The 138,301-nt window shown below is 40.1% G+C and overlaps 1 protein-coding gene across 5 annotated transcripts; it reads right to left on the bottom strand.

The window, feature by feature from the left end:
* Positions 1 to 76,388: 76,388 nt before the first annotated feature.
* pbx3b (pre-B-cell leukemia homeobox 3b) lies at positions 76,389 to 134,780 on the bottom strand. 5 transcript variants are annotated; one of them, XM_041042252.1, is made up of 10 exons: positions 134,520 to 134,780; positions 133,788 to 133,861; positions 89,150 to 89,391; positions 87,912 to 88,102; positions 86,674 to 86,809; positions 85,834 to 85,863; positions 81,585 to 81,750; positions 80,912 to 80,989; positions 79,392 to 79,481; positions 77,539 to 77,636 (listed from the first exon to the last, which is right to left on the bottom strand). In XM_041042252.1, exons 1-9 carry the CDS (start codon positions 134,765 to 134,767, stop codon positions 79,435 to 79,437), a joined length of 1,212 nt encoding a protein of 403 aa, XP_040898186.1. In that variant the 5' UTR covers positions 134,768 to 134,780; the 3' UTR covers positions 77,539 to 77,636; positions 79,392 to 79,434. The 5 variants fall into 5 exon arrangements, with proteins under 5 accessions (XP_040898184.1, XP_040898186.1, XP_040898188.1 ...); XM_041042250.1 differs by lacking the exons at positions 80,912 to 80,989; positions 85,834 to 85,863 and adding an exon at positions 80,360 to 80,472 and having other exon boundaries at positions 76,389 to 77,636; XM_041042254.1 differs by lacking the exon at positions 80,912 to 80,989.
* Between the last annotated feature and the right edge of the window lie 3,521 nt (positions 134,781 to 138,301).

Below are 138,301 nucleotides of genomic sequence, written 5' to 3'. Positions count from 1 at the left end.
AAGTAAAAGGAAAATAATTATGTACGACTGTTGGCTGAGATGAAGTGGTTTGGAAAATTATAACAAATGTCTTCACCATCTTTGATTTCTTCCGGGAGTCATGTGTTAAATGACTTTTGTTTGTCAGTCACGTCTTTTGACAGCACAGCAGATGCACAGGGTTTCAGGTGTTAACATGTACTTCATCACCCATACTGAGCAGGTTAAATAGCGAGCGTCATATCATTTTTCCAATAACTTTTTTTTAATGATTTATTTAGTTTCAGAAGAATGACAGATTTCTCCACACAGTGGAAAAATGAATCATTCAGTTTTTCTGAACAATTCGGAATAACTAAATTTGAGAAGGTCAGGAGGACAGCAACATTACATATTGCAATAGCCATGGGTTTTCATCCCACTGTAGCTACACAGCATGTAGCCTGGCTACTGATTCCAAGTGTGCATCATTAGTCTGATTATTTTTTGCCACCACATTCAGTAGTAGCTTTGTTAGATTAAGCCATCGTGAGAGAAGTACTGTGGACAGGCACTTGTTGGTGTATCACAATGTTTTTCCTCCCTTCATCTGAGGATGCTCACAGCTGGGGGTGTCTTGCACACAGTGTCCATATATTAAAATATTAATAACCAGTTTTCCTCCATGTCAGCAGCTTGTAATTTGATTTCTGGTTAAGAAATGCAGTTTTTGGCAGCAGATCTCCCAGTGAACACCAGTCCCTAGGTTCCTCCTCATCTTGCTCCTTTGAGGTCCCGGGAGACAGTGGGTTCGGGAAAGTGTTATGGAGAGAGATGGTGCTCCTCCTTGGCCTGGTAAAGATTGGGGGTGCCGACGCACAGCGGGGCAGGTGTTCTGAGCTGCACACAGGGGAGCCTCACCAGGCTGCAGTGCCTGGCCTACATCCATCTCTGTACCTGGGGAGATAAATGGAAAAATGTGACCCAAACAGTCCAACATCATAGCCATGGCAGGAACGTGTTCTAACAATGGGGAGTGGGGAGGGTTCCCGATATCATTACTAAAAATGAGGCACACACTGCAATTAATTCTAGCCCTAAATGAATGTCTACTGCTTGCAGCACACCTCTCTGTGGCAATAGAAACAGATTAATAGCACAGAATAGAGAAAATAATCTTATCTGGTTCCATGCTACACTGATATAAAATGGGCTTCAATGCTTGGCTCATTTCTTGATCAACATTTTTTGTCATCTTGCAAACCCTACTTTTTTCAGCCTTTATTGTATAAAATGGTGTGATCTTTCGACTGCCCTTTGTCTTGGAAGAAAAATTAATTCTCATTTGCATTACCACGTCTAAATGTCAGCCACCGATATTTTGTTAGACATTAGTAAAGCTGGCAGCGAGAGGCGCTGGATAATTGCACTCAGCCTAGCAGAGGGATTTACATAATTTCAGATAGCAATTAAAGAATCCTTGGGAATTTTCTTCCTGGCCTCTCTCTCCAGCTCACTTCTACAGCAGTACAAAAGAAGCATTCGTTTACATTAAGCTCCATGCTCCTTGCTGTTCATTTGCATGAAATTAAAGGTTTTCATGATCTTGAACAGCAGGGTAACATTTAAAATGCTGTTTTAAAGCCCTCACCTTGGAATAATGAAACGCTTCTATTTTTTTTTTTTTTTAGAAGGCAGTGGGAGTTCATTGACGGCCTGTCCACAGCAAAACTTTCTCATTTCCATTCACTCGTACAATATAATGCAATAATACTTTCAAGTAATTAAAAATACAACTTTTTTTCTTTTTCTAAGGTCCCCTACCATCATCCCACCTCACCTCTCATCAAGCCCTTTAAATATGATATGTTGAAAGAAGAATTTCTTTAAAATAGCACAAATGCAGCAGTCAAAATTTGCTTTTATACATGAAATAACAACAGAGCATTTTACATTTCCTGCCTCTTTGCCAGGACAAACCAATGTGATGACTATTGCCACTGCTGTAAAGATAAAGCTCTCATGTACAGTATCTTTAATTAGGTCCCTGTGGGTCCCACTGTTATCTGCCATGCTGATTAGAATGAACATTAACTTGTTTTAGCCCTGAGTCTGATAATATGCATCAGTGTGTTGTGACAAGAGTGCAAAATCCGATCGGACGTCTTTTTGCAGACAACATACTCCACTGTTTTTGAGCATATGATATTTTTTTTAGCTATTACTGTGTATTACTTTCATGATAGCAGAAGGCAAAGCCACAGTGCTTTAAATCCTTCATTCCTCATTGGTGTGGCCTGGGTGACACATTTGATATGAGTATGGATCATTGGGATTAGTTAAATCAAACCCTTCTCTTGGAAGGCCCATGGCTCAGAAGTCCAATGTGCAAATGTGCATGATATTACTGCACTTACTTAACAACATGGTGAGTTTGCCAGCTCTCACTTTTGTATTTAATTATTAAACTATCCAATAAAACAGAAATGCCATCAGGATGATCTAAAAAAAAAGAAAAGAAAAAAACAACAACATACTGATGAATAGTAGGGCTTTGTTAAGACAATAAAGCTTTGTCACAGAACTCAGAAATAAATACAAAGCCTCATCAGAACAATACCCTTCACACTTCTTCCTTGATTCCCCTTCCATCCTTAAAGGCATCACAGAACATTTTCACACTAGTCGTCCCACTGCTGTGAAATAAATTGTGACAGTAACTCAATATGAAGTGAAATAGCTGAGAAAGCCTTGAGTTCACTTGCGCTGACAGTGCTGTTTAATTCCATCTTGTGCCAGCCTGACATTTCTGCTGCCACTAAATATTAAACATGTGTACCCGTTTCATTTGCATCTGGTAATGAGGTGGGAGACAGCGCCCAACTGGTCAAGCCTCTCTCTCATGGTAGTGCGTCTGTGCTACCTCCAACACAGTCACATGGACAGGGGTAAACCAACAGAAATATTTAGAAAGGAAGGGGGCTGAGACAGAATGGAAAAAGAAAAAAAAATGGGTGGGGGTGGGGGGTAGTGAAGGATAGAGCACCCTTGTGTGTGCATGTGTGCTCTCCAGAATTCAGAAACCAGTCTGAAATGACCCCAGCTCTCAAGCAATGTCTGCTTCGGCTGACATTTTTCCCTGAATCTTTTAAGATGCATCCCTTGCTGCAAAATGCATTAGTGGAGAGAGGAGAAACAGAGGCACAAGAGGAGAGGGTTAAATGTGATTGCTCTAAATGTCATCACATCTTCATAATGCAATATATATTCATGATCTGGCAGTCCAGGAGGGCAGACATCACAGTTGTGTTCTGTAATTCAAATGTTTTATCCCAATTTTGATTCACCGTACAATTCTTAGTAAATGTCTCGAACCAGGGAATACACCCATTTTTAGTCATTATACCTTTGGGCAGACTGGTGGAGTCTGAGGTGGATGCTATGTGTGGGTGTTATTGAAAAGGCATTGAAATTCTCACAGATTAGTGAGCCTAGGTGCACCATTAGCCATTTAGTGCCTGCTTTATTTCAGAAATTAGCATTAGTGGCCTGTGTTTATTTTAACAAAGGATCTCATCACAGCATGTTCATGACAGGGTTTCACTTGTAGAGATCAACTCACAGAGAACTCATTTCCCTTTAGTGACACAGAGCATTTTAGTGTTTTTCAGCTCACTTTTGGTTTTTCCAGCCCGCAACCTTACACTTTTGGTTCAGTCTCAGCTCTCTAATGGCATTGTTTTAAGCCACAGCGGGCAACTGTATTTTTATTTTAGTAAAAAGGCCAGTAAAACTGATTGTATACTACCTGGCTAGAAGCTAATGGCAGACAGATACAGATAGCGACTGACTAGTAAACATAGTGGATCATTTAGTAGATAAAGAGCTAAAAATATTTTCCCTCAGGAGTTTTTTTTTTTGGAGACTAAAAACTGAGCTAAAAGGGGCATGAATGTTGGACTTCACTGGACTGGGTGGCCAGAGACATGAATCCAAATGAAACTTGATTCTGCTCCATAACTGTACCCAAGTTCTACATTTACAAATTTACTGTAGCATCTGAAATTTAAAGTATCAAATATAAAAGTACTCACTATGTTGCAGAATGGCCCCTTTATTGTTATATTAAATTGTATATTACAATACTGGATCATTATTACTGATGTTGTAAAATTTTGGATTTTATATACTGTTTGGCGGTTTTAATCAGTAGAAATGTACATTGTATAAGCTCACAGCATGTTTTGTGTGTAAAATCCTTATCTACAAAGGACAATATTTTCCTCTTAAAGTTCTTCAAAACTACACTAAAATACATTAAATAAGTAAATGTACTTTCCAATAGTGCAAACAAGGCTTATTAAAGAATAAATAAATATAAATATATTTACTTATGCTGTGATGGCATCACATATTTGGTCTTGTTTGATATTACATTAATAAGAGCTACTTAATAAAATCTTATTTTTATAGCTTGCACTTGATTCTGATTCTGCATTGTGCTGCTCAGTGTTAAGAGAAAAGAGAATAGGTTTTCTGAAGTTGTTGAAATGAAAGCACAGTATACCCTGTCAGACTCTTATGACAGTGCACAGCCATAACCACTTTGAAAAGAAATCAACACCACTGTGAGGAATCTTCATACATTCATTTCACTTGAATGACTTCTTACGAGCAGATTTACCCTTTTTTTTCCATCAGTGTGGAAAGAAGATGTACTTCTGTCGTTGCCCTGTTTGGCATGCTGCTCCGCAACAGTTAAAGTTTAGAGGCACCCTGCCCTCTCTATGAGGGCTTGTATTGCTTTCATAATATGTGTCAGATATTCAGATATGTCACAAGAAATCAAGCCTTGATCAAAACCAAAGCTGACTGTCGACGAGAAACGGGGAAACATCAAAGAGCTTACAGTAGAAAGGCAGAGGTGGTTGAAGTTGTGTGTGTGAACGTGTGTGTATGTGAGTCTGTGTGTGGTGATGGTGGTGGTGTTGGTTTCCCACTCCTTGTTAATTCTCTTTATAAGAGCTGTTAAGCATATTCAGCAGTCATCAAGAATTGTGTCCACTCTCGGGCCTCCGGTGGGACTGCGTGTCCTGAGGTTTACTGTTGCTTGCTTGTCATGTCCACGTCAACAGCACTTATCGCCTTCTGTCTGAGCGCTGAGACATTTCCCAGGCATTTAGCTGCCTGTTTGTCTTCTCTTGATTTCCCCTCCAAATCTGTCACATATAGTCTTCACCTGACACCTCACAGAGTGTTCCTCTCTCAAACACTGTCAAAACAGGGAGATCCAACAGGAAGAGATAGCAGCAGGAAACCACAGATTGCCAAATGTTATACACTGATCAGACACTGCAAATAATGACCTGAGTAGGCAAAACGGTCTGGGATCGTTTACTTCATCAACACGCTGACTGCTATCCAAATAAGAAAAAATGAACAGTTTGTGTTCACAGTTTTGGTTTTGTAGTTCATTTGGACTCTGAATTATCAAGTGCTGCTTTATGCTGCTAGCACATTGTACTGTATGTCAATACCACAGAGTCCAGAGTTTTCACATCACTAAGACTTTCCCTGTGCTTTTATTTCTTGGAGCAAAAGCACTGGCATGAAAACAATGCACTTCACAGTGAAGGCCTGGCATAGACTCAAACACTTCTCTTTGGTGCATTTTTCTTTCCTTGCCTTTCTTCCCCAGTGAAAACCCCTCTATTATTTCAATAAGCTCTTGGTTTTAATACATTATTGATCTTAAGGTTGAACTACGGGCCATTGCATTACCAGGATTCTAAAGCCCATCATGGCATGACACTCATGTACTTGTGAAAAATTATACCAATTATGAAATCAACCAACAACTACCTCAAAAAGCAATCAATTGTCACATTGGAAAGCATTTTGTCCCACAATGCTATTGGCTTTGTGGTTACACAGAAGGGGTGGGCGTTGGATGTTTAATGACTTCCAAATACTGACTTCTCTCTTTTTTTTCAAACACTTATTACTATTCACTCTGAGATGGTTTTGCTCTAAAGCAAGCCTTCGATTATGTTTGATGCTCTGTGTTGAGCGACCGTGTGCCAATAAGACAATAGCATTTGCCATTGATTAGCCTCTATGAGCACCAAAGGCTCAACACCACCACGTGTACTTAAAAGCCTACATTAAGGCTATGAATTATGATTAGTATACGGCATACCAGTGCATTAGGAAAGGACATATTCATTTTAATTCAGCAAATGCCACAAAGCTAGCTCAGAAGAGAAAGCCATTTCTAGCGCCACTAAAGTGGGAGGGGGGCCAGGGGCTGAGTGCTCGCGGGGTCAAGTGCAAGTCGTGTCTTTGACAGTGGCTGCCTGCCTGTGTTTCCATATCACAACGTTCAATCATGCAGTGCCCTCATGCAGAAACCTTTAACTCAATGCTCATAAATGCAGGGAAGCAAAGCTTACTGTGTGCTCCAGCACCAACAAACCTCTGTGCTTGTGTTTGCTGTGGTCAGTGTGTATTTTCCATTGTTTTGTTTTTGTGCTTAATACGTGAGGATAGTGTTTTCTCATCTGCAGATAAAAGGTGCACATTAAGAAAAATCAACCAAGCAGCGCTACCTACAAAGAACTTGTTGGGGTATGAAAAGCTACAATTAAGGTCACCTTTATTGTTTCCAATCTAAATCATCGGTGTGACATCTAAATGACATTTTAATGAAATTTTTAGACAGGTTATTTTGAATAGTTTCCTAAAAGATGCAGAAGGTTGAGCAGTGGTGAATTGCAAGTGTCTTTGGGGGGACGGGTGGCTTGACGGGCGTACAAAATCTCAGCCAAATAAATGAAGTGGAGATGGTAATACAGTGTGTTATAGTGGAGAGTGACAAGCCCGTTCCTCCCATGAAGCAGCTGAGCTGGCATTAAACAGACAAGACATCCCGTTCAGTCAGTTATCAGCCCAGGAATAATGAAGGAACAGGCCGACAGACCAGGACGAGTCACCCTAGTCAGCCAAGTGGAGAATTTAATTTCGTGCAGGTTTCTCTGCAGCCAAGCATTTCCCCATCGGAGGTCCACTGGTGCTTGGGTGAGCATGGACAACTCAGTGCACCCAACTCAGAGTCTCTCCGGCACTGACAGAGATGTGTGGTGATGGATTTTAGAGTAGAAGGGGAAGAGGTGGACTTAAGTTTGGGCAGGGCTGTTAAAGAGGAGAGGGAGCGATGACAAGCTAACTTCAGAGAAAAGTAAGAAAGCGATCACTCGTGCTCCTCATTTTCCAGAGTATGGGTGCATTATTAAATCAAAGACAGTGAAATGAGAAATGGGTCCTGTCTGACCCAAAGATATGTAGGAAGGAAATAATATTGTCTGTGCTTAATGTTACCCCTGCTCCACCAACTGCGACTCTGCCATAGCATGGCCACTTGGCCACTAGATTTAAATATCATGACTGATTTCTCGTTGTACTCCTGAAAATCTAAACCTTATGATACCCTAACCATTTATTTCTTCATTTTTAATTTTTAATTTTTAGTATGTTTCCATATATTTCCATAAAATCTTATGGAATCAGTCTTTTCCCAGGGCCTTTATAATAATTTTAGGTGAATTAGTTTAATGAATTGCTTTTTGGCTTTGTCTCTTTTTCTCAGCATCACAGTCACAATCTCGCCCCCCGAAGGTCTGAATCCTGCACTGGCTTTTGTGGTCACATGACTCCATGTAGTTTCAAAAGCATAGCAGCTGAATGTTGAAAAAGCTGACAACTGATGCCCTGAGCCTCTGCCCACCACCTCCAGATTTCCATGCCCTGCAGCCATAGCACTGTGTGTCCCCATCTATGTGTATTCTTGCAGATGTGTAAGGTCTGCACATCACAATGGCCTTGCAGAAATGTTGAATACAATGGTGATCTCCCGGCACAGATAGCATTTTTTACTTGCCTGTGCAGTGAAAATCCAAAATTCGGATTCATTTACATTCATAGCAGTATTTCACAGGATACTGGTACAGAACGACGTAGGCCTATTTGTTTACCAGAATACAAATGTTTTATTTGGTGGAAAAATACCTTGATGCTTCTTATTACTTAGCAAGAATATGAAAGTATTGGTTGTATTCTTCTAGGTAGTGAATACTGCTTTTTGCCAGGTAAATCTTTGTAATGTAAAGCCTATTTAATTTCTTTATAGACTGTTGTGTCTGAGCAGTTTTTGGTTGAGCCTGGCAACATTAGCTTGTTGGTTTGGTGTAACCACTTTGATGTAAGGTTGGGGGAAAAAACTGAATTACGGCTGCTGGAAATAAGAGTTTGGCAAATTAGGTTGCACATGCTGTCTCTTGGCAATACCTGCACTGAATGTATTATAATCCAGGAAGAGGCAGCCATTGTGTGTATATAAAAAAAAAAAAAAAAAACTAATTAGCAAATGTTTTTTAATAGAGTTGTGAGCCATATAAACATCCAAGCTGTGGCCCACATTTGGGGGTACCTGGCCCAAAACTATAACCAAAGCTATCAAAGACATGCTGCTACCAAAACTGAGCCTAGTTTGCAAATCTGCATTTTGTTGAAGGGATGATAGCCTTAATGTAGCCACATGGCTGAGACTTGTAGCAGTATACCTACTTAGATGACAAGATTGATATCACTCTCATATCTTTGTTCAGTTTAATGCTGGAGCCGGGAGATGGTTGGCTTAGCTAGTAAAAAGACCTCCTCTGAAGTTCTCTAATTAGCATTTTAAATTAACATTTTAAATCTTGTTTGTTAAGTCAGTGCAGAAAAGTGTAATAATGGCACATTGTGGTTTTATTAGACTTTGATTTGCCAGACTATTTCTTTATCTCACAAAAACAAACTAAACATTAAGAATGAGTTTTAAAAACCCCACATTTTTCACATTTGAATTCAATAGGATTTCTCTAGTGTTCTCTAAATCTATAGGTTCCTATATATGACCATACTAACCTTTTAATAATAGTAAGGGGGTCTGAACTGTAAGTGGAAATACATTAAGTGAACATAACTACCAAACAAATACAGAACAGTCCCAATGTTCATCAGTGAAACTACTATAAAGTCTGTACAGGGACACTGATGTGAGTTGCAGTATTGTGTGGTTGTGCCTCACATTTTTTTTTAAGTGTTTCCTCCCCCAGTTTCCTGCCAGGTCTTACAGTAAGTTAATCTCTCCTCATTGTGTTTTTAATAAAGCAGAATTATGAACAATGACGCTACTGTAAATAGCCCTTATGCTGATAAAGACAAGCTCAATTTTATATGTGTTAAATTGTTCTTATGATAGCCTCCCTTTGAGCCAAGCACTGGACACAAATCTTGCCATTCAGCCCTTTCCAATTTATTGTCTACAGTGGCTGTTAGGGTGTTTTTTTTTTTTTCTTTTTAAACAATGTGTGACTTTTTTTTTAGTCAGTAAGATAATTTGGGTATTGGCAGCTGTAAATTCCCAAGAACTGAGCCCAGCCATTTTTCTGAAGATAATATCATCTATCAGTTTTCAGCTTCCTCTCCGGTTAAGGCATTCTGTCCCCTAAAACTTAACACCCCTACAAAATTACTTTTAATAGTCTGCATAATATACATACATTTAAAAGGAAGCTGTCCCCAAGCATCATTCCTAACATGCCAAATGAGACAACCCCTCTAATTGTGAGGGAAGCGTGAAACATATACAGTGAAGCCTCAGTTTTGCTCATGTTGATGAATTTAAACTTTTCCATGCGTCTACATATGAAGTCTCTGGAAATGAATCCCAGTTGATTTATATGTATAGGTAGCAGTCAAAATGAAGAGAAATCCAGCACTGAGGCTTCCTTAAGCACCTTTGCAACAGTGTAAGAGGTTTTCTTTCTGATGTCTGATCATGTGGGCTTTCCATCTATCTGATGTCAGGTAAAATTATCATCTCAGACAATAGCAGAATCTTACATGAATGATCCCATAATCTGGGATCGTGCTTGGATTTAGAAAAAGACTATGGCTAACATTATCACCTCTTTCATACATTCAATATTTCATCACTCTGCGTGGATAAGGGAACTGTCCTGGTAAATATTGATCCTATCAGTGAAAAATATCACAGGATTAAGGAAGTTACTCAGATTTGTTCTATTAGTAGTTATTAGACTTCTTTTTTAATACTTGCAGAACAGTCATAATACTTGATAGGGCCTTCTGTGCTGTTCATCTGTTCAGTGTTGCTGCCAGGCCCAAGTCACAGCCAAGAATTTATGGACAAACTTTGTTTATAGATTGTTGTGTACAGTATGTGCGTATATGCATCTTTACATAAATGTATTTTCTTATTAGTTAGGTCTTACGGTACATTTCTGTTGGTGTGACTGTCTCCACACCAACAGTGACCACTCATTTGGAAGCGAACCAAACGCCTGTGGCTGTAAAGACCTGCCCAGGGTCCAGGTTCTTAAAGCGGAAATAATTGCAGAGGTGCACGCTCCATTAAAAGCAACTATTTAATACAATAATCATTCAATTAAAAATCCCTTGTAGCAGCTGCCACAGTTGATTTGGATCAAAGGAACATGTTATTTGTGGTATGAGGCAAACTGTTTAACCAAGGGCCACAATCCAGTCTATCTGCAGAGAGTGCTGTATAATTGTACCTGCAGACTACAGACTGCAGACTATATCATTTAAAAATATGCTCATAATGGTTTCTTTGTTTTGATTCTTATAGTAGTTACAATTAATGTTTTCTTCTGTCATACGTGTGCCCCCAGTTATAATTTTAACTGAGTTTAAACACTGTTCTGGTTATAAATTATTCGGGATGCAGAACTCTTCTATAGGCAGAAAGTCTCTCAGTTATTGACTTTTTTACTTTATGTTTTTATAAACATATGCGTTCTGTATGTATTAGTTGCTTGACTTCTGTCTATGTGAATACATGGCTAGTGTCTGGTGTTCAACATACGTCTGATGTAAAACTCTTCATACACTTTACACACTTTGACAATCATTTCAATATAGTTTATGTTGACAACTGACCATTGTAAAAGCCAAGTCCAAGTACACAAGAACATTTGGTTCCACATTAACAACCAATAAATGAAGTGTTGCCTGTTCGTAATTACAATAATGAAAAAGATTTAGGATTTTTTCCCTCTGACTACAACCTCCCTGTGCTGTTTTGAAAATAATTGAACAGTAAAAGCAGAAGATTCACAAACTTGAACTTTACACTTTATCTGCAGGCAGTGTTCCTTGTCAAGTTGCACCAACAAAATACAACCTTGCATTTATTAGCAGACTACTACAAAATAATACAAAGTACTTCAAGGATATTTCAACACCTGTTATTTGCTAAAGTATGAAAAGCCCCTCATAGCTGACTCCATGATCATGCATATGCCATGGTAACAGAAGATTTCCCAGTCATGAGCATTTGAATCTTTCATTTCTATATGATTGTTTGCATGTAGTTAAAACGGCACTCTGCACATAGTATAGCATGCATGGAAACGTCAAGTGTGACGGGGCAATGGTTTTAGATTCGGGTGAATGCTGCTGCAGGTTAAAAGTGGAAGCACACACAGCTTGTGGACAACCACTAACTCCTTAACTTGCTTCTAATGCTTGTGTCAGTATGTTGAGTTGCCTCTATACAAAACTGTCTGATCACATACTCTGCAAATAAATAGCAAAACAACAAAGTTGTACTGCAAGTAAAAACATACAGTATTTGTTTTTAAATTTCTGCTTGATGTATGCTCTAGTATTATCCCTATATGATGCAGTATTTTATTGGGGTTTGCAGAGTAAACTGAGGCAAAGGATGTGAATTATTTTGAGCGGGAAGATAAATACGAAAAAGAAGTTTGAGAAACAAAACAACGCTGCACCCGTTTTACAGTTGCTAACCAAATGGCCTTTCAAACTGGAAACGTCAGACATTATGCAGCTGGTTTGCATGCGAGGCCATTCTTCATTACGGAGAGATGGCTTTGTGTTTTTATCTTGTTGGGTGCCTTTTGAGCAAAGGAGCACATTACATTGAGTCTTTGTTTTATTGTGTTCAGCAAATTAATAAATGGGAGGCACAGTGGGAAAAATAGATATGAAAATGTGTACTTTGCATTATTGAAAAGCCCATCCACTAAAGGTTACCAGCAGCTATTGTAGTACAATCTGTGAAATGTAATTAGAGTGTGTGTGAGAGAGCAGCACAGATAAAGCTGCCTCTGCCATTATGGACTCCCTCATAACATTTTGCTTCCCCCTGAAACTTATTCTCTCTGAACTAATTTTGCATGACATATTGCATTTCTGCTTCAGCTATCATGAGGCTACCTGTGAATTAAACTGGGTTTGCAATACAGCAAATTTCCAGATTACATTTTGGACATGCAGATATCTCATATTTGCTATGATTTATTAATTCGAACCAGACAAAACTCACAACATTACTTGCAGTTGTTATACTGCTGGTGCCCTGTGCATGTTGATATGTAAGTTATGAGGTGGATAGAGAAGAGGAAGGAGTGTTGGGATGTTTCACAGAAAACTGCCTGGTAAGGGAATTCTGAAATAATGAAAGACGTACGAGTTTCCCCAAAACAGAGAATATTATAATTTCATTCATAGTCATAGAAATGCAAACTGTTGACATTTACAGGTGTCTCTTAAAATCTCATTTGATCAGGCTTTTCTTTTCTGTTTTTTTTTATTTTTTTTATTAAATTGGATGGGCATCACAACATTTGTAGAAACGTAATCGCTGGCTGGGTTATATTTGGGGACAACATATTTTTTGAATGAATGTTGAGTCACATTTATTAGCAGCAGCAAGGCTAGGTACATGGTGGACATTCAAAGCTCAAGATTGTCGCACTAACATATTCTGTTTTGTGCTTTAAGCCACTGTCGACTTTTTCAGTACTTAATAAAGACCATGATTTTACCCCAACCTTAAAGGCACTAAGTGCAACTTTTTGCTGTTGCTACATAGCTGTTAGCATTAAGAGCTGTGCACATGCAGTGAACGAACACGAGTGGTTTCTTTGGAGTTTTTTTCATTTGCTTAGAAAGCAGAAATGACTGATTTCCAGACCTTTCCATGCAGAGTTACAATGTGGTGTAATGTGGCTATAAATGGTGTTAGATGACTCACGATTGTAGCCATGTTTGTAATTGTAGTTAAAATAGTTTTCAGTTAGGTGTTTATAGTTTTTTTGTAGGTGTGTAATGCCATTTTTGTGGCCATAAAAACACACTGTCTGATTTGTAACCATTAATTTTTAGATAAAAGCCCAAACCAGTGTTAGATGATTCAAAATGATCACTGTATTCTGACTGAGGATTTCAGTTTAACTCCTCTGGTTTTCAGTTTCATAGGACTCATTCACACATAAACAATATGTGATTATATTTATGTGTATGTTATGGGAGGTCATTACAAATTTCTATCACATAACAACCCAATGAATTTCTTTTCCATGCTTCCTGTTCTTAGATAAACCAGCTCTTCTTTTAATGGTGCCTCTCCATGAAAAGAGTGATAATAGAAGCCAACCAGGCCAAAAGTTGAGCAAAAAGGAGAAATGATTAAGGAACCTTATTAAAAGCAACCTTGTAGATTCAGACGCGTGATGGAGAGCACATTATGAGGCCTGATCCTTTTCAAATGACACCACGGTTTCCCGAACACGCCGAAAAACCTGATTAGGGTGACAAGCACTGAGTGATACTGCAAACCTGTTAATAACATGAAAATTAGAAGGGGCTCATGCAAAGAAAGGAGATTAATTTAGCTGGAGTCCATCTTGCGCAAATTGCGAAGTTGTGAATATGTTTTCAGATAATGAGCCTTCCTACTTGTCAGCTCACTTGTCATTTTCTGTAATTAATGTTAAGGAAGACTCCTTCCTGATGGTTCATATTACTCATGTACCAGGAAAATTTCTCCCCAGAAATAATTTACATTTATTATCATCAGTCTGTTTGTGTGGTTTATTTCACAGTGGAGTAATTTATTGCAGCGCCATTTCGCTCGCCTTGATTAGTCACTCGTCAGACTGAGATGTAATTTTTTTCCTTCATATGTCTGCGCCATGGAAATTGAAAGTGTTTTTGGCTCAGCGTGGTACCTTCTCAGTTCTACCTTTCACTCCTTTTCCTTTCATTTTTGTGTGCGTTTACCTCCTCAGTATTTGGAAAGCATGTTCTTGCTTTTTACATACACCTATATAAACATTTTCTGTCCTTCTGTTGTACTGTAAATCTCAAACCCGCAAGATACAAACACACCAGATGTAAAAGTTTATTTAAAAAACAAAAGTTACATCTGTGATTATAAATGAAAATAATATTTTAATTTATCATACAGCGTAGAATGTATATATAAAGTGGAGAATAATGAAATTACACATTTGATTTCTTTACACTGTGAAGTTTATTCCCTTGTGTCCCCACAGATACCAACCACACAGATTTACCCCACCGTGGTGTGACCGTAACTCAAAGAAATATTCATTTAAGACAGATATTTAAATCAGCCTTGCTTAGCTACTAAGCTTTGCTTCTCTTTGTACCAGTAAATTTATAAGCCCACTTCTTAAATGTATTATTCATCCAAGCATGTAAATAATGCATGCCTGCTTCCACAGTAAATTAACCCTTTACCTTACCAGGGATACAGGAGTCATTGTTTTGAAAGGCAATTATGTCATTTAATTAATGTTGTAATTAATACTGTAATTAGCTTAAACACCCTGCAACCGAGTGCCACTACTAAGCTGTCTTAATTAAATAGATTGAACGGTTTCATATCTTTTTGCACTGTCACGTTGCAGGTTGCAGAGAAATGTGCCATCGTATTTGCACATTTCAGAAAAAAACTTTTTGAGACAAATAAGGCAAGAGAGCTCATTCGCAGATAATGTGTGTAATAAAAGGGAAGGAAAGGTTATAAGCTTTCTGTCTTTAAAGCTTCTCCTCACAAAGAAAATGCCTTACTATTGGCCAGTAATTTTTAAACTACCATTGTAAATCCTCACTGTGTCTACGTAACCTGCTTGGTCACAATTTGATTCTCTATCACAGTGGGAGTCATTGTCTGCTAAAATTATGAAACAAAATAAATCCAATTCCCAATTCAGCTTTCAAACTAAAGGTAAGGGAGCTGTGCAAGATCTGTGCAAGCTTGTGTTTTATTGCTGCAGTACAGCGGAGGGAGCGGGCAGACAGCTAATCCGCTAGTAGAGAGTTTTTATCCTTGCCCAACCTGACAGTGATAGAAAGTGTTTTCCCCAAACTAGAAAAATAGTTGGGAGAGGATGAAATAGCAAAGAGGTCAGTGAATACTGAAGGATTTCCAGTCCACTCAACTCCGCTGACTGCAGGTCCAGCTTTGTATTCATGGGCTGTGAGCATCCGTACAGCTCATCTATTGTGCATGTGTATGTCAGGATTATTTTTGAAGCCAGACGCTAGACACTAGCAGGAAGCAATAAGGAGGAACTCCCTGCTTGTAAAATTAATTCCCCTTGGAGTGTGGCTGAAGATCCTGGGAGTTAGTGGGGAGATATAAGCTGCTTTAAGGCACAGGATTTCTTTTTCTGTGGGGGTTGTTTGCATTATATTCTCTCTCAAGATGTAAATATTGTATTAAAAAATTTTTTGAAACGTGAATAAGGGGAAACATTTTAAGTGAATTTGCTCTCGTGCATCAGTGGAACACACTGGCTTTCTATTTGGTTGCAAGTGATTTTATCAATGTCATTAGACCATTCATTGAACTAAGTGAGGAATCCATCAAAAGCTGACAGGAAGCTGTAGACTAATGGCTGTTAGGCTGTAATATTCTTTAATATGATTTTTATTTGCCTTAATTTCATCTTCTTTTACACAGGTCCCAAATCAGTAGAGAGCTGCTGAACACCTGAGCAGTGAGTGTATTTCTGCAGCTTATTGAGATGGTTTTTCACCAGAAGCTTTCTTCTCCATGTGGATTTATTCAGGCAAAAAACAAACAAACAAAAAAAAAAAAAAAAAAAAATTAAAATAATAAACTACAGCTCTCAGTAAACTGGAGTGAGAAGCACATTGTGTGACAATTGTGCTTCACTGCGGGGACACATGAAACAAATTAGGACGAGTATATATTACGTCTTTGGTGGCAAGCGGGACAGCAATTTGTGCACATGCGGAGCCTCTGCACCCTAATTTTATCTTTTCATACTCCTCTGCATTTGGAGCCACCTTCATCATACACTCCAACACTCTAAATTAAAAATAGCTCAGCGGGTTTCTATTTTGTGCTGACACAAACCTAATTTTACACCTCCTTTCAGTAGTTTCCCCTGTTCTTACACTTCATATCCTCCGAAACAATCAAGCACGGCCCTGAAATTGCCTGAAACATAACAAAACAAATGAAATGGAAATTAATTTTTTGCAACAGGATTATCTACCCGTGTGACTATTATCTTTCCATGCTGTTTATCTGGAGCAAAAGGAGGAGATAATTTTACAATTAATGGCAGAGGATTCAGAACCCTACTGTAATCATTAGATGACACATCTTGAAGAAATAGCCCTTCATATTGCCTTACCCTGGGCTTCAATAATCTTGACCCTGGGTATTAATGGATGAGTTAATGGCCTGCAGAAATCCTTTAATTTATGCCAGGGTGAATTAAGAATAAGTAATGGATTCTGCTTTTCAAAATGTCCAGACAAGGCATTTCCGTTCAGCCTATCTGAGAAATCAAATTATCATATTATCTCTTTGAATGGGTCTTCTGAACCCATATTTCACAATATCTGATGGAAATAGTTTTGACATTCATTACATGACTCTTGCTTTATTGTGGCTTGCTAGTACATGCTATGACAAAGGGGGATAATGATTTTCCAGGCAGCAATGAGGAGAATGGACGTGGAAAAAAAAAAGAATCAGAAATGACAGATCAAACTTTCAGTGTCCTAATGTAAATACAAATGTAATTATGGAAGTGTAAATTGGTTTGACTCTCTGGAGAGAGGCCACTACCCTTTACCCCTTTCTTCACAATAAATTCACGGAACATGTGACAAAAAAAAAAAAAAAAAAAAAATCATACTAACAGGCACTTGGATATCTCATTAATTTTGTTACCTCATGTGTTTTAAGATTCACAGTTGTTAAATAAACACAGTGAGATTCTTTAGCCACTGTGGTGTCTCGTCAAAGTTGTTGAACATGATGTAGATTTTGCACTTTAATGCCATTAGGGGGCAAAAGTTTAGAAATTAGCTTTAGCTAAATATGTCTGTATGGTAAACTACATGCAGTAGTGCAGACTGCTGCATGGGCACATGGATGCTATGAACACTGCTGCTAATCAGAAAAACACCTTTGCTGAACATTCTGAATATTTTTTTTGTACTTGCACTGATGTAGTTATTTATTTATTATGTATTTCAAAGGTTCAAAATATCTTCAACATGACTAAACATGACTGATGAGTTCAGTATAAAGTATTAGTGGTTTATTAGTTACACCTGTACAGTGTAATGTAATCCAATACAATAGGGGTTTCTAACATTCTTTGCAGAGACAGATAAAATGCTAGAGCTTTTTGTGTAATGCAGTTGGGTACAAAGAAAACAGCAAACTAACAAAAACAAAAAAAGTCAACAAGACTTATAAGTATCAATAAAAAATAACCATGATGAGCTTTACAAAGACACGTCTGTGCAAATACTCATTCGTCCCAAAGACGCAGTAGAATTTATTGCAGGGCTGTTGTAACGGATTGCATTAGCTTGTACAAGTGGCCCTAATAAACTGATAGCTGAGCGTACATTAATATGCTTTAACTGTTACAGACACAGAAGTACATCTCTTCACATCTCCTCTGCACCCTGTGGATTGAAGACGCTCTTTTGGGGGAGGGGGGTTCATACGTTTGCCTTTGCTCACGGCCTGGCCTGCATTTTTATTGGATGATGTCATACACGTGTCACAGCGAAGGAGAAGTTTGATGTGAGCCGTAACACTGTCGGGGAGTTGTCCTGCGATGATGAAGTCATCCCTACACTTGGCTGAGACACTTTATTTTTCTTTAACATATCGCTCGGCTCCTCAGGTTGTACAACATCCTGTAAGTGGACCTGAGCCTCCTCGACCCTCATAACCTCCACATACGCACGCACCAAAACTCACACATACTCTCCTGTCAAACAGCAACACAACACTGGCAGTTATTTGGGTTTTGTTTGTAATCTTTTCGGGCGCTTTGTCAGGCAGGCGCAGTGATATTAGTGTGAGTGCACAAAAGCCCCCGAGTGGTGTCACGCACAATTAATGTCCCCAGGTAGCAACTCCATTAGTCTTATGAACTCAAGTCGCAGTGGGGAATGCTAATGGTGGAGGTGCCGTAGGGCATTAGGAAGGAGTGCAGCCAAAGCTACCACTTTACCCTTCGATTTGACCAGTGTGCACCTCCATCTCACTTTAGAGTCCTACAACCAACACCCCCCACCGCCCACCACCCCCAAAAAACCTCGACACTTTAGCGAGACACACTGTCAAGTAGCAAGCAGCCTCAGAAGAGTCCATTGGCAATGTGTGCCACTCACTCACACAGCTGTGCGCCGTTCCTTTTTAATGATCATTTATATGTCCCAGGCATCTTATCCAAATGTCTCCAATTACATAACAGTGACATGTATTGTGTCACGCCAATGGACCCTTTGAAAGTCTATATTTTCAGTTTTATGTGAAAACACCCCTCCGTGGTTAATCATTGTCAGCTTTCATAAATGTTGACTTCCATCTCAGCAGCCTCAAATCCCACATGGTCACGTGACCTCCTCCACTACAGATCCCCATCCTGACCTTGCTGGTGTAGAAGCATGGAGCGGTTCATTTGATCTAACAGGCCTACAGCTGAGCTAAACCCAGCGGTGAGGCCTGCCTGCCTGCTCCCCTGCTCCATGCCCGCTCTAGCATGGATGTATTTAGGAAGCCTGGTAGCTACCTTTACATCACAGCTCAATAGCATCATGTTGCCTCCGAACATACATGTCAATTCCGTGTCACACAGTCCACGGAGCGAAAAAAGAGGTGGAGGTAGTCTGTGATAAAGCATGAGCTGACAGAAAGCAGAGCGATAGAGAGAGAAACGCTGGTAATTTTGGTAGAATGAACCCACATCGCCAAGCAACCTCCATCCAGGCATGAAAAACACAAGTCTGCCATGACAGTGACTGCAAACGGAGAGAAGCCACTCTCAGCCTATTCACAGCCTTTATTACATTATCAATTACACATTATAAATGTACTCCACACGGTCTGGTTCTCTATGCCTTACTCCATCATGTTGTGCCGTCATCACTCAAACTGAGGCCCACACGGGAAGGCCGGCGGAGCTCTCAGGTTCCAAGGCGCCCTCTCGCCGTTGCTATGGAATGCAGTGGCTGTTTTATTGCTTGTGGCAGTAATTGCACTTACATTTGATGGTCTTTTGTTGAGATAAACCCCACAGCTGGCTCTCTGTTAGTCCGTGCTCCAAGCCAACAGAGTCACAATGCTCCTATATGTGTGACAATTCAGCAACCTAAAGCAAAGTGCAAAAATAATAGGTTCTTGAAATTGTGTGTTTTTCTTTTAAGCCAATGGTTAAATGAGTCCTAGGAGTTTTTATTCAGCAACGCAAGGCCTTAATAACTGCATTAAAGCAGCTGCTGCGGTCATTTACTGGAAGGATCAAAAACGTCCACAGCTGTTTCAAGTCCGCATCTTTGATTTTATGGCCTTCCTAAGAATGAGCCACGCAAGTGTTCATATTGATTTGCACATTAAATATATTAGTAATAAAACAACATCCTGCTGCAAACCAATTGTAAAATCAATAGTAATTGGAACCAAAATATTATGAGTTCTTGGTCCGCAGTCTTATTGTCTCTGTAACTGACCAGTGAAATCCTGTATGTTTGCACGATAAATGTGATAAATATTGATAACAGTGTCAAATGAATGTATGGCTGTAATTCTGAGAGCCTAAATATAAATTGAATAAACTCTGGAAAGATGGTCTGTGATGGAAAAACAGGAGGTTAACAAACCAAACCAGAGATGAACTTGATCAACTTGTACAGAAACTGTTATTGATCCACGGAAAATGAGAAAACTTGAGAGGGACATACAGCAGGGAAATCAAATGAGATCACACTTTACAAGAGTCCGGGGCACACACCTGAACATCATATCACAAAATGTGATGCTACTGGTTCCCAGGCTTGGCTCTAACTTGAATCAGTAGTTTGTATCAATGAGCAGAGGATTTCCAAAGACATGAGAGAAAAAATATAATAACTTGTCTACACCCTCCCTGGTGAGGAAATAATGCCAATAAAGATCTGGCATAACTCCTCTTTAAACCAACAACAACTGATTTTTTTGGCCACTTGTTGGCAGTGGGAACAGGTTGTGAACACAACACAGACATGACATCACCTTTGAAGTTGATATAGTTAGTAAAGAATTGCTTATTCACACATACAGGAATTAGGAGTTGAGCCTCTGGCCACCTGTGAATGGGAGTCCAATATTTCCTCTCTTTGCTCTCAAACCAATCCTGAGGGAACTATCTGGCTCTTTAGCTGCTAAATGTTCATCTGTGTTCACCAGTTAGGTGCTAACTGTGTCTGTCATCCATTTGGTGCTGAGCAGGTAGTGTGCACTGGGATTTTAGAGCTTTCTTTCTTTCTTCTTCTTTTTTTTTTTTTTGTTTGCTGAAAGCAGAGGGCCGGGCAGCTAAACATGGGGCTGACACTCATTATAAATCTCAACATGAACAATCTCTTTCACAGTTTTCACGGCCATGTTATGATTTTATGGTGAAGAGTTCCTTGAGTGTCAAGATATTACTGAGATTAACTGTGGGATGCAAACTGCAGTCTGCACTACCTGACTTTCATGAATCTCTGTGATGAGCCTAAATTATGCACATATTTATTAGACAAATTGTAGCCTGTCAAGACCAATGTAAACATACAGAGCAGTCAGCTGGAATTATCTTTAATGTTTTAATACTCTTAACGCTACTAATAAAGCAACTTTTAAATATATCCTTTCACACTTCAGAAACAGTGCGTGACAAGAAAAAAAAAGTTTCTTTACCTGAGAGAACATGTAAGCAGAAGTGTACTTTTAATAGCAAGAACTGAGACACTGCTCCTGTTATACTCTGGCTCTCCTCTGGTGTGGGATCCCGTGGTGCAGGAAAACAAAGCATGAGGTGTGTCTTATTCTCCATAGAGTGCCCTGGGGCCAAGGAGTGAGCTTGCTGCCATCCTGGAGGCTTTGAGTGCTTTATAACAGCGTACACAAAGGACTAGCTTCCCACAGCCCAGTCATTAACAAGTGGGCAGCAGTGAAGGCAAAGCCGGAGAGGGGCCTTCCACTGTCCTGCCACCACACCTGCTTCCACATTCACAAAGCCAGGCTGGCCCAGCATGAAGGATGACTTGTAGTCCGCTGAACTCCAGGGAAAGCAAACCGGCTCTCCTGTCTTGTTTGTTTGATAATTCAAGAGTTTCTGACAACAGTCTACTGCTGAGGACCACAAAAACAGATGAATTCTGCAGCTTTGTCATCATTAGCCCCATCACAAGAGCAAACACGACACTTTAACAAGGGCTGTTTTACACTAAAACACAATACAACACAATTACAGTTTAGTTTACATACATTTTGTATGGTAGCTTATGTCACTGGAAAACTCTACAGTTCTGTCTACGTATCTGATTTATCTCAGCCAGTATTTTGACATACTATGTATGTCTAAGTACAGAAAACTCATTTCCAAATGTGAAATGAAACCTATATAGTATATATAGTTTACACAATGTAAACAAGGCCTACACAAGATATATAAAATATATGTAAGATATAACATGCCATACATTTCTTCATCTGTGAATGGCCTTTTGGTGAACAAAACTAAAATGTATAATGCATAAATAACATAATGTTTCTTCTTTGGTGTGACAGCAATACTTTAAGGTAATGGAAGGCAACTAATATTAATATTATTATTACACACATAGTAGTGAGATCTATGGGACCACAATCAATGAGTCAGGAAGACCAATGTCGACAAAACACAAAATGGGTAAAAGGTTTTATTTATTTAAATATTTCCCCTATAGAAATTAGAATAAGTCTCATTTGCGCACATGCAAAAACACATACACCTTTATACACACAGGCATAGAGAGAGAGACCGTGACTGACATTTGCTACTATAAGGTTAACAAGTCACATGCAGTGGCTCTGCATGTGTGTATTTTTCTGAATGACATCTTAAATGTAAGACTCCATATATTACATGTGAGGTCTTACATTTAAGAGCAACAGCAAAACACATCAGAGTCTCCATAAACATACCTTCCTCCACAAAAGCCAAAATGGATTTAAGTGGTCTCAGTTTTTCTTCAGGATGACAGATGAGAATATGAGAGGCAACATTTACTTTTGACCATTCTGGATCAAATACCAAACCTGCTATTTACTCAGTGAACAATGTCAGCGGACGCAGACACATCACAGACCGGACTGGACTAAATTTTGATGGATGTCAGTTGGGACTGCTAGACTTCAGGTGAAAGCGGATATGTGACATTTACTTACAGAGACCGCTCGCCAGCAAGTCACAGTGTTATGTAAATAGCACACCTGTCGGCTCATTGACGTGCCTGGCTTATAGAAAAATCTGTCTTTTAGGGTTGAAATATTGTATAAGCATAGCATTTTGTACCATCTGTGAGAACATCCAGTTAGGGACTGCATGAAAATTATTGAGGGGGGGGGGGGGGGGGGGGGGGGGGGGGCTTATGTTTTTACCTTTTTTAAAAAGCAAGGCCTTCCCCAGTGTTGATAATATTTTCTTCGGACCCTTCCCTGGAGAAAAGAAATAATGCAATACCCATATATATTAGATATGTCTTGTAAAAGAGTATGTACCAATTTAAATTATAAATATGATAATCTTTACCATAATGAGGAATGCCTACATTAAAAGTGGAATTACAAATTGCCATATCTTTTAGAAACAACCCAATGTTGAAAATCGTCTCAATAAAAAGGTATTACTGTAACCGAATGACTTCACCACACATGCAGCTGCCGAGCACCATATTTTCCCCCCACACTGACATATAATGACCTACAACCTGTAGTGACACTGCTCGATTTTATCCCTGCTCTGTTTCAGTTGTGATGATGTCTATTAGCATCCCACAGTGGCATTAACAAAGACAAATGCTGTCATTTTCCATCATGGTCAAGTTTTGATACTGAACCACAGTCATTCTCACTTCCTTCTCCAGGTTTATCCTCTCTTTGAGGAATGGTGAAATATGAAAAGAACAAAAAAAAGCTGACATGATGGTGATAGATCACAAGACCATCAATTTCATTATGAGTCCCTTCACAAGGAAGCCAGTCAGAGAAATTTACATTGTTAATATTGTGCAATAATCTACAGCACAGGCATGGGATAGCAGATAAAACAAGAATGGACATTTTACTTTTCTAACCAGTGAAGCTGTATTGGCTTTACTCCATAAACAATGAGCTCTGTTTGCTGTAATGGCTCTTGGGTGCCCCACTTGTGTCTCTCTAATTACTTTGGTTTCATCAGGTCCTACAAGAAATCTGGTGAGGAGGAAAATCCATACTCGATAACAATGAAAAATTCATATTGTTGTTTTTTACCCCCCATCCCTCTCTGTCTCTCTGTCTCTCTTTCTCTCTCTTCCCTCCTCTCACTCACTCACACCCCAGTCTCTCTTATTCTGTGATATATTTAAATGTTAATAACCATTCATTCCTGACACCCTATCTACCAAGCCCCAAGTTTAACAGGAAATCTATTTAATCTGAAGAATCTCATTACATGATCATGGCAGCAGCTAAAGCCCTGACTATTGTCGATAGATGGGAGGTAGACGGGGGTGGGGGGAGGGGTGGGGCAGAGAAAGAAGATGATGCACAAAAAAAAATGAATTCAGGAATGGATATTTAATTTAATCATTGTGCATGAAGCAACATAAAGGAGGCATAAAGAGTCTTGCTTCTTCCTTCATTTGAGTAGATAATGATTAAATGTTTTCTATTGTGCTGTACAGCTGAAAGGTTTAATCATTCCCAGAGCCATAGAGAGGAGGCAGAAAAAGAAAAACATCACACCCTTTAGTGCATTTGACAGTATTCTAAATATGAACTTCTTTTAAGGCCATTAAAAGATTATCACTGATTTAACAAAATGCCTGTTCAGAGCATTAGCCACAGACGGTTCCCCAAACCCCTCAGAACACCATTCTCCAAGCCTGTATTATCTCATCCACCCAGGACTATTTAATTTCATTTCCATGAATATGCAATGAATTTAATTTTGAACACTATTTTCATCTGCTCCTGTAATCACAAAAAATGCCAGTGTAATTAGTTTCTAATTACTTGGTGTAATTGTTGTAGTAATCATTTTAATTACCCAAATGCAGAGACATTAGATGCTAAAAGGAAAATAATCTGCTTTTACCTCCTACTGTGTCTCTCATTCTCCAGAGTTTGATATCTAGATTCTGACATGGGCTGCTTCACAGTCAAAGACAGAGGCAATAGAGGGCTGCTGTGTGTGGATGTTTTATAGCATATGATAGGGGAGGCATGTACTGTATAGGAGGGAATGTGAGGGGGAGAGAGAGAGGAAGGGAGAGGCAGAGGCAGACAGACGGGACCAGACTTACATTGTAGCATCTCTGCAATCTGCTCTGTGGAAATTTGCATGCCCCGAAAAGCCATTAAGTTAAAATATACAGTTATTGTACCTTTCTGGGACCGGCGCCATACAAATGCTTATTGCATGTGCTTATAGCTCAGTCTACCAGATGGTAAATCATGAAATTTTATGAAATTATTGCACCAGTGAGGTGTTTTGAAAAGGAGCAGCTGTGAGGGAGATGGGACATTATAAACACTCACAGGTGTTCTGTCTTTCCCCACCGCCAGCCACAACATAAAAAATTAAATTATAAACAAACCAGCAAATGTTGTAATCTCCTTCACGGATACACTACTTACAGGAGAAATTGCTTAAACTAAGCAAAGAATTTAATTTTAATTTGCATAAAATATTTATTGTGGCTAAGAAATTTCATAGTGGGGGCCCTCTCATCTGCCAAGTTTGGAAATTGCCGAAATGTACATTCTACTAGCATCTCAGTGCCATGGATGAAGATCCATTAGGGAAGGCTCTAATGGGCACTTCACCCAAGCACATATGGGCAAGTACACCTAATAAGAGGGAGCTGGTCAGTGCCAAACACCACAACAAGCTTGTGTTTCTCATTAAGATTTTATTCCTTCCTTAGTATTTAATTAGCTAGTCTAGCACAGGGACAGAGGAAGATAGTTTCACATCCACTATGTTGCCACCTTCCAAGTCTCTGAGACGTAAACTGGAGGTCTCCTGCTCCCTGGCTTACAAGTAGTGTATTATACAAATACTTGTTGCTTGGAATGGAGTGGGATTCTCTGCAGGGACCCTGTGGCTCTGAGGTACGATGTGCAGACTTGGCTTCTCTCAAATCTGCTTCTCTCAAATCTGCTCATCGTTCAAATTCATCTCTGCCTAGTGTTCAGGAGGGATTTGAGGCAATGGCCATGTTGATATATTCATCAACACATGACCTCAGTAAACTAGAAATTAATGTAAAACCACAAAAACCTGCTTAGCTTAGCTTAGGTTATGCTAGCTTTATATTTACAGTAAAGATATGGGAATGGTATCAATCTTAGCAAGGAAGTAAAGAAATCAATTTACCAAAATGTCAACATTTTCAGAAAAACAGGTGAAAAACAAATGTCTTGTTTTTTTTACACTCTGAAAACCCAAATCAACCACTTCTCTGCTCTAAGAACTCTGTGTTACTTAGAGTAGTTTGGGGTTATTTCACCATCATTTACCAAATAAATACTTTACATGGACATGTATTTATTGTGAATGACAGGGGCTGTAACATATTCAAATGAGATGCATGCGTATTCTTTCTCTGAAAAGAGGCTGGTGTCTGGACACAGAGTTGTGCTGCAAGGGTAGCTGGGATAGTCATGCATATTCAAATCCACTGCTGGACATGGCTGCCCTAAATAGGCGAAGAGCGTGCAGCACTCAAGGGTGGTTTGTTTTCCATGTGTTTTTTTTTTCTTCTTCTTCTTCTTTCAAGCACCTCCAGCACATACTGATCAAGGCCCTTCCAGGCATTTATTTCACATTAGCTGTAGGCCCTGCATGCCCCTGTGTTCAACATCACTGTTGGATGGAGCAGTGCATGAAAATCAAAGAAGCAAAGTGGTTAAGTAGCTTGGGCCTTGAATGGCAAGACATGCTCTATTCTATCTATCTATCTATCTATCTATCGATCTATCTATCTATCTATCTATCTATCTATCTATCTCTCTATCTATCCATCTATCATCTATGCTTTTGTTTGTTTTCAGTAACATTTCCAAGATGGACATTCGTACCACTTCACTGATATCTGATAAAATCGGGGGATAAAAAACAAAACAGAACACGGATTAAAGCTGTCATCTTGAGTAAAACCAGGACTTTAACAAGGTCTAACATCCAGTGATTGCTCCATACAAATCCAAACCAACTCTAGACTTATTGTTAATTTAATTGCAGCCACATTATTTCACTCCTGAGAGGATAAACAAGGACACAATTACTCTCTAAATAAACAAGTTGGAATGATGTATAGAACAAAATAGCGTGCGGCTGATCCTTTAGGAAGAGAAAAGCACATTGTGGCATTTTGTTTACGAGGCTTTAAAACAGAGCAGCTTCTCACACCACCAAACAAAGCCTCACACCGGGAGAATCTCATTATGACTTGTAATGACAAATTCACCCCTTGCAATTATTTGCTGCCATTTCAAAGCTCTATCTTGTGGGGAGAGGATTCAGTCTGTGCATGGCTGGCCATAAACCTGGTGAAGTAGTGCACCCAGCATGACAGCGATATACTTTCTAAAGGCAACATTGCAGACAAATGAAATGGTGTACATGGGACATCAGTGCTGTCCTTGTCTTGGCTGTGGAGCCCACTTTCTAACTTGAAGTGCAGTCATTTTTAAGTGGTTTTTTTTCAGCTCCTTTGTACTACAAATATTTAGTCAGGTGATAAAAATTTTCCACCAAAAAACATCTCAACAATACCCGAGGAACACGGTAATGGTGAATGCAGAGAATGGTAATCAAATGCGCTTGCAAATTACCTCAAGCTCATCAACAAGCGCTTTTAATGAAATAACATCCTTAAATGAACACTGGGAGAGAGTGAAAAGTGAGCAATGGCTTTTCAGGGCAGTTTGAATTTTTAATTGCCTGTCGGGAGAATATTAGATAAAGCTTGATTAGAGATAAATTGGAAATCTCTCCTGAATGCATCTACTGATAGACACACTAAAGGAGACAGGCAAGGAAGCCAGGACATCCATTAAAAAAAGCCTTGGATGATTTTGGAAGTTGATTGATTTACTATCTATTAGTGTTTTGTTGTTTTATTTGCTCCTAATGTCATGTATCTACAGTACTTTTTCATGCACTCAGATCTTAAACTAATTTATGTGCATTCAGTAATATTAGCCCACTGTGTCTCAATGTCTAAAACCTAATGCTGTTCTAACGTAATGATCTCGCTGGACATTGATGGCAGTTTCACCAGTCCTTTGCTTTCTTCCTGTACATATGTCTCTCTCATGCAGGTTTCTGACCTTTGACTTCTCATCCTGATTTATCCGGCATTTCTGTAGTCATCATCACTTCCTGGACATTCATACTACCCAATTAAACATAAAGGTCTACAGGATGAATCAGACTGGGTTAAAAATATTTGAACTCCAGTTATGTAATTTCCACTCCTTTTGGTTCCACTCCTATTTGGTTGAGGTATTTGATTTTGCAAAATGTTTTTTTTTAAACTATTTTTTCAATAATTATTGGAAAAATTAAAAGAAAAAGAAAAATATTTGTCAAGTCAGTGCTCACTTGCACTGACAGCTGACTGTTAATGGATTTTTAAAGGTATACAGATGATTAAAAAAAAAGTCTCAATGTTAAATAAAATATTGTTTTCACGAACATAGCTCTAAGTCCTCCTGAGGTAATCTTTCTAATGATTATTTTCAATGAAAGACCAGCAGTGAGGGAGACCGTCTATATGAAATAACTACTTCCAGATAGCAGAGGCCATCACAGTGACAGGCGGGTCAAGAGGTCGGCAGACTGCAGAGCATGTGCAGTGGGCTGTGTGAAATAAAGGACACAGGGGACAGTGAGCTCAGCTCATCTGACCAGCCTCAAAATATAGGCTGCTCTTTACTCACAGCACAGAAAACAGTATAAACAAACCCGAGAAGAAAATATCTACACACTGTGCTTCACATGGTACAACATGGCACCAACGCTGTTCTTGTTCTTGTTCTCGGTTAGGGCTTTGAAGCATTAAGGATGTGTGATAATTTTTTTATTATATAACAATTGTATCCTTTTTTCATTTCATTAGCCAAAACTGTGCAAGAGAAGGCACCAGTTTCAGAGCCGTCACTGCTGAAGGAAGTCTACTGAAAGAAGGCAAGTGTTTCATTTATTTGGATCACTCTAGCTACACTGGTTATTGCTTGTTTTCCATCTATATTGAATTCTGCCTGCATCCAGACAGCCAGGAAAAAGCTGCAGAAAAATTTAACTGCTTATTTAATCCTGAACATCACCGCAGTCGCGTGAGCGGGACTGGGTACCGAGCACGAGTATGTGAAAAAAGATCTGTTGTTGAAATGTGTCTGTGTTGTTTCATATATCATTGATTAGACAAAATAAAAAAGCCATAACATTGGGTCAGGAGTACACAGGCCATGGGTGCTGACATTCTATCACAGCAGACACATATTGACTGGTGCACTGAAAGTAGTCACTCACTCATCAGGGTGAGGCAGGCTGATTGAGTTGCCAGCAGCCACTAAATGAGGCCTCCATCCACTGTGGGTCGAAATGAACTGCAATCTTTTCAGACCTTGTTGCAGCCAAGAGACCAAGTGAGTGTGTGTGTGAGAGAGAGAGAGAAAGAGAGAGAGAGAGAGAGAGAGAGAAAGGAGGGAGAGGTTTAAAACCCAGGAGGGTTTCAAATAAGTTTACTGGAAAAAAAAAAGAAAGAAAGAGAGAGAGAGCAAGGGAGAAGGAAGCTGCGAAAACAAAGCAAGCAGACTTCTGAGTCAAGATGCTCTGTACGTATTATTTCAGCCATACTGTGCTCTCTTTGTGATCTTATAGATTATTCTTGAACTGCATCATTCTCTCATCAAACCATACATAGACTGAAGAGCACAATCAGTCAGAATAAAAGGGACATCTCAGCACACTTTTGCATTTCCTCTCTGCATCCTCACCCTCCGTCTCAACTTGAACTCTCTTGGTATTGCACAGACAGAACGCATGCAGTTAATTATGGCTAATGAAAGCTTGTTTGAGCAGAAGAGGAGGGGTGTACATTAGGGGGGGAGAGAGAGAGAGAGTCAAGCGGCTTGAACCAGAGGGTTCCACGCACAATTTGTTTGAACCTGGGTCCTCCTCACTCTCTGCATGCTAATTTACCTTGGGGCTGCACCGCCTGTTTTTAAATATCGTTAATTGACTTAAGAGCTCATCAACGTGCTTCGTCTTCATTAGGTTAATGAAAAGGCCCAGTGTTTATTTTTCGTAACAGATTGTGGCAATGACATAATCTAATCGGTTACTTCCACTTCCTGAAGGATTGAGTCCTTCTGATGTGAGCTGCTGGAGCTGTTCAGATGTTCTGTGTTTGTGGGTGTCTGTCTCTGACAAAGCAGAGACGGGGGAGGAATTAGAATAAACACATTTAGCCCTTGGCATGAATCTATGTTGCCCTTCTCTAATCGACAGTGTGAACTAACAAGAACGTAATGGTAGTTTTGATGTGTGGGTTGTCGTGGAAGGCCGGGTGAAAAAGAGGGGACGGGCTCGGAAAATGGGACGATTGCAGATTTGTCTCTGTAATCCTAATGGGTTGAAATAAATCAGCCATAGTGGAATGTCCATGACCCATGTCATGAACCTAAGGGGCCTTGTAAGATTCTGAGCAGAAAAAAGGAAAATATTTCCTGCACTTCTAACGGTGAGTATAAACTCTAGGACTGTAGTTTGCCTCAAACTGAGGTAAATATTCATTTTGATATTGTGAGCAACTCATTTCAGTGTGTATGAGGTTCTCTCTCTCACTTGTACTATACAAATTTGTGGGGTGATTCTAGAGCTCGATTAGCTGATGAATCTATCAGTCAATCGCCAGAAAATTGTTGACAAACATTTGTTGGTTCCAGGATTTAATACTTTTATTTGTTGCAGGCTTATATTTGGATTTGGGACTGTTGGTCAGACAAAACAGGACATCACTTCAGGCTCTGGTGAATCAGGCGTTTTAAAGCATTTTCATAAACAAAAGAAGTAATCAATTAATAAAAAGAAAATAATTAGCAGATTAATCGATAATGAAATGAAATGATAATGATCATTACTTGCAGCCCTAGGCGACTGCAAAATCCCTGATTAGGTTAATTGACATCTTTTTATTTATTTATTCTTGTATTTACATCCAGTGCCAATGTTTCAAAATTCTTGCTGTGATCAAAGATTTAATTTTAATTAAAATTTTCATTTTAGCTACTACCTGTGCTCAGTATCTTTTGAGCAATAGTCATTCACTGTATTTATATTCTGTAATTACCTCTTTTGGGGGTAGTTTTCATTGTCGATGGCAGACTCTTCCTGTAAAAATGTGTTATACTGCAGTTGTTGTCATCACCAGCAACAGAGGAGTCATCAAAGATACCAAAAGACTGAAATCTGAAGGGTTACAACTTTAAGGTGCAGGTCTGGTTAAGGTTAGGTAACTGAAACACTTGGTTAAGCGTTAGTGAAAGATCAAGGCTATAGTGAATAAAAAGGCAGTTTAATGACATGTTAGGACAGGATGTTAACTCTGGTCATCCTGAATGTTACCAGTGGTGTGGAGTCGTCTGCCATGGATATAATTTCCTGAACTCCTTTAAGGATTAACATTATCAAAAGAAAAAACACACATCAAGTGACGTCATTAAAAAATGGAGAGAAACTTGTTTGGGCTGTAGACACGCCCCTTCTCTTTGTTATGATAAAAGCTCTTAAGATTTAAATGCACTGCTGTAATTTAACCTTTGACCTCCTTCATGCGTTTTTGAGATACATAGTGTGTCTGCTGCCCTTAAATGGTGAACTCTGGCTGATGCAAACATACAAAGCCAGGAGGGACACGCATGAGGTGAGTAAGTCTGTCTGCGCTGCTGCAACACTTAGGCAAAGCGAGCAGATCTTCCTCCTGAGGACAGTAACATTTGAGGCCATCTCTAGTGGTGTGGCCCATAAAGAGTGACATGGTGGTAAAATAAATCACTACCTCAACCCCCAGACCCCTTTACTCCCCACCCCTCATACCCACCCCATTCTGCTCCTTTCTGTCTGGGCCATGTGGCCATCAGAGGGCTGCAAAAGCTCATCAGTGAGAACTTGAGAATCCTCCCAGGAGCTGTTCTGGGGTCAGCTCGGCCTCTCCACGCCATAAACAGCTCCCATTGCAGTCAGGTTCATCACTAACTGTTTCCCCCCACACTTTTGCTCACTGTCCATCCTTGCAATCCCTTTCCGTGGCACCCAATAGCAGACGTTTCCAATAAATCATTTGACCCCCCTCTTCCTCTCGTCTCTTGTCTAGAAACCCCTGTCTGTCCCCGACTTGGCCCGAGATGATGCGTTCTGCTGAAGTCACTTAAATAAAAAGATCGCAGTGGGAGACATAATGTGTTAAAGTAATAAGATGGTCTCGGGCAGGTCACGGCCCCTTTCCCTGCTCCAGTGCTCCTGTGGAGGCTCTTTGAGTTAATGGGCTGTGGTCAGTGCACTGGTGAGCCATAAAGGCTGCCCTCCGAAACTACAGCCCTATTCAGAACAGGGGATCCTCCAAAAGCCACTAACTGGCCCATCTAGATAACAGCACACCCAGCACTATTTCCACAGTGCATCTGACACTCCCAGGACCTGTAAATCTCTTGTATTTATCATCTCCTCTTGTACTTCTCCCCCCTGACTGCCATCCTTACACAACTGTCCTTCAGTGTCAGCTGTTAGCTGGATTTCACTGTGTGTCTGGTGAAAAACAGGGACACGAGTTTCTTTCCCAGCACTTTTTCCAACTTGTCTAAATGTGCTTGTTCTGATTTGACCTGGATCCAAGCCATGCATAATTCCCTTTTCCATTTAAATCTTACAAATAATAAATAAAGTAACTGCGTTTTCTAATTAATTAAAATGGAAGTATTACGAACGGAAAGCTATAACAAATTATCCTATTGCATTTCAACAGCAGGTTATTTTTGTGATGGCTAGTGTGACTTCACTTGAGTGTGCAAGCTTGCTGAACGGAGGGAGTGACCGTTAATGAATGTAGCTTAGGGGATTAATGAGAAGAAGCAGGGGACGTGTCATGGAGAAGTGTTCTGGCGTCGTGACGACGACACCGCCGCCCCCATTCTCGTCTCCACTTACAGTGATTACATGTGAGCCCCTGTCATGTGCTATAAGTGGTTTTATGAAATTGTATTAAATGCCATTGTTTATGCCTCACTTTTCACTTCCTCATTGGTCTTCCACTGTTTTTTTGTTGCCTGCCCTTAGCATGCTTCATTTGAGTCTCACTTCAGGTTTCATCATCAAGGCGTTAGCATGTTAAGTCAAATTAACCAATTTTTCCTCACGCCAGATTTGTGGAAACTCGCATTATTTTTGCCCACAGAATACTTTTACTTCTGAATGATTAATTTGTATGGTTCTCTATTAGCGAGAACAGCAGAGAATAACTAGCTTCAGTTACCCATTTGGTGAAGCAGGTGGATTTACCACTGCAAAAACTTGTACTACTAAAGTTTCTCTTCATTTAAACTTGCAGATCAGTCCAGTTGTTGGCTCGCTGGTGACAAGCTTTACAGCATAGGGAAAATGAGGACCTACTTTTTTAATGTGTGCCTCAAGGCTGCCAAAGTGGTGGGATGATAAAGTTAAAGTCAAATACATCTAGGACCCAAATCAAACAAACATTTATAGCTACACTCCATCAGAGATCTGATCAATTACTGTTTAATTATACATCAGAAAATGCACTTTTTATGTTAAATCACTAACTGCAAAGACCAATCTAAGAAAAAACAATTCTTGGTAAAAATGCTGATGATAAACATGTTTTATATCTACCTCACTAAAATAACTCAAGTTTTAAAATAATTACCTAATGAATGAAACGTGATCCAACACTAAAATGTTGATGATGTACCTTAAAGCTGCTATAATCAATAATTTTATGGCTACTTCTAAGTCAGAGGGGTCACTCATAGTGATGCATTTAGTGATTTTTTTACTGGACTCTGCAGCTCTCCTCAGCTCCACAGAGCAGTTTAGCTTTTTCTCAGATTATTGTTTTGCTTTTTCAGCCAGGAAGTTGGAACTTTACTGTTTTGGTTTGCTCTCACCACTTTCATACCATTATTTGCAGCCTCAGCTGATATTGTGTGTCTGTATCCATGTTGTTGTTGTTTTTTCTTTTTTTCAGTTACATTCAGTTTTTTTCTCTAAAAACTGACTGTAATGTATGCTGGCAATAAATGACAGACAGCTAAAGTTAGCAACAAGCCTTTAAACATATGGAACATGGGAACACAAAAACAGCATAACATTTAGAAGATAAAAATTTCTATCAGGAGTTTGTGGAGACCAAAATAGAGTTAAAAGAGAGTGAATACTGAACCAAAAAATTCAATTATTGCTAATCATAACACTTTTTTTAAATCAATTCAATGAATGTCATACTATTTAATGCTTTTGAAAAATAAATCTATCTCTAAAGCTCTATCAGTCTGTATCAGCAGAGGGCTAGTATAGCACTGACCCTTCAACCACAAATGTTCCTTGTCTATATATTTAGTTGTGTTTGCATGTGTCTCTTTAACATATTTCTCTGACTAACTCCCCCTCTCTGTGTAATATATAGACACATACAGAGGAAGAGAGAGCAGCACACTAGACGGAAGGACTGCCTCCCCCCAGCATGGCTATAATAACCTCCTGGTGTTGGAGCAGACTCTCTGAGAGATATCCTTGAGCCTCACCTCCATCTCTCTAACAGGTCACGCCGAGATCCAGGAGATAGTGAGCTATAGTTAAGGTCCAGATCTGCTATCTAGACTTGAATGATGGAGGGAACCATGTGGCGACATGTTTATTGTCACCCAGATGGTCCACAATGCAGTGGCTTGGTGAGCCACATCCGTCCCTAATATAATTCATGGGGTGGCACCATTGTGGGGTGACTGATAAGGCCTTCACTTTGCCCTGCACTGGTCACTTGTCTCAAGGAGACTCCAAAGAAACTTCACTTTGTACAAATGGTGGCCAAAATATCTAATCCCACCAAGGGTTGCACTTCAGTGCTAAAACTTGTAGTGAGGTTACACGGCTGAGAAAGGCCATTTATAATAGGAGAATTCTCACTTCACCATTTGACTCCTTGGAAGAATTCTTATTTAGAGGGGGGGAAAAAAGCAATTTCTTGTGAGAAAACAGTCCTGGAAATGTAGAGTAGATGAGAGAGACTAGAATAACTCAGTCCAAGCCCACCCAGAGAGGGACTCGTAGGCAGCTGTGGCTGTCCACACAAAATAAGGCCTCCAGAGTCTTTCGCCTTGGCATGTCAAAACAGTTTGGCACCTTCAACTTAAAGAATTTCACGCCGCAGTAAAAAGCTGAGAAAATGTTATTCTTACAAATTATTAAATTGTGGTGTGTTTGGTGACATTTTGATAGCTAAGGACGCCATCAAACACACATTTCAGCAGGGAAGGTTAAATGGAACCAAATGCACAGTTGTCCCAGAAGAGAGCAATGCGGTCACTGATGAGTAAGATCAGAGGAGATCAGCTTGGTGCTGTGGTGACTCCTCAAACCTGTTTCCCATCAACCCACCGTTGTTCAGATTCCCTGGAGGAATTTTGTCTGACGAGGAAATTGTGTATAACTGCATAAAGATATTTGGAAATCTGTTCACCATTATCACAGCATGTTATCATTCTGAGACATGACTCATAAATGTTGCTATTTCACTTTGTTTATGCTCACAGATCTATGTCTTTGTCACTTTGTCATTTTGCAGCACTAAAAGTTTAACACAATTATCAGTATCCCGCAAATTGTAGAATTTCAGCCATTGTCCTTTTTTGTTCACATAGCAATGTGATTTTTACAAAAAATATGTCGGTGTCTAAAAATTTAGACACCGACAAACACTCAAACCTAAATAATTGTTAGCAACAGATATTGTGTGTCTGCATTCATGAAACTCTTCACAGTCACCTTTTACGTACGTGATAAATATTAATGTTGTCCTTGTCTTTATCACCCTTTCAGCATCACCTTTTGATTGTTTCCAAGCTATTGCTGCGTTAACAAAATGCACAAATCCAATAACAAAACACAATGCAAAATAACCCTGAAACACCTGTATGATGCAATGCACTGCAACACAGTAGTCCTTGAATGAGTAGTCACCCACCTTAATTGTTTGGGTATTGACTCCTCTCTGTGGCACAGTCTGATGCTGTATTTTGTAGTGTGGCTGTATACTCCACTTTGAAAGGTATTTTGAATATTTTCTTTACTTCACTGACAGATGGGGAGAAGCGAAAGAATCTAGAACAAAGAGGCCGTTGGAGATCAGTTAAGGTCAACACAGCAAATTTGCATGTTAATTTTCAGGTTGCTCATCATACACCCATTTATGCACCTATTTGCTTGCAAATCCATAGATTGTTAAAATTCCATTCAACAAAATAAATTTGAAAGGAAACATCTTTGCAGTGTTGGTGTGCTATCCTTGGGAAAGCAAGAGATTTTAGTAATTAAGGTTGTTATAAATATACAGTGTTAAGTAGAGAGTGAAAAAAGAGTGACTCAGAACTGAATCAAAGTATGTGTAATTAAAATTTTACATCACGTCTGAAATTAGCATGTAAACAAACTAGTAGTTACAAATATTTTATGGGAGATCATTGTTACCAAACAGATGCACAACTGCTTTATCCAGCTGCCCATGTCTTCCTGTGCAGTGTAAGTCCCAGAAGACAACACAAATGCATCTACGCAAACAAAAACTGTGTTCATGCACTAAAAATTCAAAAGGCATTCATAAGTGGACTTCCAATCTACATCAGCAGCCAGGGCTTATTTTTCAGCAAGACCAATAGTTGGAGTTCTGCCTATCGAAGCAGCATCTTTATTCGGATGGAAAATGAATCCTCAAGGAACATGGCCAGACGCTTTATTGTGTATGCAGTGTGTGGCCAGGTTCAAATTGGCAATCAATTATCCAATTAAGACTGACAGAAATGCACATCAGGAATTCCAGCCCATCAGTCCAAGCTTCTGATTGGAACACGATTAGAGGGACTTAATTAAACCCTAGGTGCTGGGTGTTTAAACATCATTTGTGCGGCGTCGGAGGGCTTGGAAAATATAAATCTGGACTCTGGATTCTCCACACCTTCTCCCAGAAAAGACATGACAACCTGTAAAAATGGCCCTCTGACGCCATCCTACACCGTATGCGACCACGTTAGTTATTCAAAGAGGTGCAAGGAGCATGGAATTGTAAAATTAAAATACATGCCCTTGGGAGGATCAGAAGAAAGAGATAAATATTTGCGAAAATTGCACAGTACAATGCAATAACAACAGCGACCATGATATTGTGCCACATTAGTCTTAAAACCATTCCCACAGTTTAGAAGGTTTTGAATAATTCAAGGACATACCATACCATGGAGAGCCGTATAAGTGTGATGTGTGGAATGAAATGCAGCTTGCTTCCTTAGATTCTTAGGGGTATTTTCTTACTTGGCCAACCTCTCCTTTTCCTGTGTGGTTGTTTAGTGCCTGTATTGATTTCTGAGCTGTTTCTTCCTCCTATGTCAGACAGTGTGAAATGGAAGGCACTGCATTTTAATAGTGGGTTGTGAATTAATCATTTTTCCTGATAGCAAAGCTCAGCTCTGTCCCTGTAGGAGAACACCTTATCACAGCAAATAGGATTCAAAGGGAGAGGAGCAGTATAATCCACAGCTAATTGGATGAAATGGCTATGCTCTCTCCCTCCTTCCAGGGGCTAGCGTCCATGCAGCCCCCTCCACAGGGATCTTGGAGCCACCAAAGAGGTTATTACAGTTTGTCCTAAGGGAGCATTAATACCTTAGCCCTTGTTCAGACATGCAAATAATCTAATTCAAGGTCTAGCTAATTAACAACTTAGCTACAGTAAAGATAAAGGGGCTCAATAATAAGCCTGAGCTTTTCGTAGGAGGGCAATGTACCACCTACCTCAGATACAACAATGTCAGAAAAACACAGGGCACTTAGAAATTAGCAAACAACCTTGTGTTGTAATGAAAATACAAGGTTGATGTGAAACTGGTCACTTAAGGGACTGTGAGGAAATTATTAAGGGAGGATAGTCAACATTTTTTGGGAGGGTGGGGGAGGGTCTGTAGTGACTGAATGTTATTTCTCTTGAGAGCATGTCAACTGTCATCATCTTACGGCAGCATCCACCCTCTCTTTATTCTAAATCTTAGCAGAGAGCAGAGCTACAGTAACGTAAGATGTGCCAAAAAAAGCATGTCATGAAAGATTCTGCAAACAGGAAGCATCAGTTAGGCCATAATTTTAGCTGTTGCTATTTCCACATCTATTATGCGAATTGGCTTTTATGTGTAACATATTATAGTTAGAATTAGTGTACACCATCTTACATGGCAAAATGAATATTTTCAATATTAATTATATTACAAAGTAATACCCCCCCCCCCCCCCCCCCCCCCCCCCCATGATGCAATTTCCATACAATCTCTAAAAAAAAGAATAAAGTACAGAAAGATGGAAAACTAGTTGGTGTTTTACAGAAATGAAACAGAAAGTATATTTTCTTTCAAAAGCACTGGTGTAATTTTATTTATCCACCTTCTGCACATATCATTTCTGCTGTTTATTGAATAAATGTTAAAGTTGTGTGTTAACCCCGGCTGTTAACCCCTGGGATTCACATGCTCTCAATATGGAAAGTGATATGCCTGGGACGTTTTCAGTGAGCGATCAGATGGATATGTCAACATTTTTTTGACACTTAGCATGCTTAAGTCTAATAAGAGTTTCTCCTTGAGTGCTCATGCAGCATACTATGGGCACTTATTTGAATAGCCTCTGTAGGCTGTTGTCTCATAATAAGCAGCAGAAAAATGGAACATGTTTTAAGGCATCTCTGGCTTTTCCAGGGTAAAATGTTAATCCAGCTTTAGCAAGGTTACATGGTCAAGGTTGCCAAATTACCGACAAGCACTAATCACCCCTGCCTTGGAGCAAGTCTGGCTCAGAAGCAAACACTGTGGAACATTGCTCCCAGCCCCCACTGAAATGCCTCACCACCCTCACAACCACACTCTGCTCCTTTCCTGTGTATGAAACTGTGATTTACAACATCAATTTACATCTGCCAATACCAAATAACTTTTCCTTAAATACATGAAGTTTCTGCACCAAAGGGTCTTTGTTCTCCCTCTGAGGTTATTTGAAACATACTGCAAGTTTTTATATCAGACTCAAACAAACACACCGCACAGTGCTGACCTACAGAGATTATGACATTACCATCGAGAAAGGATCAGCTTCAATTAACACTGAAAGATTTCAGACTGGTAAATATGCACATATTTGTTACTTTTTTTTTTTTTAATTGGCTATTAAAAAAGTCAGTATAAATGTGCTCATGAAGAAAAGGACTGACAAAAGAAGGATTCACACTGATGAACTTATTTTTTCTTTGAAAAGCTTAAGAAACTTTAATCTAAGTAAAATATTTTTTTGTCATATATGTGCAACATAAGCATTATCATAAGCACAGCTGAATAGGTAGGTGTGTGTAGGTGTGTGTGAATGTGTGTCGCAACATTAAGTTCTTCTCATCCGTGGGACAACCATAAGGAAGGCATTATAATGACCACTTACGTTCACCCTCTAGCAATGTTGTTAATGACTGACGAGGTTTGTAATTTCTTCAATATGTTGTTAAGTAACAAAGAAAGGCAAATCTTTACACACCTAACCTGCTGATTGTTGAAGAATAAGGCTGGTGATATTCTGTAGTTTTCTTATTGTAAACAAATGCCATGAAAAGACCAAAACCAAGAAGGAATTGATCCTATTACTTATTATTTTATTATTACTGCTGAAGTATCGCCTGCGTAGTTAAGCTGTCATGTATCCTATGCCTGTGTGCCATAGAGCTAAGTTGTTGTCCAAAAGCATTAAAAACACATCAATGAGCCTTTGAATCAGTCCTGCTGTAAATACTCACTGGTGTGCCAAGTGTGTATTAATCCACAACAGAAAATAGTCCCCAAAAGATGAACTATTTACTTCTGTTTTAGGAAGTTAGATAGCCTTTTATAAAAAATGAAGCCATATGTGAGACCCCTTTTTAAAGATTTACGTCTTTGGTAGGAACCAGTGAGCTTTGTGCTGTGTTACTGTGTTCCCAGACAGTGTAGGGAACTACGGAGAGATAGACTGTTGCATTGTTGGTTTTGTTTTTTTCATGAACTTTGCTGAATATGTAATAAATATAGAATAACATCACCGTTATCCTTAAAGAACCTGATTTTCAAAAATGTTATTTGTCTTCCAACAGAAGCACTGGTCATGCAAAAATATGGTCTTACTAATCACACAACAATAATCTGCACATGATACTCATAGTGTTGTGTTCAGTAGTATATCTTTTAGTTCCTCTTATTAAAAAAAGTATTATTACAAAGGGTTAATGAAAGTATAGAATAAAATATGGTATACCAAGTGTTAGAGTCCAATCACTCTTTTTAATAGCTTTGTAGCGGCCAGAAAATCAAGTATTCATGAAGATTGAGGAAGATGATCCAGTGAACTTCAATTTAATTGGTGCAAATTAAAACAATCCATCTTTTGCAGCTGTCTATCTATCTGCTATCACCACTTCATTGCTCGTCTTGCACCTTGATTACAATTATCTTTTAATAGCAAAACTTGTCAGCAATTTCTCTCCCTTCTGATTTACGTCGTGGCCCAACACAGCGTTGTTCCACTCATATAATTCATGTTTTAGTGTAATGCAGAGTAAGCCTCCACTGGGCAGACGCAAGATGTATTGACACCATCACCTCATATCTGCTGGGTGCTATGACATATGGCAAACTGTCTCTCTGCAGTATAGGCTGCAATCCTTCCCCCATTCATATGAAAAAGAGCATGTTTGCATGCTTGGGGTTTGGTCCCCATAGACTATGAAAAGAGTGAAGCACATCAAAGGATTACAAAATAAATGCATATGCAGACACTATTTTTTTGCAGTGTCCAATAATGGTTCCAGGCAATTAGACCGAAAGATGACACTCTGACTTTTAATTTGGGACAAAGTGATCTCTCTCTCCTCTTTCATCCTCCCCTGCCTCACACCTGATATGCTGAGCTAAGGCCTTTCCAAAGATACATAGCTGTAGTCTTATTTTATCATAAAATGGGATCGTGCCATTTCCTTGCAATGACTGGATGTTGAAATGCTCGTCTTAAGTGACTTAAGATTTCGTAGATGACACTCGTGGTGGTGCTTTGGGAATGGAAAGCATGAATAGCTGTTGAGCTAAGCAGAACATTACGCATTTGCAAGATTCTCGCAAAACCCCAACTGAAAACAGCATAAAATGCTTTGAGTAGGTGAGAACAAAAGCTCTTTTGTATTCAGTCTGCACTGCTGACTTTCTAAAGCCAAACTGTGCTCGAACTTTTGGAAATCAAACCAAAGTATGCCTCTGCCATAGTCTGTAATGTCCAAGTGAGGCCAGAGTGAGTGTCAAAACAGCCTTCATTAGAAGAAATTGATATTCTGTGTAAATCTACCTTTCAAAGTATCAGCAGCAGGCTCGTTGTTGCAGCAATAAAATATATCCAAGTCAAGATTTTCGGCATTAGAAATTGCTGGACATTACAGCAAATGAGCCATGCATGGGCAATAATCAACAGAGAGACAGAGAGGAAAAAACAGAGCAAATATAAGACTTCATATCAAGATATGTGATCAATGGGGGAAAAAAAACCTTTGCTCTCTAGTATTTTATTGCCAATAATTATTCACTTAGCAGGGATAATAGATGCATTATGCTCCTCTTAGAATTCCTCATAAACAAGACAATTAAAAAGAGCGCAAAAGGGGTGAAAATGATCTTTGTTGGTAACTCTACTGGTGAATGTAAGCATTCTACTTACAAAAAAAAATAAAAAATCTGTCGGTGCTTTAGGGAATTGTTCAGCCATTTCCACTATGCCCCAAATAAACTTGGATGTTCTCCATCCATCAGGTGACTACATGGAGAGCTGACCTGTCATAAATTCACTCTGTGGGGATGATGACAGGGCCGGAGCCAATCTTCATGAAAGAATAAAAAAATGGCAGTAGGTTCCCATCCCCCCCAATCCCTGAGCCCCCTTCCAACCCCAACTCACCCTTTACCCTCAGTACTGGAGCACCCTCACTCCCTATCTTCCTGCCTATCTCTCTCTCTCTCTCTACACTTACCAGGCTTTCTCTCTCTCTCTCTCCCTCTTTCTCTCTCTCTCACCCCCTTTTCTCTCCATGGGTAAGCAGGTAATCATGAGCTGTCACAGAAAGGTGACCCATTAATGTGATGGATACGGTGTGAAAAACAAATGGTGTGAAACGTGTGGATTGCTGTCCTTACTGCACCTTGGCCTTTTGTTCTGTCATATCAATATCCACACAGGGCCTCATTACACCGCTGCACTACACAATGAGTGGAGCGCCAGGGTCAAGACTGCGCCACGCTCCCTTTGACTGGCTCCGACTGGGCTTTTCAGCTCAACCTAACCCCAAAGGACTCCCAGGTAAACAGGAAGAGGGGCAGCCTCTGGAGCCAGAGACAGCGCACATCATCCCAGTCTAAATAAGCAACCCCCCAGCAGTCGTGTATCCATCAGGGGCCCCCACTCTGTTGCCTATATACAGTATATCTGCAGGCAAAACTGACAATAGCTACACAAAGAAATCATTGAGTTTTAGTCGATGCATGAACTGATATTTTTGTCCAGTTTAGATGTGTTTTGAATCTCAGCTTTGCGTTTGGAGAGTTAAGGTTTCCACTGCATGGAAGTCTGGACATCACCAGTGTTTCTAAAAAGTTACCAGCTATTGTTAAATTATGTCTACAAGGTCAAAAACATCTCTTTGCTGAATACATGCAGGTGCTGTCAGTGTTTCGCTGAGTTTTTTGTTATTTTCTCTGCGAACTTTAAGATTCCTTGGCTTTGTATCACATTTTTCCCAGACAATGGCAGGTCACATAGTGGTAATTGAAACTCTACATTGCCAGACTGTGTGTGAACAGCAGCAAAAGAATCAATAAGTACGACTTATATGAATGTGTATGGACTCCTAAATTGCTTCAGGCATACTGTAAGATGGGCACTTAGATTTTCAAAGAGCCATACTGCCAGTCAAGGTCAGGAGGGGAAAAGCAGTGAGGAGCTACTGTATCACAGTCCTGGCCTAACCCTGCACTGTCCATTACACTTCCCCACTGACTGGTCAAGCAGTTATTAAAGAGCGAGGCTAATTCCACTGCCAGGACCTGTGATCCACAAAGTAACAGCTAATCACCAATTAAGAAATATTATGGATTACAATCAATTGATTTTATGTGCAGAATATAGACTTATGGTCCCTGTAGAATTGTGCCTGAGTTACTCTCAAATATCCTGTGTGCAGATCAGTCTTGACATTTGATGATCCATGCAAATCCTCACATTAAAGACTAAAATTGTCTGTAGAATTTTCTTACTTTTTTACTTTTTTTTTAGAGGCAAAAGCTGTGAATGGCGAATGGCTTTGGTTCCTTATTGATTACACAGTGGAAGTGAAATGCACTCACATAAGACAGTACAAGGGATGTCGATACACCCTCTGTGTTCCCCCTGAGGTCTACAGTGGTGGTCTAGTGGACACCTCAGATGAAACGCTGGAGACTCTATTAAGGACAGTGGTTACGGGCCACAGACTAATCTAGTATGACAAACTGGAGGTGTCCTGTTATTTCCAGACCCAGTGATGAATCGAGGGCTGTAGTCCCCCATGCTGTCATGTCAGAGTGGAGCTGAAACAGATTGAGAAGGAGCAGACAGCAGATTGATGTTCCAGGCTTCTTCCCTCTCCTCTAAAACCCACAGAATCAGTCCATTAGCCCTCCTCCCATTTGCCTATCATTTTACACAGGCAGCTGCCCCCACATTCAAATCTGAGACTCACCTAGGGGCTGAACCAAAGACATACAGCACACCAAGTCTTTAGTTTTGTTAGTTTGGTAAACAGTTTTGTTTACATTTTACAAATATGTATTTTTTTCAAGTAATGTTTGGGATATTTTTATGTCAATGTTTTGCCACTGTTTTTTGCAGCCTATGCTGTAGATTGTAAGGTTCTTAAGGAAATTTTACAATTGCGTTTCTAAACACGTTAGTTAGGGCGTCCCCATATTTAAATCTGCCACACAGGAATAGATACTTTGTGTAATTTGTTTAATTTGAGGTTTAGCAAACATATGAAGAAGAATTTAGTAGCTGCTTGCACTGCAATCATCAGAATGGCTTTGAACACAAGACGAGAAGACAAGAAAAGACTAAAGAAACTCAAATTATAAAGGAATTGTCTGACATTTTTGGAAATGCATTCTTGGGAAACATCTAAATATGATGCTAACAACAGCAGCTGGTTGCTTTAGGTTAGAGAATCTCTGCACGTGCCAAAGAGATAGTACTGTACATAACCTCTGGTTAAATCACAGCATGTAGTTGTTACTCTTCGGTTTTCTGTACGGTTTTAAACACCCATATAGTAAGTCATTTAATGAGCTTTAGAAATGATCTATGACTGGCTCCTAGTAATAGCTTCATGTTTTTTCATTATATTATATTGCAAACTATATTATAATAATTTTAGTTTAGTTTAGTTATAGTCTGCTGTTGCTCATATTGTTCAATTTTTTCACAGAACATGTAGCACTTGGGACTACCAGTTTTTTAACAGCAAAAACTGTTACTGAAATGACTAAACATGGAAATGGACTTTGGCCTTGAGTTATATTAACCCCAGAGGTTATTACTGAATGAATTAAGGTGATTCAGGTCTTTCAGCACAGGCTTTCCTGTCTCCTAAGGAGTGTCCCAGATTTCAGCCTGTATTGTCCCTCCATTAGGAAATCCCCAACAATCTGGGGTCATTCGGCAGAAAGAACTCTTTTATGTGATATGGTATCTGCATTTTCATTTCTGAAATGATTAGAAAACACTATGGGGATCTTAGAGTGGTACTGGGTGTAGATATAAAATATTGGCTTAATATCGAAATATACTGGTGAATTGCCAATTGCAACAAGTGCTCCGCATTATTCTAATTCACCCTCATAAAATTACAAATCACCACATTTAAAATGAGTATGCATTCTATAGTCTAAAGAGGTTTCACGTTGTTAACTGTATGTCCTGTACAACCATTGAGCTCCTAACTTTGAAAATGTTCGGAGGCTATAATTCTGAATTATTTACACTTACAGTGGAGGGAATGTTCAGTCAGAGGTTAACTATGGCTATCGTTAATGGAGGAATGAAGACAATGACAGTGCTCCATAGTGGGTCCTGGTGTGTCTATCTGTACTCCTCCTCTCCTCCGCTCAACCCCCCTCTTTCTGCGATGACCGCATCCCCACTGTAATGTACCTGTGTGTGTGAAGGACATCCCGACCGGCAGGGCTATCACAGACACAATCTCACAGCACTTTAATAACTTTGAGAGCGGTCAGCACCCTGCGCTTTAATAACACTCCCTGTCAGCTCACCCCACACTGCGCAAAATTGTCTCGTTGGAATTCTTTATGGTGGAGGCCAAAGAACTCTGGTGATGGGGATGGAATACAGCCACGATCAACCCGCTTCTACCTCTAAATGGCTTTCCAAAAGTATGTTTTTATCTTTGGCTCAAAACAAACAGGGGAGAAGACAGGCACTTGCTTTATGACGCAGCAATAAGCTTTTAAAATCAGCACTGTTGTCTTTGAAAAAAAAAAAAAAAATGTAGGCATTTTTGTAGAGTGCACCCAAAGTTCACTCAGTCATATGATAAAAATGTCAGAGCTGGCATGGCTGTTGAGTGCGCACACAGACACAAGTTGAAGAATTTTCCTACAGAAAGCTGCTATCAGTAGTACCAACTGAAGCTATAACAGAGGTGTCTCATTCAAACTATAATTGGGATGTTTCTTGGTAAAGTCCAAATTGTACACCAAACATACATTTATGAATGAAATATGGACTGTTTCCATGTGTTGGACCCACTGATAATCTTGTTGTTGTGTCTTTGGTGTAATTTGGCACCATGCTTGGCTGGTATCATAAACTTGAGTGTTTTACTTTACCGCGGCCACATTACATGATTTCTAGATTTTGAAGTTTAACATTTTCCGTTTCCCCTCGCTGCCGTTTGTAGCTGCTGACATGCAGAGTTGCCTGGTGTAGCTTCAGTGTTCTAATCATTATGCAAATATTTGATTATCTGTTAAGGGAGATCACAGCTAGTAGCTTCACAAATGCAGCATGTTTATCTCTAGTATCCATATTAAAGGAAAAATTCAAGCTGAGTATGTGAAGTGTAAATCACCCTGTGCTGCACACACTGTGCAGAAACTGTGTTTCAGAGCTAATGATGGGCTCGGGCTGTTTTTGTGATGCGTCTGAGATTATAGCTCTCTCCTGCAGCAGTGATGCTGCGTTCCTGGTCATCACTGCCTAGTACTACTGATTAACATAATCAGCCAACATTAGTTATTCATGTGATGTGCTGAAGCGCTCGGGGGTCAAATCTTTGCCCTGTCTAATAACCTATGTTAAATATTAAAGAAGTACATGGGCTGCCTGATTTACATGCCTCTCATCCTGCCTTTAGATGCACAAGTAGTAAGAAAAAAAAATCACTCTAGGTCTGTGGTCCATTACTGGGATGCAGAATAAATATCTAGTGTGCTGAAAAGGTATTGTTTTGATGATCTGAGAACGTGCTGTTGTAATATCACACTGTACAACAACTGTATCAAATAATAGATCAAGTACAAGGGCTTGTGCCCGTGTAAGCTGAATATGCGACCGTCTCACACATAAAGCAGCCAGTGGTAGCCATCATTCCCCTACACAATTGCTCCGTATGTGTGTGTGTATACAGTATAAGAGGCTTTTTCCACTCGGCTTCATCTGACTGTCTGACAAAAAGGACCCCACTGGGCATGCATGAACTGACTTGCTGCATCTTTATGCCTCCCATTTCTTGATTAACAACAATGAGCGGAGAGGCTAGCCAAGCGTTGCGCTGCCTATGTTGGGTGAGCTACGCGCTGGGGTGGGGTGGGGGGGGGGTTATGGGCTGGAGAGAAGGAGGCTGGCTATGAACCCCGAGGAAGTCATTAGGAGACCAGTGACCTCACTGGTGCAGAGCTCAAAAAAGCTGCCCACCAGCATGATGTCGTACTTCACATGTCATCCTTCATCACAGCGACACAGTGAAGACTCCTGTGAAAACTACATCACGTACCTGGACGCTTTACCTCCACTTGATGTACAGCAGTGGCCTCAAGTGAATCAAGCACCACAGACTGTATCTACAAGCGATCTCAATGAGCCATGCTGCACTGAACCAGATTCAGTAATGGAATGCAAAGTATATTAAATTCCTATGTATGATATTTATAGATACATTACACGTGTTTTTGTATAGCACAAAAATACACAGGATTTCTAGAAGCATAAATCACAGTAATACAAAGAAATCTACCTGTTACTCTTCTACAAACCCTATTGCTAAAAATAATAATAATAATAATAATACTCCAAGTCCATTTTCCTTCTGTTTAAAAACTTTACAAAGCTAAATCATTTGCAGCTTTAAAATACATTTAAAGGCTATTACATACCTGGTAGTCTTTATTTCAGGAACTCAGTCATTCTCTCTGGGAGTTATAAAAGTCTCCAGCCCCACAAAATAAATACAAACACAGCTACAGCAGCAGGAGGATCTCAAAGGTGGCACTATATTCCAATTCCAGATTGGGCCTTTAATGACAACTTGCACTGTGAAAGTGAATGGATGCACAATTTATCACCCATATTCCCTCACCCTGTAGGACCAGGAGGACCAAGCATGTAGACTAATGAACTGCAAACTCTCCTTTAGGCTTCCCTTTGTAATGATGGAACTACTCAGGATTCTTTCTTTTTCTTTCTTTCTTTTTTTTTTTTTAAATTTGATCCTTAAGAAAATAACAATCCTCCTTAGCCCTGCTCATTACTGCTTGGCTGTGGTGACCATTAGGAAATGAAAATAACTTTGCTCATTTTGTGCAAAGCAAAGGCCTGTAGGCTCAGGGTCTGAGTGCAGAATTGAATTTGTAAATAACTTCAATGCTCACAGGCTGCTATGCTCTCACATAAAGAGATGGTGTGATGGGATACTTTACAAGGCCACTAAATTGCAAATAGAATCATTGTTTGGTGCAGAGCGATGAATAAGAAATTTAAATCAAAACATAAAATAATCTTCATTGTGCATTTCCTCATTAGCCTTTCATGGGTACAACATGAGCTGCACGTGACTTTGCAAGTGAGATATGCAGCGTTGGAGACATGGGTGATCTCACCCCAGAATGGTTGCTTTTAGCCCACTGGATTTAACTCCTAGTGGGTGACACGCAGTCCTCCTTTTCACCATGATGCTGCAGTTGTCATGAGACAAATTTACTGTAACTTCATCTGTAGTGCATAACAGTCACTCAGTCAAACATCGTCACAGTTTCCACAGGCATTTTCTACAAAAAAGGTCTGGATTTACTGCTCAGAATTAAGATGTATTACTGTAAGAATTAACATGTCCCATAATCCTCAATGTAAAGTGATCTATCTGACATCACTGAGTACTGAAACTCATTTTGCCTAGACAGTGGGGATACATTGATGTATTGTTAAATTTAATGTACTGCATCCTTCAGTACACATTATAAAAAGAACAATTCACTATTCATATATATATATAAACTAAGTGTAACTGCAGCACAAGTAGAGAGGAGTCTGCAAACTGACACAAAGCTAGCTAAAATTTACATTAACATTAGCTACCACACTCTACTACCACACTCACCAGACGAGACCAGAAGTAAGGCTGTAGCAAAGAAACTCCTGACTCCTTATTGAAGTAAGCAGGAGTGTGTGTCATTGCTACCTAAAAGCTCTGTATACTTGCCAACTTACTTTTTTGTGTGAAAGAGATGAAAGCAAATTTTCAACAAGGGAGACACTGAATAAGATCATCATCAAATAAAGTGTTAAGTTATTGGATTAGATTTACACTGCAACACTCTACATAATCTATTCTTGTCAATATTAGTGTTGAAATTTGATTTGTGCAGTGTTAAGGGCACATGGCCCACAAGCATAAAGTCTCACGGCACTCGTACTCCATCGATTCACTCACTCCAAACACAAATGTGGTGGCAAGCCCGATGTATTTGGCAGAGACCAATGTCCAGTGGTTACTGGATGAATGGGCCACAATATTGCACTGAGTGAGCGCACTCCCACATCGAGGCTGGACTGCTGTTTAAATCAAGCGGGCGGTCACACTCGATGTGTACATCACCACTGAGGCATGGTGAGCAATGAGACGCCTGTACAAGGCCCCTGCCGGCCCATTGCAGGGCTGGACTGCTGAGGCCCCTGGGCTGCCTAATCAAATCTGAAACCATCACATTCACTAGGCTCTCAGGCAAGGATGCATGCAAAAAAAAAAAAAAAAAAAAAACCCTACATCACCAATCATACTCCTCCCCCACTGCTCTTAAATACCACCATTAGGAAGGCATTACAAAGGAATATGTAAGTAATGGAAGGATACTATTTCATTTCATTCCACTGCTTTCCCATCAGAAGCAGGTTTGTGGTTAAACAGAGGTCCTGCACCGGTCGATCCAGCCAGGGCAAAAACACTTGTGATGTACAGTACAGTATCTGTATCCCATATGCAGCTGATAACTACAATCTCCCCTCAATCTCTAACTTTCCAGACCTATGAAATTGATGTGTTTATTTAGCGTGTCCAAGCCAAGGCAGAGCAGTAATAGCCTTGTCTAGGGGGTGAAGATGGAATCCCGTCGCTTCACCATCAATGTAGGATAATGGTTTCCTTTGATGGAGATTTGGGCCATCTAAACATAATTAGGCAAGCGTGAACAATGATCTCCATAAAGTGCAGAGTACTAATTAAAACAGTTCAGCATTACAGCATTTCAAACATGACAATAAAAATAACAAGAGGACCCAAATGGATTGCACACTGTGCCAACATTTCCAAGGAAAAAACACTGTATCAGATATTCAAAGGGCATTGAATTTGTGCTAATGGAAATACAGCTGAGCAGAAAAAATATTATAGAAAAATATATGTGCATTAAATTAATCACTTCTCAGTATTCTCCCTTTATCGCAGTTTCCCTTCTCAAATGGCATCTGTAAAATTAAAACAAATTGTAAGATTCAATCACATAGATCAGCTCTGAGCAAGAATGAGAAAAAGTTATTACATTAGTCACTTTAAACTCCAAAGTCATGGCAAAATTTTACCAAGACCAGAACTTTTGCAAACTCTGTATGATAAGTATTATGTTCTGTTCACTGCTTTGACCTTATTTTCTCTCTCAGTTAACATGTGTCATAAGTGTTCAGTCAAGCACCATTACAGTACATGATAGCATTCTGATTACTGAGTACATACAGTCCATTAATGCTACTGTCTAAAAGCATTTAAAGATCAGAAGATCAGAATAATAACAAAAAGGTTTCCAGTTGTGTGTGTTTGTGTGAATTGTGTGTGTGTGTGTGTGTGTGTGTGTGTGTGTGTGTGTGTGTGTGTGTGTGTGTGTGTGTGTGTGTGTGTGTGTGTGTGTGTGTGTGTGAGTGTGATTCAAATAGCGAGTCTCCTGAGAGGCACATTGATTCCAAAATGAATGCAAGGCTAGAGAAAAATGGATTTCTTCCTTAAGATGTGACTTTATATCTCTTCTTTAAATCCCCGCAGCACTGTGTGCATTTGATTACACACTAAGAAGGAGGAAAATCTTTGCATCTTTATAAAATATTCATCGGAGCGGATGGGTGAGGCAAGGCTCTGTAGATGGTTGCTTGGTGATGGAGGAAATCTTTGGAAGTTCAAGTGGATAGAAACAGAATTTGGTGTCTGCTGTGTAAATCACGCAAGTAGGTCAGAGATTTTCCTGCCAAAAATGCTACAAATCAGCTGGAATTTTGTACCTCAATTAAAGATACGGTCCAAAATATTTAATGAAGTGCTCGTTTTTAATAAATGGTGTGCATCTACTAAATGAGCTGATCAAGTGATTTACTGTTGTGAGATGGCTTTTGTTACAGCATCATTCATCCATTTTACACTGACAAAAGATTGATTTAAGATATGATCATGATTAAATTACAGCTGGATCCTTTATTATGCACTTGGCAGTCTCTGTTCTATGGTGCCCACGTTAGTTGGATCCCTCTTTATATTTTCCAATATCACACCCATGTGTTGACAGTCCTGCAATGATCACAAGTTCCCAGTTAAACGACTCTCTCTTATGTCTTACAACTTTTAACCTAATTCACTTGCGTGCAGTAATATTCTTAACTTGCATCACATGTAAAAATTAACAGATATATACATCAGTAAACTGGGCTTAATAAAGATTGATCTGATTATTGGTACACAAAATATTAAGTAATGAGCTTTTACAAAGCAAATGCTAAGGTAATTAGATAGTGTCCTATCAGGAGTGCGTGCTGTACTCACTTTTATCATAGAGACAAAATGAACTTAAATTAGTCTCTGTCTGTATTTACCCTGACTTTATGTACCTTAACTAGCCTATAATGTTTTTCATTCCAAAGTATGACTGAATGTGAATGTATATAATTTTCTGTCAGGATTCCCTTATTTGAAATGAAAGAACTGCTTCAGTAACATCAACAATTACAATCTACCTACAGCTGTAACTGAAATACTTAAATAGCTGGTTGGATTTTCTTCCACTAAAGGCCATTAGTTCATCAGTGGCTGATAATTATTTTTCCTGTGTGACTACTGTATGTAGTCGAGGTGAACATGGTAGTAACTGAAATTTTGAATCCAGTCATGCTTGGCCTTTTCAGAATACCAGAAGGTGTCACTGTTCATGCAACACTTCCACACGAAATCCTGGGAAGTTGAAAGAACCCTCCTGACACAGTTTGTAAAGACTGTGCATGAATTACATTCAAACCAGCATAGATTAGAACATAATATACATTATTTTAAGATTAATCAATTGCCTGCTCTATTGTATCTCAAAACAAATGGAATTACAGTTTGAAGGTTGTGACTGTTCATATAGATATCATAAAAGACATTATAAAAATACTTTAAACTACTTACACTTAGCTGAACACTTACATTCAACACTTACAATACCTATATTGTGATATAATATTCTAACATTGTATTGTACACCTTAGTGTATTACTTCTAAATGATTTTCAAGAAATTAGACTGATGTGAAGCAACAGCTCTCAAAGAGAAAAAAAAGAGTAGACAAAGCAGAAAAGACAGACAGGGCACACACACAGACACACACACTGAGTGGAGGGGCTTGTCAAAGGAGTAATACCCCGTGCTTGGTATCTTCAAAACTGACTGGATGACAAACATGTCTGTCAGCGCTGTGCCAATATAGTTTAGGGCCTCTCGTGATGGGGCACACACCCAATGACAGAAGCAGGTCATTTCCGCTCCCTGGCATCATAAATCCACCGTCTGGCCCCTGTCCGGCTGCTGATGCTGCAGAACACCACACACAGTGGACCTGTCGGAGCACCATGAGCTACTGCGCTGTCCCCATGGCACACAGAAGTACACACACACACACACACACATACACACACTGTGAACATGCTCTCCTTAGTAGCAGTGGCTGTGGCCAGCACACTGTCCCATCTGCTCTTTTATGGCATCGCAGGTGAGTGAAAAAAAAATCTATCTATCTATCTATCTATCTATCTATCTATCTATCTATCCATCTATCCATCCATCCATCTAGTGTAGTGTACTTTTTGTTATAACTAACAGTGCATCTTTAAGGATTTTTTTTCCCTTGTCAAGAAAGAAAGCAAAGCTGCCTTGCTGTGGTTCACCTGTCCTTTGTGCACAACCTGACAGCTCATATTCCTGTCTGCAGTAAAAACTGCACTTAATATACAGTAGCATTGCAAGAATACAGTGCAAGCACGTCAGCTGGGGGATGAGGGATACTGCACGTAATATATTCATGTTTGCTTAAATCAGGCTCAAGGTTAAAACAACACCTCTCTCGGCGTCACATCTCTTTGGCAGAACACTGAGTTTCGATGTGCCAAACATGACACCTCCACTCACTAATACAAGAGAAATAAAGGATGAATGATAAATAAGTCTGCAATTTCACAACCTTCCGCTATATACCCCACCCTCGTGTTCTTCTCCTCTCCTAGACAGAAATACAAATAGGTCATCGAGCTTCATCCCCCTTTTGCCCTAACATGCAATGACAGTCTTTAAATTCCAGTTTGAAGCCGCTTTCCTTAGAAAAAAAAATATAGGAAACTCTCCCATTTAGCATGAAAAGGTATTAATGTTTCCATATGAAAGGCTAGGGATCAAAATATGTGCTTTAGGGAAGCCATGACCGCTTTCAGGAAGCCATGACCGGGGTTGAGCAGAATGCTAAATGCCATACATCCTCAAGGTTATCTCTGAAGACAGAGCCCTTTTAGAATCTGCCTCTGCTTTATTTTCTTGAATGCATGCATCAAGCCAGCTGAACGGAAAAGATGAAGGTGACTCCTAGAACAAGTCAAACGCTCCCTCTCTGTGCACGCTGCCCGGTGGTTGTAGGGTGTACACCTTGCTGTGTTCGCAATGATTGGTTGTAATTGGGAGGGTCCATATCAGCCAGTGCAGTCTCTCCATGCAGTGTTGCGGTTCTGTGCGGACCGGGATTAGGCAGAGGTACAGTAAGCCAGGGGCTAATACAAAGCACTTAAATGTGAAAAGTGTCATTTCCATCCCCAAGTCCCTGAATATTGAAATTAGGTCATCAGTGCAGCAGAGGCCAATTTTCACCCTCATATATCATGGCTGCCCCTGCACCCAAGGTCTCATTACACCATACATGGTCAATAAGCCATTAACATGCAGCAGACAATGTGTAATGTTCACACAAAGACAATGTGTCTACTGTACAGTAACAGTAGTGAGTCAGTGTTTGTGTCCAACAATATTTCAGGGCAAAAACATACATTTTACATAGAACTCACTTGAAGTATTTGGATTGTTTTGATGCTGGTGGTTGTTTGTAAAGGAGTGGAGAAGCTTTTGTATGCAGAGTCCTTGCTTTTTCCAACATCAGTTTGCCAGTGTGATATTCATTTGTTGGAAGCTGTGCTGCATAAACAAACAACGCCCAAGGCTACAACTGGCTGGTTAAACAACCACAGGCTGTTTTCTCTTTTCTCCACCATAGCACATTGTAAATTCCTTGTTGGACCACAACATGCTCTGCTATGTTTATTTAACAAATAGCCTACATGTACTGACAATTTCACCTTAAAATATTTACACCTTGCATCTTGGAGGAGCATTGTGCATGTTTAATGTTAAGGTTTTAATTGATTAATCGCAAATAGCAGACGTAAACATGTGTCACACATCATCTGAGTATGATAGTGGAATTGTTTTAGCACTGACTGCATGGTTCAGACTACATATCCTCCCTAAGTCGTAATGATATAAACGTTCCTTTGTTTGTTGGCATCCTACGTTTCTTCTCACCATTACCCTGCAATAAACTGAAGGCATCAACATTCTTCTAACAAAGCAAAGGCAGATTGAGGCCCCTGGCTGCCACTGCTGTAACAAATGGGGCAAATCATTGTCACAACCCATGTTTCTTTCTCCTTTAACGTGGTTACATGACTGTGCTGGGACATTTATGGACTGCCTGATCCAGTGCTGCCAGATTAAAACAAAATCAAGCCAAACCGGTTTAAACCTCTTCTGTGACGAGTCTCCCAGCATATTGTACACCAAAAAACAAACATTTTATTAACAATAAAACATTGTTTTATTTTATTTTCTCGCTCTGATTCAATCTATTTTCCTCAACATTTTTTCCCGAGTACCTTCTTCCTGCTTGTGAAAATGGGGTTTGTATTGATGAGCTGGGCCCAATATTGATTTCCCATCATTCCTGGTGTGGACATTTTCTGGTCTATTATACTACAGTCGCAGCATATTCCCCTAGCAGCCGTAAAGTGGATATATGGACAACCTGACCTTGGCAATATGGAGATAATGAAATATCCTTAATGACCCTTCCTGAAAGATTTTACAGGCTGGACTATAGACTGCCAACCCATGTACAATAATAGTTAGCGGAGGAGGATTTTAGAGGCCCAACTAAATCTAGAGCTCACTACACATATTGGGAGGACTGTTAACTTGTCTATTTTACTAGGTTAATGTAACCATTAAGGGCACACAGTTATATGCTAGGAGCTAATATCAAAGACTGGTTTATATTTAAGGGCAGTGTCAACCATTGCTCTCCGACTCACTCTATTATCAGAGAAAATAGGAAACCATGGTATTTCCTGCAGTCAGTAAGTAGAGTATGTGCATGTAATGCAATACAATACCATGGTTTGATATTGGTAGCTAATATATTTAATATAAGTGGAGGATGTTCATCCATAACAGATGTTTGTAAATAATAATAGTAAGAATTTCTTCATGTTCTGTTTAGCAGTTATACAGTTATATATACTTGACTATATATAGACTACATATGTCACATTTTAAGTGTTTATTAACACACTATAACCTCATAACATTGAACAACATAGCTGTAATCATACAGTATATAATGAGTATATAGTATATGAATGGTTAACAAATATGTTTATATATCACAGCGATAATTATTTATTGAATGAAATGTTCCCATCATGCTACATTGAGTTCTGTACAAAATTCACATTTATGCTCAGCAAAACAAAATTCTGTGTAAACTACAACAACTGTTCACTTCTGACAAGTAATTTATAGCTAATGAGTTTTTATAAGCATTTTTCAGCAGTAATAATGTACACAAAATGCACTCTTTAAATTAGATTCCCTTTTAAGGATAATACACAGTCAAAAGTTATGTTAACACAACATTACTGAGTATTTATTAGTGCATTTACCTTTTTACATCATTTGAACTGTTTGTATCTGTGTACATTGTGTGTACAGCGTTAAAAGCTGTACACACATATGTGCATGTGTTTAAAACTAATGAAGATGTGATTATAAAGTATAAATACAGCTATGTTACATTGCATTATTAAGCAATTATTCACTGTTTAGACACTAGTTAAAATCGTGCCATAGGAGTTATAATTGTTAACAGAGCCTTTAATACACACCTTAAAATGTCCTTATATCTGTTTTCAACCTCATAACTCATTACAATTTTTAAACCATTTTTTTAAATTGCTTATATTGTCCTTGTAAATGCAAAGCAGGAGGGTGGGTTAAAATAAAGTTCTGCCATAATTCCAATCATTTCCAAGAAATAATACTGCTGCCAAAAAAAGAGAGAAGAAATGAATGTCTGAACTCTAGTAGTACTGTAGGTATTTAGGTGTCAGAGTTGGTTAGGCGTCAGCAGGTGAAAAAGGGAGATCATTATTCACATGTCATGCTGACAGTTGTTTCAGAGATTCGCGCCGATAGCAGCTGATAATCATCCCCAGAGCGAAGCAACAATGAACTTGCCCTACCACTCCACTGTCTTCAGAACACTTCAAACATGCTCCACTTCAAACACAAAAGCAGCCATCTCCTTTGATGTCATTGTCAAAAAATGAGTTTTGTTCCATCGCATTTAAACTCCACCCCCTCTCCTGAAACCTAGACGGAGACGTGCGAGAAACAGATTTTGAACATGAAAAGAGCAGCTGTGTTGTCTGATACAGCCCTCTATCCCCAGGCTGCCATACTTCTCCCCTTCGCCTCACCAGAATAGGAAATACAGTCAGAGCTGTGTATTACTGCAGTACACAACATTTATACGGGTTTGTAGATGGAGCCAATCATGTTAATGTGGATAATGTTTACAGAATATATGGCACAGAATACATAATTGTAACTGACTCTCCTGTTATGCCATGACTATAAGAATCTATGGGAAGCTAAGGAGCAGTTGAAATACCCAGCATAACATCTCCAGCAAGCTCTTTGTACAGCTCCTTTACTAAACGGGACCTGGTTGCAGAGGCAGCTGGCTGAGTGTGTCTGCTCCTGCTGAAATCTCACCACAGACACGGCTGCTTCATAATGACTATAATCACAGCAGATAAGCAACTAGTGCATGGGAAGGAGGGTGGAGATCAGGAGGGTGAAAAGAAATAGAAGGAGAGAAAAAGTAATTGAATCTTTTGGAGGCACATTCAGATGAAAGCCATTGGCTGTGTGGGAGATGCTTTTCAGTGAATGACATTTAGATTACAGAGGTGCCCTGTTCACCATCACGGTCAATACCACCTTCTTCACAATAGCACTCCTAAGTCTCAGCAACGCTGCTCTCAGAATAAAGAAAGTATTTCAGCAGTGATGTGGATTTTGGGGATACAGAGTTTTCTGTGTGGATATTCTCCGGATTTAGGAGGGAAACATTTGCACTACATTAAAATGTATTATCATTTCTGTAGTAGGTTATCTGTTTAGACTGCCATTCATGATCATCATCACTATCAATATTATCATGATGCACCACCAGCAGAACAGCTGTTACATTCAAACATAAGGATATTCAGATCCTGCTGTGTATGGTCATTTGAAATATTCATTGAACTGTCTTATCAAAATGTAACCCACGGCAACTTACTCCCCAGCACCCCCACCCACTTTCATCCTTTTCTAGCTGCCATATTGACACAGACCAGCATATTCCTAATATTAGAGGGATCACATATTGCCCCGGTGACACACTTCAAATGTATCTCAGATTAATGATATATCACGGTAAGGGATCTACAAAAACCATTAGTAAGCCTGACACTTTGACGTCAGATTTTAAAAAATTTCCAAGTAATCTTTTTGATTTATGAAAGTGTGTCCAGGTTCATCGGGAGTGATTCCAGATTTATCACATCCTGGTTAGAATTATTAATGATTTTCAATTTGTAAATCTGATGCTGCCATGTTCAGAGGAGCTCCGCGGAATCACCAAAGGCTGATTTCAGAGTCTGAGGTTTGCTCCAGGAGCATGATTACTTTATCAAAATATTGCTACCTATGACTTACATTTCACTTATTTTCCACTCTTGCAGAGCTTTTCCCATCACCTTCATTTCTCTCTCCTCACGTACCAATGCCACACACATTTTTCAAAAACCGGCTTCTAAACACCAGAGCAGCCACAGCTTATGTCATTGCTTGGCTAATCTTCTGAAGTTAGACATTGCACTATTAGTTCCGAGCTCCTGACACATGCACTTTTAAGGACCTACTGTGTCAACATGTCAAATGGGATGTAGCGCGCAGACGGCTGTACATTGCAATCTTTCTCACTGTTGAAGAGAAGCACAGCTAAGATCATCATCACTTTCCAAAGATAGCCAGCTATGTGTTGATGTTGAGGTTTGCTTTGATGTCATGTCAATGCATCAGTACAACTACTTTGCTTCTACTTACCGTGCACAGTGTGCAGTGAAATCATTTCTGTGTGACGTGTCCTTTGTGTGGCATATGCCCATTCAGATATGAATAAGAATGGCACTTTGCAAGTAAGCACTATGAACACATAACAAGATGTATGGGTGTGACACCTTTTGCTGAAATGTGCTTTTCCACTGAAGCCGTTTAGAACAAACCAGTTGACGTGGACAATAAACACGTAAAGACCTCACGGCCTGGCTTGTTTTATAGGAGCACCTCATAATTACTTTAAATGCTCAACTTCATAAATAATTACAGATTTTGCCAGCATTTCTTGCTATTTGTTGTGCCTGCTCTTCGTGGTGTTTCTCACTTCAAAGGGAACCTGTGAATGTATGAAACTGTTGATAAGCCCCTTTAGTCCCTGTCCTGTTCTCAGATAAATACACCCCTTCACCACGTCCATGATTCATTGCTGATAGTGCCAAAATGAATGTGTTAGTAATAGTGCCTCTTTACTTATTCAAAAGGCTCAGCTGTATTGTTTCCTCTGCTGAATACCACAGGCATTGTGGTGATGTTGATATGATCAACCATTTTAAATGAGGTTGTTGATTGGTAAAAAAAATAAAATAATAATAATATCTGTGAGATGTGCAAAAGAAAACCCTTGTTAAGATTTAAATGAATAATTTGACACGCCTACTCACTTTCTTGCTGGGAGCTGGATGGGAAAACACTCATGTCTGCACAGGAATTAAATATGAGGATACAGCAAGCAGCCAGTTAGCTTAGCGTGAAGACAGGAAACAAGGGGAAACAGTTAGCCTGGCTCTGTCCACAGGAAAAACAATAACAACAACAACAACAACAAAAACTGCGTATGGCAGCACCTTTCTAAAGTTCTTTAACCTTTCTAAAGCTTTAGTGGTGCTGGACAGATTTAGTTAGCTTCGGACAGAGTAGTAGTGGTAGTGGAGTGGTAGCTAAGTTTTAGGAAGAAACCAAATAAGTATATCTCCCAAACAAATCCCTTTAACTGAACCCTTTTATTCCTCATACACTGTTAACATGGCATAAATGTTACTGATAATTATGGCCCATTATGACCCATCTTACTCTGTAACCCACACACGCTTACAACCATCATGCTTTCAAGCAGCGATTAAACTGGAACGATTGGAAATGTGAGGATGACCAGAGTCCTAACTAGTAAACAGGCATCTTGGCATTTATTTCTCTGCTACAGAAAACCCAGCCAGAGCACGGCGTGTTGCACATTGAAGTTGGACCAAATTCACTTACAGACCAAAAGTACACAATATTCTCTGTATTACTCCCAACACTGCCTGCTGGGCTGCTGGTTGTGTTTTGAAATGATAGAAAACAATGAAGAATATCTGCCATTGACTTGCTGCCACATTCCAAGTCTTTGTGCCTTTGTTTCCTATGGCTGCTTTTCTACTTGATCTATATGGTAAAACAAAGCATGAATGCAGGTGAGCTGGCTGTAAAAATTAGGAAATGATGAACTATATCCAAATAATGTAAAACATTAATTCAACAACTGAAGACAGATACTACATGCAACACTGAATTTGTTTCATTGCTCCAGAAAGCATTTTCCCTGATGTAATAAATGCTTTGTGAGATTTTGCACATTGCACAAGAGTCAGAGTGCCAAAATGTTTAGTGCTCTGTAAAAAAATGAATTTCATGTTTTCTCTGTTGCTTCTCTATTAAATTACCTAAATCTCAGAGAAAACAGCAACAATGAAATGTGAAGAAACTGAATAATCTAAAACTAGGAGTTGAGGAAAGTCTTTACAGAGAAGATGATTATTGTCCTCCATGGTATTTAGATTTGGTTACACACCTAATAAGTTCAGTAACATTACTAATATGCTGCCAAAAGAGAACAGTCATTGCAAAGGAAGAAACAGCTTTTATATACTGAGAAGAAACTGAGTCAACAGGGGTCTCCTGTTTGTGAAAGTTACACTGATGTGTTATAAAAGATTCAAAAGACAAATGTTATACGTATCACAAAGAAACAGTTGGGGAATAATGCTTTCTTGCCAAAGGTTAGATGAGAAGATTGATACCCAGTCCATTAAAAGCTTAGCTTAGCATAAAGACTGGAAACAGGCAGAAACACTTAGGCTCTATCCAAAGGTCACAAACCAGCACCTCTTAAGCTCAATAATCAACACCTTTTGTTAGTAAAGATTAAATAAATCATCCAAAATTAAGTGTGAAATACACACCAATGCTGGCATACAATAATAATATGTAACAACATGTTTAATAATATGTAATATAGTACATCGTACAGTAAGTGAACAGGCACTATGATTCAGAGTTGGATCAGATTTTTACTTTAATCACTGTGGGGATACATACAAACAGCCAACAGTTTTATAAGCATGCACTACTTTTGTCACAAGGTCAACTACAAGTTAAAGTGTTACCAATCAGGGCAAATGGATTTTCTGTTTAATTAGTTATTTTTATTCTTGTTTCTTTTACAGTTGTTTGCCAATTGGTGAGTCAGTGTGATACAATGTTTATTGCTTTTTGGTAAAGAGCCCAAGGGAATTTGTGTATTGCTGTGGGAGTAATTAACAGAGATGGAGGGGTGGCAGCAAAAGAATTTCAAGTGAAATGATGGCTGACTCCCCACTATCAGACACTCTAATTCTTCTTAATGTTGTCCTGGAGTGCAGGGTCTTTTTTTTACGCACTGCATGATGTGAAAAGCTATTTTTAGATTCCATAGGCCTCTTCTGTTAATATTCTTGTATGTTTAGTGTTGACTGAGTCAGGTGTTTGGTCAAAATGCAAAGGGAAAAGATTTCTCAACCCTCTCATCCCATTTCCATTATGCCTTCTTGACTAGGGATATAAGGCTGTTAACCTCCAAGAGCTGTCCACAAAAAAAGGCTATAATGTGTGTTGCTTCTTTTTAATGAGTATGAGCTTAAGATGATCTAGTCGAGCTTAAGAGAATTTATATTTGATCATTATTACCCTGGCAAAATTAATAGAAATAGACTCAGATGTTATACCTAAATCTATACATTTCCTGTGGATAAATGTTATTTAGCAATTTGTGGAAAATGTATTTGGAGACAAGGGAGACAATACAACAAGCACATGCAAGGACTATATTTTACATTTTGGCTCAGAGGCAAACAAGTGTTTTGTAGGCATTCTAGGTGGGATCAGAGTGTGAAAATCACGTCGCTCTCTCCCTGCCAGTTTGTGCAGTCCTGACAGGCTTTGACAAAGGGAGCTGCAAGCTAACAGACTTGACAACAAGTGCCTGCGACAACCATACAAATTAAGGATGACTTATGATGAAGTATTGTGGTCTGAGAGGCAAGACAGAAAGTACCAGGACTTAATTTGTGTCAGACTAGCAATGATGGTAATGAATTCCTGTGGTTTGGTTGGACTCGGTGCCAAGGTCTTGAAATTCATGCAGTGAAGATTCTGCATGTAGATTCAAAATAAACAGCATGGTTATTTATTGCTGAAGTGCTTCTTAAATGTATTCAGCTTGTTCTTTTATGGGAATCATTTCTTCGATTTTATGTCCTTCCCAATTTTGTAAATAACGTACTTTTTAATCATAGCTCTGACCACAATTTTAAAGTTCATTTTATGCCATAAGGTTCTCAGGCAATGGAGGCTGATCATTTTGTCCATACAGTAAATGACCTTTTATTGAGAATGTCAATAGGAGGATCTGGTTACCTATGTCGAGAGAGAGGGAGGAACTTAATTGCTCCCAGTGAGTGCAGTCTGAGGACTTGATTAGACCTTGAACCACTTCTCATGTTTTTCATTTGTGTGTTGACGACCTTCCTCCTGACTGAAATCAGCCCGGGCTCATTGCATGTCCACTGCTCTCTGGAGATTCATGCCCCAGTGACTCCAGCCAACTGCTGACTTCATTCTGGTAACTCTGAAAAGACTGTGTTAACTCCTTAAAAAGCACAGAGTTCATTATATCCATTCCGAGAAAAGTCTTTTACTATTTATCTGATGACCAGCAATCGGTCACCGAAGGTCTTCAATTACCTGAAATCCTACAGTAATTTGGTACAACTTTACTTTAAAAAAAAAATGTGTATTTCAGTTTGGAATAAAAGCCTTTGTAGTTAGTCAACCAGCTCAACTTAATCCGCTGACATTTGAAAACGCTGAACTCTGGATCTTGGCAATTTGTGATTCTTTGCTTTTAACTGAAAATACTACTGAATTTACTTCCTAATGATAAGGTAAAACAAGAAAGTGAACATGCTGATGGCAGCAAGAGCTGTCTTCTTTTAAACCTCGTTCTGTTATTTTTATTAGATCAAGGAACAACAGCCACAAAAAAGAAGAGAGAGAGAGAAGAAAAAACGGAAATCACAATTATAGTGCTCAACTGACCCACCTGCCATTAGCAAGATGAATTAGCTGGGTCCATGCTAGTGACAACAACTACAGAGGGAAAATGATCCTGGTGCCTCGTAGACCTGGGCTCCCAGACACCACCAGGAAGCAGACAGGGGCCGCTTGGACCCCAGAGACCCAGAGAGAGAAAGAGAGAGAGAGAAGGGGAGAGAAAGAGAGGGAGAAAGAAATAAACAAGATAAACACATTTACTAAGGCTGCGATTGTGTGGAAGAGTGATAGGGGCTTATTTCTTGTGCAATAAAATAAATTATGCAGCACAGTGGTGCAGATTGTAGCACAGATCAACATAGTAGCCACACTGGTTACGTTGCTTTCTGAGGCGATTCTTGAAGCACATTGAAGCTTAATGCAGAGAAATGTGAAAAGGCTCAGGGGGTTTTGATGAATGCAAAAGCACACAGTGTTGTCTGCACGCCGCTGCCTGGTTTACCACTAAGCTCACAATTACTCTTTCTCTGATTTAATCATGATAAGTCAATGCCAGTTAGGCAAGGGGCTGCTGTATTGCTATGTACTCCTGTTCACAACATACATTTGCTATCTGTGGCTATAAATGAAGTCTAATTTAAGCTTGCTTGATGACCCTTGTCTGATGTTGTATTGTAAGGACCAATGCACAGGGAAATGTGAATATAAAAATTCAAATAATATTTACAAGCCATAAAAAAATATGTATATGTAGATAATATTTACAAATCTGTTGTATATAATAAATGTATTTTGTTCCAAATATTTAGTAGATAGGTGAATTTAGGCAGTTTTAGCAAACTTGTTCACTTTCATTAAATGAACATCAATGCAAATTAACCAAGAACATACCTTGTCTAAAAATATACGCTGGAACCTACATGACGCAGTTTGATGGCAGCTTTTGTTTGACTTGCCCTGCCTGGTAAATGCAAGGTGGTTTGTAAGTCCGGGTCTTTGTTAACAAGACTAGGTCAAATTCTAGTTTATGGCTGGACTGCATGTGGTCAATGTACAAAATGAAGGATGTAGTTGAACCACTATAAACAACTACTGTCAGTGGAGAGTAGCTAAAGTCAGTCAGCAGCAGACATTCACATTTATATCGTCAGGGTTATTTTCTTGGACTTCAGAGCAATACTCAACTTTGCAGGTTGAGTACTGCTCCTCCTGATGAGTAAACTGAACATCATGTGTATAATGGGGAGAGTGCCCCTTTAATGGGTCTACAGTGTAAATACGTCTCTATAAAGCTTCCACACTCCACACTACTTCACGATCCCAGTAAAAAGGCAGAAATACACACATTTATGAAGCAACAGAATCAGAAGAATTTTAGGCAAATGTAAGGAAATTCAGTCTTGATCCTGTCATTACTACTATGTTGTGTACTGAGAAGAACGGAGTGACTTGGTCAGAGTTAAAGCATACATTTTCTAAGCTCAAAGAAACACATGGTTTTAGGAATGTGAAAAGGTGACTTTAAAAATCAGAGTGTTGAGTGCAGAGTGAAAGCTTAACGGTCTTGAATGTATACAGACAATTCATAACTGCAACTTCCTGTCTAAAATCCATTTATGTGCCTGTAACTTTAATTATAATGTAAGAGATTATTATAAAGGCCAGATGTGTGCTAAAGAATGTGGTGAAGGACGTTACATCGCTGGACTAAAGTGACAAGAAGCACAAGACATGATCAGTAATATTGTGCAATACAAAGGAAATGCCTACAAATCCTCTTCATGATAATATCCTCAAATGGTCAATAGCTGTATGCTCGTCAGGTTTGATAGCCAGGGGTGGTACAATGACTGATGGCATGTAAAATATGACATCATGCCGGTGGGCAGCTTTTTTGAGCCCTGCACCAGTGAGGTCACTGGTCTCCTAATGACTTCCTCGGGGTTCATAGTCGGCCTCCTTCTCTGCAGCCCAGGGTCTCCCTCTCCACCCTGTGCATGGGCCTAAACACTTGGCTATAGCATGTCTTCTTATTCTTCTTCATTAGTAGTTGAAGACACATGCAGAGTATAATATGTTAATATGTTAATATTTCTACACCAAGGTCTTGTAAACGTACAAATATTGCTCTCTGAGATATGAGTGTGTTACTGTACATTTGTTATTTAAAAACTGACAATTTGTAACATCAATTGATTTACATGAAAGAATAAGATGTATACCTGTCTTAATTGTCTTAATTACATGTTGTCTTCATCCGATTTCACCATATTGCATGCATTTTAACATAAATTCAAAGACTGGACAAAAATGTTTTTATTACGTTAAGTGTGTAATGACACACGTCCCCATGACTTGTCAAGGATTAAAAGTTCAAGTCCCTGTGAGAGAAACCTGGGTGATGGTGTTTGCTAGCTAAAGCTCTGGTTGCTGGACAAATATGTCCTCAGTATAACTGCCTCACATCTGTATTTGTTCTGCTCTGAATCATAGGTGGCCCAAAGCTGTCTTGATAAATAGCTACTCCAGGCAAGTATGGTGTATGCTCTCTGACACTATAGGTCACATAACCTTGTTGTCGGGACTAAGACTAATGCAATGTGAAGTGTCAAGTTATTATACTGAAACTAGACTGTGGAGCGGAACCTGAGCCACTGTGGTGATAGCAAGTAGGTGAAACAAGGCAAGGTGAATGTAAAAAGGTCATAAAAGGAGGAGATACAGAGCAAATGAGAGGGTATGGAAGGGGAAATATTCGACACTAACTGGGTCTTGTTGGAGGTGAAAAGGTGCGCTGAGGTTCTTAGTAGTCGACGTAAATCATAATTGGCTGCTCCGAGCTGGAGCGATGCAAAACACAATGCTGACTTGATAGTCGCACATGATGCCAGGAAGGGAACGTGTTTGTTTCAGGAGAACTAAATAATGCAGTAATAATCCTCCTCACCATGTCTCCCGAGCAAATGCCTCAGCACCTGTCAAGAATTTGCAGTATGTTGTCTATTGAGAGAGTTGCAAGAAGAAAACATGTTATTATTACAAAGCCAAGTAAACTAAAGTAATTGTCTGCAGATGGCAAAAACAAGCCACAGCTGTTAATACAGTGTGAAACATAAGATATGAAATATAAATGTAGCAGCGAGGGACCAAGAACAAACTGCATCAGACCAAAAGCTAATGACTTCCCATTACACAATGGAGCCTATAGCCACACTGCACTAGACAGTGCATGGAGGAGGGAAAATGTGTTGTAAAAATTAGTTGTTCTTTCAAGTAATTACCTGAATCAAAGCAGCTGGGTGCTGGATTTGAGGTTTGGATCGATTTCATTCAAATTAACATTTCACCAACTTGTTATGAAATGCTGTAATGTGTATTTCATTTTCATTACATATTTTGTAAAAATGTGTGTTCTAAATAATCACAATGAATACGACAAACACATCTCAGTGAAGCCATCACAGTCAAAGCAGCAGTTTAACATTCTGGGAAATGTGAGAAGGTCGATACGGCTCTCATGCAGCTAAAGACAGCAGCCACTTAGCTTAGCTTAGCATAAAGGCTGGAAACAGTTAGCCTGGCTCTGTTCAAAGGGAAAAGGAAAATCACAACTTGTTATTGCAGACAGAGGCAGACTAACTATCTTCCCCTGTTTCCAGTCCTCACATTTAGCAGACAGGTGAGTGGTACTGATCATCTCATCCAACACTTGATTAGAAAAGAAATATGTTTTCCAAAAAGTGAAGCAAGTTTCTGCCTTGCATTTGTCACACAAATTTAAATATGGGACTGTTTGCACAGTCCATGTTTATTTATCCTAAACATCTAATGTACCAACTGTAGAGATGTTCTCTAGCTCTAAGCCAGCTAGCAATGGAAGCACTGAGTGTCTTTATGTGACTGTCTTTGTGTCTTTTATTTCTTTTACTTGCCTCCAGTGTCTCTCTCTTTTCCTCTTGTCTTTGACATAGATTCATAAAGCCCTGGGATAGGTGCAATTTTTTTTGCTCAAGTTATAACAATTTCAAATCATGCTGATGTATCTTAGTGTCATTTGTGCCACCACGGACGAATTCACATTTATTTCTGTTTTCCCACGGACTTTGTATAACACACAGCACAGCTTCTAAAATTTGCCTTAATTGTATTCTGTCTGAACACACGGCGACACACCTTTTGCAAAATTGGTGGGTCTAATGTGAACTGAGACAGAATGGTCCTGTAGATCAGCTTTGGAAAAGGCACTAAACTGAACTGACAGAAGTTTTGGTCATGATTCCTCCACGGCTGACATCACACAAAGCAAAACACAAGCAGTACATGGCTCACAAAGACAAAGAGACACAGGAGAACAGACTGAGAACATTCAGAAGCATCCTAACACACTGTAAGTGATGATCTGTATCTGTGCTGCTGGAAAGAAGCACTAAGACAATGGGCTGGGTACAATAGTGTGCTCATATCTGAGTCTAGTTGCATTCAGAACAAATGGCTGCTCCAGCGTCTCTGTAGACTCTTGGAGATGTAAACCTATTGCTGAAAAAACATTTGCTGTTATGCAGCAGCAAATAGTTGTACTGGAGAACAATAAGTTACATCCAGGTTATAAACCTCAAATGTAACTCTGACGGTAGAGCTCCTTTAGTAGCTCAAAACTACCCTGAGCACTTGCAGAGGCTTTTGATAATCTTTCCCAGCATGTTACCATCCTCTTTTGAATCATCTCATTTCCAGCATATGAAAATGTAGGAGAGTATATTTAACAGACCGTTTTATGTTTTGTGGGGGAAAAAAAAGAAACATCAGAGACATCTAGTCACAAACATGTTGTCGTTTTAGGTAGACTTGTCACATTATGCCTCTTTTTTAAAGCTTGTAAATGAATTTAGTCTGTTGTCTGGTATACTTACTCAATGACCCACTTGCCTAATCTTGAATAACAAATTGGTTCGGCCGCTTTATCTTTTTTCCAGCTGTTGACAACAGGATCGTTTGTTTCTGGATGTCAGCACATAGATCCAAGGAAAAACAAGGAGACAGAGACAAGAAACACTGGGACACAGAGGAAGGAGACATGAGACAAAATCCTGGATGGATATTTTAATGTAGGACACTGAACATAAATGTTATAATTTAGACCTTTGACCCACTTGAAGAGTAAAACTGTAACACCATGTGCCACAAGTTAAAGTATTTTTCTTAAATTAATTATAATGATATATTTCCTGATTGAGACTGTAAAACATATAAAGGGGACAAAACTGTCTCCAGGAATTGAAATTCCCAGAGCACCTACTTTCTTTCCAGTGGTACATTATTTGTTTTCCAGTAGGTGCCCTCAATGCGTACATATCTGTGTGTCTCATTCATTCGTAAGTCACAGGATCATCCTTCCTGCCACAGCCATTGCTCAAACAAAATTTAGAGTGTGCCCTTGATTCCACACTCATTTTACCTTGCCCTGCCAATCTAATCAAGCATTTTCCATCCGTCTTAACAGTTAGACAATCGTCCATGGGTTTGCTCTGCCAACTCTTGGCTGACATACTGTGCACCAACACCAACAAATCACAGTTAATACCAACAGACCTCCAGAAATATTTTCATTGAGTTTTCTTTAGAAAGTACTGCACAAGACACATAGAGCATAGTGAGTGCATAGTGTTTTAGATAAAGTGATACACACAGTTGGTTAAGGTCTGTTTTAAACGACAGTATTGAAAGACAGGAAGACAAGGCAAGACGCTGCCAGTAATATTTTGCATCACAATAAACAGCGTTTCACTTCAAACAGAAGCATTCATCATGGATAGAAAATAAGATGTTTGCATGCCGTAATGTGCAGATTAAACACGCCTAAACAATCAAAAGTCCTATTTACATGAGTGTTTCTCATCAAAATGCATTCTGTTCATACTTGAGGTTCAACAAATGCATTGAATTCATATCATTAAACATCTGTGAAGGTGATATTCAATATATTTCTTATTGCACATTATTTACATCCCCGTTTACTACACTGTAAAAAAAATTTCAGTGTATTTTAGGGTAAAATACCGGCAGCTGTGGTTGCCAGAATTTAACTGTACAAAATAAGGTGCCAATGTATAACACATTACAGTAATTTACTATGAAAAATCAAGATACTGTATACCTGTTTACAGTAATTTACATTAAATTTAACACTTAGTATGTAAACCTGTTTACGAATATTTGCATTAAAAATACCAGGCATATTATGAATCTGTTTACTGTAAATTATTTTAAAACAACAAATATGCAGTAAACCAAATTACAGCATTTCTCAGTATTGCGACCAAAAATCCAGCCTAAAAGTCGCGTGATAGTTAGATACTGGGCCCTGTCTATTTGTCTGACGCGCTATATTCCAAACAAAAACATACTGAGTCCGAGTTGCTCTTGATTGGTTTCCTTTATGTAGACAAACAATAAACAGCAGCTTCCAGAATACACATGCTTGTCGATGGAAACGTGTACATGGTATAAAAGCATTATGTAAAAAATGAATGGAAAAAATATGCATAAAGCTTCCTGCATGCGCTCAACAAAAATTACAGCTACCCACCTCCCCTCTCTCCTCCTACCTGAGCGCAGGTGAGTGAGTGCCCCTCTTTGTTACCTCGGGCTATCACCAACTATGCCCACATGACCCAAACTTAGTGCATCACCATGGTAACCAGACAAAACCAATCAATAACAACCAACTATCGCCAAAAAGAATAATATGGCGAATAATATATAATATCAAGAGTAATGAGTCCAAACCTCACTCAACAAGCCACAGTCTCATATGCTCAGAATGTCTACACACAGAACCTGTGTGTATTGTCTCCAGTTCTGCTCACAGTACTTGCATGTTGCCACTCAGGCACAACCCTCTCTGCACACATAAAAAAATAAAAACAATACTTTAACTGATAACAGTGCCTACACAAACAGGCTTCTGTTCAACTGAGCTCCAATGAACTATCACAGCACTGACCAGCAGTCTAAAATATAGTTTAATAGGTCACTTTTATGATACAATTACTTATCAAGGTAGAAGGCAGAAAAGGACACATTTCTGCACTCAACTAAGTCAATGTCTTGACTCAAGAAATTAATCATGTTTACTGCAACACAGATTAACAATCAATGAAATATGGTGGTGAAAAACATGGACATGGAACAGCCAACATAGATGGTAATCCCAAAGCAAGAACACATTTTACAGTTGCCAGTTAGCTGAATACCAGACCTTGTGGCATTACATTGTCTTGTTTAAAACAGGTTGGAGGGATTGCTGTAATCACTGTTCAAGTTGAAGATCTTGGTTAAGTAAGCACATTATTGTCTGTCACTTTGCTCATGATAAGAAGTAATCTTACCAAATCATCTTTTTTTTCATCTCACAATGCAGGTTTCTTCTGTATATCTATATGAAGCTGTTAGCCTTTTCACTTTAGACGGATTAAGGTTTGAGCCATGCTGAAGATACAAGTGCTTACCTATATTTGGCCTTGATGGGACCGTTGTCCGAGCCATTGTGTCCAGACATGACTGGCAGGACAGACAGTGTCGTAGAGAGGCTGCTGTTACATCTTAGAAGAACTTTGAGCAGGTGTTGATCATTTCAGCTTGAAAATTCAAGCTCTTGACCAGGTGTTCACTGTCAGCTCCTACAGTGTCCTCTGCAGAGAGCAAAAACAGATAAAAACTGTGGTTTTGATTTTGACATCTTTTCACAGATTAGCAGACTGACACATTTAATTAAATTGAAATTTGTTAATTTGTATAGCATCTTTCTCCTTAAACGCTCCATACCCGGCTCCAAGGCACTTAAACAAGGAGATTCATTTCGATGCACTCTGCAGTGGAGAACATAACCTCTCAATGTCTTAATCAAGTTGCCACAAAAGTTACGATTAAATATTTCCCCAGACATACCAGAAAAGTCCGCTAACAAACACTGAAAAAAAACAAAATCCCGCACATGCGTTAGACAAAGCAGTCCTTCTAACTCGCAACTAGCAGCAACCTTTAGTTTAGAAAACAAAGTGAAGCTTCCTTCGAAACTATTACTCTCAAACGAAGTAAATGCAAGTTTACTCACCGACAGCAGCAATTAATGTTTAATTGCCAACGGCAAAAACCGTAACGAGTCAAGTCCGAAACCACGGCTCAGAGTCTGGCGCGCAGAAATGGCGCTAGCTAACATTCAAAAGGTTAAACCGAGCCGTCCTCCTACCCCTCCCCTCGGTGTTTCTCCCGACCATTTTCTCGCGCGTACAATGCTCGCTGGCTCGAGCACGTTTGTTTTCTTCTTCTCCCTGTTCTGCGGAAGCATACTGTATCCGTGCATAAACGCCCCCCTTCGGTCTGGAGTTAGAACTTCAGTATTTTACAAAAAATAAACAGCCTACACCAGTATATGGAAGTAACTAAGTTTTGAAAAATGCATAAGCTGGTGCGACAGCTGTGAAAAATTTTATGACAATGACCTGCTTGTGATATTATAGTATTTCCCAGTTATTTTTACCAAAATATTATATTTTCACAGTAAAATTGTCTCAAAGCACTTTACAGAGACCCAGAGCCTGTTAGTGCATTGGTACATTTGGGTACATTTTGTGTGTTACTGTGAATGGTGGCACCTGTATTGCGAGTGCACAATACATTGACAGGGATCCATTCATACAAGCATTGCTCCATAGCACGGCTAGTGGTCAGAAACTGCACAGGGTACCTCTAAGTAACAGTATAACTTAAGCAATAACAATTTTAGTGTGATTTTCAAGAAAAAAAAAACAAAACAAAAAAAAAAACGTTTTTTTGTCCTAACTTTGCTTTTACTGAAAACTGATGTGCAGTTTATAAAATTATATTGCAAACAAACATGCTTTATTGATTGTTGTTTTGAAGTGTTGTTATTCTCTAATACATTATCTGTTTGCTTGTTTTTTTTATTTACTTGCTAAATCAGAGCAACAGTATGTTTCTGAAATATTAATTCTGATTCCACTCAAAATACGACACTCAAGAAACAAACAAATCTTTCTGTAGCTCTCTTCCATTTAAAATAATAACTGGCGATTTTCTTTACGTAAAGATTTGTGGGTTGTTTTCATGTCATACATCTTGTTACTGAACTTTAATAGAAGTCAGTGAAACACAATGCACTGAGTTGTGGAGAGAATACATCTTTATATGGAAGTATCAGTAGGATCAGTATGAGTGTTACATGTAACTGGCGAATGAACCACTTTCAAGCACTGTTTTCATGGTGCCAGGTGACATGTTTGTACTGTATGATATCTGTGTCTCTAAAACACATATTTTCTTATTTATTTATTTATTTATTTATAGAAATGACTTGTGTATTAACATATTTGTTCTTTAAAATACATTTGAATCAGCCCACAAAAGATCAAATTTTATCAGAAGCAGATGCTGCACCTCTATAGATCAAACGAATTTAAGATCTGTCAGCACAATCATTTTTATATCATGGTGCTTGAGCCTTCTGTGGCTTTATATAGACCTGTGCTCCACGCTATATGCTACATCTGTCATCTGCCTCTGTGACTTGTACATGCTTTGTAAGTTGTGCAGTAAGTGAGTGGTGATGAGTCTTTATGAAGCCAAATTAGAAAGGTCCACACCTTAAATTTAAGCAGCCATTGATTTAATGAAGTCACATGATATAATTACTGAGTTTTTATTGTGTAGTGTGTGTGTATGTGAGGGAGGCAGACATAGAGAAAGACAAAATACTGATCCTGCTTTCTGCTGTTTTCCTTTTTCTTTTTTTTGTGACTTGATGTCAGTGTATTTGAGCAGCACAAAGGCCCTTGCTTGCTGACACGCGTCTGCTAAGAGGTAAGGCAAACATCTGTCTCCTGTCACAAGCCGTCACATGCCTGCTTTTGCCCAACAAGCTATGATAAGCCAGCATCAGTTCAGAGATGAGGCTACATGCAATCTTAAAGCAATGCTCCAGCACCAAAATGGGTGAATGGGTTAAAATGAAATTGAAATTGAGCTTCCAAAGATGTAAGGAGACGTAGGATCAAATGTTAATTAACTCCACTGTTTTAAGCTCAAAGGACACTCAGGCCTCATCTCTTAATAGAAGTCAGTGCTGCTGAAGAGATCAGTGCAGGCAGTCTCTGGTCCATTATACTCCTGCTCAGTAAATTAAACTACTGTACACCACTCTCAGGCTCATGTCTCTGCCTTTATGAGCATCTCGTGAAGCAAGCTCTAACAAAGCAAAATTATTATCGAAGGGTGGGTATTCCAGAAAGGGAGATAAGTAAGTTAACCGGATCCAGATTCAGGGAAATCCTGGATTTTCTGTTCTAAAAATGTTCCTCACAGATAACACTCCAGAAACCATGTCTGTTTTAATGTAAACCCCTAGCAAAACATGTGATAACATATCATTTATTTGCTTTTGAGTATACAGGGAAAACACATTTTGCTTCATCATTTGGACACTTAGACTTGAAATTAAAATAAAACCAATAAACACAATTTTAGATCATAGCAGCACATTGAGAGAATAACATTTTCATTTCAAATGCCATTTATGCTGATTAAAAAACTGAAAGGGGTACATTTAACATTTTACTGAAAATAGATGTTCAAAGGGGTAGAAAAGTAATCTAAGGGGTTTATTAAAGTAATTCCCTCTGTTGTGTTACTGGTAGATGAAATAAATCATAGAGAACTGTTATGCTCCTACAGAAATGTATTCCACCCAACTATTTATATAAAGTTGTTGCTTTAAAGTTGAGAAATCTTTTCTCCTCCACTCTGGTATTTGAAAACAGCATATACAAATTTAATAAATGGTTTATGGCACACTATAGTGTAGTTGTAAGAAGATATAAGTGTATTTGGTTAAAGAGAAAACAAAATAGTAAAACAGTTATAATAAAACATCTCCTTATAAGAGGCTTTATGATTGTTGAGAAGTCATAAACACTTATAGCTACATTAAAGCATTTCAAACTAATTACTAAATGTTTAAATAGTGCTTATAAATGCTAAAGAGGAGGTTAAGATAAAATGTTACAAATACTTTTTAATACCTGTACGCTAAATCTTCCAAGACACACCACACACACATGCTACCATTAAACCCAAGACTCAAAGAGAATTGTACCAAGGCATTATGAGGTACAGTTTGTCTTCTCATCCAAATTCACAAACGTTTACAGTGCAGTTCTCTTCCTTGGGTATCTGTGTTATTTATTCTCTGTTTTAAAGTCAAACACATTAGGCAAGCTTAATTGTTGATCATCAACAATTACAAACGATCAGCGGTGATCACAAGCACGTAAAATGTATCAGCTGTTGTGTATTAACTCAAATCTGCTTTCACTGGGCCCTTCTTTTCCGGAGCAGCCTCCTAATGGTTTTCCAATGTTTTATGATCTATGAGGTTTTTATGTTTCCTCATACTGTCCCAAACTGATCAAAGCTACAACGTTATTGCGTATTGTCTTGGACTCAACTTAGACTAATTTATTTTATTCTCTGAAATCAAATTCCTAAGGCAGAAACAGAATGTACTAATTTTCCATCAACTCTAAAGCAACAAAGTAGTTGCAAACACTCATCATATTTTATGGGGCTTGTGAGGACACCACTGTGCGTTCACAGAGTCACATCTAAGAGCGGAAAAATAGATATACTACACACCAGCTTATGAATTTCTGTTTGAACCTCCTACCAATTTAATTTAGCAATAGTGTGATGCAATTACAGCTTTTTACATTTTAATATAAACAATCTCTCCATTGAAATACAGTATAACATGGGTCTGTGAACAATGCACTATAAGCAATAAATCAAACCGTGAAAGAATTACATTTTATATTTAATCTAATATGAACTCTACCTTAATAATATAAATGATATCTTTCTCTAATTTAATTGGCACTAGCTTGGTGCATATTGCTAATATAATTCTGGATTTCCATATTTAATGATGCATGCTTTTCACGGTGAATTTTACTTAGAAAATGTCGTCTTTAATGAACCTTAGAAAAATCTCTAATAGGCATAATTTCAGAAAATGTAACTTCTTTATTTAAAAGGTTCTGAGGCCAATTTTGCTGAGTGCAGTACTTAAAATCCAATAGCTGAAGTCTTGAGGAGGCAAATGTATCTATTTGTAAAGGTAGAATGAGCAAATAGATTGTAATCCAAATGGCAGGGTACAGCAGGCCTGGACTTCAAACTCCAAATGCTTTCATGAGAGGAAATGCTGCCCGTAAGAATATGCAAACTCCACTTCAGTTAGAAAATAATAGACTTAAACAGCATTGCTATGGAACAAATTTGCTTGTGTGGATGGCTCTAAATATTAAAGAAAACAACAGTAACGTAGCAAAACATACCTCAAGCAGAAGCCAATCATTATTAATAATCATGTGTGCAGTAGTTGTACTTTTAAAAATCCATAAAGATTATTTTTTGACACCTCAAAGGTAACAGTATTTTTAAAATTCAGGATCTCCATGCTTTCAGAAATCTGTGGCATGGGTGTGTGTGTGTGTGTGTTATCAGGATAAAGATATGATTTCCAGAGAAAGGTGTTCAATGAAGTTCTGCACTGGTTGAGTGGACAAATATGCTCTCCCGGGAAACCGTCTGTGCATTGTGCTTGAATTAAACTCATGCTACGCTGTTACATCTCTTTTCTCTTTTTCCCCGTCTATCCACACTCGTGCTGAAGTCAAAACAAACACTGACACGTGCACGCACACACACACGCACACACGCAAAAGTATCAAATTAGCTCCTCCATTTTTGCAGCAGTGTACAAACACACTGGGTTTCAGTGATATTTACTCAGTAAAACGCAGGAGGGTCTATGACTGAGAGACACAAACCCTGGACACAAGCACGGGAGGAAGACAGGAATGAAGAACTCTGCTGAGAAAATGAGAATAAATGGATGTCAATTTCCATGTGGAATTGGTAACCAATGATCCATTAAGGCAGCCTTTCCACAACAGACAGACAAAATAGCCTGAATTAGAAGTGCCTGACATTTCAGTTAATTGCACTAACCATGTCAGCTCCACAGTAGCTGCAAACCAGGTTATGCTAAGTCTTTACCTTCTACCCGCCATATGCAATGAGAGCAAAGGCCTCATACTTTCATACTAGCTTGCATGTGCAGGAATCGCTGTTTAAATGATGACAAAATTACTTGAAAGATTTGTCTGTGTATTTGTGATATTCTTAAATACACAAAATAAATAAATGTATAACTAATGAGACGAAAGAAGTGGACAGGTGCAGCACCCTTCCATTAAAATGTATCCTCTGTTGTCTGTTTATGATGGAGAAAAGTGTCAAAGCGTTTCACACTGACTCAACAAACATGAAAGAAAACACACCTTGCTGTCATGAAAGCAAAAGGTTTATTCATGTTTGAAATTACACAACTACCACAAGGAAGACTTTTCAGTCCAGGGTGTAGTCTGGTTAGAAAGTAACACTAAACATCTTTAATACATTAGAATCACTGCCACAAATCATTTGTCATGACTTTTCAGTTTCAGAATCACATACAATAGAAAAAAGAGAAAAGAAGTCTTGAACCCTGTTGAACAGAGCTGGAAATTTACAGTTCTGAATACTGAAACCTCTATGCATTACAGTTTTTATAGTGATTTTTTTTCTTTTTTTTTTGCATGATTTAGTAACAAGATGAGCAACATTCAAAATGTTTTTTTTTTTCTTCTTCAGTATTTACAACAGTTTTACTGTTTGGTGTTAATTTATCAACAACGTTCATCGCACCCCCTCGTAAAAGCCACAGACCAACAACGTCATCACCCTGCCCATACCCTCCCCGTCTACGCGTCATGGTATTAATATTGTTATCATTTTCATTTTTTAAATTTTTGTCATTTTAAGTTGCAGTGCAGCAACAGAATTTTATTAAAAGATTAAAATATACATTAGATTACATAGAGAATGAAGAGTTTACAGTGTTACAAGATGTAATCAAAATAACTACATAAAAACATTAAATAAGGGCAAAAGAAACGATGGTGGTGATATTGTTTAGAGGTAGTAAGTGAGCACTCTAAGCTACAGAAAAGTTGGAAATTATTGGTTTCTATGAGTTTGAATGAGGTAATAAAGCTGTGGATTGATTGGTGGGATGTATAATTACTCTTTAGCTATATTATGTACAACTTTTCCTGTGTAATGGGGGGCCTGCTCCTGTGCCATGAAGGAATGATCTACTGTGGGGGATTTGTTGATTTCCATACGCAGTACAAAAAAAAATGTTTACATATGTACATACTAAACATCAAATTATAAAATATGGAATGGTGTCATGTTATAGTCAAGCAATCAATTACACTTCTTTATGTTCCAGAGTTTGAATAGGCATTCCCTTGTACTAATGTATACGGCTGTAAGGCGAAAATAAATCTTGAAAGGAACTACAAAGCTGCCATTGAGCTGTCAACAGTAGCATTGTTGAGTTGCTGGACAAGATTGCGAGCACATTACAGTCAAAGAAACAGCTGCTTTAATCTATGTATTGTAAGAACTGAAAGAGAACCCAATTATCAAAATGGAGAGCAGTAATTAAATCAAGAATCAAACAAATGGGCATTTAAAATGTCATAAAATGTCACGTTAAATACACAAGTGTCATCCAGTATTTTGAGTTCAGACGAGATAATTATCCTGAAAGTTTACCGAGTAACATCTGAGGGATGTTTTCTGTTTTGTATGTGTTTGTGTGCTTACTCCTACGACAAACAAACAGGGGCAAGGTGATTGTGGTTGATTTATGAAGACAGAGAGAAAGAAAACACTGAACCATCAGGAAACACTTGGTGTTCGAGATGGAGGATGTAATTTGTGTGGCATGGTTGTGGGAAATTTGAAGGTACAGGAAAACAAATCTCTAGTGATTTTCTTTTTTTTCATTATTATTGTTATCCTCTGCAGTTGGTCAGCCAGTTAAAGAGTCCATGCCCAGCTTGAGGGGAAGATGCATTAATAGCGGATCAATTCGAGGTATCGGAGTGCACACTTCCAGGTCCTTCTGTCGGAGATATTACAGAAGACGGAGTCGTTGCATCTTGCCATCCCCCATTAGCCTGGGACACAAATGGGAGAGGTTGAGATTACAATCACAATCTCTGCAATATGAGCTTGGTACAATTTTATACCCAAAATGTAACATAACGCTCCTGAAATGGAAAGGAAACAGAACAAAACTGATAGGTTGCACTGATCTGTCAGATAATATTAAAATGCTGCAAATACACTGATGCCGTGTGATAAGCCCAGACTCTGAGCATTCTTTGCATTACAGTAGCATCAGCAAAGAGACTCTTGGAACCAGATTTGTCTCGTGTCCCCACCAATGGGAGCAGTCCCCGAAATCAGTGTCTAAGCAGATTTCAGCAGCGGCGGACAGCTTGTCGCTACATATTCTCCTGTCAGTCAAGAAGAGGGAGGGCTCGGGCCGGGTGAGGTGGGGAGAGCTGAGTGAAAGTGACAGGGCAGGGCCTCTCCAAGAGAGCCAGTCTTAGCCAGCCTGACTTTGCTTTGCTCCAGGCATGACCTAGCCTTTACTGGATCCCTCTACGTCACCACCAACAAAGCTAAAGGTTAGTCTATGCTAATATATCTATAAGGCACTTTCAGGGGTTGTTGCTACGAAACAGAGAAGCTTTGCCAAAATTTGACCTCTTCGAAAATATTTTGCTTCTGTATCACTCTTTTGTTCTGCTTCTGTTTTTCTTTTGTTTTCACGTGGTAAGGTTGTTCTTCGCCATCAGTTGCTGTTTTCGTAGGGATGATACTGAGCGCTGGTGAGCCAGTGGGCACAGGTCTACACTGCACATGGAAGTGAGAAACCTTGTGAGAAAGTGAAGAACACTTGATCCTGTGAGGAGCTGACATGTCTAAAGAGCTTATAGCTATAAGGCTTCAGCAAAGCCGTCATCAAAAGTGGCAAATGCTGGCAACAGCCCCCCACCATTTGTTTACATAAAATGTGTTAATTTTTTTTATTCTCACAGATTTTTTTTTAATTTCCAGTAACACTGCTGTAAATTTAATACCTTACTTTTGATGCTTTCAATAGTATTAGACTGAATATGCGTGCATTTTTACCCAACAGGCATAACAATACAAAGAGAGCAAATACTGAGGTTCTGATATATTGGGGGGAGAGAGAAAGAGAGAGAGAGAGAGAGAGAGAGAGAGAGAGAGAGAGAGAGAGAGCTGTCTGACACTATTTCTCTCTCTCTGCCTCTCTCTTCATCCTCTCTCATCAACGAAATTAATCTTTACTCTGATAGCTTCAGATTATGCGCTGCTTTACAAAAAGGCACCATATCAAATCTCATCAAGGAAGATGGAATTCATGTCTGGAAAGGGCTGCAGGCAATCACATGTTCATATTTTATCATGAAGATAAGGCTATGGAAAATTCTGTGAAGCATTTCAAAACAGCTAAAATGCAACAGATACTGTGCAATGAAAGGACTTTTTAATTTTTTTTTTTTCCATTTTTGGTTTAAGTTAAACAAAGTATTAAAGGCCATTTATTAAAGTAAATCTGCAGGTTTAATTCTCCTGCTGTGTAATTTGTTTTATCAAATTCAACTTTTATTCACATCAGGTGACAAAGATACAGTGTCACATGCTTTGAGAAGCTAACACACATACAAGGTTGTGTCGATCTGTGTCTACTATGTGTGTAAGGCAATATGAAGGACTGTACCATCATTAAATGTAATTACAAATATACACGTGCAGCCTATTTTGATGATGAAAAACACCACACCACACTGTTTTTGTCTGGACAATCTACACTTGTAACCAGTAAAACCCCTACTTACGTTTATCCCATGTGGACTATACATGGAGTTTCCCCCAAGAGCATCATTGTATCCTGCCGTCTGACTGATAACATGGCGCAGGGTATCCACCTGAGGGGACAGACAAGGTGGACAAGCTGGTGAACTGGGTGTCTCGCAGCAGTCCAACACCAACTGTAAACATGCTCTGTGAAGCAACAGATACTGACTAGAGTGAAATCACAAAGAGACTTCTGAGATAGCAAATGTACTAACCAGATTTGTAACACAGCTAATAGATTTTCTAATGAAAAAAAAAAGGAATGTCAGGACATTACTAGCATGCTCAAATCTATCGCATTCTCTATTGTGGCTATGGAATAATAAACAAAAACAAAAGCACAAGTGACAATAACATAACATACACTATGGCTGTTTTAAATGAGCTTTTATTTTTACCGTAATCATGAATAAGCATAGATTTTTTTTTTTTTTTTCCATATGTGCATGGTTGTGTGTCGGTTGTGCAGCTGCGTTAAACTTACAAAATGGAAGACATCAACAACAAACAATAACAAGATGAGACAGGAAGATAGCAATATAGAGTACAGAAAAAAGGGGGGAAAACACAGTACCAAAAACCCAATACCAACCCAAGAGCTCAAGTCAAAGCCAAATGCATTCACAAAATGTTTGGAATAGTAACCAGGAAGTTGCTCTGTGGCATGATAGCAGTGGGGTGGGATTATATTTTGGCTGCCAAAATATTCCATCCAAAGCGAAATAGTCATTAAACACTTCAGTCAATCAGAGGTTATCGGAGGCCTCGCCGTGGTAATTTGAACTGCCCTCCCATGAGCAGCATGTTTTTGCATTTTCTGCTTTTATTTTTATTTTATGTTTTGGTTTAATGTGCTTCAGACTGCACTGTGGATGGCTCAGTACACAGGCAAGACAAGGACAGCTCTCTGCACTGTTAGTCAGGAACTGTCCCTGATTGTTGATCCTACCTGTGACTGTACATTGGCTCCGACTTGTGCCCCTTGGTAAGAATCCCCATTCAGACTCTGCATGCTCAAGAACATGTCCCCAGAGTTTGGGAGGTTAAAAGAACCTGAAGAACCTGGAAAGGGAAGATGTAAGTAGCTGAATACATGAGAGGGCTGTAAAGGGAAAGCACAGACACGCACACACGCGCACAAATAACGCAGACACACACACCACACATGTGTCTGCATACACAGACCCAACTCAAGCAGACAAATGCACTAAAGGAAGACTCCCATAAAGCAAGCAACTACAAGGGCAAAGGAAGGAAACCAAAGAAACAAACAGAAGAGGGCGATATGGAGAAGGACTAGAGAAGAGGATCTTTTTTTTTACAAATGCGGTGGACACAAACGAAATGAAAATCACACGACACAAAAGGGACCAGTTCTATATGTGGTTGGTCGCGTAAGCTCCCAATTGCTCCACATCTCCTACTTCCAGTCTAACTTTGGCAGGGAGGTATCACATGGTAAATGACAAGGACAAGAAGAAGCTTATGAAAAGACCAGTACCAGTAAACATGTTGCTTAAAAGAGTGTTTTTGCTCTCTGCAGAATCCAGCTGAAACTCTTCATCTTTCATCTGGAATCCTGGGTGCAAGAAAAAGGGACCACTTCATAAGCTTACCACATCCCGACGCAGGTCAACCTAGTCCAAACTCAGCATTACATTACTCATTAAACTGGACTAAGGGCTTTGTGTTTTTATAAGATTCTTATTCAGTATGAACTGCATATCATGTCATTATAATATAATACTATTACTGTAGGTAAAATGCTCCCAGCAGTTATGTTTCTCTTTATTTTGCCAAAAAAAAAAGCACTACCATTCAGTGGGACTACATACCATTGCATTACAAATGACAGGAAGTTGACAGAAAGTCAAGGGAAAACAAATCCCATGGCATCATTCTGAATTCTCGCTTTTTTTTTTTTTTTTTTTGCCAAAAATACATGTGTTCTCGGTTCACAAGTCAGGAACGCTCTCTTTATGCATGAGTTTGCTTGGCATCAACTGTCTTATAGACAGGAGACACTGTGATCCCCAAGCTGGGAGCAGAGCCTGTCACTCTTGCCTGTGTGAATGGTGCATGAGAGAGTGAGGCAGGTAGGCAGCAGGTTAAGGGCTGAGGTAGAGGGCAGATATTTATTTTTATTTTTTTTGTCTATATGCAGGAGTGCCTACCGGAGTTAGGTGTGGTAGGGGAGTTGGCCTGGCTGTTCTGCACTGCAGCGGCTGCAGCGTGTGCTGCATTTACAGCAGTCTTGGCGGCATACAGGTTGGCTTCTTCCTGAAACTTGCCGATATTTTTCTTGTACCGGATCCTTTTGTTGCCAAACCAGTTGGATACCTGTGTGGGAGAGCAGAAGGAGGAGGAGCAGAGGAGTCAGACGTCAAGCAGCCACAGCACCGTGCACTGAGCAGTGTGATTGTTTCAAGATGTCATGTTTGGGTCCATCAAGTACCCAATTCCCAGCCCCTGCAGTAATGTCCGCCGGGTACACAAGCTAATTAAGCCATAATCAGGAGCCACTTGTGTCTTCTCATGGATGGGAGCATGACATGTTCTCAGATCTGTCTCCTGACAAAACTAAAACACAAGGGGCTCCTATTGCCGGTAAAGTCAGTGTATTGTATATATTTCTCATATCAGGGCTGGTTGTTAAGGATACAAATTCTGACATTTCCCTCAGTCAAACATATAAATGGTTATATTTTACCCTCTAAAGAATACCAGATTCCAGATAAGTGAGTCTAGGTAATTGGCACCTTATGTAAATATCCACGTACAATTGTTTAAATTAGAATATACATATACAGTTGTTTAACTGAGGGGCAAACAGAGCTGTAAATTGTTTGACTACACGAGGGGAAAACTGTACAACATACTATATTTGTGTTAAATGTTTATATTTGACTAAAATACTAATACTAAAACTAATACTAATACTAATACTAATTAAAGCATGCATACCAATCTATACAAACATTCACCCTTAATTAATGGCTGGCCCGGGTAGCTGTTCTTAAGAGTTTATTAACAAAACATTAATACAGTAATGAAACATTTGTGTGTGTGTGTGTGTGTGTGTGTGTGTGTGTGTGTGTGTGTGTGTGTGTGTGTGTGTGTGTCTGTGTGTGTGTGTGTGTGTGTGTCTGTGTGTACATGCAGGCTCAGTGATTCAGGAAGCAACTTTTGTTTGTAATTATCAAAAACAAGAGTTAGAGGGTAAAGACCTGCAGACGTGAAGCAGTAAATACAGATTATCGTTGTGGCAGCGTTAGTTGATGATGTGGTTAAATAAAGGAAATATTTTACTGAATTAAAACTGAACTCTAAAGGAATGAGGAAGTATTGAGTTCAAATGTCTCAAACTGGGTATATTCAGATTTCGAGCAGTGGGAAATGCTAATTTTGTTGAACTGAAATGGTGACATCCAACATCAGTCAGACGCTGAAAAGTTGCATGAGGGGTGAGCCTTATGTGTGAATGCTGGCTCTGCAATAACAGTGGAATAATAATGAGATGATGCTTGTTTTTAATGGTCCTATAAATTAGAGTGTCTTGTCGTTGTGCTGCTGCCCCCCTCTCAGGCCCTGCAGCCCACGGCTGGACCAGCCAAAGAGCAGCTGCCCCTAATGACGCTTTATTTAATTTCCACCCATGTGCTTAAATTTTAATATCCCCAGCAGCCCGCCAATGCTGTGGCGTGAAAACTGACTGGATTTGTAGGACATCAGATCATTTCTATCCTGCACGTCTCTGTGCTCTAAATCTTTAATATCTAGGCAATTAAAATTAATGACCATTCAGGCGAGGCCCACTGTTGGCAGGGTTTCCTTGACATCAATTGTTTGATGGGTTTACCTAGAGGTTAAACTAACAAGCAAGGTTTAATTGGAAGCAATGAAAGCCCTGGCCATCATCCTTTTTACTTAACCTGCTTATAGTGGATTGTAGAGCCAAAGACGATGCAATATTCTCGCTCTTTAAGACAGCTCACAAAATGCCCACAAACCCCCTGAAAATCATAGGAAATGTTTTCTAAAGCTCATCAGTCTGTTTAATTCAACAATACGTTCAGGCAAACAGTGTATTAAACAGAACTCCATTTATTAGAGTATCAGCTGTAGCATTTGCACATGAAGAGATATTTGATCATCCATTCTGAAAGTAGACAGTGAAAGTGGAAGATACGCACTACTTTACTTTTTACCATATGTCACTGATCCGTTGCTGATTCTAAAGTGTTATAGTAAAATGAGACAGATCATTTCGAGAAACACAAACATGTTCTGACTTCGTTCTGCTGCTGTCCTTTATGATGAAGTGTGTTATGACTGTATTCTACCACTATATGGTGTTACAAGCCTGGGCAGTCTCAGCAGCGTTGGCATCTATTCCTCCAGACGTTACACCACCCTTCTCCATTCTACACACACACACACATTTCTCTCCTGCCCACTGAACTCTGGCTTTAGTGATTCTCGGGTTCAGCTAAATATTGAACAAATGCACAGCACTGTAAGGTGTGGAGCACAACCCAATCTACAGAACTAATTCCCTTTTATCTCGTGGCAGGCCATGCATTCAATTGACTTCTATGTGTGGTGAGAACCAGGTTGTGAGACTGAATTACCTGACATCAGCAGCCTCAAAGGCAGCGATTGTATAATGACCATGCAGACTCCTTGCAAGAACACGATACCATTGCCTTCATTGCTGCCCACTAGAGAGGCTGCAGCGCTCTAGTTAATAATTCAAACTATTTCACCCCATTTCAGGTCAATACTCCTCGCTGGTTGATGCACGGCAATGCATGATCTGTCTATGATCTCAATATATCTGAGGTTATAATGCCCTAAGCCTTAAATAACCAATACAAAGGTGGTCTCCCTAGTTGTGATACCATCAATTATACAGGCTGCATCAATAATGAATAAGAACTCAAGTCTTAGTTTCTCCACATTCACTGATCTGAAACATTGAAAAGTGTCATTCAGAAGAAAAATGCCCGCAAATGTAAATAATGTAAATTAAGCTTTGAACTGGAATTTGCCTTAAATGCTGAACCATTCATACAAATTGCAGCAAATATAGCCTCTATAAACCCTGACACAGCCTCCAATCTCAACACGGACTGTGCACAGTGATGGAGGGAATAAGACTGGATCCTGCATTTAGAAAGCCACACTTAACAATGTCAATAGCTCACTGCACTTTGGCTATTTGCTACACACAAGCAGGATTCAGTTTTTATCAAATCAATGTAGACATTCATTTTTTTTTTTTTGTTCATTCACATTTATCACTGTAGCATTTAAATATAAATAAAACACTGGATTTTATCTTCAGGAATCTCCTGAGGTAGAGCGGCTTTGCTGTCTGGGAAGACGACTGCATCACTTGCATTTTAAACGATGCCTGCTAAAATGATGCAGGCTGTTTCGTCAGCGATGATGTATTGAGCAAAGCTGCGGACTGATATTGGCATACCATTCACAATGGATGGTTTTTACTTAATGAACTGCTTGTGCAATCAACAAAGCACCAGAAAAGGAGTTTGGGGTAGGTGGCGGGGGGGGGGTTGTTTGAAAAAAATGGCTTAGCTGAGCCCTCAATATGGCCACAGTGAGGGGTGTGTGACTCTGAAAGGCCGACACGGTGAGGGATAACACACTTACGCATCATGTCGAGCATCCGACTTTGTTACTCACTTAAAATGAGCCAAAGCACTAAGAATAAGTCAATAAGAATGTCTGCCGTGGCCTCCGCTTGTCGAGGAGTACGCCACAAATGGGGCCTGAGATGAGTTCAAGTGAATTTTTAAAAGCCCTCTAATTTCTGCACGGACTGATTTGTTCTCATGGGAACTGCCACTTTGGCCTGTTTTGCGAAGCACTCAGAAAACAGAGTGGAGCTCCATTTGTGAGGGTCGGTGGCCATTCTTTAGCCACTATAAAGCACACAGTGATCACGGGTTGGGGTGTGGGGTAAATAAAACTCAAGAGTGCAGTTTGATTCCAAAGATTCCAAAGACCACACAATTAGTCCACGCTCTACAACAAACAAAAAAAATAACAATAATGTGGTAAACAATAGCCAAAAAGTAAAATTTCATGTGACACATTTGTACACACATAATATGGTGATAACATGGGTGTAGTGTAAAAAATATGGATCAATCAAAGAGAGTCTGTGTTCTTGCGTGACTTAAAGGTGGGATGTAAATGCTGAAAAAATTCTTATCCACTCTTTTAGAAAAGCAAATTCAAACTTTAAATACTGTAGTTTATGATAACATTAGCATTGGTCCAGTAGTGTGAGGGAGGGAGGTTCTGTGCAGTGGCAAACTGTGAGGCTATTACATACATAAACAAAAGGAGATACAAAAAAATGAAAACAGTGGATCAGGAGAAGTTATGACATACCTGTGATACTGTGATGGTGCTTCCCACCCCCTGAAGGCAAAAAAGAATGGGCTTTTACAGTATCTGACTCTTCATGACTACACTCAATATACCCCTCAACACCCCCTCCCCACACAGAAAAAAACACTGCAGATTATTGTATAGATTCATGTTTCTCTGATATTGTGCCTCATGAGGACAACCATAGAACAATAGAGAGATGAAAAATCTAGTAGTCACAATCATAGCAGAAAAAGAGCACAGGATGATAATACTTTGGATGTGGGGGTTAGGTGTGAGAGATATTGCCTTCAGGTTTACCCAACAAGGAGGCTATGCTATATATAAAGTGGGAAAGTCGCATCTTTATATCTAAACTGTAACTGTGAATTAGCAGTCCTGCAAGGTCACTTCAGCTGCAAACATACAAATAAATACCCGGTATCATCCAGGGTTTTCAAGCACCAGACTTTAACTGCTTTTCTTAAAGTAATGGATGATGCCATTTTTTTTTTCTTCTTCCCAGCTTATGACCTGAGTGACTGACCAGGCAACAGAGAGAGCACACATGGTGGATGGGAATGAGAGGGAAAAATGGCAGGGGACCCAGCGCTGGGGTGGCTAAGGAAGGACAGCATAGTGCTTTGATTGAGGCCAAGATGATATAGGCCTCCCCTCCCTATGGCCCTGCTCTGACTGACTGGGACCAGCCTTGACTGAAGCATCATTAGGCAGTCACAATGTCAAGGTTAGCTAAGGACATTGTGTCTTGGTGGTGTGACCTACGGTAACTATCCCTCTAGGCTTTAGCCTTTCCCACCCTGATTACCCACCAGCTACTGTTAGATGAGCACTACCCACCTGGGAAACTGTGATGCTGCACTTCTTGGCCAGCTCCTCTTTAGCCTCCTCGCTCGGATACGGGTTGCTGAGGTGCGAGTAGAAATATTCGTTCAAAATTTCCGTCGCCTGCTTGCTGAAGTTTCTCCTTTTCCGCCTGAGTGGGGAGCAAAACGAGAGAAAGGCCGAGCAAGCCTATTAGTGGGGACCAGCATTAACTCATCCATTTGGATCGCACAAATTGCACAATCAATCTCACACATAAATGGTGAAAATAATGAGGAATGGGCACTAAGGGCCCTCAGGAGCAGAATATCGTGTCCTGCTCCAAAGGTCCCGTCAACACACAGAAGACCAGAATCCGACCAATAAACTGACAAGCACAAACACACACACACACACACGCACACACACACACACATACAAACAAACACACAGTCACAAAACACATACAATGTTTAATTTGGTCTGTTGGTCTCCAATCTCCAGTCCAAGCGTGTAATGTGTAGAGTTTAGTGCAGCGGATGGGTGGGCTTCGTGATGGAGCGCAAAGCCCAGTCGGAGTGCATCTCGGTACATTATAGAAATCACGGCATGCACAGTTGAGCATTGTTCCTGAAGTGCCACAGCCCCAGGGATCTCCAGTAGAAACAAGCAAACTCTAACTAGATCTGGGTCCCCTTCCCTCCCAAGGGCACTACTTATCATGTTGTTGAGCATTTGCTTATTTTGCCTTGTTTACTGCGCTTCACACAGGCAGTGGGCAGCAAATGTGCTTCCACTTGGCTTGTTTGGCCCGAACTTGTGCCGCTCTCTGCTGAGCTCCACACTGCGCCACACTGTTAGTGATTAGAGTAATCCACAACACCTGCTGATGACCTCCCCTCCATCCATTACACATGACTCGGTCCCCATTTCATTTGGTCGTAACTGCTCTCAGGTGTGAGGGCATGATTGTCTTGAAAATGGATAATGCATGGAACATGGACATAATTAAAATCATGCATCTCTGCAGTGCTCATACTGTGTGCTGTGCCAGAAAAGTGAGAGCAAAACAAACTTCAGACCTGCACACGGTCTAAAAATGACCTTGCCCACTGGACGTTCTTATGTGGGACATGCAGAAGCAATAAAAGTTTGTAGATACCAAATGCACACACACACACACACACACACACACACACACACACACACACACACACACACACACACACACACACACACACACAGCATATACTCTACACACACGATCCACTGACCTGGCATCAAGGAATCTGGAGCGCAGGATCATGACAGCCTCACAGGTGCTCTGTTTCAGTTGCATCTGGATGGAGCTGAACTTACGGTGGATGATTCCCACCATGCGCTCAATCTCTTTGGGAGAGATTGGCCGCGTGCGAGACTGCTCCCTCAGCAGGTTCATCACATGGGTAGTGAATTCGTTACATGCCTGCCAAGAGACAGAGAGACAAACACAGCCAAAGTGAGTTCTGTAAATGTCCCAAGTCACATCTCACAGATTTTTAGAGCATACACAATCTCTGTGACTGATTTACTAAAGTTGTACAATTTTTTTTTCATATGGGAAATGAGTTCATTACATGCAAGCTCTTTTTGTTAAAAGCTTCAACTGAATGCGCTGTTCATATATATTACTTTGATGACATAGTAGGTGAAGTCACCTCTGAATATAAATGCAGATTTGCAATTTGGCTTGGCCCTAATGCAGAGTGAATTTAAACAGCTTTTCGTTAAACCAGTAGTTCATACATGATTAATTAGAATAACTCATTTACGTAGTGCACACTTTAGCTCATTACTCTGAGTAAAATTCGTTAAGTATTTACATTTAGATAATTAAAACCTGGAAACACCCTTAAGAAAGATGCATTTACTCCAGGCGAAGTGTTGTGTGCCCCCACAAACCCACCTCCTCTCTCACAGAGCACGGAGTAAATTAGTCTAATTTACCTCACTGGCTTGCTGAGGCATCACTGTTACACCTTCTATTTTCACCCATAATGCCTCTGTGTTTAATGGCAGGCTCAAAGTGCTAGGTGAAGGAGCTGATCATACTTTCATTTAACACAGATGACTAAGGCACTCCTCTGGATCTCTATAATCAACTAGAACACAGTGAATAATACAGTAATTTTTTTTTTCCATGCTGATAACACATTTTCCTCCATCACACATATTCTCTGCAATTTTCTTGCTAATGCAGGGAATAAGCTGTTCTGGGCATTCAGAAGCAATGTGAAGTATCATGCACAACTCAATGGGTCCATTTGTATGCAAACTGAAATTTCAAAAAGCTGGCAGTCATGTGGTGATTTAAACATTTTGATGGTGCAAACAGAACAAAATGTATGTCATTCTCCTTTTCTTGGATGAAGAAAAGTGCATGAAGACGTGTGGTATTTCCAGGAAAAATGTTTTACCTCAAAGCTGTTCTTGAAAAGATTTTAACCCTGGGATTTTAAAGACTCCTCCTTACCTGTTCGTATTTCTCCAGCTCTGTGTGGTAGATCTGTCTGATCTGGGTGAGTTTGGCTCTGTAGTCGGAATGTTCGATGGAGTTGTCGGCCGCCCCGCCCGAGGCTGCGGCTGCAGCTGCGGCGGCGGCGGATCCGCCACCTTTCTCTGGTCCTGCCACGCCCTCTGCCAGCAGCATGTTGTCTAAACGCATGAGCTGGGGGTCTGGGGGGTCTTCCTCCTGGGCACCGCGGATGCTGAGACCTGCAGCAACACACAAACAGGGACGCAGGGTCAGCTAATGGCATCCATTTGCATGTTAAGACTAATACTAATAAAGAAAAATAATCCCATCAAATGGGCCCAGACTATTGTTAAGTGCTATTACATGCAATATGTCCCCCTCCGTAGTCTTCTATAGTGTGATGTTTCCCCTGCAGGTATGAATCGGGTGCCTTCTGTGTATGTGCTGTGTTCTCGTCACCCCATGTCTATGCCTGTTCTCTTTTATTTACACACTGCGCTGCACACTGTGTGTACGGGAAGGCTGACATGACAGCAACATCCACAAACTGACAAATGCTCAATGGTGAAGTGGCACTTCTACTCTGTGAAAGGATGCTAAACAGAAAACTATACCTCTAGTATGTGTCTCTGTCTTTGACACAGTGAATGCTGTGAACTCCGGAAAGTAACTACTGTTTTCCTCATTCGTACTTGCTTATAGGGTTTGAATCTTGTGTTATTGTATAGTCCTGATATTGCAGTTTTCTGAGAAGTAATAAAAAATGTGCTGGTGAAATAAAAATCAACATGCAGCGAAACGAGAGCAGAGTCGATTTTATGCAAAGTACTCGTTCATGAATCCTGTTTTTGTTCTCCGATCCTGCTGTTTATTTCCTCTGGTTTTCTGTCTCGCCAGTCTGTCAGCAAGTCGTAATCACCCAGCAGATAGCATACATGCACACCTGGATGCATTGGCAATACTACCACAATGCCAGGTTTTACAGAGAATAAACAAAAAAAAAGAAAAACAGAAACACACATACACACACACACACACACACTGCGGGTCAGAATTACAACAAAAACAAGCTCGGGCAATCCAGTCTAATAAGTGGATAAAAATGTGGCTCAATGGGCAGTAAATACTGAGTGGCCACTCGAACGTTATGATTACCAGAGTTGTTTCAATTCAATAATCCCTCCTGCAATTCAGGGATTTTCAACAGCTCATTACAGCTTCATTAAGATATGGCCAGCCTCTGGATTCTAAATAAGAAGATTAGTGGCTCTATTGTGTCAGCCAGTAGGCATGCAATCAGAGAAGGCCTTTTACCATGCTTTGACCGACTGACCCTGCACACCATCCACAGGAGTAAATGCTAGAGAGAAAACACTCCTTTTTCTCTTTCTGTCTTTCCTATAAACACAATCCTGAATAGAAAAAAAGAAAAAAAAATGAGGAAACACGTCATATTGTATACACTCCTCTGATGTTTTCATCTCTGTTGGTGTTTTGTTCGACTGCTGTGCCACTGAAAAACAAATTTGGCACTATTTATGGATCGCCTGGCTTTGAGTCTTTTAGGTGTAATGGTGTGAGAGGAGTGGATGAATGTGGCTATTTGTGTTGGAGACATTGAGATGCTGGACAAGGCTCCATCAGGGCTGCACAGCCAAGCCATCCATGTGGACAATATGCCGCTGCTCCACTAACCCTCATCCACATCACACTGCATCTGCACAACTCCACCCAAAGCACTCGTTCTGGACAGGCTGGACTGTTTCTATTCCAGTTTGTGCAGCAGGAAACAAAATGGCACATGATTCAAATGTTGACTGACCAGATGCCTGGCTACATATCTCAACATGCTCTAATAGCTGGTGGTTTGTCTGCCACTACAGTTCATATTTTCCTAATTCAGTATTTACTCTCACTCTCCGATTCAACACAAGCTCAGCAGGCTGCACTTTCCTTTGTGCTGTGGGTGGTGGTAAGTAGGTAGGCACGTTTTTCATGTCAGGTATATTAAATATAACTCTGGGACGCAGCGTACATTTCCACACCAAACCCTGTTGTCACTTTCACTCCACTCACTCTATATCCAGGGGAAACGCAGCTGAGGGAATTTACAGGGCTTTTCAGCTAAATGGGCATAAATCACTGGTTTCATTCAAACTAAATAATCACAGGCCATAAAGAGCTACTTGTCTCTTACCATATATTACCACAAAGTTCCTGTGTGCAATAATGTGGCCATTCATGGCAAAGGAAAACAGAGCGAGACATTAGAAAGTGACATGTAATCCTGTTAGTCCGCTGACATGCGGAGTGGCCGTGACATTTTTATCATACATGTCCATTTCTATTTGGGAAATCAGCAGGATAAAAATGATTACTGTGCTGCCCTGAGAAGCAGACGGCCCTGCAGGAGTCCACCAGGGTATGTTTGTGCCACAGCAGCTCTGGCTGGTCATTCATAACACACATGTTGGGAGGGAGGATGCCTCTGTCTTAAACACATAAATACTAAAAATGTAAAAAAAAAAAAAAAAAGAAAAGAAAAGACATAATCCACAGGGGGAAAAAAGAAAAAAAAAAAAAACAGGTGCAGTGTGTCTCTGTCTCTCTACGTGCACCTTTGTTGGAGAAGCTAAAGATTGTGGATTCACTGTCTAAGCTCAGCATCATCACACAACTTCCACAAAATAGGCTCCAGCAAGATAATATCTTTAATTTGCTGTGTGGTTGACAAATCTGTATAGTAACTTCCAAAGCCACAGTCACATTCTAGCCCTGTAATGCTGCTTTGCCTGCTCAAATCTTTATCCTGTTTTTGTCTGATGATATGGGTATTAAAACAAGTTTGGGCACCCGAGTTTAGCTCTAATCCACCTCCACAGTCAAAGTGGGATTAATCTCAGTGCAAAGGGAAAATGCCGGAGTCGTGTCACCTTGGTAAAGCCTGCGAGCAATAGGAACTTGAGAATGAAAAATCTATATATAGTCTAGTTATTTCACATAACTCTGATGATGCTGGCTCACTTAATTACCAGAACGCGTTTAATGATGTAAAAGAAAAAAAAAAAAATCAGAAATTGTAATAATAATGTAACATGTCCTTAATCGGCCTCATTTGTCACTCAACAATACAGGTGGAGTAGCTGGGGAAAAAGCACTTGCCTATATGATTGCTCCTCATTTCTCCTCTGTGGCTGAGACAAAAGGAGACACTGTGATTAATCCATCCCTATCAGTCAGGGGTGGTTCTCCTTTTCATTTTTTACAGGTTTCACCATCGGTATCAGATCCGAGGAAGTAACAAATTTGACAGATAAAGACAATGCAGCCCTTTTCTCTCATATACTCTCCCCTGTTCTCTGTTTATAATCATTTCCGGTTTGGGGCTGTTGTCTCGTACATCATTCCCTGCTTGAAGCCCTGACAGTGATCTGAGCACTGCCTCGGGCCGCTCTCCTTTCCTCCCACCTCTTTTCCCCCTGTGCCCTCTTTTATTCTGTGGGCTTAGCTGACCTTTGGCCCGCTGCTTGTTTACTCTCATCACTGAAGTGTGAGCAGGAGAGCCATAAAGGCAGAGTCCTGCTGGGTTAATGTGGCCTGCTGAAGAGGGAAGGGGTGGCTCTGGGCTTCTCCACCTCCTTCTGCTGCACTGACTGCACTGTCAGATGCCAGACACCACACAAGATGAGTAGTGCTTCTTGCAGATAAAGCCAGAGATTTTTTCTTTATTTATAGTAAAATGTTTTTGCAATGTTTTTCTGAGATGTAAAATGTTCTGTACTCCAAGCAGGATGTGATGCGGTAAAGTGATTTTGCCTGGGTTTGACATTACCCGCTGTGACTCTAAAACATCCTGTTCATTACAAGTAACCCTGACCTCCTGCAGCTCCTCTCATACCCAGTGCCTCCGGTGAACAGCTCCGGCCACGTATCGACACTCTGTTCATCTAATTGCATTGATCCGCAAAGGTCTCCCAAAGCTAACTAATCGAAACAGAATTTATTTTCTGTCAATATTTGCAAAGGTCATCTCTCTTAAAGCCGTGGAGTAGACGGTGTGAGCAGAGAGGAGGAAGAGGAGGAGAATGAGGAGGAGGACCGTGGCATCTAGCCTGTTACTGAGGCTCGTCCAAGGTGAGCTTTAACTCGGGCTTGGCACTCATGATCCAAGGCTTCTAATCCACCGTGTTATTAAAACCCGCTGCCAAAGCAACACACTAGAGACTACAGAGGGCTTAAAGTATCCATTTCACAAAGAGGCCAGTGTCACTACAGCCGTGTTCCACGTCTCCTTTGACTTCATATCATCTCCTTTGTCGTGGCGCCTGGATCAGTGACTTTCAGCTCCAGAAGCGGGGAGCTGGATCAAATTACCATTGAAAATCTTTTGTTCTGACAAATGAAACATAAGGATCCTCTTTCATCGATGTTCTTAAAGGCTTTTTTAAGCTTGGCCTACATCCACATGGCACAAAGAATCTGAGAGAATGCCTGCGGGCTCTCTCTAGCATGTACAGTAATTAACATGCCATTAACACATTAATACACATTAACTATTCCCAATGTTAATGGCAGAGTAATTACCATACCTGATACCACACTGTGGGGAAGCCAAAGCACATTTGCCACTTTGTGTTTCACTTTCTTTGTTGAGTGAGCTGAAAAGAATAATTTGGGAAGATGGCTCATTCTCTGCTTCCCTCCACACAGAAAATATCAGTGTCCATGCATATGTCTGCGATGTAGAGCCGCTCCTCAAAACCAAACAGCGCTTTCACAAACATAGTGTAGCTGTTCCGATTTCACTAGAAACACAGCTGAAAGACGGAGAGTTCTGATTGTAAACCACGAAGGATTGGCTTTAGAGGTGAGGCTGAAATACTAGAGGGGACCCGAGAGTCTGGTGATTAAATGCAGAGTAAAAGCAGGCAGGGAATGGGCCCTAAACTGGGGAATCCCTGTCTAGAATGATGATGTATTTCCTCCCAGTGCGGTGAGTGATAAGCTAATCAGCTGCGCTGACAGTGAAGTGTTACAGCCCCCCAGTGCTGGGTCAAGACTTCTCCCATCATACACCACCAGCACACACTAAACAGACAGCGCATGGAGGAGGTGGTGTTTAGTGACAAAAAGTGGCTCTGGTCAGAAAAGAAGATCTCTGTCAGTTCAGGTAGCCTTTGTCCCTCGATGATGATGATGATGATGCACTCCCACCACCCACCCCCTCCCACCAAAAAAAAAGAGGAGGCAGTGACAGCGGGGGCGTGGGGTGTGAGGGGAGGAGGGTGGGGGGTGCTTGCCACTCTCGACCCACGACTCCAAGACATGCGGGGAGCGGGGGTGGGTAAGGGGGTGGGAAAAGACAATCCAAACAAACATCTTGAAGACATTTTGCCAAGCACACCAAAATTAATCACTGTCCCACGGTGGCACTGACATTTGTGGGAAGTGACACACAACATGACAGACTAGAGGGAGAGGATGAAAGGAGAGCGAGGGAGGGTGGGAGGGCTGGGTAAACAAGAGCCACTGTCACTCGCTGTGATCATGTGTGCGTGTGTGTGTGTGTAATGTGTGTATGTGTGTACATACGTGGACGTGTGAGTGCCCGCTTTGTTTCCTGCCCTCTAAGACTCAGAGTGGGCAAACGGCCAAATGGTGTAGTGATGGCTGACCAGGCCTGGCGGTGGCGGCCGCACGCAGAGGTTGGGGAGACTGGCCAAATGAGTGGACAGGACCTCCGGTACAGATCAGCACACTGACTGACCCTACAGGACACATACAGCATGGGGCTCCAACATGGGGCTCACATGGTTCACATGGTCTGCTAGTCACAGAGTGAGTGAACAATCACTGAGACACTTGTGTGTAATTCAGGCAGACGTTCCCATATCTATGACGAGCATAATAGAAACAAATATTTATTTGAAAAGTCAGAGAATACTTAGTCTCTGTGCTGTAGGTAGACTCTGAGTTGAGAGACAGTTATTGCATCTTGTGTTTCAATATTTCATTTTATCCCCCCTATATTGTGTTAGCATGTTTTGCTCCTTTCTTTTCTTCAGTTTCATTTTATATTTCATGTATTAATGGTCTTTAGCTGCTAGCCTCAATTTGCTGCAAAGGTAGGCTGATTTGTTATTCAGACCTCAAGCAAATAATGCAAATGTGGCACTGAAAGCCACTTATGAAATACCCAAAGGCAACTAATCACTCCTCCTCTCGTTCCAGCCTTTCTGCAGCCTCCTAATTAGAAGATGGAGATTGCATGAAACCAGGTCACACAGCAGGTCTTGTACACACCGATAACCAGGAAAATACACAGGCAAAACTTCATCCAGACACCAAGCCAAGCATGCATTATTTTAAAGGCTAGAGGTGAAAAAATAATGCTATTCAGGTTATTAATCCCATATATTTCACTGTATGCTTCCAAAGAAAGGATTTAGGCTTGAAGCGTTTTGTGTACGTGCTCGGTATTTGTGTGTTTTTCGGCATGTGAATGCATATGTGTATGCGTGTCAATCTGTGCATGTGCATACGCCCCTGTCTGCATGTGTGCGTGTGAAGGCTACATGCTTGCATAAACAAAGAAACGGCATTGGTAGCATACAGCCAACCATGATCCACTGCCAGAGAGATTATTCTTTGCAGTGGCATTTCTGCAAGAGAGTTGACAGTCCATCATTTAGATTTTGCAGTGTATCCACGAAAAGGCTGCATTGCCTGAAGCAGAAGGAGCTGCTCTTTCCTTCAGTGTCTTTTATAGAAGAGAATTCAGCTCCAAATTGTAAAGCCAGAATCCTTTGCTAGCTGTGCTAACATGTAAGGACTCTGCTACGAGGCAACTGAGGTTATGACACTGGAATAAGGCTGCGCTTGACGTGCTGATTCTCAGTGCATCTCTTGGTGAGGATTGATAAAGCTCACAATAAAAAAAACAAAAAAAAAAAACACATCCGCCTCGAGTGTCAAAACAAGAGCGCTGTTTCTGGAAGCATCCTGAGCCTGATGTTGCAGGTTACTGCTGGGTCTGCAGAGTGCAGTGCAAGGAGTAGCTGGGCAGATCAGGTCCAGGCCAAACAACAGCTTGTGACAGAAGCAGGCCAAAGAGGATGTTGAGACACGCAGAGACATAACAGGCAGCCGGCCTGCCATCCACTCTTTTTCAGCTCTCCTTATACTCAACACATCACTTCGGATCTATCGCAAACATCTCTCAACGAACGCGGCAAGAATAGAGTTTCACATTACCATTAGAAAGGAGCGAAATAACTGTGGGCTCTTCAAAGCAAATGAGTGAACGATTGTTGGGAGAATATAATCTCCCTCATTTCGTTTGACCAGCTGAATAGTTATATTGAACACCTACAGATGATATTCCACCTTTTTTTTGTTGTGTGATGCCCTGTGAACAAGGTAGCAAAAAAAAAGGTTATTTGGTGCTAATTATTCCCAGCATGTACTTTACACACCATTTAATGAGTTAGAGTGGAGGCGTGGCCATTGGCTGTGACTTGCTTGCCCAGTTATCCAAGATGAACCGTGCAATCTCCCTCACGTCACCCCTGTCATGTGTACCAAGTCCCCCTCCACATCCAATTCCCTGCTAGGGCTTCACTGGAGCATAGACGAGGCGCCACTGAAGCAACACAACAGCTCCCGTAGCGTCTCAGCACACCGATGAGGGAGGAGTTTGAGGGGGGGGCGGTGGTGTAGGGCTGGGAGCTCACTCTCATAATTACAATAATTAACAGTTGCAGATTTAATTGGAAGGGAAGGCATTAACAGGAGGAACATTGTGGCGGTGCATGCAGAGGGAACCTTTGCGGCAAGAAGCTTTTGTCTTCTCTGTACCTAATGGTGCCTTGGCTGCGGTTGGCGAGCGCTGACACAACAACACAACACACCACAACCAGGCTGAGGGTTCAGACGGTGGGGCTTGTCAGGACTCAGACTGGAGGCAGATAATTAGGTGCCAGGTTAATGAGAGCACAGGCTCTTGATGGCATTTGGTTACTGTATGTGGGCAATTAATGACTTTGTTTTTTTCTGTTTTTATTGCCCACTTGAGTGGAAAACATAATACATTATTCACTTCAGGCCTGTGTGTGGTGTTTGATGGAGTATCGGCGACTCTGGCTAAAGAATCGCTTTCCTTCAGTGTGGCGGACGGTTAATTCAAAACAGCGAAGTGTACTATATGGAGTTAGCAAAATGTAATCTCAGTTCGCTCATGGCTACTGCAGTGTATGACCTTTTCAGAGCGCGCTGCCTCATGTCGCCAACCGTGATGTTAAAAACTCAAAACAGTGAAGTTGCAGGTCAGGCACAGGACAATGTAGCCACAAAAACACACCAGAACAAAGAAACCAAACCCTGTGGCCATAAGTGTTCAGTTAATTCAGCATATCACGTTTCATAATGTGTTTGCGAAATTCCATACCCCCTAGAAAAGCCCTGCTTTCATTCTAGAGGATTTATTGGCAATGAATCCACTGAGAGGTCTTTAGACATCCTCTTCTTTAGCCCAAGCACTCGACGCCTCCTATTTTGGAGTTAGTTGTTCTCTTGCCTGTGGTGGCCAATTAGAGTGCTATAAGATAAATGGGCACCCACAACTTTGATGTCCATCTTTTTAATAAGCTTTGGTTAAGATGACATCTGTGTGAAAGAGTTCAATATCTTCACAGTGGGAGAGAAAAGAGGTTTATTCTAAAATGAAATATCATGTAAATACTGCTGGAGGTTTAGGCTGGGTGGGGGGATCATAGTGTCGGCTGTGACTCTGGTGTTGGCATTCATTATCTTCCTCTGCAGTTGTGCAGATTAGTCAGCGAAAGATGATTTTTAGAGCCTCGTGAAATCTATGCTTTCATATTACTGAATCAGCTTCAGCATAAACAGAAAAAATTTTTTTTTTTTATGAGCTTTCAAATATACAGAATTTCGAGAATTCCGAAGCCTGAAAAACAGTATGCTGACATATGAAACAGAGATACACAATTAAAAAATACAAACACTAGCGCACCTGAAATGCAACAGTAATAGGAGAAAAGTAGAGTGTAACAATATCTAAAATGGTGGGGTAATAAAATGGTGCATGAGTGTGTATGAATGTGGGAGAGAGAAAGAGAGGTGGAAAGAGAGCATATATCTAACCTAGCCTGCGGACGTGCTCCTTTATACATGTGTGTAACTCAGTCAGGAATAATGTAAATGTCTGGAGAGTCTTAAGACTGAGCAGGCCCGTATAAAAGCGCCCTGTTTCAGGCTAGTAAAACAAGTCAATAAATACAGCGGAGAAGCCGGTGCTGTCTGCTGCACTCTCCTGAATGAAAACAGAGGTGAACTGCTTATTTTCAGTCTGGCACCAACGGCTGACAGCGGCATTATGGGCGCTCATACATTCTGACTATCACTCGTCACAAGCTATATCTGTCAACATTACACTCAAGTGCATTTTAGATGTAAAACAAGTGTGCCCTGGGAAGAGTATTTATGACCCGATGTGGTCAGCAGCTAAATGAAGTGAACGTTTCCTACAGCAGCGTCTGACCGCAGTTATGATGTTTTTAAAAGACTTCTCTTTCTCACCCAATTCGTCAGTTTGTCTTTTTTGTTGATTCTCACAGACAGAACAAACACAGAAGTATAACACGCAGCCCCGGTGGGGTAGCATTTACTCTAGGAGAAGGCAGATCCAAATGGGAAGCGGATGACACAGACCCACACAAAATGGAAACACCATTAAGTAGGCAAACACTTCAGTGTGATAACTGCTACCTGATTACAGCTGGAACACACAGCCATGGTTCTTCTTTTCTTTTTTTTTTTTTTTTCATACTGTGTCAACACTTTGGGAAAGCAAATATTTCAGTGACTAACCTCCCTGCACTTTAATCCATATGGTGCATTCTGTTTGTCACCACAGATGTTACACTCCCAGGATGGGCTTTCAGAATAGGAGGAACTACTCCTCTACAAGCAGTGGCTCACTCGCTCCGTGCTACACAATGAATACACAGAGGTCACACACCATATCACACCGGGGCCAGCGTCAATCCTTTATTAAATTACCTAGCTATCTTATTTTCTGTCACTGCACTGATATGAGGGTTATCTTTTTCATTTATGTAGCGGATTTTCAGGGGATTATGCATTAAAGATTAAGGGCATGTATATCTAACACCTCAGCACAACAAAATGCAATACCTCAGACAGTGCATGGCTGATGTGTGTAAGGCAAGCAGGGTTTGCTATAAAACAAATCTTCAGCAGCGAGAACCGGAGAGGGTTTATTCTCCTCAGACAATACAAGCTGTGACTATACAGAATGTTTCAACCCTAAAATACTGTGGTAAGCAATACAAATCCCTTGGACAAAATGAAATGTATTAAACATGTGGATTTCATAAATCTCCCTTTCCTCGGTCTGGGTCAGAGGTATATTCACTGTAGAGCTCAGCAGACACTTTTCCCCCAGCATTGTTACTCTGAGTCGAAAGTGCTCCGAGTGGTTTCAAAATGAATGTCAGCAAAAGCTGCACATGTATGGCAAACAGCAGATCCTCACAGTAAAACGGTTCAAATCACTTACCCCTGCTACTTTATAAGAGTATTACAGTGGTGTAGGGATTTAAAGGTCTGCTATAGAAATATTACAGCTGGAATAGTGAACATTCTACATTATACATGTAAAAATGCTCCAAAGATGAACGGTTCAGGGTAGTCCTCCAGGTTCACTCTCCACAGTGCAGTGTCCAAAAAAAAAAAAAAAAAGAGAGAATGGTGGGGGAAAAAAGCCATTCAGATCCGAGCACAACACTGTTAAACACCCAACTGGGATCCCTTTAACCTTGAGTAGCGCACCAAAGGTAGAGGCAGCCCGGGGCTACGGGGGGACTGGCTACCACAACTCCCAGTGCCATGCTGTTCCACAGTGGGGGCCCAACATTACCAGATTGCCAGAGAGGCCGGCAGAGGTGGTGCTACGGAGCTAGCAGGAGCCGATCATTCATCTGCCGCAACATTCGTTTAAGTTGCTCCATTATCTATTTGTTTTGTTTTCAAAACGAGTCTGTTTCGGTCACCTCGCCGAGGAGAGAGAGCACACCCGTGTTCACCTTGTGGGTGTTGGAGCATCTGTCGGTGGCTTGTTCATGAGACATTCCCACTAATTATTTAGCTAGTGTGATGGATAATCTGTGATCATTAAAGATCAGAAGAGCTAAGAAAAGATTGGGAGTAATTATCATTGCTCTGTGGTTCCCACTAATAAGTGAAGGACTTTGAAAAAGCAGCAAGTAGCGCAGATACACAATTAAACACTCTGTCTTTTACTTACCAGCAGGCTCTTGTATTTTCATTTGCTTCAAACTAAAAGCTAGTAAACAAAGCATGAATGATGTATGAATGTTATACATAGTTCTGCTCCGTGTGGGGGGGCCCGGGAGAAAAGAGGAATAAAAATGGAAGATAAATTAGCGTGTGATAGCACACTACTAATACACTTCAAACAAATAATGAAGCCTACAACCTATGAGTCACTTCGATCCCATTGTATGATTCAATCATTTTCGTGACAGCTGACGATTACTTCATCATTGCATAAAGACAGATTAAAAAGTTGTCAAATTAAATATTTAAGAGGGACTGCAGGCGGTGGTGAATTTTTAAAGGAATAACACAGATTGGAGATGAAATGAGGCACCTATATGCATATTTTATGCCATAGGGAACGAATGCATATATTTTCCTCTAGGCCACCTACTTTGTAATAAAGAATAGTGAGTGTATAGATGTGGTAATGCAGCACAGCGGAAATGATATGAAAGAGAAATTGGTTTTACATAATGATGTCAAAAGGAATATGGCTCTGCATGGTCATGTGGAATAAAGATAAGATTCTCTTTCTCCGTGAGTGAATATTTTGCTAATGGTTTCTTCATTTCCTTAAAGAATAAAGAAGCCAGCTTTGTATGAACCATGAATGAGGTTTCTATTGAATGAAGTTAACATTTATCTTTCAATAGAAGAAGAGATCTGTTGAAAATACCCATGTGTGGAGCGGAATACTCAATGTAAAAGCTTTGTCATCTGTTGAAATAAAGAGAAAGTGACAAGTGACAGTAACTGCGATCACATTTTCAGCACAAGGAAGGTTTGAAGAGCAGAACAAAGCGGTAAAATGCAACACAGAGAGGGTTAAATCTCTATAAAGAACAGAGAGGAGGCTGCGTTTCACAGTCAGCATCGATTGGAGTAAACAATGACTGATCAATACAAACATAAAAGACTCCCTCTAAGAAAGACTTGCATGTAGATTTCATATATCATATCTCACAAACAGATACTGCACAGTGTGTTTTCTCAAGCCTGTTGAATTAGCAGCAGGGCACCTTTTTTAATACACTTGTTTTCTATTCAGCACTGGTACACAGATACACTCCTGTGTCCATACACGCTTACTCATGCAATAAGCATCATTGTCACAGAGCTTTCCTTTCCAAATGGTTCAGCCTCCACCATCTGCAGGCGTTCCCAGACACACCGCTTTGAGTCTGCCATAATGATGCATGACTAAGTACAGTTAAAGTGTTGCAGTCTGTTGGCAAAAAGCAGTCAAGCACTTTGCTATAGTGTCACTACGGATAAACCATACAGCTGAAGGTTGACGATGGATAAAAGGCAGTGACAGGCCTAGTGATGTGACTCTGTGTGTGTCTCGGTGTGTGTGTGTGAGTGTGTGCGCTAGTGCGGATTCACATGTGTATGAGAGGTTAGAAACCATGGCACAGCAGATTTGTAAGTGTACTTAACTAGGATGTGAAATAGGGTTGGACACAGTGAAATAAAATGCTGTGCTGGAGTCTGTTAAAACTGGGACACGGTTTAAAAGTTATCCCCGCTGCCAATAAGCAGGCATCTCTCTCTACTGCTGTGGTTTTAGGGGAATCACAACCTCACAGGTTTGCTAATATCATCAATCACACACATTCTTGCGAACTGTTGTTAGGCAGCACAATATGAAATCGTCAAATGCAATCCCAGCACTTTTTTTTATGCATTTGGTAAATTATCTTGTTTCTCGGATTTTTGATTTGCAGAAGATCGTTACTCGGGCTGGAAAGTCCAGCCTTTGCAGAGCATTGTTTATTTGGCTTATTTGGCCCTTGTACACTTTCCTCCTTTGGTTGAATTTAGCAATAAGGGACTCAAGCCTCCCTCTCAGCTCTAACCCAGTCTGTCTCCTCATTTCACTGTCTCCTCCGCTACTCTTCAGGGTAGATATTCAGTGTACAGTGAATACAGAGGAGACAAAGAACTCTCCATTATACTGTACTCTGTTTGCCAAAGTCTTTAGTGTCAAAACGCTCCACAGACTTTGTTGCTGCTTTGTCGAGTTCACCGCTGCAGCCGCTTTCATGTAAATGATCTTGAATGTTATTTTCTAAAGAATGCATTTTAAAGAGAAATTCTCATTTCTGCCTCTGCATCTTGTCACAAACCCTTTTCTCTCCTATCTCCTCCCCTCTCTCTCTCTCCCGCTCCCTCCTGCCGCAGCCGTAGACTGCATAATTGATGCAAATACTGTCACATGTGTCAGGAGTGGAGGCTCTTCTAGTTTACTTCTGTGCTACACTTTATCGGAGAACATTAAGTGGAGAAAGCAGCCTCATGCCAAGGGTGGAAAATCAGCTTGTCAGTGGTCTCATTCACACAGCCATTGCTTCGGAATTGTTTCATCAAGGTGATTGAGAACAAAAAGTACGGCAGCAAATTCCAGCTTATGTTTAGGAGCCCTGCCACATACATTATTTATATTTGTTGCCCACCCTAGTCTCTCTAGCCATCTGAATACATCATTGCCTAATTCTCAAGTATTTCCTCAGATTTCCTCCTATTTGCGCTATATCCTTTCCACATCAACCACGCCATACCATTAGGCTTGTAGAGCACGCTTTTTGTGTGTGACACAGACCTGAAATTATAGATAGCTGCTTTCAAGGAGTGCTGGGGCCTGATGGGAAAGCTGTAATGGCTGTTGAGTGACTGGAGTGCAGTCAGAGACAGGAGCAGGATTTCATTTACAACAACGATACAGGAGGAATTATGTAAAATGGTAACATTCCAAGCCATTTAATGAGCCATATTCACTAATGTCTAAGTCTATGGTCTAGCGGTAATAAAACGCACTGCCTGCCAGAGCTCTGCTGCTACACTGTTTCTTTCTATTTCCAGCTCTGTATGAAACAATGGTGCATAACAGAACAGGCAGACATTTGCAGTTCTTTACCCCTGCGTGCTGAATGCTCTGCCTTCAGACAGAGTGAGGTGCTTGTCTGCCACCCCCCCCCCCCCCCCCCCCCCCCGCCACCCCCCAGCCCTCCTCCCTCTGCTATGCTCTCCCTGTCCTCTTTTTTTTCTGGCCCTAGTCTGTGCTACAGATTAAGTGACTTGATCCTGCAAACATCTGAAGAATTCAGCTCCACAAAGGGGTCAGACAAAGGCCAGGGGATAGCCTTACAGGTCCTCCTCCATTAGCAGATCCAAAGAGGTGTCATCAGGAGGGCTCTGCAGGCAACAAAGACGCCTCAAAAAGAGCAGATTGCCAATTGATGTTTATCTCTGGACACATTATTAAAACCCCTTACAGCCTGTGTTTACTTGGACATATGATCTCTGAAATTAATAGGAGAAATTGATTAGCCTTGCACTGTGCACATGTCATGTGTGATGATTTGTATTAGAAAAAAAAAATATATATATATATTTGGACTGGTAAATGGAATCCTACATCTTTGCTCTTTGTCAAATCTTCACAGTTTTTGGCAAAACAATTTTTTTTTGCACAAACAAGTTCTCACTTGTGAACTGAAATACTCACGCCAAGTAAGCTGCAAGTGCTGACTGTCTCTTTGTTTACATGTTTCTTGATATAGACAAACAAAAATACCCCATATTTTCCAGGCAATAGCATTCACAAAGAATATCTGGGGCTCCTAGAAAAACATTTCAGCTGTAATAAGCTTTCTCCATGAGAGTCTGAAACATTTCAGAGGGCTCCTTTGAAGCTCTCACTATGTTGACTGTTCATATATAGACAGTGCTTGGAAAGTCTGAGCGCCATATCGCTGTAACCTCTCAGTGCTTCTGCATTAATAATTAATTGCCAATGTGAGTAAACACCAGCGTAGATACAAGAATGCCCCTAACAACACAAACTCTGCTGCTCCCACTTAATGCCGTGTGCTCAACAAATTTAGTTGGGTTTGTGAATACATGCTAATGTTGCACTGCAGTCTGTCACACACATCGTGGAGAAAATTCAGAAGCAGGAGCTTCTGTGTTTATATTCAGCTTCAGCAATTTAACCTGTTTGGCAAAAAAAAAAATCACTCGAAATGACTGTGATTTGTTCGAGTCTGCAGAGGGAGATGTGATTCAAGCAGGTGGCTCCATCTTTCACTCCGATGTACACTCAAACCAGCTCAAGAGGAGATTTGAAGGCGTTGCTCTTGCGCAGTTACCCTTTAGCTTACAGGCAACATGCTGTGAGTTTACGGCTAACACGGCCTCATTTATATTACTTATAGTGAAGAATGTATGTGCGGGGCCTGCAGAACATGCTGACCTTGTCACTGTTAGCAGCATCTCACTGTGCTAGTGAGGAGCCTTGCTGGTGTTCAGCTGCTGTTACCCAACCACTCACCGGCTTCTTGCTTGCCTTATACATAAAGCAGAAGCTGAGAGGCTGTGAGTGTGACAGCAGAGCAGTTGCTTATTAAATGGCTAAACAACGTAACATGCCCATTGAGCTCTGATTAAAACATTTCATTACACAGAGCAGGAGCTCATATCATAGCAAAGGTTTGAACATTCTGCTTGTTTTTGTATACAAGACAAATGAGGGACTCTAATATATAATACAATGCATACACTAATCATATTACAATGGCTGTGAATGCATCACCAATGAGCCTTATTTGGCTTTTGGTAGTGTAATGCTGTATTACTGGCTATTCAGAATTCAGGGGCAAGGAGAGCGTCTTTTATCTTACTATAAATCCTCATTATTTCTAATAGCACTTCTGAAGGCTAAAGAGTAGAGCAGACCATGTTCTCTTTATTCTGCAGTCACTGACAGACATGGCCAAGCACTATAGGTTAATGTAATATCACAGTTGGATGCCTCCTCAACTCACTTACATTCCCTGTTAGCTTAAAAGTCCTTCTGTGAAAAAAAAAAAGAAAGAAAAAGTATGCAATGCATGAGAGGAGGTGACGATTGTGGGGCCCCATAACGGCAGAGGGCCCAGAAAAAGTCCAAATGATTTACTCCAAAAACGAATCTTTCACAGGCCCCATTAGAGAATTAGTCTGATGGATTTAAATAATATCACATTTTATAATAGTGCTGTAAAATAACATCTGAAGAAAACAAAAAGGCTGAAAAATCCACATCTGTGTTATCCACAGACCCATTTTGTCATGGAAAAACGTTGGTCTAAGAATAGAAAAATGGACTGTAAAAAGTCCATGGTTCATCTACTGAGACTGGCATATCAATTAGGATTGTGAATAAGAGTGTAATTGAAAGCAACAGGAGCAGAAAGAAACGGAAATTCATCAAGGCAAGCATGGAAAAGCACAAATGAGTTCCGAGCGAGACACAGAGAGCTTCGTCCCTATTCTTCTGCTCTGTCTTTGCCCAGAACACATCCACCTAATCTCCCCCACCATTACCAAACAATGAAATCAGCAACCAAACAACTCTGCCTGCTGTAGTTTCCTTTAATAAGTCTAAGCAGGCTAATTGTTTTATTAGAAACTACAAATAAATATTTCTTGGACTGTCTCTCCTTCCAGCCACAGCAAATTCATAAACTTGGTGTTAACAGCACATTGGGTGCTAAAGTCCGCAGCCTCGGGGGCCTCAATAAAGTGGTAAATCTAGTTTTATAAACGTAAGAAAAAAAAAGGAGCCTCAATGTGTAGCATTAACCAGTTGCTGTTAGCTCATCAGTCACAACCTGTTGAAGTGGTTCATCATCACCACATGTAATTTTGAGCAAACTAAGAAATTTAAGCGCTGTTGAGGTCAAGGGTCGCCTTGCTGGAACTTTTATAGGTGGGTTTTATTGGGTGTGTTTGTTGGTGCTCTGTGCCTGCGATTGCTGTGCAGGGCCTTGCTCTCTGGCCAGCAGCATCTGTGTCTTCCTATACTCTTATCTCTGCTGGCAAGCGAACACACTGGTGCAGGCCTGCCACACAATCATTGTACCATGGCTCCACTGTCACTAAATGGCACGTTCTCTCAGCCCCAGTCCTCCCTTTCCTAGGCACGGGCTTCTCCAGCTGCAGCCTAATTTCCTGTGACTTGCCTAATTACTGTAATTAAGGATTAATTGCCATTAATTATTCACACATAAGCTCATCGCAAATCATGGGGTAAATGTCTTATGAAAGCTGCCATACAAGCCATGTATAAACACACTAGGATGCTCCAGGCGGCTGAATCGATCACTCAGCCCTCCAGCAAATCTCCACGCCACACTTAGGAAAACAGCGATAACTCTCCCAAAAATCAACAGCCTATCCAGGTGATGGAGGAATCAATTCACATACTTTATTCTCAGTCTCAGCTACATTCGATTGCTTCCTACAGTGCATCCAGGACATGAAGCAGACAGAGAAAAGTGTCTCTGAAATATGCTGTAAACGGTAACTTGTGATAAACGGGTGCGATGTCTCCAAACACAAGATAATGGAGGGAAATGAAGCTGAGTGGGGGATACGCATAAGCAGAGGCTAATTTTACTCTAATCTACCTCTGTCATCTTATCCTTGATTTCAGCAACAGGAGAATCAGACCATTCAATCTGCTATCACAGGAAAGAGGTGAGGAACGTGAAACTCTAGTAGAATTTGTCATGATTACAGTCACTCCCTGGAAACTGGTAGGAAATCCATTCTGTGACCCTTAATTTTTCATTGTTTCTCTAAATTCTGGGAAGTTCACTTAAACCTGAGATTGATTTTGGGTCAAGGGAAAAAAACACGTGTCATTAACCTCCAGTGAGCAAAGCTTTTATCTCCTTAAAAAAAAGAGAGAGAGAGAGAGAGAGAGAGAGAGAGAGAGAGAGAGAGAGAGAGAGAGAGAGAGAGAGAGAGAGAGAGAGAGAGAGAACAGTGACCAGTGATCTGGGACCTTCCGACTTTCAGTGGGTGAGAAACTCAGACGTGGTGTAGGGAAATATTTACACTTGCCAATACTCGGAGGATTCCCAAGCATTTTTGAGGAAATAGTTGTTAAGGCTGCAGCATCATAAAATCATAATAATGGCTATAATGTAAATCTGGTGAGCATGAAATGTCTTCCAGGGGCCCGCATGCAAACAGTATTTAAAATGAGACATCTTTACAAGGCTTTAAATCAGCAGTGGAGCCATGTGTTCATAGAGAGAGAGAGGGAAAAAAAGAAGAAGTAAACTGTCTGGTGCTTCATGCCAGGTCTGTAAGACCTCGCAGTAATGCCAAAAACTTTGGCATAATATACAAAACTGACAATTATTTTCAGAATCCTGGTGTGGCCCCAGGAAAGCTGCTGCCTCAGCAGTGACACTGAGCACCAAATCTGCTACTCCATGTCTTTTTTTTTTCTATTTACATTGGTCACTAAGCGAGACGTGGGGCTGGATTAGAGGAGACTAATTGTTGGACCAAAGACAGATCTGGCAGATTAATGCAGGAAACATCTTCATTTTGGGGGCATAAGTTTGTGTGTCTGATTTAAACATTTATGTTAATGGACCTTCTGGCAGCTCTTTAATGCTCTGCGCTCTCTTGTAAACAGCCTCTTTGCAAATCCATCACTGGGCCATCCTGCAAAAAATCCAAGCTGCACAAGGAGAAGGGAACAGATAACACTACTGCAGATCAAGACAAGGGGATAACAAGACTTGAGACATACAGAGGCGGCTTGAGCCAACGCTGGCAAAATTTCCCCTGATCAGCATTATTGCAGCCAGAGTTTAATTTATAGAGCTGAGCCAGTCCTGTTTTATGCGTTTGTTAGATTAATGTGCAGAGCCATACTTTTTTACTGCTATGGTCTTTGATCAAGTTCAATTTATTGGGATTAACCTGAGGTTCAGGCGTGGTCTATGATCCATTTCAAATCATTATAAGAAGCCTCTATTTTCTCCAGCTGTGACTGAGTTTCTAGGCTTTATAATTAAACACAAGTTTAAATTGTCAAAGCTGTCCTCCAATTATGACGGTTCTTTAATGACCCTTTGCTGTAACATATTAATTTCTTCTTATTTTGAACTTTTATATCTTTTGACTTTGCAACGTGCCCCTTAAATTAGTATGTGTTAATTGTTACCTTATAGGCAGTGCGGTGCTGTGATAAATGCTACTTTTCACTGAGACACACGAGAGAAGTGCCTGATTGTGCTGTGGTGTTAATATGGAAACGTGTTGTACAGTCAACGTGTCACCGCGCTGTGTGTCAGCATGTGAGTTACAAGACCCCACAGCCTGTGCAACTTTCTGTGGACCCTGCTGCCCCCACACATTTCACACTCCCACCTCCCTCTGTGTGACACCTCCCAGCACGCACACGCATCATCGCGTCATTGATGCCTAATTGATACTTCCCTATTTATTGTCACCTTCCCTCTCTGTCAGCTGACTTGTGTTCTCCATGTCGCTTTGCATTTATGGACTCCCGGCTGCCTTGATCTCGGTAATTAGAGTTTATGTGCTAATTGGTGTAAATACAAAGATGGGAGTTGCAGGCGAACACTTTACACCGCAGCTATAAATTGTGGCTCTGATAAGTGTGGGTTGTAGTGCTGAGGGAATAGCAGAAGTGTCTCTAGGAAACTGATATTTCTGTCACCAGCCCTCTTTATTCTTTACACATTCAAAGCACAGTACTTTGAAACATATTTGGACAGCTTAAGACATCTTTGCGTGGTTTGGCTTTGAAAGTCTCATTTACCTTTGGATGTCAAATGTCACTGTTTCAAGGCCAAGTTGTCAACTTAATTGTCATGACATGAGGGCGTTTCTGTTCTGTATTAAATGGGGGTACGTGTGGTTCTACATGTTTTACTATATATATATATATAGATAGAGAGAGAGAGAGAGAGAGAGAGAGAGAGAGAGAGAGAGAGAGAATATGCATATATATATGCATTCCTCTCTCTATAGATAGATAGAACTATCTAGATTCTTTACTGTCTTCAGAATAGAAGTATGAAGGTTTTACCTCTTTTATGTATATTGGACAGTTACAATACAGTAAATCCCAGCCTCCAGAATTCTCATTTGAATGCAATGAAATGTAAATTGATTGTGGAGCTGCTGAAAACTTGAAAATAAAATAATCAACAACTGGGGGAAGCTTTTATGTTGCTGATATTACGACATGATCAGGATTCAAAGCAGGGAAGTAAAATGACTGTAACTTCTGACTTTCATAATAATAATGATGATAATAATAATAATAATAATAATAATAATAATAATAATAATAATAATAATAATAAGTCCCAGCACTCTATGGTTCAATGTAAAAAATATGATGTTCTTATTCAAAATTGTCATGTGGTCACAGAAATTGTTGTCATGAGTAGTGACTTACACCATAAGTCACTCTGAATAAAAAGGGCAAACAGCCACGTTGTACATGTAGATGGCTAAGTCAAAAACAGTGATCATGATGTCATACATTTCCTTTATTTTAATTTTTAGGTATTTCTGTTATGTTTTTACAACCTATAAGTATGAACAAAAGATTCAACAGTCATTAATTATCTTAAATCTTAAAGGTATAATGGCCTTGAGACTGTACAATTGAAAGAACTTTAGAGGTTTTATGGAGATCTGGGTGGTACAGTACAGTACAATAGGTGCCTAGAAAAAGAATACCAGCAAAATATGATTACAAAATGTGAATATGAAATCAAAGCTATCTGTTCTTAATGCTGAGTGATTAGATTTCAGCAGCATGATTTCAAAGCCAAAGCATCAAAAAACAGTCTGTGAGTCTTAACATTGCTAGTTAGTATGTTTCTTAAGCCACCTGCTTCAAAATGCTCCATTTCACTGAAATGTAAGACGCATTTATGCAGATATCAAACAGCAAACTTTAGCACTGATTAAAATCACAGTTCCACCATGTGCTTTTCACATGCAAACACACAGATGTATGTCCCCCCCCACCCTTTTCATTTTCAACTTGGTTCTTTTTAAACTCTGTGTTGTCAGCAGATGTCCTTCTAACGGAGACAAAGAAAATGAGAGGGGGCTGGATATCATCAGCATAGAAATGAGCCTCCTCTCGATGCCCCTTCTAAGGCACAGCCACAGCGCCGCTCCAGCCACTGCACTACCTTTTCAACTTGCAAATGACAGTGTCACCAAATGCTATCCTTCCATCAATCAAGTCGGGGGGGTCATGAATATACAAAAGGCAAAGCGGAGACTGGCTGCCTCCCGCAGCTCTACTTGGCCCAATTATACAGGCTCAGCTTTCTCCTGTGAGCTTCCACTTTTTGTTTCAGTCTAAAGGGTACAGTCCTAGGCAGCCTCAGGCTTAATCAAGGTAGGTCACGCATACTGGACCTCTCAAGTGGACTGCAAATGCAAGTTAAATGTGGACACCAAATGTCATCTTTCTTTTACATCATTACTGCTAGGGGGCAAAGACAGCAGGGATCAGTTCTGCACCCCTTTTTTGTGCACATTCCATGTACTGAAGTCCTCCTCTTTACCCAAACACAAGACCAGACCACTAAGCCTCGGCAGACCCCCCCGCCCCTCCCTTTTGTGGCAGCCTGCTTGCCCCTTTCTTTACCCCAGCTGTCAGATCATAGTAGTGAATTAGCATTCTAACGGATACGCCTCAACTCTGGGATGAATTAGCACACAGGAGTAACTAATGACCTCCCTGCTGAAAGTGGACCTTATAGTCGATGGCACAGCTGATCAATATCACTGCTTCAGCTCAGGTTGTGCTCTCTCCTCTTGTTTTTTAGTTTTCACTGAAAACCTTTCACAGTCAAAGATATTAAAGACACTTAAATACGATATTAAACAAGATTCCCATAGAAATCAAATGCATGAATGTTTATTCAAATTAAAAAAGAAATTTAAAAAAGGACTAAAAGTCATCAAATAAACCAGAGTGGTGACTGCTGAACACAAAGCATGTTGGTCAATAAAGTCTCATTGTTACGTATTAATTATGACGGAGAATGTAAACGAGACGTATCCATGTGTTACTGTAAGTAATGTTACCTGATCGCATCGATCACTGAATACAGCGATTGTGTCCTTGTTTTGTGTTGACAATGCTGACATGTTGTAAGAGCTTACTAATCAGTCATCTCATTAAAACTGATGATTCTAATTATTTTTGATGAGTGTGGCACTGGTGCAAAGGTTAAGATCATTCTGTTATACTGAAAGCCAGCTGGTCAGATGAATACGCCATAATTTTGTCACATAAAAATGACGCTGATGAAGCAGGACTGGACTTTCTTACTAGAACACTCAACAATTACTTCTTTCTGAATAGCTTTACATAATCACTCAAGAAAGAGCAGCCAAAGACAGTATATAATCTAAAAACATGAAAGGAAGTGACTGTCAATTTTGTTTTTTAAGACCTTTTGGAAACAAATGCGCAGATAAAATATGTCGAGTTTTGAAATAGACGCGACAAGCAGTTTTGAACGAGCTTTGATCAGCTTTTTTGATGTGTTAATGTGTCAGCGGAGGCACAGCAATCAAGCCACAATACGTCTCGGAGGAGTGTGGGAAAGAGAGGGGTTAATGTGAGCCTACGGCTGAGAAAATAAATTACTCTAAATATGTAAGTGGACGTTGGAATGGGCCCTGTAAGAGCAGAGTGGGTTTGGGTAAACCAACAGTCTGTCTGCAGTAATTTATAGACAGCTATGATAAATACTATTTGTCCATGACAGTCACATGAAATAATAAACCATGGCTGGCTATAAACATTACTAAATCCTGACACTATTGATTTATAATGTCTAACAGTGACATCAAACCAAACAACTGACAGAAACAATGCCAGGGCTTTAGGAGCAGTTTGTCAACTATTAATTCTGTCAAAGGGGGTTTCGCTCTATGCCGAGAGAGCTTGTCTTGCTGTTGTCAATCCCTTCCCTGGAAACGACTGCAGCACGTCCGCGGGTAAGGGCCCAAGGCACTGCTCCGTTAGCCCTAATTACCCCCATCCCTGCTTTGGCAACGACAAGACCAGCCTCTATTTAAAATGCATGTTAATTATGCAAATTATTAATTGGGCTGGTGCTTGAGGATTTGTGTTTATGCCCGGATTAGAGTTAATAACTGTATCAAGCTACGTTTTAAGCCTGACCTATGACAAGTAATGCTGAGGTGCTGAAAGGGATATTTTCCAATACATTACCCTCTCTTCTCTTCCAAGTCCATTCCCCATTACAGGAGGCTGAATAAATGGCACACAGATTCTCCAACCTCGCAACAAGACCCAGACAGTTTGGATCTACACTGCATACTGTATAACATCATCAAACACTGCTGCGCCATGGTGCTTTGTTAAAGGATCTTGTGGCAGTACAGCAGTTTATATTTGCTGGTAACTATTATACACACACACCCACACAAAAGCAGACACCTAAACGCGCACACTCAGTCATATAAACAGTAGAGGGTCTTATTTCATGGCAATCCAGGACTAGCTGTCAGGCTAATTGCACACGCCTGTGATGGGGACCACACATGCTCTGTCACCACCTGCCATGGAGAGCAGTCAACAACACTCTGCACTCTGGTCACCCAGTTACCAGCAAGTTCAAGCAGAGATCAAAGAGCAAACCCAAATGTATTGCACTCCATTTCGGTCAAAAAATCCTCTGCACAACATGCACAGCAGCCATACTTGTCTGTATGAATTAGGAGCTGCTATGCAATACCCAACGCTATGAAAGGAATATCAACTGCCAAACCCTTGGCGTTAAAAGACCAGATAAACACTTCATCAATTATTGGGTTCTTAAGTTGCTTATTTTCTGTTATTATTATTATTAATTTATTTATTTTTTGCAGGTAAAATATATCCAGATTCTATGATTAACAGTATTAATTGTACTTTTAACAATTTTGACGTTAGCCGTAGCCTTTGACATGATAAAAGACAACAATTTAAATTTTGTCTTCTTGTTACATACTGGTACATCTGGTTAGCTAGTTGTATTAATCCTAAAATTTACCCAAATGCACACATCACTGCCTGTGGAGCAATGTGTGCTAGCAAGCTAAAACTGCTAGCTTTCTAGAAATAGAACATTTAATTTTCATACACTTTGTACTGTCCTGTCTATGTGTTGCGCTGAACAGCGTTAACAAACTTTACAGCCAACCAAACTCCTTTTCAAGAGCCAGGAAACGAGCGTACTTTCTCCTTTATTTACTTGAAGGGACAACATTGAATCGGAGTTAAACAAGAAATGAAAAGAGAAAACAGAAGAAACATTCAATAAACCGGCATATTTGTCGTTTAGCGCTCATATGACTAACGCGTAACGTCACGTTCATTCATTCATTAATCGATAAATCCAAACGTCACAAAAGTTATCAAACTCATTGCATCTAACTCACCAATACATAAGAAGCCACAATACACTCGCTGTCAGTGCTTTCTGACGGACCAGCCCGTAAGATCATAAGCAACGATGCGTGAGAATTGTTAGCTTCAAACTTTTTGCTTTTAGGCTAGCATTTCCTGTTCGGGTCCGCCGAAGAAGAGTTACTTCCTTTAGATCAGATACTTAAAGGGTCAAAATAAAAGCCTCAGTGTTTAACTAATATAACAGAAAAAACTCTTTATGAACCTGTAAACACATTTTTTCTCTTTCTGTTTTTCTACTAAAAACTCATATTATGCACGAAAACAAATTTTGGGCAACATACACTTTGTTTTAACAGTCCCACAGTCCCATAATGAAAATGAGTTTTGTCAATCATACTTGTGTAACTTGTGTAACTATAAGTTTGGGACAGACAGTTTTGTTAGCAGTTCGCCATTTGTGCGGTTTTGACAGTTTTAGGTACCACTTGTATTTTGGCTGTAGTGTGCAGGCTAAGGGCTAACGGTACACTAGCGGAGAGGTGTGCTGGCGCCAAGCTGGGTGAGCAATATAAACTGTGAATGTAGCTTATATATTACCATATACATTTTGCTATAAAAATAAATAATACAGTTCTTCAAGCAAGGCAGAGTTGCTGAATTTGCGTAGATGCATTACCAATCTTGCTGCCATGTTTACCTTAGCCTTCCAATGAAAATCTGATCTGTACTTTGCCAGTCGAAGCGTTTGCCAATCGAAGCGTTTGCTGATGAATAGTGGGCAGTTAATCAGAAATATTTTTTCCATTACAGAAGTGTTATATAGACACACACAAATGGTTCAGAAATAACTACAAGTGTTAAAATATGGAACCTTAAAAGTCTTCAACAACTGTTACTCTGGTGTGTTTTTCAGAAATTTCAGAAATTCAGACACACCTTATGATTAAACAATAAATAGACGGCACAGGGTGTCAGCCAGTCAGCAGTCTTTCCACTTCCTGCCATGACTGAGATGGTTAAGGGCGCATTAAGCTGTTTTGCTCAATGGCCCTTGACCAATATAAAGAAGTACTGAGATAGCATGTTCTGATTTATGCCCTGTGAAGACATTATGGATGCATGCAAGCACATGCATGAACACCAGCACACACAGTTGCTGAAAAATAAGTAAATGGGGAAAAAATAGATAGATAGATAGATAGATAGATAGATAGATCATGTATCAGCAAAAGCAAATACACGTTCCATATATTTTCAACCGAACCTTTTGTTTGTTGGATCTAAATTATAGCTTGATTAAAGTCTAACAGAGGGCTACAGTAAATCCTGTGTGAATGTTTGCTGCAGTTCCTCTAAAATGGGAAATATTGATCAGTATGATTTCCCTGGGTACTAGGGAGCTGTAGAGGAAGAGTGAGAGACATTATTTAAGGGACATGGAGCCTAGGTTGAAAAAAAAAAAAGAAAAAAAGGGGGAAAAAGTGACGTTATGGTCTATGCCTTGAAACATGACTTAGTCTGAGGCCTTTGATGGTAAGGCAAAAAGGTAGTTCATCATCGTCTGCATGGGAACCAGGGGGGTGGTTGTCTTGTGTTGATTTTACATTATTAATTTGAGGCACACAAGGTCACTGGGGCCGCTATAGCCATGAGAACCAGTTGTTATCTTAACACAGCTGTCGGGCTGAATCTGCATTGACTGATTATGCCATTGATTGGTAACATGGTGAGAAGGGAGCCTTTAGGATGTTGCTGCAAATTCAGAGCCTTTTCAACGCCATGATTGCATTTTGGTACCAAAAAAAAAAAATCATCTCAAAACAAGCCTTATTATTTGTATTTTACGGTCTCTGCTGTGTTAACTAGCACTGCAGACCCAAGAGTATTGTATAAGCATGTCTCAGACACCTTCAATCTGCTGTAAGTAAATCAAATGTACATGTCAAATTGTTGCAAACATATGCTAATCCAGGAAAAACCTCATGTGCGAGGGTTGGGGCAAAAAGTAAATAGAAAATAAACATCACAAAAACTGTGAAATCTTAAACAAAGGGGGTTGAATCCTGAGCAGCTGGCATGGAATGAATTCTTCTGGAGAGGGAATGCCAGTTTCAGAGCGCCCCGAGCATCGATTTGGAGCCAAGGCAGTAAACAGCTTTTATCAGCAATAATGATGGCATAATCCCAGCTAAAGAGGAAAGTAGCATATGGTGCAAAGCTTACAACTGCAATCCCAACAAAGTAGGGGGGATTTTCATCACTTTGTCCACTTGAAAGACACTCTGCCAATTCATTTTTTTCCCTCCTTCCAAGGATCATAACCTACACAGTAAAATTCACATAAATACAGACATTTTTCTCATCTGTTGACTCCCGTATGATTTATGGAGCAATGCTGTTAAATATCTCCCAAATGTAAAATTGTACTGCAAACGCTATAATCATACGTACACATTAGAATATGTACAAGCTTTACAAGGTGACAATAATCGCCCCACAAGCTACCAAAGCATCACTGTGATTCTGCATTACAATCCTGCACACACATATGAAGTGTGGATATAAAAGTCATACCACAGCAGCAAATTACAAATGACTTTCAAACAAAGCATACATACACCAGTCAGTCACAAAATTAAAACCGGTAACTGGTTCTAATGCTGTGGCTGATATAGCTGCCACCTACACTGAAGTCAAACAATGTCTATATTTCATTTGTCAGTTTTATCATATCCTCCTTCATTAAACCTATCAAGTTTTCCTTTTGATCAGACAACCAAGGCCAGAAGACAGCTCTTTTCCAGGAACAGTGTAACACTGCCAAGTAGCACTCTAGACTGGCTTCAACCTCTGTCATTGATTTTCCTCCAAGCTGTGACCATTCATTGTTTGTGACATTCTCCTGTCGGCTCTTTAACACCCTTCAACCAAATCAATTTCATATTTTTGTCAATCCCTTGCAACTGGATGAGCCAGATGGGAAGGGACGTCACATGATTTAGGATGTCGATTTTCTGGCAACTGTTTTATCTGCAGTTTTTACAAGACTTAGAAAGCTGACACGATGGGTTTATTTAAAGGCATATTGTGAGGGAGAAGCAAAAATAAGATGAGATGCATTGTTGTAGAGCTGAAACTAATAGTTATTTATTGATAAGCTGATTGATAGAAAATTAAAAGGCAGCTACTTTTACAAGTCGATTAATCATTTCAATCATTTTTTTAAGCATAAAAGTCAAACATTAGCTCGCTTGAGCTTGTAAACAATGAGGATTAGCTTCTCATCTAAGTCAGTATCTTTGAGGTTTGGAGTGAACACTTTCTGTCCTTCTTTTTATCATTTATAAGCAGTATACAAATATTTAATAAATGTTAAAAACACGCAATAATGTGGTTGTAAGCTGATATAATGATATTACAGGTGTTTACTAATGTCAACAATTATAATTTATCTCATATTATTGCAACTCAGTGAATGCGAGTTGACTATATTGTTGTTCTTTATCTGTGTATACACCATCCTCCACTCATGTGTGCCCACAAGAGGAGTTGACAACAGATGATAACAAATAGATTAATAAACTCTTATTGCTTATTGCTGCTTACAACTACATTACAGTGTTATAAACCATTTATGTTTATGTTATGTTTATTTACTGCTGAATGAACAAAAAATAAAAGGACACAAAGTGTTACCATTTGAACAACGGTAACATGCAAAGTTTTACAGTTTGAGAATAAAATAAACAACTGTTTGGAGATTTTTCATATTTTTTTTTTGTTATTCGAGAAACAAATTGGCATAAATGGATAATTGTTATCATGTAAAGCCTCTACCTCCAACAAATATATGTAGAATTTAAGTCTACAATCATTAAAGCTCAGAGGAACATTATTAATGTTAACTGTCAACAGTTAAGATGCATATTATTAGTTATTCATTTATTTATTGTATCTGTATCCTTTTATTCTTATTTTCCGCTTCAAGTTAACACACAATACCACAAACATCAACAGTTTGACAGTAAAACAACTGCATAAACTCTCTGTTATTTGTCGGAAAATATTTTTATTGTTGATGATGGCAATGTTGTTGTTGGGGTTTTTGTACATTTGTTGGTTTTCAACCTTAAATAGCAATTTATAAGCAGCAGTAATTGTCGTGGACATGCCAAAAGAAAACCAAACAACAAACCGCTTCTTTCCTCAACTCTAACAAATGACTAAATTTATTCTTTGCCTCTTCATAAGCCTAGCAGACCATATGGCTTTGCCCTCTATTATACTCTCAATATCACACACTAACAATGACAACAATAATAGCACGAGTGACCTTGACTTCCCGTCTGGACTCTAAGAATAATATTTGATCGCAATATTAAGTGCAACAATAATGAGATGAATATTCCCCATTTAGTGTAGACAGCTTTAGGACAAATTCTGAAGGGAGAGCTGCCTGCTGCAGCTACATGCTGGTCACTCTTAGTTGTCAAGGCTGATTTATTGCCTCCTAGCTGTTCAATTTCACATTTTGTCCTCGTCATATCCCCGACTCATGATCATTCTGCACTGACCCTTGTAGGGCAGGCAGGGAATATTGATAAAACAATTATCTGCTTGCCGTTCATTTGATTTTCCATTTCAATTACGGATTGGAGGAGGCAAAAAGAAAAGATTGCAGCATTGATTTTTTTTTCTACCTTACAACAGGAAGGAGGCAGGCTTTGATGGGATGCTTTGGTGACATGGAATAGGGGAATGAGAAGTGCCCAGTGGCTTTAGGCGCTATGCTTCCTTTTTTGCTGTTGTAAAGGCTTTACTTTATGGACCGTTTGTGCGTTAAGTATGATTTAGCATGGCCCACGACTAGTATTTTAAAATGTAAAATGACATACACACTCTGCATCCCCCTTTTTCATACATCATGCCAGACACATGCGTTTAATTTGACTAAAGGTTATCTGACTGATTATTGATTTTGACGATTCAAATGTGATGAGTGCAATAGGCTGGGCTCTTCTCCAAGGGGAACCAGCATGTTCACGCTGCTGCTGACCTGAGGTAAACACTGTATGTGCCTTGCACTCTGGAGGCCAAAGGACCCAAAGGTCATAGCAGTTTGTCAGCGACACCATTCCACTCTCTCCCCCTTTCTGATGGTCTGCCACTGTCTATTTGTCACTCTAAAATGACAACAGAGTTGCATCATACTTGTTTTTCCTGCAGCACTGGCACAATGCTCCACCACCTCCACATTGTGCAATATTGTACTGTAATGGAGAGCACAGTGTGATGATGATTTGAAGGCACGTATGAGACAACTGCCGTCGTAACCAAACATAGAAAATACGACAAAAGATTCAACTGGGAGAAAGTGCATGTTAAATGTTGAGTTTCGTTAGAGCAAGCCATGTCAAATGAATCCATTACCACATAAAGTAAATAGATTCTTCTGTGAATGATTTGGAACATTGGTAATGGGTAAAGACCTAATGGGAATCCTGGTAAAATAGCCTTTGGGGAGCCTGGGAAAATCTGCCTCAGTGAAGTGGCCGGCTCTTGGCCAAAACCCTGTGTAGAGGGGAAGGGGAGGAGAGGGGAGGCATAGGCTTCACAGAGATGACAGAAAGCGACAGAGGGGGAGAGGGAGAGAGAAAGACAGACAGACAGAGAAGGGTGAGAGAGCGAGAGAGAAAGAACAAACTCTCAAGGAATCTCCACCCACGGATGATGTTAAGTTCCACTGTTGAGCATAATCGCGTAAAAATGCTGAAGACTTGAAAGGGCTGATGATAATGCTATTGCTGTCCAGTGATCCAGCACGGTCACAGGCAGCAGCAGCAAGGCACAGTCCTGTACTACTTCCTATATCGCAGTCTGCTTCAGCGCACACGGCGGCTCCCAGGGGATTTCACATGGCTGACCTTAAATAAGTTTGGCTTTGATCAAAGTTTAACGTTAGCACGACTGGTCTGCTTGCTACAGATCAGGGGATCAGAGAGATGAGACCTGGGCTAGGAGGTCCTGGCAAAGACTCCTTCCCAAAGCTCCAGTGCACTCTTCCAACACCGGATTATGTCGGGCAATTAAGGTAATGAACTGGCTAACGTAACAGCGCATAATGATCCTTTTTATCCTTGTTCTCTAAGGTGCTTGTTGTAGTTTTTCTGACACATATTTTACTGTATCACTTAAAAACAACTTGCGATAATTGCTCTTTTCTGTCCTGATAGTTGGTATTCTCTAACCAAGGAAATGATATCACAGGTAATCTGAGACAAAAGAAAACCACTGCTACAAATGTCTGTGAGCAAAACAGTCAGTTTTTGGCAGCAAAGTGGAACAGTGATGCTCTGGTTTGTGGTTTAGGCGGTAAAGAGAGGTCGGAGAAGTGTACGCAGGCTTGGCTTGAAGGAACTGAGAGGTGAAAGAATGCAAAAGCACCTGTATGGACGTGTGCATTTGCCTGCACTGGTGCAAGTGAACGAGGAGGCCTCATGTCTATCTGTGTGGCGGTGAAAGCCTGCATTCCAGCTCCCCCAATCAACCTCCCACCCCATCAGTGCGAGACTTGTCTGCCTGCTCCCTTTTCATTTGAACACATTTTCTAGCCAAAAATTTCACTTCAATCTCACCTCATCTCTCCATACTACATTAACCCCTGGCAATTGCCTTCCAAATGACCCCATTAAGCTGTAATTGCCTCAGCAGGCCTGCTCCCTCGCTTGTAATTCTGTGCAGCGAACCCACCAGACGTTCCCCCGGCATTGTTTCATGTTCTGGCTCCCATCAGCCAGTTCAGATGCTGACCCCCCCTACCCCCCAAACACACACACACACACTACTCCCCACCTCCTCTCTGTCGTGGCCGGAGCTGTTGGTGCTCACCACTAGCAGTGCCACTGGCAGACTCTCCTCGTCTCCACAGTGAGCTCACACAGGAGGCGCCGTGCCCTCACTTCCTCCTCAACAGCCACACTCGCTGTCAGTTACACAAGCAAATACATTCACTACAAGAGGCACTAAAAAAAATAAACCTCAACCTGGCTTTTTATGATGTCATTCTCTGCTATTCGTTTCATAAATACAGCATGTGCACAGTGGAGTATTCTGTGTAACGTGTGATAAAGAGGAGCAACAAAACAAGATCTTTGCTGTTGGCGTTCCGAATTTCCCTTCACGTGTCTATTACAAAATTAACTGTGGCATAATATTTGTAAGTTAAACCATCATTTCTCTCTTCAGTTGTCATTAGGATGCTGTTGGGTGCAGAGGGGTACAGCCGGCGATGACACCCGCCATGGCACCTCCCAGCACAACTTCACCTTTTCTGTTCCCACTAGGGAGCTGATGTCAAGACTGCTCAACTTTTTGACGAAGGCCTCCGCGGATAACTAACGCGCAAATGCGGATAGGTGGAGAAAGCGATCCTGACAGTGATGTATTGCAACTAGTTGCAGGTGTCAAAAAGAAGATGCTCTACCAGCCATTGGTGTGCATGCATGCATAGTATATATGCATGCATGCACACGTCTGTGCCCCTGCATGATTTTCTGAACATGCGTCCCTCTGCACATCATGTATGTGTATATTCGTGTGTGTGCTCGCAGACGTCTGATGTGTGTGCGCACATGTGACTGTTCATGATGCCCGAAAGCCTTTACATGTGACCTGGTATGGAGGGGAGACTGTGGAACAGCATATCGACAAAATACAGTTACACTCATGTCCCCTTTTTATACTGCAGCGATTTACTGCGATTTGAAATGTGGTTCCTAAATTAATTCTAAGCCGGTGATACACAAGCTTCCTCTGAACACACAAACCTTCAGAAATGCTTTAGATCATTTCGTTTCTCTCATTGCCTGTTTATTTAAATTCATTCTTTCTCCTAAGCAAATGTTCCCAGGAATATCAAGGTGTTTTTGTTGCAAAGCTCTAACTGATCCAGGGGGATTTGCTTCCAACAGCCTGTCTCTCCCTCGCCTTTCAACACAAAACTCTGCGCTCCAATCAAAATGAACCACCAGGGACCCCCCTTCCCTCCCCCCTGAGCTACGCCTGCTCCAAGTGCTGTGATAGCAGCCTCTCTGCCATTGATCGCAGAGTTTAGCACAGAGCATGCATGCCACCGTTAGCAGAAAACAAAGACCTCTCTCCCTTTAATAGTGGCGCACGCCGTTAATGCAGCTTACGTCTTCTGTGTCCTTCTGCCCTGAAGAATGAATGAAAGAAAGCAGATAGCAATTAAAAAGGTTAACTAGGGTCCACGTCTAGTCGCAACTCATCTTTTTCACACAAATCCTTTTACCTCATAAATAGATTGATATCTTTTGGGGGGGCGCACATTCAGTTGCCACAAGTGATAAAAACACGCATTCATGTCTTATTTATAATTGTGTTCCACGCGGCAAATCTAATAGTAGACGCTGAATTCAAAAAGGAAACACAGCTCTATTGATCCACCTAACACAGACCAGGAGGATCTCATGAATTAGGAATGAGATAAATCACCATTAACCCCAGAGAACCCAGCTTGTGGTCGACCACTGACATACCGCACTGATCTGTTTTTTTTTTTTTTTTTTAAATAATCTGGATAATTCTTCCTGGCAAAGTATAAATATAACTCTTCAATGAATACAGCATGTGTCTGTTTATTTAATCAAGGGCTGATTTACTTGTGACAGAGAATAAATTCTTCTATTTTCTGTGAGCCTCTATAAAATTGCCATCATTTTTAATTAATTCTTAATTAAAATATATTACACCACAGCTTCTACCCATCTCTCTTGATATTCTAACATAATCAATTCAGAACCATTTACATATCATTAATTAAAAGCTTTCCTCTCTCATCCTTAAAATCATAATGAGGGCCGATTCCTCATTAGTAACCTATAAGGGAGAAAATAACAATACAGTAGAGAATGGATGGCGCATTCCACAGTGAGTCCTTTGTCTCAGAGTTTCTAAAAAGCATTTTTTTTTTAACGCTTCTCAATTGGATTTAAGAATTACTGAGTCAATTTTGTAGACTCAATGAAAATAAGTGAAGCAACACAGGCTCTCTCAGTATTTATTTGTGCCTCCATGCTACTTGGAACAGTAAAACAAAGTTAATCAATGTCATCAGGCGGGCTGATTTTGTACTAAATTATAAGAACTACAAAAACAGAATTTATTGAAGCTTTTTAGCTTTTTTACACAGTGCAATGCACAGGAGAAAAAAAACTGCATTTGAAAAATTTTGTAATTTAAGAAAAGATACAAATCCTCAAAATCTTGTGCCTATGAATAATGATGCTGGGCTCAAATAAAAAAATGTCCTAACCTTGGACTTTGTTTACAATGAGCCTGCAGACCAAAAGAAAGACAGTTTTCTCTGAGTAATAAAGAATTCTGCATGAATATGAAAGCCAGTTTAGTACTTGTTGATATGTCATCAGACTGCATAATTCAATTTAACTGTCAATGTTAAGTGCATCTACACAAACAATGGCCTAAGATTCATTTACTACCCAGACTTTTAAAAAGCCAACACGTGCGTGCTATCTTTCCATCTCGAGCTCTCTCTTAAAGAAGAGTAATAATATCAAGTAATGATAGGTATTGTTATGCCGAGGATCAGGCATATCCTGATTTTTATCGCCCGTCTCTCACAGGTGCTCCGGCGTTACTTGTCAGGACTGCATGTCTGGGTCTTCCACATGTCAGATAAAAATCGCTGCACTTGGTGTTTCGGCAGCCTGACAGCAATTTATTTGAATGTTTTGTCACACTGGTGTTGGTGCATTTTGTGTGGGCTGCTCACCGGAATGGCAACAGCTCATAGCTTCCTGACACTTGTGCGCGCACACTCACACTCACACACACACACACACGCACACACGTATACAGTCTCTAACACATGCACACACAGACACACAGTCTACCACAAATTCACAAATGCATACTGCATGTGATGCATGTCTGCTTTGGATAATTAAAACCTGTGTATTAAAAATATATATATATATATATATATATATAAAAACAGGTAGAGTGTTGGTAAACTCAATGTTTTCATTAGTATTTCACACCCAACAGGCAACACTACACTGTTAGCACTAGCTATCTTCTCAAAATATATATTTTCATTTACACCTCCATGACCATACAACCCACCCTGTATGAGCCTAAAATAAAATGTCACACCAGCAAACAGGCTATACTAAGGTGAATCCACAAATGCAGCTCAAAAAATATATATAGTCTGTGTTTGTTTACATGTTTTTTTTCCTACTTTTTAACTTAATGTAAATAATGTCCAAAGTAAATAACACACTAGATCCAGAGCATGTTAAACACAAACCTCACTGCAATCTCGTGATTCTCTGAACTGACATGGAATATTGAGTAAGTTAATGAAATCCTCTCAAAGACAGGAACTCTATTTTTACACCATGATAATTAAAGTACGACACAGTTATAATTTACAGCCCTCGCTTAATTGCATAGGAAAAGTAAAATGGGAGAGGTCTATGAGAGGAGATTAAATGTGTGTATGTGTGCGTACGTGCATGAGTGTGTGTGTGCGCATGTGTATGTGCCTCTTCACTCAAGAAGGCTGAATATAAAACAGCTTCCTGTGCATCTAAACAACGGGATTGTATCTTTTAGCATCGCGGAGCACATCAAAGATTAGGTAATGAAATATGCACTGTCCTATTTTTCTGCTACTAGGCCTTTTGACAAATCAAGTACAATCCAAAATCTCCATAAATCACTATTAAAGACAAGTATATCATCACCAGCGCATATATCTTCCCAGCCTGACCTGTAGACTAATGAGAAAAGGCCCAGACTATCTTGTCTGATTAATTAATTCAAAATGTCGGCTGTTATTCAAATGTGAGGCTGGTGTTATTTGAATAACACTTGACAGCGACGCCTGAAGAAATAATTTCTGGTTTGTGAGGCTGCTGCGGCATTACTGATGATGGTTCATGGAAATGTTAGAAGCCTAGGAGTATTTTTTCCCTCTTCGCCAGTCTTCTCGCTTTCCCTCCCTCACCTTCTCAGTCATGATAGCTCCAAGAAGTATTTCATTACTTCAACCCCCCCCGTCCCTCTTCACAATTATGGCTCTTACCGTTTTTTTCCACTGTCTGTCCTTTCTCTGTGTTTGTATTCCCTCCCACAGCCAGCCCAGATCTACAGGGCAGCACTTTGGCTCTGCAAGAGACATGCTGGCAAAGAGGAAGGTCATGGTTTTTACAACTGCAGCTCCCCAATGCTGACAGCCCGTGCTGCCAAAGTGACACACTCTGTTTGGCTTTCCCACGTTCATAGAGCTCCACAGCACTTCGTCTTTATCACGGAGCACGCACACACACACACACACACACTCACACACACACATTTAATCAGTCTCTGAGCTGCATTTCCTGTCAATGTGCAAGAAAATGATCACACATAGAGACATAATCACAAAATATCACAACAGACAGATGTGGAAATTATCCTATACTGTGGCACATTTTCCCTATTTCTTTCTTTCTTTCTTTTTTTTATTTATTTATAAAACCCTGTGGATTGGGGGTAGGGAAAATAGGCACCGGAGAAAGAAAACCATGAACGTACGTGCTAGGGCCTAGGGGCAGTGCACACCCCTCTATCGCTTCCCTCATCAAGCATGGATTCTAATCAGGGCTGGGGAGATATAAGACGCTCAGTCATTAAATAAATTAACTCTGCCACTCCATGCTCTCCTTCAGCACCCGCAAGAGGCCCGCCGTGCTCTGCATACTTACAGAGGCTCCGAGCATCATGCACCTCACCTTCACGCCACAACCTAGCAGACCTGCCAACACACACACACACACACACACACACACACACACACACACACACACACACACACACACACACACACACACACAATGCATTCACACACAAGTTGAGAACTAATCTTGGATATTTAGAGAAGAAGAGGAACCACACCTCCGGTCCCTCAACAATCAATGTTCCTGTTCGCACGGGAAGCTTTTACATTATTTTATTAAACGACCAAAAACAACCCTCGGGACATTTCAGGGATGTCCCCCAATTTTGCATTAAAAAAAAAAAATTACGTGTACATGAATGATAAATAATCTGAGAAGACCAATGCTGATTCACAGCTGCGAGACAGCACAGACATGAGGTTTTTTTGAGGATCTGTGCAGTGTGCTGCCATTCATCAAGAGCAAGCAAGTGCAGTGACCAACAGTAAGAGAGCTCAGTGTCGGCTCGGATCACTGACACAAACAATCAAAGCTGACACAGTCGTCGTATAGCACCTGCCACTCCGGCAACACAAATAGATCAATATGAGGGGAACTCATTCACTGTTTAAAACTCATATCCTTGCACCCACATCATCTTCCAGAGCACTGTGATGTAAAAAGTGCATGCTTAATACATATCAATCACTCTGACAGAGGAAATGCTTATTTGAGGAGCCAACGTGAGGCAAATACACCGTGTCAGCAGAATGTCCGTTGTCAAAACTTGCCATTTGAATTTTCAGCCGCATTGTGAGGAGACAAATGTCCTTAGAAATCCCTTACATTGCAATTTATATCATTTTAATGTGCGCTTTAATTCTCCATTACTTAGAGAGGAAGTACCTGGGAGGGTGGAAACACATTAGAGAAAGTAAGATATGAACAGAAGGGTCTGGGGATCTCTCTAGCAGACACAATTAAATATTCATGTGTCTCCTCCTAGGACACAACAGATACAGATCATTATCATGGCAACAGCACACCACCATTTTGTTCACACGTTTGGCTCTAAATCAGTGGGTGTGTGTAAAATTCCAAACGAAAAGCAGGCACCATCAGAACATCACTTATCAGCCCCAATATTAAAATTAGAAGTGTTTCTTTTTTTTTTAAGTACAAAATATCACTTGAAATTAGGCTGCACAGGTTATTAAAAATGTATCCGTAATTATCTGTGTGCCATTCACACTATTAATTATTACGGTTAAAATTATGAGCAGCGGCTGAATTATCTTTGCAAAGGTACACAGGTATGTGTCTCTTTGAGCCACATGCCATGGGACAATACACTGGCTCACAATGTTAGTGAATCATTCCAAAATTCATTACAAGCGCTCAGTGCTTTCCTGCCTCCTGCTTGAGGAAAAAGCAGGAGAAGAATAGTAGTAATGTACTCTGGATGACCTCCACTTTCTAAAGCGAGGAGAAACCAGCCTTTTTTTTTTTTTTTGCTTTTCAATCCCCATCAAAGAGGAGCAAAAAGGAGGGACAGCATTCCCCTGCTCGCCGTCATTAATCATAGCTTTCTGGGAGCAAGCGCATATTAATTTCTGTCATCCCAAACATCATTTGGTATTGTTATGCCACGGCTTAGTCCTCATTCACCAGCAGACGCCGGCCGTTCCTCCTGGTTTGAGGGAAGACAGGGCCTGTGTGGCTGTGTTTCAGAGCAAGAGGCCTTTATCCCTGGGGCTCTGACACCAATTAAGCCATTTCACCGAGAGACGAAAACAGGGCCCGCCGTTTCACTGTAACATGAGCCAGCACCTAGCTGCTGGCCCCTCGCCATCTTTCCATTACTTCAGACACAAAAATGAACTTCAAGGACTTAAGAAAATAAAGAGATAGTACGCTCAGTGAATGGTCATACTGACTCGTGACAAAATTAGAAAAAAAAATTCAGGTTCAGTTTCAGGTAATAGTCCAGTTTCTCTGTCATTAGATACAGGAACAGAATTAGTTAAAATTATTTTAAATGTATACTTAAATTCACTGGCAGTATCAAAACAATGTGATAGTATTATGCCACGACTGATAAGAAAAACGCTCAGTGTGCACTTCCTTTTACTTCTTTTTTTTCTCCATAGTTGCCTTTTGGCAGGCAGCAGAGTGGAGCTTGTCTTAGGGCTAAAGCAGAATAATGCAAGGTTTGTTATGAATTAAATATTAGAAATCTTAACACAGCAGCCAATAAGAATTATTTGCCTTATTAAAGCAGCAGAAGACGCTGATTAAAATTTCATTGCATTGCAGTCTTTTTCCCATTTCTGCCTTCAATATATCATTCTAATGTATGAAACATGTGGAACAATGGGAAGAGGGGCTTCATTTTCAAGCCTGCAAATGAGGAAAAGAGCACAGATTTCTCTTTTGTCTGTGTTTGGAAAACAATCTTGTGTAAAGAAAAAAAGGTATGTATCATTCTGTTTTTGTCAAGCAACCAGCTACAACAAAGTGTCAAAACATTATCAGTGAGATTTAAAATTTGTACATTTACTGACTTCTGTCTCTAATTTCCTCATCACTTTATCTACAGAAATCCATCACCTGTAGGAGTAACACCTCTCCACACACACACACACACACACACACACACACACACCAAAATGGTCTTAAATACAGGGATTTAAGTGCCTAAAAAAATCTTACGCAACAGTTTGTCCATCAAAAAGATTAAATAAAGGAACTGGTATTCGAGCAAAAGCAAAAATAGTAACAAAAGCCAGATTGTTTTCAATGTTCTTGCACTCACAAAAGATCAGGTCATTTAGTTGTCCACATGTAATGTGTACAGAGTAAATGAACATCATGGTGTCTATTGTCCCATGAGGGAAACTCTTCCCTGAAACACTAGAGCTAATGAAATAGGGACCTATAAATAGCAGAGTCATTACTGAGAGAGGACTTGCTTTGCACCAGTCTTTCACTGTAACCCTTTTTACACTAATAACTGGCTCTATGGAGTTACATAGACTCGGCCATCGAGTGACACGGTAATGAACGTCATGACACAGGAGAGTCAGAGAAAAGTTAATGTTAAAAGAGAAAATCTCTGAGTGGTTTCTGTCTTTTTTTTTTTTAGCTGTACATAAACAGAGCTGAGAGCTGAAAGAATAAGCAGGATACACTCACACAAACATACAGAATAACACATTTCTCATAATGATAAGCACATTAGAAGTTTTTTTTGTTTTGTTTTGATTTTTAAGTTTTTTTTCTCTTTTCCAAAAATTACTAAGAAAGTGCAAATTTGATGTTTTTCTTGTGTAATTTTGCCTCATAAAACAGAAAGTGTACAAATATTTAAGATGCTCATTTTTTTGACAGTACCGTAAAAACTCCATATTTCATCTCCTAAAAAAAACTAAATTTTACTTTAACTGTGTCTGGCAGGTCAAAGGTCTTTTACAGTTCTGACAAAAGCACAGCCCCAGTGATAGATTTAAAAAAAAAAAAAAAAAAAAAAGTCCTTGCTAAGTCATGCTGACAAGACAACAAGTTGTATCATTCACATCTCTATTCCAACGTCTCAGGTCATCATTTGAACTAGCTTCTGCCTGTCTGTTTCAGGTTTATATTTTTACACTCAGCGACAAGCAGATGCCACAAAAAGCAAAAGGGGGGCATGCAAAGTGTCTCCAACAGCCACGTTCCTACTGCTGTAAACTAATTTCAATCAATCCTTCCTTTTTGCATCCAAAGCAGCCTCTGCTGGCTGCCACCGCCTGAAGATAACTATTTCACCACCTCTGTCATGCCTAATTAACAACTCAGATGTACAATTCAGAAATTTCGCAATTAACCTACTAAAATATTGTTGGAGGATGCTAATTGTTATGCCAGTTGCCATAAAGACTCATTTGCATAACGTATGTGCAAAAAACAATTATGAGCTGTTGATCGCGCAGGAGCCCGCAGAAAACGCTGGGAGCGATGGAGGGGGAGTGAGGGAGACGTGTGCAAGATGGGTGCTCGTGTGCGCAGATGGAGGGACAGCACTGAATCATGGCACACAAAAAAAAACAGATTTGAGAAGCCGTACGTGCAGATACCAGGCAGCACCGGTGCAGAGGCATCTATCTTCACAGCATAAAAGCATTTACCCTTCCAAATGAAACTGATATGTATACTCTTTGTTTTTTTTCCTCCCCGTTTCCTCTTTGTCTGGCTCTCTTTTCTTTTCATCTTTGCTGATGGGGAAATGGAGGGTATTTGGGAGCTACTTAGATAATAACCACATCTTCCCCGGTCCCCCTCGTGCTTTAGAGGAGGAAGCACTAGTGGCCCTGCCATTGAGCCAGTCAGGAACCCAGCTGTGCGCGAGCCATTCGGCACAACACTATCTAGTCACTGCAGCCGCATCACTGGGGCTCTCTGAGACAAAAAGCAGCCAAAGTCAATTGTCTCTCCTGCTGAATAGCTTTCTGTTCTCTGTCATGCATTTACTGGAGCTATTTCAGCACAAAGAAAACCCAGAAGGTAGAAAAATAAATCGAATTGAAGTCGAATAAAACATATTTTTGTTCTCTGGTTTATAAGACAGATTCTTTTATTTTAGATGCAGCTGCTATAATAATAATAATAATAATAATAATAATAATAATAATAATAATCATAATAATAATAATAATAATACATTTGTATTAATAATAATAACCCAATTGGAATGAGAAGGCTCATTAACTTTGTCAGGGAACATTGAAATTAATGTTCCCTGTAGATTTCAGAAATGCTTACCTCCTCAGTCCTTAACTCTATTTACTCCAGGTAATGCTTTTAGTCAGCCTTGCATGTGGTTAATTACAGGCTCATCCTGAACTGTATTTAGTTAACACAGTCTTTCCTAACTGAACATTACATATAGCACATGCCAACCAATAAACATACATGAAAGCATGTTTAGCGGTTTTCAGAAGCCAAATCAAATGTGTGCAACACAACGCCGACATTGGCTCGGACTGTGAGTGTAGTCCCTCCCTAATCCACTGCTTTAAACACTGGATCGGAGCATTTATCAGCCTGAATCTGCCACACACTCTCTCTCTCTCTCTCTCTCTTTCCCTCTCTCTCTCCCTCCCTTACCTCTCCAGACCCCCCGTTTCTGAACCTGGTGAGTCAAAGGTCAGGAAAACAACAAGTCAATACGCAGCCAAAAGAAGCGCCATGCAGCTGAGAGAGCTGTGGAGAGGGCTAAGCCTCTCTGTGGCACTCCGTGATTTAGCCTGTAATAGTTTTCTGTAATCTCTTTCTATTGATTAAACCTCACATCAAAGAGGAGTCCTGCTACAGAACCTCTCTTTTCCTGGTCAGAAATACCATATGGAGGTAATCTTTCACCTTTGTTATTCTTGCCGTTCCCGCTGCTGCTGCTGCTGTGAGCCTCTCTTCCAAGCATGAGAGCAAGACAAGGGAGTAGCCAGCAGGATAAAACAAACCCAGCACAGAGGAATAACCACAAAACTCATCTGAATCACAGGCGATTTTCACTCAGTGCATTCATTGTCTTCTCATGCAACCTACAGGTAAAAAAGGTACAACATGAACGTGTCTTTTGTCCTGGAACAGTTAGAAACGTGATAGAATATTTTTATGTATGTACCAAAAGAAAAACATCACACGCTGAAGGACAAAGAACATCACTTCCATCCAAATCTCACACTTAGCTTATCTAAATGCAAAACCAAGAAAATCTGGGAGAAAAAACCCTCTTGCTAAAAACACTCAATTTAGTGACAGGCAAATGACTTCATGCTGCCACTTAATCTCATTTCTTGCATAATGCTCTCTAATTAGCATATCAAAGTGAATTAATACTTCTAGGGCATTAGCAATGCAGAAATATGCTGTAGCTCTATAATAACAGTTAGAAGAGTGCCAGAAACTTCTAAACACCCTGAAAAGTCTGAAAAATACCTTGCCAGTGCTGGAAAATGCACGTCTGTACCTCTCCTCTACAAAAACCTAAGAAAATCAAGATTAAGATCGTTCTCACCGCTGTGATTTCGTCTCACTCCTTATCACAAAATAATGTTTTTAACAACACATCTGAAGCTTTGAAGCCAAACCACAGACTCACTATTCATCTGCGCCCCGGACAATAAGTCTCGATAACATGATACATGTGCGCAGTAATTACACCGATGATTCTTGGACTGCTTTCAAATTTATTATTAAAAGTAATTTTCAGCCAACAGAGGATCCCATGGCTAAAAGACAGCAGCCCCTGTGCCATCTGAACGCACATGAAAGGGCCAAGGAAGCCCTGTGAACGGTGCTACAGGAGCCAGTGAAAGGCTCACTGTGTGCTGGAAAAACAGGCCGGTCAACAAGGCCACCAGACCAGCTGAGCTCTGTCAATGGCTAAGAGGGGGAGGCTGTGACTCTAAACCACAGGTTAACCATGCACAGACACACACACACACACACACACACACACATACAAGCTTGTTCTCCCTCTCCTCTCCCTGTCTCATCTCTTTCTCACACACACTTATTCCCAGGCGCATACACTCACACATGAACATATATTAATCTAAGTTTTTTTATGACATTAATTTACTTTTTCATGCTTATTTAAGCTTAGTTCACAGCAGAAACTCTCAATTTAAGTCCATCGCTGTTTGTTTTCACAAACAAACTGTAAAAACATCTGATTAAACTAAGTTGCAGAGTAACCCCGAGACTGGAACAGGATTTTAATCTAAGTTCAGTTTTTAAAATAAAATCTTTTTTTTTTTTTTTTTACTGAGATTCAACAGATGCAGCAATGCCTCTGTACTGGAAAACATTTCCACATTAAATCAACAATCACATTCAAAATAAAAGCTGAGATGTGTGAGCTGCATCCTCAGTTATTCTGTCCCTTCCATTGTCTAAGCTCAACAGGCACACAAGCATAGCAGAGCACCTCGGCTAGACTGTGGACCCTCTGCCTGCCCCTGTGGTTGCCACCTGTGTTGGGGAAGTTCATAAACTTTTATGATCTCTCCCAAGCCAATTTCCTCATAAACTGCACAAAGGTCACAAATCTGACAAGGCATCAGGTTTACTAAATTACACTAAAACCCACAGCATTGTTTTCTACATATTCTTATTTTTGCTTTGAAATGTACAAACCACTTGGACAATAAATAGTCGTGTCTAACAGTCTGAATATTTGAAGCATCTGTTCAGTAGTTTCATGAACAAACCAGCCACATAATGTAAGGTATAATAAACATGACCTGTATAAAGCTGGTGTCACTAAAAATCAATTATGTCTTCATTTAAGAATTTAAAAGGAGGCAGTTTAGCACATGGCCCAAGAAACGTTGAGGGGAAAGTGTAGAAAAAACAATATGTGTGTACAAAGGTAACTTTTTAAAAATACACTATAGGAAAGTCTAAGCTATAAGAAAAATTATAAGACACAAAAACACCAGCTGTAATTTCAGCTGTCTGTCATATATGTGTGCATATTTGCGCAAACACACTGAAAGTTTTCAACCCTGGTCACAGAAATATGTAGACTCAATGCTTCTAAGGAGCAGCTGCACAATATGTAACAAAAATATTTTTTATCTATATTTTTATTTCCAAAATTAATTTTGTTCAGTAATTTTCTACAAACTGATTCTATTATTTGAAATTTACCAGGATCAGCTGCCTGCATTTGTAGGAAAGGAGTCTGCATGCAACAGCAACATGACTACTGACTGAGAGTATAGATTCCTTCATGTGCTGAAAACGTGGAAATTGTTGTGAAGTTATAAAGCATGAATTCTGTGTGATCTCAGCTATGTAGAGCATATGCTGCGGGATTTCCCCATCCTGTTCAGTGTCAGGGTAGAAAGGGTGAAAGCTGGAGTTTACATTCTGTTTAAATCTGAGCAACCAATGCTGGAAAAGACGAAACAAGAGCATCTTCAGTTTAAAAAAAAAAAATATTATACTTCTGCTCTGACAACAGGACTGTTTCTGTGTGGCTCAATGACATATTTAAAAAAAAAGTGATTGATTCATTTGGGCAGAGGTCCCCTGTAACCTGGATGCAGGCTGCCATCGGATCACTGGGAGGTTAAAATGTCTGCATGCTATTGCACTGAGGCTCCAATACTATTTTTCACTGAGTTCATATTAAAGTTGTCTTTTTTTTTTTGTTTTGTTTTTTTGTACACAAAGATCTTACCTGTCTTTTCTTTGATTTCACAGAGAACGCTGAAGAGTGCTGGTTTCATTCTGTGACAGTTCAGTCCATGTTTCCTGTTTCAGTATAAGACAAGATAAAACACTAACATAAGTTCACTGATATATCACATTAGACAGTCAATGGATTATTTAAGATATTAAGTTTAGTTGTCACCATGTCATGACTTGCCATGCTCCAACACACAAGTCTCTCAAAAGTGATCATTTGCTACTCTATAGTATAGTATTTGCACAAAATTAAAAAATAGAGAATAAAAGTATCTGTTAATTAAATTAGACTAACAACAATGATCCATTAAAAATATAATTCCCAATGACAATTAATTTACATCATGAGCCAGATGACATTATTTTTTTTCAGCACCAGTTAGCGTGTAGTTTTGCAGATGCATGAACATTTACTATGGGACATGTGTGCAAATAAACTTTTTGAACAACATGACCTCTCTCAGTTTCACGTTGGCACACACGCAGTTCATAAATAAAAAGCTGTTGTTCCCTCAGTGACAACTTTCTCATGTGTAGAGGCAGTAAATACACCTCTGTGCAAGATTATCATTAAAGCCACTCCAATCTATTGCTATGCATGGGGGAGTTAAGTTAAGCGGGCCACAACTCAATAACGATGCGTTCAGCGATTTTTGTTTTCTTTCTCTCTTTCTTTTTGGGAAGGGGGGGGGGCGAAGTTAATAAAACATATAAATCAACCAACTTTGCTTGCGCCTCGTCCAGACTCTGATCAGTTATGGTCATTATTTGATGAAGAATGTCACCAATGTCTTGTTTTCTTCCGTCTCCGTCTGTCCCATCGTGTCCATGTGGAGGCGGCAGTGCCATGCCTCCTTGTACCGAGTGGCCAGCCAGACTGACACCGCCGATCGACTGCATGATCCGGGCTTGATCGTCCATAGTAGCCGCTAAAGAGTCTGTGCACTGAGCCACACAAATTGAAAAACTCATATACGAAATCGGCTACAACATGTGCCGCAGACTGGAGGGATGTACGACTGTGGGGGTCTTTCAGCGATATAGCGCACACACGTTTTCTTTTTTTTCTTAAATGCAGACTAGCAGTGATGTTTTAGCGTAAATCTTGTGTCCAAGTTCGCTGTCCTCTCGCTTTTTTTTTTACGCGCGGTCCAAAGTGCCAAAACGCGTGGCTGTGTCTGTAGAAAAATGCATAAATCTTTCTTCTTCTTCTTCTTCTTCTTAAAACTTCTTTGTCAAAATTGACGGTCCATCGTATCCAGCACGAATCCTAATGCCAATCAGTCTTCTCTCTGGGATTTGACGGGTGGTATAGACAGAAACGCTCCTTGGTGATCTCTCATTTATTAGCGCTCTTCGTGGGATTCCCGTCGCATTTCCTCTCCAAAATGTCCAAATCCTCCTCGTGAAGCACCGGCAACAAAAAATATCCAATGTGGAAACGTGTAAACAAATCAGGACAAAAAAATCGCTTGCAGGTGTTGCCAACTATAAATGTGCAGAAATGACTCCCGCGACAGCTGACAGTATTTTAAAAAAATACACAATCTGCTGCATATAAGGTGTCCAAATGTGACTGTACAAAAATATGAAATGTACAAAAAAGTTGGGAGATTTCTGTTTAGAAAAAAAAAAGCAACAGCGAGAAGAAATTAATTAGGATACAACGCCGTATAAAGGCGATGCGCAAAAAATATCTTGCCCTGCTGAAATTTATGAGCTCCAGCCTCTGCCTGTGTGTGTTTTATGTTGTTTGATGGCAGCGGTAGTGAGCGATTGACAGTGTGCCAATGCCACTCACTCAGTGCAGACGTGTCAGAGCAGGGAACAGGGGTAGAAAAAAAAAATAAAAAAAAAATAAAAAAAAATACAAAATACGAAATGAAAATGCACGCTCCGCCCTGCAGAGGAGGGGTCTATATTCTTGTCACTTCTCGCCTGAACACCGAAAAACAAAATGTTAAGAGCTAGTACTTAGGATGGTGATTATAATGATGAAAGCACGGCAGAGTCCCCCTCTCTCTTTCTTGCAGCAGCGGCAGCAGGATATCCTCGTTTCCTCACGCGTGCACGTGCAGCTATGTGCATATTCTCTATCAATGATAAAGATTCAACCCTGCAACAGCACAGGCAAATACATAATGAGAGTTTTTATACAGTTTGATGTAGAACTCCACAGTCCCTTGTAAGCCTTGGTTCACGCCAGGCAAGCAGTAGACATGTTTATATTATTGGAAAGTAAAGCTCCTCGACCAATCCCAGGCTAGAATGACGAAGACTGACGATCCGCGTGTCCTATTACTGGCAGATGCATGATGGCGAAAGCCCACCCACTCCATCCCTCCATCTTCACACTGCTGGTACAAAAGGATGGGAACTTCTGATTGGTCGTTGCCACGAGTGACATCCATTGCACAAGCAGGCGGCGCTGCTCTGTGCTCCTCCGCAGTTGCTATGGCAGCAGACAAGTTGTTGAGCTGGATGCAAGGCAGCGAATATACTGTGCACATCTACAATAAGCATCTAGTTCACGGTATTTGTAAAGGAAAAAGGGGAGGAAATAGGGGTTTGCCTTCATTTTATGGGTACTTCAGGACAATCATGCCGGAATAAAGAGTATGGAGTGAGACATGGGTTAGATTTACCCACATTGCAGGGATATGGAAAGACAGCATGTTTTTCAAGGAAGCACTCAATACAAGGTAATACCTAAGGCCTTGATACTGAACCTTTGACAGAAGGGGTTTGTTTGATTTGGGTTTCATGATGACCATGGAATAAAGTCACAAAGTTAGCACAAACAAAAGGACAAATCTGCAGCTTTATGTACAGTACTGTGGGATATCTCTACCCAATATGACCAATATAACTATCATGGATGTAATTTCTACCAAAAGTAGGCATCAGAGAATCAATAAATATGTTAAAACATCTCTTCTAAATAGTTTGGACTTACCCATTACTGGGAGATCTTGTGTATTTGCAGTGTTTCACTGATTTTATTGAGCTAAAAAAAAAAGAGAGAAAGAGAGAGAGAAAAAAAAGAGCTTAAAATTTCACTTGAACAAATCTACAATTGTCAGCATCATCACTGGAAAATGTAGCTGGTAAGTGCCTGCAACACTTTTTAACCTCACTCTCATTACTCTCTTTTTGAAAATGTGCACTGAGGAGACAAACGGGGACCAGAGTCAAGTTCAGACAAACTTGGCAGGACAGCACAGTTTGACAGGTTCATTCAGCCTGTTGATTATTGCTGTGTATACAAAATGTATTAAATACACCAGGAAGCAATGTTTTCACTTTTTAATAGATAGAGATACTTTAATGCACTGTGTAGCACTGTGTAGCAGAGTTGTGTGGGAACTGGGCATCACTGGCAGCTTAAAAACACAAAGGGACCTAAAAAAAAAAAAATAAAAAAAAGTTGACACGATTGTGAAATTAGTCATAAACGCCTGAAAGAAAGCTTGCAAACACTGTATTTTTATTCTCATCAAGAAAATTAAAAAGTTAAAAAGAAAACAGATTCTTTCAGGGTGACAAGTAGAGCATCATCTTCATGTCAGAGAGCTCCTAGTTTTAAGGAAAATGCAGGTCTAAATTTGATAAACAGCAACACCGTCTCTGACATGGAAGCTCTTTGTTTTATTTCTTTGTCTTTGTGTACAGTGTACAGTGTTTTGACAGTGATATTACACATGGCTTTTAGATTTTAACTCACTTTTCTCAGTAAAGACCAGTTTCTGTTAAATTTCATTATTTGTTAGTGTGGCCATTATTACAAACGCTCAAGAACACTGAGTTAATCGTACCCATTAAAATGTTGTGCTGGAAATAATATGTTCTTATCGGCCTGAACATGCGGTGCACAGATCATTGGCTACCTGCTGTTAGGAAGTGAATCATCCTCATGAGTCAGATGTGAGAGTGACCAGATTTATCTACAGAAGAGGAAGCAAGTTTCACTTAAAGAAGTTCCACTGGAGTCACAATACAGTGAGTCACTACTTCAAATAACTGCTCGCAACTTTTGATTATCTCACTAGACAATGAAGAGAACATCACCCTGCTGTTTGTTTTTCAGTTTGCAGCACAGGAACTGAGGATGAGTCAAAAGTTGTCCCAGAGTAAACAATGCACAACATTAATTTTAGTCGTTTTAATTTGATATGAGATCACAGGCCAATAAACAATTATATTTTCTATTATTAATAAAACATCTCTACTTTGTACATTGGAATTTAAGCTTTCAGTTTGTCATTAAAAGACAACTTGAGGACTTCACTGATGCTGAAATATACAACAGTTTAAATGACTGTGTGCGTTAAATTCTGAAGTTAGAAATCTTAGTGTCACAAGATTTCAGTATGTGAAAAAAATATATACAGATTGTCTTTAGCTGTCTGTGTGGTTCTGCTCATTCATTTGACCTTGAAGCGTCGGAGCAACACACTCTCGAGTTTAGTGAATGGGAGTCCCAGGACTACTGCATTTATCATTGAA

This window comes from Toxotes jaculatrix, chromosome 7 (assembly GCF_017976425.1).
Source record: "Toxotes jaculatrix isolate fToxJac2 chromosome 7, fToxJac2.pri, whole genome shotgun sequence".
In the NCBI taxonomy this organism is placed as follows: domain Eukaryota; kingdom Metazoa; phylum Chordata; class Actinopteri; family Toxotidae; genus Toxotes; species Toxotes jaculatrix.
Note: the sequence above shows the minus strand (reverse complement) of the source record. Positions and strands in the feature narration are given on the sequence as shown.

What these genes read in the sequence shown, in the direction of transcription:
- pbx3b (XM_041042250.1), bottom strand. Translation starts at nt 134,767, where the DNA reads ATGAGTTTTTCAATTTGTGTGGCTCAGTGCACAGACTCTTTAGCGGCT. An exon ending in AGCTGGAGAAATACGAACAG is followed by an intron (nt 88,103 to 89,149) that starts GTAAGGAGGAGT and finishes GTCTCTTGGCAG; the next exon opens with GCATGTAACGAATTCACTAC. An exon ending in ATAGTCCACATGGGATAAAC is followed by an intron (nt 77,637 to 79,391) that starts GTAAGTAGGGGT and finishes TTTGTGTCCCAG; the next exon opens with GCTAATGGGGGATGGCAAGA.